At 34.7% G+C, this 144,179-nt stretch overlaps 1 protein-coding gene, 3 long non-coding RNA genes and 3 pseudogenes across 4 annotated transcripts; 2 read left to right on the forward strand and 5 right to left on the reverse strand.

Moving 5' to 3' along the window:
- Window positions 1-6,424: 6,424 nt before the first annotated feature.
- On the reverse strand, window positions 6,425-8,133 carry LOC126700571 (phenylacetaldehyde oxime monooxygenase CYP71AN24-like; annotated as a pseudogene).
- Window positions 8,134-39,949: 31,816 nt separating this feature from the next.
- On the reverse strand, window positions 39,950-41,900 carry LOC126700966 (phenylacetaldehyde oxime monooxygenase CYP71AN24-like; annotated as a pseudogene).
- A 1,771-nt stretch (window positions 41,901-43,671) lies between these two features.
- On the forward strand, window positions 43,672-45,100 carry LOC126700574 (uncharacterized). Its single transcript, XR_007647244.1, has 2 exons — window positions 43,672-44,256; window positions 44,336-45,100. It is a non-coding gene; the product is annotated as an uncharacterized LOC126700574 (long non-coding RNA).
- An 18,056-nt stretch (window positions 45,101-63,156) lies between these two features.
- Window positions 63,157-64,743, reverse strand: LOC126700575 (uncharacterized). The gene is made up of 2 exons (XR_007647245.1): window positions 64,401-64,743; window positions 63,157-63,777 (listed from the first exon to the last, which is right to left on the reverse strand). It is a non-coding gene; the product is annotated as an uncharacterized LOC126700575 (long non-coding RNA).
- A 7,368-nt stretch (window positions 64,744-72,111) lies between these two features.
- On the forward strand, window positions 72,112-72,578 carry LOC126700573 (uncharacterized). Its single transcript, XR_007647243.1, has 2 exons — window positions 72,112-72,285; window positions 72,373-72,578. It is a non-coding gene; the product is annotated as an uncharacterized LOC126700573 (long non-coding RNA).
- An 8,906-nt stretch (window positions 72,579-81,484) lies between these two features.
- Window positions 81,485-83,797, reverse strand: LOC126700572 (phenylacetaldehyde oxime monooxygenase CYP71AN24-like). Its single transcript, XM_050398766.1, has 3 exons — window positions 83,496-83,797; window positions 82,268-83,007; window positions 81,485-82,096 (listed from the first exon to the last, which is right to left on the reverse strand). Exons 1-3 carry the CDS (start codon window positions 83,680-83,682, stop codon window positions 81,485-81,487), a joined length of 1,539 nt encoding a protein of 512 aa, XP_050254723.1. The 5' UTR covers window positions 83,683-83,797.
- Window positions 83,798-105,087: 21,290 nt separating this feature from the next.
- LOC126700067 (phenylacetaldehyde oxime monooxygenase CYP71AN24-like) lies at window positions 105,088-106,860 on the reverse strand (annotated as a pseudogene).
- Window positions 106,861-144,179: the final 37,319 nt, after the last annotated feature.

Below are 144,179 nucleotides of genomic sequence, written 5' to 3' on the forward strand. Positions count from 1 at the left end.
TTATACTTGGGACAAATAAGAAACCCTAAAAACATTTTAAAATAACTAGGGCTGAGTTGGACGAATCTGCAGAAAAGCATTCTGCCCGAGCTTCGATCGGTCGAGCCTAAGCTTCGATCGATCGAGCCAGGCCGAAAGGCACAATGCTTCCTGCTTTAACTCGATTCCAACTTTACATGACACACAACTTTGAGCTAGTTTTAAACACTTCTAAACACATTGTTTTGATCATGGTTTGCCAACAATACACATTAGAGTTCTAAATACATAAAGTCCTAAACTTTATAACCTAACAACATTGAATTGGAAATTGATTATATGAGTATTCAATGGTGAACAAAGTACTATGTATTAATTAATATATAAACAAAACTAACCTTACAAAAGCTGAACTTTATAAGCTAAAATCTATACCGTGCGTTGTAGATCTTGAATGCTATAATATAAAACCACCCTGTTACGGTAAATCAGTCAATAATAAGATTATAAAGAATGATAAATATTCATACTCATATCCAACTTATAATGAATGACAAATACATAAGAAGAACGAATTATATATATATATATATATAAATAAAAAAATAAAAAATAAAAAATAAAGAGCCAAATGCATCTTACCTGCTCATCACTTGCTTCTTCGGTTGTTCCTTAGTACCTGCACTGTTGGCTTTGTCGGGTAAAACTATACTTTCTACATAAGAATCAACAAAAGTTTATTGATATCAGGAAATGTCAAGATCGTTAGAGAGCATGAGAGAAAATAAAATGCAGTCATTATATTTCTTAACTTGAGAGAGGGGTAAGGTTGCTAGGGTTTTGAGGAGTTATAATGTTTTGATTTTGATTTTTTATTTTTTATTTTTTAAATATTGTGCTGACATGGAAAATTGTGGTGTCAGCAAAGGCTTCGGTTTTATATATATATATATATATATATAGACTAGGTTCTTTTACCTACCATGCGTTTTTATTTATTCCTGTTGTAACGCCAGGGGAAAGCACAAGTTTAATCCTACAGCCTCTAAATCAAAATAGAGTTCAGGTTCTTTCAACTAGTGCCATTATCCTGATGCATGCATTGACAATTTGGACAACTAGAATTATATTCATTCCTCTTTGGCTCAGCTAGAACTTGGAAATGAAAGGGCAAGACAGAGTGAGTCTTTATTTCCAGTAATACAATACATGTTACGATTTCTTTTGACATGCTGTGCTGCAATTTTTAGTCAATACTAGACTTTTGCTAGCCGAGGACTGTTTCAATCTCTACCACAAAACTGAGGCCCTAGCTCATTCTTGGATGGTTTTTTTAGGTTTCACACGGAAAATTATTGTGTACTTCCAGAGTACCATAAATGGGTACTCTCTCCTCTCACATAAATGATGGATCCCACTAATTGAATTCATAGTAAAACCCACTATTTATGTGAGAGCAGGAGTATGTATTTATGGTACTCCGAGAGTACGTAATAATTTTCCGTTTCACATATCCCTAGCTAAGATATTTCTATGTTACACCAACCGGTTTGTATTGTTTCTATCACATCTTTCCTAATCATATCAAACCATTTTCATTTTCTGTCTCCTTAAGGTGTAATTGTCACAATTCCACCATATTCCTATTTATTGTAATATGAAAGATAAAACTTACCGGGATACAAATGAAATCTCTTTTTCATTGTTTCTTTGCTAAGAGTATACTTTAGCAAAAACTGAAAGTATACTTTAGCACACTTTTAACAAAATGTTTTCAATAAAAAACTAAATAAGTTATTCTTAAATAAACATTAAGCAAGTATGTGTTGGGGTTATTTGTGTTCCTTATCACTAGTCAGAATAACAATCGCCAAAAAATTGATATGTTCACATTGATGGAAGTAGACATTTTGATTGTTTTAGGTTCCAAAATTAGAAGAAACTCAAAATTGATTGATCAGAAAAATGTCAAAATCACATTAAAAATTATTTTAAAAAAAAAATCAAGATGTGTACTCTACGTTTAAGTGTCGTTCAATATGGAACTCTGGCTCTAAGTTCCAATCAGCACTCAATCCCCCAAACTGTCATCAACACTTGCCTCTTTGATTGCGAATTTTATAACCGTTTTGCAATTTCTCTAATTTTAAAACTTTATCCTATCAAGATTTGACTTGTTATTCTGAAAACTCAGGGTCCGTTTAATACGTGTGTTTAAACAACAGTTTTCATTTTTTTTTGGAAATACGTATGGATGAAAAAACGTGTAGAAATACGTATAATGTTGTTTAAAAACTAAAAACATGTGTTTAAACACATGTACCAAATGGGCCCTCAAGCCTTGGGAAGTTTGAGTCTCACTCAAACTCATCAATTAACAAAGGCTTTATCCCTCTCTATAAATAAAGTAGGGGTGTAAAATTCAAACCATAAAATATTCCTTTATTCAACACATGAATGAACCCTTAATTGCTTGAATTCTTTACTCTCCAAGCCTTAAATCATCCAAAATACTTCCCAAATTATTCTAAACACAAAAATTTCTAGTTAGGATTATCCATCCAAACCTAAACCGATCATCAAGCCTTGTGCATGCAAGTGGTATTTCTCGACCTTTTAGTTGTTTCATCTTTGATTACTACTTTTAATCAATCGAATCATGTTTGTCTTCAATGATATGGGTTAAATTAGGGCTAAACATGATGGATTTTGGATTTAGCGTATAAATCTTCACATGTGGTTTATATGCTCAAAACTTTTTTTTTTTTTAAAATAAAAAAACCCTAGATGTATTGTTTTTTATGTGAAGAACACACCTTTTTTGACATATTTAGATGAATGGATTGCATGACACGATGGGAGCCACCATACTCTAGAAGATCAATTGAACTCGTCAAGGTGGGTGCCTATTATCTAACACCTTCACTAATTTAGCTTTCAATACTTAAATCAATGGTTGTAAAACTAGGTCTTATGTTGTAATTTTCATCTTTTGGAATTTAACTATAAAATCAAAAGCTATGTAATTTTTATACTGTATCTAGGAATCAAGCTTTATAATAATTATTATTTTTTCTATCAAATATTTAAATTATATTATTTAATTAATGAAAATGTGTTTTTCAATATGGATTTCTACAATTATACAATTCTCAATTTAATTTAAGGGGTCAAATATCGTTAGTCAAACCATGCATTTTGAGAGGTAATAAACACAGCCTCACCCGATAACATGAGCTTGGTCATAAACAAAACTAACTCGAGGTCTTGGTATCACACATTTATTCAATTTATTTAGCTTATATACAATTTAAAATAATAAATATATAAATAAATAAATAAATAACCTTCTAGGTGCAATTGTATGTCCAACTTATTTTTTAAGTCCCAAGGGTCGTAGTTCCCGGTCAAACCCAATTGAATTAGATTTGCCCGGATTAAGCCTTTTGGACCTATTGGTTAGAAACCAAAGGGGATTTTCCTCTTCCAATTGCCCCTAGCTTTTGCTATGCCAAGCCGAGTGAAGCTTGTTGGTTTGCTTGGGAAATGTTTCCCTACCCCGGCCAATAGTTGGAAAATGAAAATCCCTTCTTTTCCAATGAGACCCTATACTTGGCCAGGTACACTCGAGTTGTGATGGGTCGTGATTATTATGGCTTGATTTGTCAAAAAAAATTGTATCGATCCAACATCATATCCTCATCATCTAGTAAATAAAATGAAATTTAAAAAAAAAAGAATAAAAAATAAAGCTTCATGTCAAATAATAATAATAATAATAATAATAATAATCTGCTAATTAACTATATTAAAAAGATTCAATACGTTTATCTCCCGTAATTTCGGCTTATTCAAAGTGTTGGGCCAAAATGACATGTTTGGGTGAGAAACTTTAACGGTGCGTTTTGCTGAGAACAATTTTTTTCAACACACTGAGGCGATGTGGGAGAGAGAAAGGAGCAGCGAGTCAGAGAGAGAGAGACTAGGGAACTCACTAGGCCTCTCCCCCTCACGTTGTGTTACAGACTTTCTCTGTTAAGGGAAAAAGTTGATTTCTTTCTCATATTCTTTGCCTGTTTGATTGAATTTTTGGATTTTTATGAGTTTTTCCTTGTTGGTTGCTTTGCTTGCATTGTTGGATCATGAAGATTTTGGGTTTTTGGACACAAATGGAGGAAGAGAAGGACGCTTTTTGGGGCTTATAAGAGTCTGTCAGAGTGATTTCCAAGCTCAAGCCGGTCTTCCATAATCTTTTTGATTCTTATAATCTAAATTTCTGACTTTATCTATGTAAAAGTAATTTCTTTTTGGGTTTGTCTCATATTTTACATACCCAGTTGAGTTTGGCCTTGTGGGTCTTCTTTATTTGGATAAATTTCCTGTTTGTTGATATGAATTCCCCAAAGTTTGTTAGGATGGCTTCTACCAGTCAAATTCGGCTTCTACATGACTTGTGCTTTCAGATTGAGAGATGAGGGGAAGGAAACAGATGAAAATTGATATTCACCCAAAAAAGGAGAGAGGGATTAAGAAGATAAATTTAAGATTTAGAGCAACTACAAAGTAACTTTATTCATGTTGTACGTCTCACAGTCTTGATTTGAGTTTCTAGATTACAGGTGCAGCAAATTCAAGCACACAAAGAAGGATATATAGCTTCATCATTAGCTTAAAGGAGCAAATGATTTTGTGAGTATATAATAATTTCATCTACTATGAATAACAATAAAAGTGAATAACTTCATTTCAGTAGATTCATAACTATATTGTAGGAATAAGAAGCAAAAGGGAATTAAACTTAAGTTCATTTAGGAATTTTGGTGATGCAGAGCACGAGGATAAGGCCAAGGGGCATTATTGAAAATTGAGGGTCAAGTGATATACAAATAATTTGCATTTTATATTTTCATCTATCTCTGCAATCATATATTGCTTTGTCATGTATTTTTATTTGTCTCATATAGCCTCTCATCATCAGAAGGTTGGGTTGTCATAACATGCTTTTTTTTTTTTTTTTGAAAAGAGTAACTTCATTCATGAAAATAAAAGAGCCCAAAAAGGCATTACAACAGAGGAGACCAGCAAAGACAAAGAAACTAATAGTCTAAGTGGGGTCTGGAAAAAGAATAGAATGTGACAATGGAGGTAAGGTTCCTTTCCAGACTTGAGCAAAACCAGTCGATTTGGCTAATTTGGCGAGCTCGTGCGCTGCTCTGTTGTGATCCCGTTTCAGGTGGTGAAGATGCCAGCTGCAAAAATGGAGCAGAGAGCTACGGATTCCACTGATGATATGGCCAAGCGGACCTCCAGATTCCATAGTAACCACAGATTGTCATAACATGCTTAGCTCTTTTGTTTTAGCGTTAAGCAATGTTAGGAGCATTCAAGTTCTGTTTTGATTTACATTATAAGGATTCTATACATACCCCCATAGGGATGTACATGTACTGACCAAAACTGAAGGGAAGAAAGGGAGGGAGTAATGAATGATTGATACAGACTCATATTTGAGGATATGAAGGCATCCTTATTGCCAATAATGGGAAAGATAATTAGAAAGGAATATACATTAAGACGAGAAGCTTTGAGCAGAAATTAACCATGGACCAATACAGTAGTAGTAGGTGTCTTTATCGTATATGTATGTCAGATAAATTTCCTCAGGTGTGTTAGGATGGTTACAAGCTTCAAGAATACTATTGAAATTTGCTTCATTTGTCCTCGAATGACTCCTGGCCAGTGAGTTGTCAACATGCATGCTACTTCAACATCATTTTGCTGCCACCTGATTCTTCAATGATTGTTGACATCTAGTTTGGCAATTGCTTCTTCTTTAATACTTAGATAACCACTTGCCAATTGCAAATTACATTTTAACAAAGATGGGCGCCATAAAATGTAGTACCAGAATCAAAGCAAGTTAAACTCAATGAGGATATTTACCCGACAATAATTTTGCCATTAGAAACTCAAGTTTTATAAACTTGAGGTTGTTCTAAGGAACTCGAGCCTCTAAGACTTGAGTTCTATGTGGAATAAAATTCCATGTCAACATTGCAACACATGGAACTTGAGTCTCTTAGGCTCGAGTTTCTACAGTAAACTAGAGGCTAAGAGACTCAAAATGCCAGTTTCCTTTATAGTTCCAAAAACCTATTAAGTAACAAAAATGTTAGAAAATTGGTGTTAAATGGCAAAACAAATTTGTGAAAATCATTGGGTCAAATATCAATGTGCTTAATTTATAAGTACAAACTAAAGGGTAAAATATCAAATAGCATGAAAGAGTTTTCAAAACATGGAAGTTTCTGTTATTATTAAGGTAGAAGTTCCCTTACATTGATTTCAACAAGTGTATAAGAAGCAAGTGCATATTTGAAAACCAAACAAGCAAATGAAGAAAAATTACTTTATTAGCATAACTGAGAATCTCTTAATCAACTGATCAAGGAGAGTAAGGTATTGCAACAAGTTTGAGAGGAATTTTCTTAAACATAGTGATTGCATTAACTTCAGTCATGTCCAAGTCTTTACCTTGTGCATTAGCACTAGGCAACTTCCAATCAAACCAGCATAAAAGGTTGGCAATAACATATTCTGCAATAGCAACACCAAATGACATTCCTGGGCACCCCCTTCTCCCACCTCAAAATGGGATTAATTCGAAGTCTAAGCCTTTGAAATCAACTCGATTGTCTTGGAATCTATCTGGGACGAACTCTTCTGGCCTATCCCATATTTTAGGGTCTCTTTGGATTGTGAATACATTGATCAACACTCTTGTTTTGGGTGGAATATCATAACCTCTGAATTTCACACATGCTGATGTTTCTCAAGGTAACAGAGGAAGTGGTGGATGCAGTCTCATGTTTTCTTTGAGGATACATTTCAAGTAATTCATCTGATTAATATCTTCAACTTCTATATGTGACTTTGTACCCACTACTCTTCTTATCTCTTCCTGTGCTCTCTTCATTATACTAGGACTTCTTATGAGCTCTGCATTACCCATTCCAAAGCTATTGAAGTAGAATCAATTCCACCAACAAACATGTCCTGAAATATTTTTGACAAAAATAAGACTTCAATGTGTGTTCGAGCATTTGCTTGTGTTTCTCTTTGTTTGTGCTTTAGATAGTGTGTGAGCATGTGTCTCATATTATATATATACATATATATACATACATATATATATATATATATATATATAAAGAGAGAGAGAGAGACCTGTAGGAGTGCTTTGAGATTTTTATGAGTGAGCTCAAAGTCAAGCTTGCCACTCTTTCGAAGTTCGAGCAGACTATCCACAAAATCATTCTTATTAGGCAGACCATCGTCAACTTTCATTATCATATGTTGTTGAACCACTTGATCAAGAAAAGCATCTATTTCTCCAAAACTAGATTTTAAACTTGGTATAAATCTTGTAAGAACATCAATCCATCTCAAAGAAGGGAAAAAATCTCCCAAACTGAATGCTGCAAGCAGCACCATCACCCTTCTTGGGAGCCCTCCAATCTTGCTCTTACTATTGTCTTCAAATTTTTGTCCAAATAAACATCGAGTGACTATATATTTCAAGGTTGCAATTATTATCTCACTTAGGTTGATAGAAGCCCCTTTTAAGCATGAGTCACGTATCTTTTTGATTGATACTTCAACTTCTTTTTCCCTTACATATTGGAAAGATTGCACTCTTTTGAGGCTCAAAAGTTTGAGGACACAAATTTTCTTAGCTTGTCTCCATTACTCGCCATATTGTGAGAATGCTACATCTATGGATCCATAATATAAGAAATTGGCAGCCGTGGTTTCCTGCCGGTTTGAGAAAATAATATCATTTGTCTTAATGATTTCTTCGGCCATATCTGCAGATGACACCACAACTGTTTGAGCACAGACCAAGTCTAAGAACATTATAGGCCATACTTCTTAGATAGGGCATCAAGGGAACGGTGTGGGAGTGTGCCTAGTTGGTGAAGGTTACCAATAATTGACAGCTTTGGTAGGGATGGAGGATATTTTGGTTTGCCACTTCTAAAATGCTTGAAAATGTAAACAAAAGAGAGGAGTAAGACAAAAAAATAAGAGGACATGAAAAGGAGTTTTGTGTAACTCCAGCCATGATTGTTGTAACAATGGTAGAAGAGCCATTTCCTCTCAACAATGGTAGACAACAACTGTTTTTCAAATGCAAATAACAGCCCAGCTCTCTAGTTATATAAAATTTTATTCGCTTATCTGCTTAAAGTTAATTTTACCTCATTTTTAAACAAGTAAGCTTTCCATTCTCAACTTCTATTTAAGACAATAAACTTAAATTGGATTATTTGGCTGGTGACGTGCAATTCTCTACTTAATTAGTAAATGATTCCTATAAATGTTTTTCTATTTTTGAGACAATTCTACTTAGTAAGTGTTGTCCATCCTTTTTCTCTTTCTTTCTTTCTTTCTTTCTTTTTTTATTTTTTATTTTTTTATTTTTAATATATATATATATATATATATTTATATATATTAAATTTTGTTTTTTTTCGTCATAGGAATGGCTACCATGAAGGAAAATAAAGAAAAGGCTAAAACAAGTGGTGACAAGGATGTCCAAATTCGGGACGACACTACCCCCTCAGTCGTCCAAAAACCTGTCGTCCAAACAGGGAAAAGGAAGACAATATCTAGCTTAGTGGACCTCGGTGACCTTCCATGTCATCGAGGTCTCAAGAAGCAGAAACCCGACAAAACCCTCTTCCCAAGGTCCCAAAGTTCACTCCTCCAACGGTAGATTTGGATGACCCAATCGTTAACATGGCACCTGTCCAGACCATTCCACCCGTCCAGTCTGAGAATCTTCCCCCTCCAGCTAAAGCTCCTCACATGGCTCATCCCTAAGAGCCGTCTAAGCGTCCTCCTAACCTAGTGTTGGATGAGGATTATGCATGGAAGACATTCAAAGGAATCATCGCTGACAATAAAGTGAATTCATGTTATAATATGTTAGTAAGGGACTTTGAACGTTCTGCAATTCATGACCATTTAAGGTATATAACTTTCATTCACCTTTGTTTTATTTTCTTCAAGTTTAAATAAATTTCTAACTTTCCCTCGTTCATTCATAGGCCATGTCAAACTTTTACACGACGTCCAGTCAAGCTAAGGAGTTATGTGATGAAGCCAAGACGGCCAAACAAAGAGCTGAACAATGAGGTCCTTTTGAAGAAGGGGGAAGTGATCAGATTGACTGAGGATCTCAGTCATTTGCAAGGAATAGAGACGAAGTTGAAAGACGAGGTTGAGGAACTTAAAGCAGATTCCATTGAAAAAGAGACCCACATTACTCACTTGGAGGGAAAAATTTCAAAGTTAAACTCATCTTTGGAGAAGGCTTGTGAAGAAGCTGTTGCAGCTTTCAAGAAGTCAGACGAGTACAAGAATCATCTAGACAGTCATTATGCAACTAGCTACAAGTACTTTCATGCTGATGCCAAGGAGGCTTACCCTGATCTGGACTTTTGATTCCTTCAAAATTCCTCTTGCCACAAAAAGTTCCTTGCTTCTAATGAGTTTTGAGGACGTCAACGAGGTGGACAATGCTACTAATGAAGTAACCCAGGATGCCACTGTTGCTAGCAGGGACGACCTAAAGTCTGGGGGTAATGCCCCCTGTGGTTTATCTCAGTAAATTTATCTTGTTTTAGAAAATTTTTATTATTTTAGTTTATTGGAAATGCCCGTTGTTTTGGGCTTTACTTTCTTTGAATTCATTCAAGTACAATTCTCTCGTCCAAGTTTACGGACGAGCTATATATACAATTGCCCGTATTGGCTTTACATAACTCAAAGGTTTTTGGACAGTGGTCATCTACCCTTCTTTTAGTTTTTATGAATGAATGTCTACCTTTATTTTCATTTCTTACTTGGTGTTGAACATGTTATATACTTTATGAACGAATTTTATTTGTTTACAGCATCCATGTTGTTTCTGTGGTTAAGTGTGGTCCGTCCACTCATGAATCTCGTCCATGTTAAAATAATCTTCTCATGTCCAACAATTACCATTCTTTAAATTCTACAAGTATAACTCGCCTATAAATGGTATTTGCCTTGCTAGCTTTATTCGTCTATAACTTTGACTTATAGCTTGCATTATCCTTCGTCCATAGGCTGGACGGCCCTTTATTTGACTTTGAATAAGACGTTTCCAGTGTTTACTCATCCAAAAATTAGACCTTGCCTGGTTAAATTTATTCATAGATCTTGAAATATTCTTGCGTGCACGCTTTTCCTCATCCATTAGTTAGACGAGTTTAGCTTAGGTTTTACCTCGTCAAGTGCTTAGATGAGTATACCTTAGGTTTATTTTTCTTCGCTTTATCCTTATTTTAAGGAAAGCTTATAAACGTTACATCCCTGTATCTAGAGATTTTATTCGCCTTTGGCTTTTAGCCTTCTTGTGGATTAGTTTGGATGGAATCATGAAAATGAGAGATTCACACAACATCATATACATTAAAAATCCAAACTGTATGAACATAATATAAACATAACATCCACATCGTCCACAAGCATGGCACATGCTTAGAAGCTAGTGCCTTAGGGAATCACAAATACTTATACAAACAAAGACTTACGTGACTTCGTTTGTCACAAATTGGTCCATAGACAACGCAAAAGCTAGAAACTATGCACTTTTTAGGGAATTAAAATACTTAAAAACACGCAGTAGTAATAAACATAAGCAAACATGAGAAAAACAACACATAACTTCAACTTTGTCCATGATGCTTCGTCCATGGTGAAGCTCGTCCAGGCTGACCCTTTATTAATAGTATCTTCTTAGATGCGCAACATTTCAAGGGTGCTCTAGCCTCCATCCATCTGGGGCTTCTAAGTAGTATGATCCCTGCCTTTTGCAGTTGACAACCCTATAAGGTCCTTCCCAATTAGGCCATAATTTCCAATGAACCGGGTTTCTAGTTGCCAAGGAAACCCTTTTAAGGATGAGGTCCCCAATGTTGAAGCACCTGGGTTTCACCATGGCATCATATTGCTTGGCCATGAGATTTTTGTACCTTGTCGTCCTCTACTCTGCATCCATCCTTACCTCATCAATAAGATCGAGGTTAAGACAAAGTTGTTCTTCATTTTCCTCATCTTGATACTTCATCACCTTGTAGTTGGCCATTTGCAGGTATGACTGCATCACTCCCATAGGTTAGTTTGAAAGGAGTTTCCCCTGTGGGGGTCCTTACTGTCGTCTTGTAATCCCATAAAACACCTGGCTACTTATCTGGCCATACTCCCTTTGCCCCCTCAAGTCGAGCTTGATGATCTTCAACAAGGATTAGTTGGTAACTTCTTCTTGTCCGTTTCCTTGTGGGTGGGAGGGTGAGGAATAATGATTCTTGATTCCAAATTACTTGCAAAAATCCCTAAAAGGTGTGTTATCAAATTGTCGTCCATTGTTAGACACTAGTACCCTAGGTACCCCAAACTTGCATACAATGTTCTTTCAGACGAAGTTCTTGACATTTTGTTGTATAATTTTTGCTAAGGGTTCAGCTTCCACCTACTTAGTGAAGTAATCAATCCCCACCACCAAAAACTTAGTGAAGTAATCAATCCCCATCCACTCGAACGCCTTCTTGAGAACTTTGAAGAAGAGTAAACATTTATCTGTAGCTTTTGAAACAAACCTGTTTAGGGCTCAACTCGTCCAGTGAGGGACTGGACTTCCTTGATATTCTTCAGTGGTTCCATGCTTAATATGGCTTGGATCTTATTAGGATTAACTTCAATTCCCCTTTGTGAAACCATGAATCCTAAAAACTTCCCAAACGAAACTCTAAATGCACATTTACTTGGATTTAGCTTTATTTTGTATCGTTTAAGTGTCTCAAAGGTTTCTTGTAGGTCGTCTAGATGTTTCTCCTCATACAAGCTCTTCACCAGCATGTCGTCCACATATACCTCTACGTTTCCTCAACATGTGATTAACTAACCTCTGATAAGTTGCCCCCGCATTCTTCAAACCAAAGGGTATCGCCTTATAACAAAATAAACCTTGACTGGTAATGAAGGATGTCTTCTCTTGATCTGCCTCGTTCATCTTTATTTGATTATACTCTGAGAAAGCATCCATGAAGCTTAGCAGCTGATGACCTGCTGTTAAGTCCACCAACTGATCAATGTGTGACAAAGGATAACTATCCTTAGGGCAAGCTTTATTTAAATCAGTGAAGTCTATGCACATCCTCCACTTGCCACTTGCCTTCTTAACCATCACCACATTAGCTAACAATCCGGGTAATAGACTTCCCGAATAAATTGCTCTATGGCTAACTTTGGACCTCTTCCTTAATAGCACTGTCTCACTTAGGAGAAAAGACCCTTTTCTTCTGACGAACAGGCTTAGAAGATGGATGCATGTTCAGTTGATGAATGATAACACTTGGGTCAATCACCGGCATGTCTTTGTGACTCCATGCAAAAACATTGATACTCTTCCTTAAGAATTGGATGAGATTTTACTTTGTCTTCTCTTCTATACTTGTTCCAATCCGAGTAAATTTCTCGAGATTACCCTCTTCCAGAGGAATATCTTTAAGTACTTTGGTGGGCTTTACAACAACTTTTCTCTCTTCAATGCTCATAGTCTGCGTGTGCTCATCCATAGCCAACATGGCTAAATAACACTCTCTTGCTGCTAACTAATATCCTTGCACTTGTCCTATCCTGTACTCTGTAGGGAATTTGACTGATAGGTGGTAAGTAAATGTTACCGCCTTCCAACTGTTCAAAGTTGGCCTTCCAATGATGGCGTTATAAGAAGACAAACAATCCATCATGAGGAAATTCACTTCCTTGGTTATTTATTGTGGATATGATTCCACCTCTACAGATAATGTAATGGTGCCTATAGGTTGTACTTTCATTCCTCCAAATCCCACTAAGGGCAAACAGTTCAGACAAGTTGATCTCATCTGAGCCTCATTTGTTGGAAGGCGGGGTAATACAAAATGTCTGCCAAACTTCCATTATCCACCAACACCCTTCTAGTTGTATAATCTACGATGAGTAAAGTGATGTTGATTGCATCGTCATATGGGTGATGGATTCTTTCAGCATCCTCATCTGTGAACGTAATGGCTAGCTCATTTATCCCTCTTGTCCTTGGTGATCGTCCAGAGAGTTGGAAGTTTTGTACCACCTTGAGGTACGTCTTCCTTGAATTGGAAGACTGTCCCGTTGAAGTTCCTCCAATGATAACCCTTATTTCTCCAAGTGAGGACCATGAGGACTCTCCTACCTTTCCTTTCAACTTCTCATCTTTTTGATCCCATCCAACGAAATGCCTTAACTTTCTCTGTCTGATAAGAAGGACGAGGACCCTATTCAAGATGGCATGGGAGATCTACTTCCATTCGCTTAGCTTTCTTCCTTTTCTTGGCAATGATTGCATCTTCAGCATTCATGAAGCTTTGGGATGAATGGACGAGTTCAGCCATGGTTTGAGGCTCTTGCTCGTAGAGCTTATGGTTGAATAAATCAGAATTAAGCCTATTATGCAAGGTTGCCAATAACAGCTTGTCGTCCATCTCATCCACCGTGAGGGCTTCCCTGTTGAAGCAAGTAATGAAGGATCGCAAGCTTTCATTTTCCCCTTTCTCTATGGTGAACAGGTTGGACGAGGAGCGCTTACTTAATTCTTCGAAAAAACTCACAATGTTTGGAGGTATCTTGCTAAACCATACTCGTGCTGGTCCTTTAAGGGTGGTAAGGAAGGCCCTACAGATAATTTCGTCTGGAACCCCTTAAAGGAGCATCGTAGTCTTGAAGGTTGCGATATGATCACACGAGTTGCGTGTTCTATCATATGAGTCTAGGGAAGGTATCTTGAACTTGGAAGGTAGGGGGTGACTGTTGATGGAAGCCACAAAAGGAGAATCAGTTCGATGAATCAAATCATCTATGAGATTCGTCCTTCTAATGTTTTCCCTCATCTCGTACATGGCCTTCCTCATTTGATCCATCTCCTTCTCCAAGTGTGGCACTCTTCGTGAAGTGGTACCCCTTGACTGGTTCTCATGCTTAGCATTTTCTCCTTCTCTGACTTCTTGACTCTAGGCTTGTCCTTTGACATATCTCTCATTACGCTATCTCCTTAGAGTAATTTACCTGGTCAACTCTTGGTTCTGACGGGTTAATTCTGCCACGGCGGCTGCCATGGACTGCACTTGTTGTATGGAAGGCGGTTGCATGACAGGTGCTGACTGGAGATCACGAATAGGACGACTAGAAGCATTCCCATTCTCCTGATGGCCTGGACTAGTGGCCATTGATCTTGTTTGAACCATGCAACCCTTTGTCAAAGAGAGATAATTTGCAATATGCAAACTTAATCTTTCCCATAGACAGCACCAACTAATGATGCATAGAAAATCAGTGGGCTGAATGCTCCGGGTTTCAATAGGCTAATAATGACTTGAAAAACCTGAAAAGAAAAACACCAAATGAAAGGTAACTGGGGTGAATCAGCCAAGAACCCTTCGTTGCTTAAGTTAGTTTTTTCTAGAACTCAGGAATTCCAACTTTTAGGGATAGTGGAAACTTATTTTGATTTGATGTGAATGAGTCCTTATATAGAAAGCCTAGGAGTGGTTACTTGTTTAGTAACTTCCCCAATATTTGTGGAAGTTAGTAAGTTCAGACATAACTTCCACAACGGCTATAGAAGTTAGGATTTTCAATCTTATCTTATGTAACTGCCGTTGGAAGTTAAGCACTTATTAGGAAGTTATGGCAACAAATAAGGACCTTGTTTGCGTTTCAAGCTTCCACATGGTCCGAATCTTAAACTTTTGTAGGTAAATCCATTACTGGAAATTTCCCAAGTGTTGGAAGATCGTCCAGGTGCTTTCCTCAAGGACTGCCCTTATGTCCATGGTCCTTATGTCCACAAATGACCTTCTACTTATGGACGATCTTCTTGAATGGTTGGCCTTTGCCTTTTGGACAACTCTGATGGACGAGTTAGAGATGGTTCAATTTCTTAGTTTCCCATCAAAATCTATTGATGCATTGCCATGCAATGGGTATGGCAATGTGTTATTCTTTCTTCTTGCCATTTGTTGAATTGGGTGGTGGAAATGGCACCAACTTTAAGTTGGTACTAAAATTTTTAGATAAGGCCTTGGGGGCTTCAGAGGCAGAGGAACAAACAGAACGAAGAAGAGAGGCAATAGATTGGACAATCCAATCAAGCGTAATTGTTTTAACTAACCGCCTCTTTACTGGAATTACAGTACTCCCATTCTTTGGTGTGAACCATGGCTTTGTCTTCGCTCTACTCATCCCATTCTGATCATTTGAGTTCATCTCCAACACCTTCTTTGGCTTTGTCATGAGCCTCTTGGCCCTGACTATTCCTTCACTTTGGTTCAGCTCCATAAGTAACCTTCTTCTTAAAAGAGTCCTAAAAGGAACAATGTGTAAACTCTTTCCCTCTTTTCCTCTATCCTTCTCTTACACTCAACTGCTGCACTTTTATGTTCCAATCATTAGAATCTGTAGCTTTTCTGAGGTTTTGAGAATGAATATTGGAGACCTATAAATGGAAGGAAAAAGTGGGTGATATGTGCAGAATTCAAATTGCTTGGAAGTGAGTAGACAGTATCAAGATTTTAATGTGGATAGGTGGGCCAAACTAAATTTTTACGATTTATTCGATCTCTATGGAATATCTGCCTTAATATTCGTAGCTTGACTTTTTACCTTTGGATAATGGCAGATTATATTATAATGTTAAATTCCTACTTGCTGATTTTTGTTTTACATTATATGTTTTACTGTGATATATAATTAAAAACAAAATTTGTTTTACACCTACTATGTTTTTATAACTTGAAAACGTGATATTAAATCACATTTTTAGTTACAAATCATAGACTGTGTAAACAAGTATTCTGTTAAATTATTGATTCTCTTAAAATTTTAAACTATTAGAAAATGAAAATTTTAATCATCTAACCACATACTTTAAACATTTTTGTCATTTTTAAAATCTTTGATTCAGAGAATCACACTGTAACAATATAAGATTACTGTCTTTAATTCTTTAGGGACCAGAAAAGGGATGGAAAAATAGAGTAATATGTGCAGGGATTCAAGAGCTTGGGAGCAGTGTCAGCAGACAGTATCAAGATTATAATGTTGATCGGGCCTAGGTGGGCCAGAGGAAAATTTTCGATTTTTGGATCTTTATGCTACCGTATTGAGGCAAATAAATATGCAGTGAGGCAAGATTTAGCCGGAATGCCTACCTTAATAGTTAATAATCGCAGCTTGACTTTTTACCTTCAAATGTTTAGGAGGATTCCCCTGCCGGCAATATAGGTTAATTGAGGCTAGTAGGGATGCTACAATTCTACTATGGTTTACGCCCAGCAATAGCAATATGCTACATCAGCTTTTCACAAATGTTCTTCCTAAAAAAAAAAATGCTTTTCACAAATGTAAAAATAGGATTTGCCATGCACAATCATTCACTCCAATCTGACGAAGGAACCGGTAAACCAAAATCAAAATCCCATCATGCTACCCTTATAACCATAGAACCACCAAACCTCAGCCTGTTGGAGATGCCACCAAAATCCGTCGAAGTATGGAAAAGAACTTTTCTTTTTTGGGTCACTAGCACTTGGCTTTGCGTCGTCAACACTTGGGTTTGCTTGAGAGCTTGCATAGTGGAAGATTGAAGAGAATCCAAGAACAAAAATGGCCAAAAACAAGGGCTTGAGAACCATCAAACACAAAGCAACGTCTCCAATAGATTTTGCTGATGCCTCTTGCAGGTTGAGGGTGTAAACTATGGATTATGTACCACATTCTTTTTGGATTTAAACTCTACAAACTAATATGTCACCAATTATAAGAAATAATTCAAACACTCATTATTTTATTGAGCTCACACTAATTACATTCAATAACACATCAACTTGTAGCTATATATAATAAAACTTGTAATACTTTTAGTATTTTTCTTCTTTTCGCAATCAGTGATACATCAATTTCTAATATGATTTGTTCAAATATATATATATATATATATATATATATATGTAGTATCACTAGCATCACTGCCTCTAAAACGTCACCACTTGAATGCGAGCGCAACACTTGACCATCGAAGATTTTGTATACATCATCGTTTGAATGATCATGAAATAACTTTCATTGCCTGCCGTTACTTTGGACTTCAATCTTGTGTCTGCTAAATCCCGTCAAAGAAAAATACACCCCGCGTGGTGGGAACAATCTCTGTCCCACACTCACAATTTCTAACTTTATAGAACATGTTTGCTACACAACGAAAAGAACTTGCAGCCGAAATCATTTTTTTAATCCTGTCGTCACGGCTCCCAGTTGTTTTAAACAAACCAGACTGAAAAATGGTCGAGACTGATCCGCTTGAATAAGCGAAAGGAGCCAAGTTTCTTGACAAATTTGTAACCTATAGATTTTATTTATTTAAAAATATACGAATATCTGTCCCATAATGAGTGCTCTTTAATCAATTCAACCAATTAGATACTCTAATTCGTGATCTTTTTATTTAATACTTAAAATTGCCTTCTTATAGGTAAGAGTGTCCATGAATTGAGTTGGGTCGAGCTTAAGGGTTTTCAATCTAACCTACCACGGTGAGTTAAAAAAAAAACCCAACTCAACCCCTGTGGATCTAGTTGAATCTATGGGTTGGAATTTTTTTTTAATTACAATTATTATTATTAAATCGAGCATTAGAACAACACCATCACTAAGAGAAAATTTATAACCAAATAATTCTAAATATAATACCAAACCAACACAAACTATATGCGAAGAACTTAGAGTTTGAGTTTTATTTATGAAAATGGGCGAAAAAGTAAATTAAAAAAAATGTATAATATATTTTTAAATATATATTAAATATAGGTGGGTTGGTTCAGTTAGGTAGATTTGTAAATTTTATGATTTGAACCCAACCCGATCTATTGTAAATTAAAAAAAAAAAAAAAAAAATCACAACCCAACTCAGCCTACCAACTCCTAAAATTCGACTCAACCCAGTGGGTTGAGTCGGATTAGGTTACTTAGGGGCTGTTTAGATTTTTTTTTCTCATCACTCATCACTCCTCACTCAATTTTCATCACTCATCACTCATCATTCATCACTTAAAATACCTCAATTTCTCCAATCCCACCTGTTTGGCACTCATCACTCAATTCTGTCATTACTTTTTGTTTCAAAAAAAAAAAAAAAAAAAAAAAAAAAAAAAAAAAAAAAAAAAAACTGAAAAGTCAAGATATGCGGTTGGGCTTTGTTTCAAAAGAAAAAAAAATTCAAAAAAAAAAACCCAAAAGTTAAACGTTGCAGTTGAATAGTGAGAGAGTTGTGAGTTTAATTACGGAAATGTCATTGAAAACAGAGTTATAGAAACTGAAAAAACATAAAATGTGTTTTCAGTTTCTATAACTCGTTACTAAAAAATTAGAGAATTAAATGATGGAAACAAAATCCAAACGGACTTCTCAGCTATAGGTCCTACCATTTTTGAGTTATAAGTTATGAAAACAAAGTTATTAGTTATAAAAACAGCAAATCCAAACAATCCTTTATTTTTAGTATTCCTCGTACAAAAGACAACAATGGTCGATTTTATGATTATATGGCTAGTGGTAGGTTGTCATGTGCGCAGCTAGTTGAATGTGAGGTACAAAATATGAAAAGCAATATAGCATGACATACTCACATACCTGGATTCGTAGGGCAAAAGGCACAACACAATTTTTGTTTTTTGTTTAGATAAAAGACACAACAATTGACAGCGCACGTACATAAACATCAATGTCCCTGCCCTCACTTTCTGATTCTATGCCTATCCTCAACAACCCTATTGGTTATTTCTTTTCCATAACGATAATTAATTACTTGCTTATACGACCTCCTATGTTAAAGACACATGGAAACTAACGTTAAAGAGTAAGGGATCGATATTGAACTCAATACTCAATAGAAGAGTGGGCAGACTATTTCATTATTTGCCAGCATTTCTCATGAGCGTGGGTTCTAGTCAATGTAAAATTGTCAAATATAGAATCTACGTTATATCATGGACAGAGATAAAATTTTATTTGTGATCTTGTAATACATCAGAAGAATTTTTTTTTTTTTTTAAACATAATAAAGTAGTAAAATAGCTGTGAAGGAACTAAGTCAGGGGTTCTACTATCCATGATTTAAAGCACTGGATATTGTTGTCCACTTTGGTACCAGCAGAGTCTCACTATCTAAAAGATTCACATAAGATTATGTGATCTAGCAACAAATTGACGCGTCGTTTACCTTTGGACCACCGTTGATTACCACAATAAATTCTAGTTTCTATATCCAGTTGGATTTTGTCTTGTAAGGCCGATAAAGTCAATGTAAATTATTTTTGGAGAGGTAGGAGCAGAGCCAGGTTTCTTCTTGGGGGCCAAAGCATCAAAAATTTTAACAATATTAAACTAATATATGAAAAAATAAGACTAACATCTATACAATATTAACCAAATAAAAATAAAAGAAAATTTATAAAATAATGGTTACTGAATACATTTCTAATCAATTAGTCTTTAAAATCACAACAATTATCAAAGAATCCACTAAGTTTAATTGCATAATTAATATCATAACAATTTTCCTTTCAATGTATAAAATATATCAAAGAATCCACTAGAAAATGTTATTTTGAAGCCTAGTTTGACTTTTGACACTATTCTTGACTTAAAATACTTATTTATTGAGTGTAGTACAACTATTTTATAAAGAAAATAGTATCAATCAGAATATATAACTATATATATATATATATATATATATTTGAGAGAATATCAACTAGAAAGTTGTAACTCATATTTAACATTATTGTATGTTCCCCTCAAAAAAAAAAAAAAAAACATTATTGTATGTCCAATATTATTCTTACTAGAAAAACTAATTAGTGTTGACTAGTTTTCTTAAAATAAAATTAAAAAAAAACAGGATGACAAAAAATAAGAGGTAATCAAACAATTGTTAAGGTGGAACCAAGACATCACACAAAATTGAAATTCCTAAACTTTTAACTTAAATTTAGGTCTCAAACATCAATTAAGCAAACTATAATACCAAACATATGTAGGTTAAGTGACTCCTTCCCCAATATAATTTTGGTTAACCTTTAATTTAAAAGGGTAATTTTTCAATTGAATCCATATATAGGCCACAACTTTAATACAAACCACATATAGATCAAGTGATGACCATTTAAATTTTACAAGATAAAACTTATTAACTGATGTAATAATGAATATAATTGGTAGACTTTTACTTTTAACCACCACAAAAAATTAATATTTAAATTTTATTTTTATAGAGTAAATTTCATATTATTCTTAGCATCACTCTTTCTTTTTTAGATTCAATTTGGGGTACCAAATATTAACTTTTTGTATTTACTTTCAAATATATATATACCAAGAATTTTTTAAAACAAATTCCAGGGAGACCTTGGTCTACAAACAACTACGTCTTTGTGAATAGGAACATAAAAGATAAAAGAAAATTACCTCAAACATTAAAAGTGTAATTTTCAATACTGTCAAGTATTATCATATTCTTAATTATTATTTCTTTTTAATGACATGTAATATAATTGAAGTTAATAAATATTATAATACTAAATGTTTGAAATGCACTGTACATGACATCGTTTAATTACCACCAAAAGAAGGAGCGGAAGACAAAGAAATGATCAAACGGAGGCTTGAAATCGTTCCAGAAGACCAGTGCAACATTATATTTGGAAATATGTTACTCTTGTACAGTGCAACATTATATTTGGAAATATGTTACTCTTGTAACTTGCTATTTGATGAATTGGGAGGTGGAAGTGGCACCAACTTTGAGCTGCTGCTGGACTTTTCAGATAGGGCGGCCTTGGGGACTTCAGAGGCAGAGGAACAAAGAGAACGGAGAAGAGAGGCAATAGATTTGACAATCGAATCAAGCATCATTGTTTTAACTAACCTCCTCTTTGCTGGAATTACAGTACTCCCATTCTTTGGTGTGACCCTTGACTCTGTCTTGGCTCGAATCGCTTTCTGATCATCTGAGTTCATCTCCACCACCTTCTCCGGCTTTGTCATGGGCCTCTTTGCTTTGACTATCCCCTCACTTTGGTTCAGCTCCATCACCTTCTATACCTCCCTAGTTTTTCTCTACCTACCCAGTCTTAAAAAAGAATTGTGTGTACTGTGTAAACCTCTCTCTCTCTCTGGCTCTCAAGTAGTTGTTGGAATCTTTAGCTTTTCTGAGTTTTTAAGAACAAATGTAGAGAGCAGTAAATGGAAGGATAAAAAGGGCGGTGTGTGTAAAGATTTTTTTTTTTTTAATAGATTCTATAGGATTTGAAATCCTTGCTTTTACACGTCATAATTACTCTTTCATCAGCCGACCAACCTAAAATACATGATGCAGATAGAGGTTTTTATGTTCTGTTGAGAATCTATAGAGATTCAAAGTATCATGGGAGTAAACAATAACAAGATTTGAATGGGCAAGTTTTAGTGGAAAGGAATATCTCCCTTAATATTCTCAGCTTGACTTTTGACCTTCAAATGGTTCTGAGGTTCCTCCACTTGGCGATATTTTTCATATTTTGTCTGCGCAGTAAAACTCAGTAGCTTGTTACAGTATTTATAAACTCTGTCATTTAATGATAGGGGATCAGCTTTTGAAAATGACAAGTTTTTACGGACAGAATAGAATTTTAACTTATATTATCCTGTTTAATTGCTCTTTATCACCATATCAAGATATCGATTAGTTTTTAGTGAGAGTTTATACGAAAGTTGAACCTCAAATCTCTTATTTGATCACAACAGACTATATACCAACTGAACTAAATGAAAGTCACATAAAAGAGAAGTTTATTAATTCAATGCTCGAACAGAAAATTACTCTGTTTTCAACAGCTTATTACTTTAATAGTTGCAGCACTGTCCAATTCCTCTGAATCTAACAAGCTAAATAAAGTTGAAAACATTTAAAAGTAAAATAAATTAAATTTTGTTTAAGCTTTCGCATAATTGCAGTTTACTGAATAATTTCTCCTCTAGTCGCTACTTGCAAAATGCTTACTATCCACATCCTCATTATTTGAAAAACTCTACAACAATTCTATATAACTTCATGTCCGCACAAAAAATAATAATAATAATAATAATAATAATAATAAAACTTATATATTTCTTCTATCCATTTATATTTGATCTAAGAATCACTCAAAATCAAGATCAGCGTAAAGACTCACCGAGACTTTTTTTTTTTTTTTTCCGTATATTTCTTTGACTAGAAATTGTTCTAACAAGCGTATCTGGTTTTGCAAGTCCAAAATCGTGTGATACCTATTAAAAAAATGCTCATGATGTTCTGTTCTTTATCTCGTTACCTATGATGGCTTATCTGAGGAAAAAAATGATAATTTCTGGATTAGTTGGAGGTAATTCGGGCCTCCTCAAGAGATAATTTTTGGATGATAATGTTGTTGATTTTATTCAATTCCATATGGAGGATTTACAACCAAAAAAACAAAAACAAAAAAAAATTTTAAAGCACTACAAGTTTTGCTACAAACTAATGTCACAATAAATGTGATTGGAAACATTTACAAATGAAAATTACGCAAAAGAACTCCTAAGACTCTGCTATAATCAGCCAAATAACAAAGTCAATAACTTCAGCGTTCACGTTAGATACTGGTGGTCCCAACACAACAACTTGCTCCATATTTTATTTTTATTTTTTGCTTCAAACAAATTTGCTCCATTGTATCATATAACTTAAGGAGAAAATATAATAAAGTGGTGTTTTACATGTAGTTGTACTAAATGAATGCTTTCTCCCTATTTTATTATTAATTTGTGCTAGTTTTCATCCTTTTAAGTTATAAAGAAATGCTATCTACATAATATTTAAAAAAAAAAAAAACTTTTACAGTAAATGGCATATTATTATTTTCTGTTTTTAGTAGACAAAAAAGTAATATCAGTGATAAAGTTCAAATTAAAACCGGTAATAACCTGTCACCTAACTCTGCTTGTGGGGTGTGGGAGATAAAAGTCAAGGTTTAAATTTTCAGGAAAGAGCTTTATACACATATACACTTATATTAAACTAGAGTAGAATTTCTATCTTATATAAAAATAAAATAAAATAAAATAAAGATTTGTTGTGAAAGTGCTGTAAAAATGTTGTAAACGTAACACTTCTCTAAATTATATAGTTATGTACACAATATTTTTATAATATTTTCACAACAAATTTTAAGTGGCATATTGTTATTTGTCAGTAGAGCAGGGAGAAAAGTTTAAAAACAATTACTCTGTTATCCGCTCTCTACTGTATTTCTTACCCCTCTGTAATGTAAAGAAGACAACAAACCCACAACAAAACTGTGCCACATTGGTGTAGTAGGCGTCAATCAAAATTTTATTCCTACTAGATACGTTGCATTTGACTGTGGTTTTTAACCATTATGAAACCAAGTGTTTAAATTGTCATCATTTATAAAGTCCGGTTCTAATATGACAAAATTTAAAAAAGAAATTAATTAAAAAAAAAAATCTAAGGTGTATTTTGCCATTTGTCACATGAGGAAAATTCTGAAACTTTTTCTTTTTTAGAACTTACTTAAAAAACAAAAAGACCGTAGAAATGCAACAGTGTGAAAGGAAAAGATAGGTAATATTTTCCTCGATTTCATATCCGCGGTGCTCGACATCCGCAACAATCATAAAATTATTGATTAGAATCTACTCAGCATTACCCAATGGCTGTTCCAGAACCAGAATGGACATGGAAAAATGAAGCAAAGATTTATCCATTTCATAATTATCATTAGTTAGAGGTCCCACATGACATGAGTAATGAGTGAGAGTTACCACTGAAACCTTCTACTTTTGAATCCTTCCAACTGGAAAGCAAAGACCATTCATAGAGTATCACCATCTAATAGATACATAAGAGATTTAGATAGATCCTACGATAAAAATTGATTTAATTCACTTTCTGTCAAACTATATTTCAGACAATTACGTTTCTCAAAAAATAAAAATAAAAATAAAAATATTTCAGACAATTACGATTCAGATACCAGTCATTATCATGTTAGATTTTGTTCTCAAAGCTGGAGTCCCTTAATTTTGATTCTTAGAATCATACCCTTTAATTTCACACGTCCCACCTTTTAGTATCTCGCTTGTACGTGCCCAGTGAATTTATAATTTTATGCATTGAACATTTCATCTTGGGTGTAGCAAGACATGACAAAACATATCAGAATTTTCTGATCTGACCCAACCCGGAAAATACCTAATCCGAACTCAATTTTTTTTACTTGAAGCAAAAATGGGTTGACCCGTGACTCGACTCGTGCTTTTTGCTGGTCAACTTGACCCAACCTAAGACCCGACCCGAAGTCAAACCATTTTTTAAAACTTTTTTTTTGGTAAAAAAAAAAAATTAAAATTATGACAATATTAGTTTAATTGTTTGTTGTGAGTTTTAAGGAAACAATTTAGACATTTACATAATTACATGCAAATTAATTAAAAGATGAATGGTTGAGCATTCTATAATGAGTAAAGATTTTTAGATATCAAATAGTAAAGTACATACCAAGATAATTTGATTACAAGACAGTTAAAAACATATATTTGAAATTGTAGACATATGTGAAAAACATTCACAAGTGTGAAAATAGTGGAGTCAAAGTATCAAATTAACATAAATTATGAATACTTAGACCTATTTTTTAACAATTTATGTCCAAAATAAACAACTTTTCAAAATAAATTATGATATTTCCTAGAGAGTGTGTTACTTAACAATGATATGATATTCATAAAAGAGACAATCTATATATAAGTAAACAATCAAACTTTAATGTATATCTTAAATTGAAATATAAAGTGCCAACCACAATTGACAATAGATTATAAAATTAATTTTCACTATTGTAAATTTCTTATATGTTTTTATTCTTTTTCAAATGAATTATCTAATAAGTCATTTAAAATTTTGTTTTATGTTTTGGGATGTTGATATTGTGTAGAAATAAAACTTGTGTATTTGTTTTACTTATCTTTGTGTTATTTTGTTTTAAATAGCAATGTTAGTATTTGTATAATTTTAAAATTATTGAATAAGTATAAATAAGTGTAGTTCATTCTTATTATATATGGTGAATTTAAAGTAATGCATTTTACATCATGTAATTTGTTGCACGACTTTCCAAATGGGAAATACATGTTATTTTCTTTATATAAAAAAATTAATGTGAAAAATACGGGTCAACTTGACCCAACCCGCAACCCGAATGACCCGAACCCATTTTTAACCCGCTTAAAATGACTCGTTTTGACCCGCAACCCGTTTGACCTGACCCAAACCGCCCGTTTTGCCATGTCTAGGTGCGGCAAAGTACTAGAAGTAAGTTCTTCTCAAAAATTAAAAATAAATCAATTAATAAAAATAAATACTAGAAGTCAGTCAAGCTTATAGGAATAAGTTTGTGAGAAGTTATAAAAGGAAAAAAGTTATGGATATCTTAAGAAATTGGTTTAGAAAATTTTAAAAAAAAAAAATTTACGAAAAAAAGAAACAGTAACTAATTTTTTAACAGCATTATACATTAATAAATGCCCTAAAGGCATCCAATTAAAATATCCCCAAAGTGAGCCATACTAATTAAATTTAAGATAAAAGGCTTTCTTTATGTGGGAGAAGATAATACACATTTATTATACTTCCAGAATAATATTCTATAATTTTCTTAAGTTTGAGTTATATAGTTCGGGCTTACAACAATGTAAACCAAATTATTAGTAAGATTTGTTGAATTTTGAACAAAGTATTACCATTCATTCAAACCAATATATAGTTATGATAAGAGTATTACCATTCATTCAAATTGTAGCAATTTTGTATAAGTATCATACAAAAATATTTAATGCATGTATTATATTTTTAAATAGAAAAAGACATGCATTCTTTAGGGTAGTTGAGTATTTTTATTTATTTATTTATTTTAGAAAAAAGTTAAGACTTATATGATAAAAAAAAAAAATTATATACATATATATTATGTAATATACTGCTCGTATTTTACTAAAGACTAGTCGCTAACCCGTGCGTTGCATGGGAATGCTACCAATTTTTTTAATTAAAAATAAATAAAAATTAAGATGAACCTCCAAATGATGTGACGTTAGAATTGTAACAGCCATCAAATAATAACAAAATATACATTTTTCTAGATTAAAAAAAATGACACAAATAGCTTAGTCATTTGCTCATGTGACAGTGTTGCACCACTCCCAAATGACACATACACCACAGAATCATTTGGTTGCTTGTTTAGCCAATCAAACAGCAAGCCACTCTTGGACGAGTTACTTGATTGTGTTACTATTGGACCAACTGGGTATATTGGTCTTTTTAATACATAACCAAATAGTTTATCATCTCTCGAAGCCGCAACTGTTTTAGGCTTAAATCTCATCCCAAAAGTTTTTTATTTGCACATATTGGGCAAATGTCCCAATACCATGTCTTTTTGCTATGGCTTTTTTTTTTTTTTTTTTTTTTTTGCAGTTTCATTTATTTCATGTCTTCCACTAAATATTCAATGTATTCATTATATTAAAAAAACATTGAAGTAAAGTATTATCCTAAAATAACTAAATATAAGAGTTTAATTCAGCTCTGTTTCAATTTAAAACCAAATTGTATTTTCCACCAGCTTGTTATATTACATAAAGATATTAGACATAGTATTGTAGAGACTGTAAATATATTAAAAATGTGAATCATGTAAAAAAAGTAACAAATAGATTTCAAAAGTAATGATACCACATAATAATAAAACATACACAACTTATTTTAAAAGTCTAATATATCACAACCCAAAAAACTTGACTATTGCATGTGTCCTTTTAGGAATTACTGCATTCTAATTTGCAAGTTGCAAGTTGAACTTCTTTTTGACAGGACCTTGTTAAAAAGACTCATTATCCACGCATTGCCAAACAACCTTCATATCAAACAAACACTTTCCCATATTTTGTGCCACTTAGACTTTTTTACTTTAGGCCTTAAAGGACTCCAAAACCTTCCTTAATGTACACCCCTTTATTCTCACATGGGAAACATGTCTATCACCAGCATCAAATAGTGAAACTAAGATGTGCCAAGACACCAATATTATAGTGTGATCATCCCACACTTTTCAAATTAATAATAGCCCAAAAAACATAAAGTTTGTGAGATCTCTGAAAAGAAGTTAAAACAAACAAAAAGGGATAGTGAAGTCCTCTCCAAGGAAAAGAACTCCAAAACACACGTTTCAATTTTCAAATGATGTTCCTTTGAGTGCCAATAAATCTAGATCAGAAGGGAAATAGAAGAAATGATGGTAAAATTGAGAAGGATTCAGGACTATCAAATGCTGAGAAGAAAAACAATGTCAGGGCCAAGCCTGAGAAGTTCCTGTGTCCTGTAAAGTCAATGAGCATTACATGAATCTTGAGGTGCATATAAATACAATCAATCTCAAGAACAACGAATTTGATGCTGACATTCCCTTGCATCAGGGTACCAGCTTAACCAACATAGCTGACATTGAATTAACTCCTGAAGAGGTTGGACATGCATAGAAATTTTTAGAATTTTTTATGCTTCTTTTGGAAAGTTAAGTGTTTAACTTCGATTATATGTACTGGTATACCAAAATGCAAAGCTAGCAGCTTATTGTTTAGTGGCTAAATTAATGTTCTTTTGCCAAAAAATTAAGATTATCTAAATAGGTAGCCTATTGCTATAAATCATGCTCTTAATTGCATATGGTCTCCCAATCAATTTAAACACTCTTATACTTCTACAATCTCTAGAAACTTGGGTCACATGGCCTACAAAAAACCTACCCCATCCAATTTTCTCACCCATAATATCTTATTCTTTATTAGAGAGAAGTGTTTAAGTAAGAGGTAATTACCATAAAGCATTCAAACTAAAAAGAATTTGCAACCTCAATCCATGCTTAAAAATCCAAACTAAAAGAAACCTAAGAAATCCAAACTATTCTAAGTCTAAACTTAAAACAATCAAAACATAAACCATGAAGCTGTATTTTTTCTGCAAAAAAACATTCATAGCTTTTTAGTTGGGTGTAAAGAACCTAAAATGAAATAAATTAAGATCCTCCATTTATAAACTGCTTTTTGAGCTACTGTGCACTACATTAAATGGATCAAGATCCTGCATTTGCAAAACTGATATAACTGATTTAGTTGATATATGCCAAATGTGTTTCCGCTTATGTTCACTTACTTTTCTAACCAATGAATATTCAAAATTGAGAGAAACCTAACATTAGAATCAGTACAAAGAAATTATAATAAACATTAATGTTCAAACTCTCTCATGTTCCTTCAATCAAACTATAAAAAACAGAATATTGATTTAAAACAGCAACCATATATTTGCAATGTGTTTAGAAGAGAGCATACCCAAACAACCTTCAAGGATCCTTTGTTGTTTCTTGAAATAATCAGCTACCCAATTTCGTTTTCCTACAATTAAATGCATAAGATGAATGAATGCATCAAAAATCATCAAATTTTGATTTTTTACCAGGTAAATAACTACCTAGATAAATAACTACTTAATTAAGTTTAGTTTATTGCATATTTGCATAGTTTATATTGGATATATATGTTCAGGAAGACAACATTTAAATCTACTTCTTTTGGATGAAAAATCCATAATCAAACTAAACCTGAATCTAATGCAAAAATATGAATTTTAAATACTCACAAGTTACAATTACGTTCTATTAATTGAACCATGAATTGGTAAATGATAATTTTCTCAGCTGTAGTAAAATAGAATTTCTTGAAAAAAAAAAAAAAAATCATTGGCACCACTCAAATCACCCAATAAAATCTTAATCAAACCCATACTATCAAAATGAAGATTACCCATAGATTTTAGCAAATTTATTTTTTCTAAGATGTATATGAATGTTTTGCAAACATAACTTTTTAAAGAAGATTTAAACAATTTTTTCTTCTTCTTCTTGTTTGATTGCACATTAGGATTGCAATCTACAAACCCTTGCGATGCACGAAAAAGTTTTTTATTAAATCAAAAAAAAAATTCAAAATAATAAACTAACTCTTTCAATGATGATAACTATAAGGTACAATTGTAATAAGGATGGATATAAATTATTTTATAAACCTGCTCCATATCTATATATCATCTAAAACTGATTTTTTGAGAACACACACACACACACACACAAAAAGAAAAGAAAAAGAGAGAACATATAATTCAATATGACATGTTCTCTGTAACTTGAGTCTACTGACTACAGAGCAAAGCGTAGAGACTGGATTGAGAGAGTTGGAAGAAATTGAAACGAAAAAATTAACTATATTAAAATTCAAAAAAAAAACTTTTTATACATGATAAGTTACAATTTAAATTGAGTTTCATGAGTTCTTTAAATGTAAAGAGAACACTACAATATTAGAATTTTTTTTTTTTTGGTGAATGAGACGATATCATAAACTAAGAAGGAACAATAGAAACAGGACACAGCCTGTTAAAACAAAGACCATTGGTATCTTGTTCAAAGAAAACAGAGGCGTCCACAGGCGGACTTTCAAAAGTTCTAAAATCTAAGTCTTGATCAACACCTAACCTTGCAAGAGCATCAGCACATTGATTCGACTGGCGGAAGCAGTGTCCAAATTGCACCTGCTGAAACTTAGTGATAAGAATCCTACAGTCATCCAAAATGGGAGAGATCACATCATTGACATAACCCGACTAGCAAAAAATTTCCACAATGGATTTAGCATCCATTTCAACAATAAGAGAGGGAATGTTCAAATTACTACACATTAATAACCCATCTCTTAAACCCCATAATTCAGCCACAAAGCTATTCGTGGTCCCTATATGCCTTGAAAATCCAGAAATCAATTCCCCATGACTGTCACGCATAACTCCACTACAACCAGCCAACCCCGTACTGCCTGAAGCACACCCATCCGTATTTAACTTTATCCATCCCTCAGGAGGCTTCTCCCAACAACAAGTGACTACCACCCTTGGCACGGGGCACCTTGGAGAGCTAACACAGTACATGAACTCGGTGCACAAATTCTCAATTTCAGAGGAGAGCTTCGGATTCTGAGCTTTGCTAGAGAAAACCGCCTAATTTCTGCTTTTCCAAATCATCCAAATTTCAAAAGAAAAGAATATACTCCAATGATTTCTTCCATAAATCGCCCTGCTACCCCTACTCCCATTCATTATTAACCACTCTTGAAGGTCACTACCCCAAAAGACTTTATTTGTGTAACTAACTCCCAATTGCAACCAGATAGCCCTAACCCGAGCACAATCTAGAAGAGCATGCAGAACCGACTCCCTTTCTTCTTGACAAATAGATCATAGATCATCATTACCAAAACCCCTCTTAGCCAAGCAGCCCTTAACAGCAATACTATCATGCATACATCTCCAAATAAAAGTTTTTATTCTAGGTAAGGTGTTCCGTTTCCAAATCCACCCCATAGATAAAGCAGGCAAAAGATTAGTGTGATCAACTAAATTATAAGCACTTTTAACATCAAACCCACCTCTAGCACTACTTGCCCAAACTAACCTGTCAGTCCCTCTACTTGTGATCGACATCGGAGTAGCTTGAATCAAGTTTTTAATTTCCATAGGCAACATAAAAGGAATACAATCCAAATCCCACCCTGAATTAGTCAAAACATCCTTAACCTCAAGTAAATCAGCTTCACAGGTCATAGGGCCTAGGATCCTATGACGAATGGGTCCCCCTTTGATCCAATTCCCAAACCAAAAACTTTGATTGCTGTCTCTACCCACCAGCCACATACTACCTTTGTTGAAAACCTCCCTTCCTCTCTTCATATCTGACCAAACCTGAGAGCACAGAAGACGATCTGCATTAATAGCACTTGCTCTCCTGCTAGTACAATATTTCTGTTTCAAAACCCTTGTCCAAAGCATATCTTGCTCTGTGTGCAATCTCCAATTCAGCTTTGCAAGGAGCGCAGTATTCCTCCCTCTTGCCGTTTGAAGACCAAGACCTCCTTCCTCCTTAGTTCTAGTAACTTTTTGCCATCCAACCCAGTGCATCCTTCTTTGATTCTCCGTAGTACCCCATAAAAAATTGCGGTTCACCTTATCTATACCATCCAAAACTCTACCCGGGAGGGCAGCACACTGCATTATATAAGAAGGAATAGTCGCTAAAGACGCCTGGATAAGCACCACATGCCCCGCCAATGAGAGAAAATTTGATTTTCAACCCACTAATTTTTGTTTTACTCTATCAAGAATAAAATTATACTCTCGAGAAGGCATACCCAGCTGTCTAATGGGAATACCCAAATATTTTCCTAGGTAGGAAGTGGGGGCAAAACCCAGGATGTAACAGAAAGCCTCCCTATCATCCAAATCAACATTGAAAGAAAAGAAAACTCTCGACTTAGCTTCACTGACTGTTTGCCCTAACATCTTGCAAAACTCATCTAGAACATCTCTGATGGCGTAGCAATTAACATTATCTGCTTTGGCAAAAAGCACCAAATCATCCGCAAACATCAAGTAGGAGACTGAAGGACCTCTTTGAGAAACTTTGATCAGTTTCCATAGCTTAGCACTACATTTTTCCTCAATGAACTGTCCAAGAAAATCCATGCATAGAATGAAAAGATAGGGAGAAAATGGATCCCCTTGCCTTAGCCCTCTAGACGGATATATCGGGTCCAACGCTTCCCTATTAAAAACAATCGAAGTAGAGACCGTCGTCACACAACTCATGATAGTTTCAATCAGATCAATAGGCATATTGACTCTAATAAGCATATCTCGAATGAAACTCCACTCCAATTTATCATACACCTTCTCAAGATCAATCTTCAGAGCCATATAACCAACCTTCCCCTTTTTTTGCTGAGGGAATGGATGACCTCCTGAGCTATTATGGCATTATCAATACCCTTTCTACCTGGAATGAATGCCAATTGGCACGGTGAAATGAGCTTGTCCAAATACGGTCTTAAAATGGCAACAATAATCTTCGACACAATTTTATACACCGTGTTACATAGGCTGATGGGTCTGTAGTTGCTGAGCGTCTCTGGACCTTGAATCTTAGGAATGATAGCAATATGTGTAGTATTAAGGTAATCCGGAACTCTCCTATCAGCAAAAACCTTTTCAACTTCATTAATAACTGAACTACCCACAGTAAGCCAGAACCTTTGAAAAAACCCCGCATGCAACCCGTTCGGCCCGGGAGCCTTAAAGGCTTTTAAAGACCATAATGCAACCTTTATTTCCTCCTCCAACACCTCTCCACTAATACTATCTTTTTCCTCCTCCGAAAGTCTAGCCTGCCAAGGAGAAATCCTAGGGGGAAGGGCCAAAACACTATAGAAGGAAGTAGTATAAATATCATTGTACCCATTCTTCACAAAATCTTTGACATCCTCCTCCTGATAAATCCACTCACCCATTGAGTCTTCGATAGACAAAATCTTATTTCTCTTTCTTCTCACCAAAGTAGAGACATGATAGAAAGCCGTATTCCTATCCCCCTGAATCATCCAATTAACTCTAGATTTTAACGCCCAAATTTCCTCTTCCTGAATCAGTACAGTATCAAGGTCCCTAAGGTCATTCTCTAGGTTAAGAAGAAAAACCGAGGGTCGCACAGCCATAGCTCTCTGGATGCCATTTAACCTAGCCATGATGTTCTTTTTCCTATAAAATACATTTCCAAACTGCTCCTTATTCCACCTGGTTGCCTCTTTAGTGAATGACTCAATAGCCTGTGCCAACCCTGTACTCTGCCTCCAGGCATGGTTAACAACAGTAGGGAAAGTGCAATTAGACAGCCAACAAGTTTGAAATTTAAATAATTACCTCCTATTCTCATGAGATCGAGGCTGTAATTCCATAAGAACGAGAGCGTGATCGGAATGGCACCTTGTGAGGTGGGCCACTCGAGCCTCAGGGTACATCAAACACCATTGAGAATTAACAAAGAATTTGTCAATTCTCTCCTGAATAAGAGCTTGAACCTCCCTTCTATTAGTCCAAGTAAACCGCGGACCCGAAAAACCTATGTCGATCATACTACAAGCATCCAAACACTCCTTAAATTGAAGAGCTCTACTTACACTCAACCCCCTTCCTCCAAATTTATCTCCCTTCATTAATGGCTCATTAAAATCTCCTACCATTACCCACAGCATCTCATGAACTTCAGCCATCATCTTAAGATTACTCCATAAAACCTATCTTTCAGCACACTTGGGGCTAGCATAAATCGCAGATAACAACTAGTTAAGGTTAGAGGATCATACCTTAACAATCACATGGATTTCTTGTTCTGTATTTGCTAATTGGGATATATCCACTCTATCTTCATTTCATAGCAGCCATAACCCACCCGCGTAACCAATTGTGTCGGTGTGGATGACTCTATCAAACGGTAGCTCATCCGTAATCTCCTTCACCTTGTCTCCCCTAATCCGAGTCTCCATCACTATTAAAATAGTTGTGTCATGATTGCGGACCAACTCTCTAACATGACTTTTAAAGGTGGGCTTTCACGTGCCTCTTCAATTCCAAGCAATTATATTCATAAGGAGAATATGATCAAGGATAGAACAAAAATCAACAAGAAGTAGGTGCTTTACCACCACCTTCAAGGACCATCCCAGTATCTTCCATGCAATCTTCGGAGTTGTGCTCATTCCCAGCACCTCCAATGGCCATATCCTCCATGGGTTGCTCAAACCCTTCCACACGGTGACCACCAGATCAAAGCAGACCATTATAAGGAGAATATTCATAAGGAGAATATGATCAAGGATAGAACAAAAATTAACAAGAAGTAGGTGCTTTACCACCACCTTCAAGGACCATCCCAGTATCTTCCATGCAATCTTCGGAGTTGTGCTCATTCCCAGCACCTCCAATGGCCATATCCTCCACGGGTTGCTCAAACCCTTCCACACGGTGACCCCAGATCGAAGCAAACCATCATCGTCCCTTCCATGGTCCATGGTAGAGTCATCTTCCATGCTTTCCTCCTCTGTTGATTGGACCAGCCCCACCCCCAAAATGGAGACACACGGATTTCGATAAACACAATCAACAAAATCTTCACCATCGTGCTTTGGCTCTTCAAAAGTAGTGGGCTGAACCTTAATATTTGCTCCCTGATCTGAACTTCCATTGGGAGCCACATGGTTAGGCGCAGCTGTGAAAAGGAGAGGCAGAGGCTTGTTGGCGGCTTGAATATTAGGGGAGCCTACACTACTTTTAATTACACTAGTCGTAACCCTTGATCGAGCTAATGCCTTTTTTCCTTTCACTAAAACTTGTGGGTTGGGCTTAGTAACCACTTTAGTCTTCTCCGTCCTTGTAACTTTCTTCCCATTCTCAACCCGTTTTGGGCTTAAGCTAGAAAAGCCTAGGCCCTTTAATTCTTTAAGGCCTTCCAACTTTGTGACACTACTAGCACCCTGGGCCCTAAAACTCACCTTAGGTGGAAAAAATTTTCTTTTAATCCCCCTCGAAGGCCCAACCGAAACATCCTTCGTAAAACCATCTCTTGGCCACTGAACGCTTCCATAATTTCAGCGTGGTTATGGTCCCACATTGGATCGTTGATTTTTGGCTCCATTCACCCTGCGCTTAACCATAATCCACGGACCATACGTACTGTCATGTACGTGCTCCTCATCGCTGCCCTGTGCATTATCAGGCACAATCCCACTGGGTCCCTCGCCTACCTTGTCAGCATTAACCCCATGAGGAATGCATGACCAAGTACTATTCTTCTTTGATTTCATCGCCATCGTCTCCTTTGACGGAACATCTTGGCGGACTGAGTACAGGCAGTTTTCCCGCTTATGGCCCATTCTTCCACAATCAAAACGCAACTTCTGGATGCCTTCATAGCACACTGGTTGCTCAATCTTTCCCATCTTAATGGCTATGACTAAAGGCTTTGTTACATCAACTTGTACACACAGTCTAGCGTACCTTCCTCTAGCCTCCGACGCGGTATGAGTGTCTACCCTTACCACATTACCAATGGCTTTCCCGATTAGGTAGAGAGCTTCAGCATTGTAGTACTCTATTGGCAACCCATTGAGTCTAATCCAAACTGCTATCGAGGACTCATTCGCCAACTCCGGTTTAAAATTTGGTACCCATGGTCGTATGGACAGAAAGTGATCGCCAATAAACCAAGGACCCTTCTGCAAAACCACCTCAAAATCTTCTTTAAGAGATAGCCGAGTGAGGAAGAACCCATAGCCTAAATCCACACAATCAAGTTTGCCTGCTGGCTTCCAAAGGGCCAGAAGTCTTGTCTAAATATAGTTGAAACCAATCAACCTTCCATACACCTTAACAATCAATGCCCTTGTCCACGGGTTTCTTATTTTCTGTTTGAGCTCTCTTGGAAATTTTACAGCAACTAGTCCTTCCCTTAGAGTCTCTACTTCGTCATCCGATTCTTCGTCATCCTTCATGAGGTCTTCAAAGTTAAAAGCCTAAATGTAGGCACAAGGAATCTAACCCACCACCTTATCCTTAAAAGACGTAGCTTGACTCCACATACCTTGGGGTTGGTTTGGAGATGATGGTCTTGAGTCACTGCTCTCGCGAAAGCCTACATGATTCACATTCTTAACCTTCTTGTGGTTGTGGGCCAGTTCCTCATGTTCTTCACGCGAAAGGGAGAGAGAGGAAGAGCTAGCCATTTTTGTGTTTAAGGTACTATTTGTGATACACAATATTAGAAATTACATGTACATAGACTTCGCCAAGTACCCTCGAGTTGTTATGGCTTGATTTGTCAAGAAAAATTGTACTGACCCAACATCATATCCTCATCATCCAGTAAATAAAATAAAATTTCAAAAAATAAAAAATGAAGCTTCTTGTCTAATAATAATCTACTAATTAACAATATAAAAAAAGTCAATACGCTTATCTACAGTAATTTTGGTTTATTCAAGTGTTATGCCCATAGTTTTAAAAACCGGACCGGACCGGCCGGTCCGACCGGTTCAACCGGGAACCGGCCTCTAATCCGGTCCGGTTATGATATAAAACCGGAAATCATTAAAAAACCGATGAACAGTAAAAACCGTCCGGTTCAACCTGAAAACCGGAAAAACCGGAGGTCGAACCGGTTAATGACCGGTTGGAATTTTTTTTGATTTTCCTGGGAAAGCTACGTTGTTTTGCTGCCGTTTTGGTGCTTTGAATTTCCACAAATGTCCTAAAACGTAGAAACAAACCCTAACTCCTAACTCCTAAGCCTAAAGTTCTCTAACTCTCCCATTCCCATCTCAATCACGAAATCACTCTGCCTCAGCCCTCAGCCTCACGATCACTCAGCCTCAGCCTCAAATCTCAACTCTCTCATCTCACAATCGGTCAAGCACTCAAGCTCTCTCTGCGTCACGCACCGCGCACCAGCACCGGCACCGGCACCGTTACGCACCGCGCACAAGCTCTCTCAGCTGAGGTTTTTTCTTCTTTCTTTTTTCCAAGCCCGCCCTCGCCCTCGCCCTCTCCCTCGCCCTCACTCTTTGCTTCGCGCACAGCGGCAGCGGCACCATCTCCCTCAGATCGGTCAAGCTGAGGTTTTTTCGTTTTTCTTTTTTCCAAGCCAGCCCTCGCCCTCGCCCTCACTCTCTGCTTCGCGCATAGCGACAGCGGCAGCGGCACCCTCTCCCTTAGATCGGTCAAGCTGAGGGTTTTTTTTTTTTTTTTTTTCTTTTTTCCAACCCCGCCCTCGCCCTCGCCCTCACTCTCTGCACTCTCTGTTTTTTTTTTTTTTTTTTTTTTCGGCTTCATCAGGTAATAAACTAATAGTTAATATATATATATATATATATATATGTGTGTGTGTGTGTGTGTGTGTGTATCTTTTTATTAGAAGACAAAGCTATAGATGAGTTGAGTTTGTTTGGATGTCCTTTGGCTTTGGATGCCCTACATTTTTTGTGGTTGGGTTTGGATGGTAACTTTGGTGGATTTGAAGCAAAGCAGGGAGAATGATAAGCCAAGTCACCATTTTGTATAAATTGTTGAGTCTGTTGAATAGGATATGAATATGTGTATCTATTGAATAGAATAGAATATGAATGATAAGCCAAATCAATATTTTGTATAAATTGTTGACTGATTTTCCCTGTAATTGCCTAATTGGAGGAGGATTTTTTGATGGGCTTTCAATGACTTGTTGATAAATGTTGTAAATCAGTAAATGTGTGGCATTAAACTTTTTGTGATGTGCTAGTCATGAGTCTAATTATGTTTTTAGGATATTAAAAAATTATTAATTATTTATATAATTTAAATAAATATTAATTAAATTATTTATGACGTCACCGGTTCGACCATCGGTCGGACCTCGGTCCGACCATAAAACCAGTAATTAGTTCATTTTCCGGTTCTTTCACCGTACCGGTTTTTAAAACCATGGTTGTGCCAAAACCTTCTCCCAACAAAAATAAAAAAGTGTTGTGCCAAAATGACGTGTTTGGGTGAAAATCTTTAAACGGTGCGTTTTGCTAAGAACAATTTTTTTCAACACTGAGGCAGCGAGGGAGAGAGAAAGAAGCAGAGAGTCAGAGTGAGAGAGACTAGGGAAATCACGTTGTGTTACAGACTTTCTCTGTTAAGGGAAAAAGTTGATTTCTTTCTCATATTCTTTGCTTATTTGATTGAATTTTTGGATTTTTATGAGTTTTTCCTTGTTGGTTGCCTTGCTTGCATTGTTGGATCATTAAGGTTTTGGATTTGTGGACACAAATGGAGGAAGAGAAGGACGCTTTTTGGGGCTTATAAGAGTCTGTCAGAGTGATTTCCAAGCTCAAGCCGGTCTTCTATAATCTTTTTCATTCTCGAATTTCTGTCTTTATCTGTGTTTGAAATAGCTGTGTAAAAGTCAATTTCTTTTTGGGTTTGTGTCATATTTTACATACCCATTTGAGTTTGGGCTTGTGGGTCTTCTTTATTTGGATAAATTTCCTGTTTGTCGATATGAATTCCCCAAAAGTTTGTTAGGATGGCTTCTACGAGTCAAATTCGGCTTCTACGTGACTTGTGCTGTCAAATTGAGAGATGAGGGGAAGGAAACAGATGAAAATTGGTATTCACCCAAAAAAGGAGAGAGGGATTAAGAAGTTAAGTTTAAGATTTAGAGCAACTACAAAGTTACTTTATTCATGTTGTACGTCTCACAATCTTGATTTGAGTTTCTAGATTACAGGTGCAGCAAATTCAAGCACACAAAGAAGAAGGATATATAGCTTCATCATTCTTAAAGGAGCAAATGATTTTGTGAGTATATAATAATTTCATCTGCTATGAATAACAATAAAAGTGAATAACTTCATTTCAATAGACTCATTACTATATTGTAGGAATGAGAAGCAAAAGGGAATTTAACTTATGTTCATTTAGGAATTTTGGTGATGCAGAGCACATATTGATAAGGGGCATTATTGAAAATTGAGGGTCAAATATACAAATAATTTGCATTTTATATTTTCATTTATCTCTGCGATCATATATTGCTTTGTCATGTATTTTTATTTGTCTCATATAGCCTCTCATTATCGGAAGGTTGGGTTGTCATAACATGATTAGCTCTTATGTTTTAGCGTAAAGCAATGTTAGGAGCATTCAAGTTCTATTTTGATTTACATAATAAGGATTCTATACATACCCCCATAGGAGATGTACATGTACTGACCAAAACTGAAGGGAAAAAAGGGAGAGAGTAATGAATGATTGATATAGACTCATATTTGAGGATATGAAGGCATCCTTATTGCCAATTATGGGAAAGATAATTAGAGCAAAGAAGGAATATACATTAAGACAAGAAGCTTTGAGCAGAAATTAACTATGGACCAATACAGTAGTAGTAGGCTGTCTTTATCGTATATGTATGTCAGATAAATTTCCTCAGATATGTTAGGATGGTTACAAGCTTCAAGAATACTATTGAAATTTGCTTCATTTCTCCTTGAATGACTCCTAGCCATGTGAGTTGTCAACTTGCATGCTACTTCAACATCATTTTGTTGCCACCTGATTCTTCAATGATTGTTGACATCTAGTTTGGCAATTGCTTCTTCTTTAATACTTAGATAACCACTTGTCAATTGCAAATTACATTTTAACAAAGATGGACACCATAAAATGTAGTACCAGAATCAAAGCAAGTTAAACTCAATGAGGATATTTACCCGACAATAATTTCGCCATTAGAAACTCAAGTTTTATAAACTTGAGGTTGCTTTAAGGAACTCGAGCCTCTAAGACTTGAGTTCTATGTGGATTAAAATTCCATGTTAGCATTGCAACACATGGAACTCGAGTCTCTTAGGCTCGAGTTTCTATAGTAAACTAGAGGCTAAGAGACTCGAAATGCTAGTTTCCTTAATAGTTTCAGAAACCTATTAAGTAACGAAAATGTTAGTAAATTGGTGTTAAATGGCAAAACAAATCTGTGAAAATCATTGGGTCAAATATCAATGTGCTTAATTTATAAGTACAAACTAAAGGGTAAAATATCAAATAGCATGAAAGAGTTTTCAAAACATGGAAGTTTCTGTTATTATTAAGGTAGAAGGCCCCTTACATTGATTTCAACAAGTGTATTAGAAGCAAGTGCATATTTGACAACCAAACAAGCAAATGAAGAAAAATTACATTATTAGCATAACTGTGAATCTCATAATCAACTGATCAAGGAGAGTAAGGTATTGCAACAAGCTCGAGTGGAATTTTCTTAAACACATTGAGTGCATTAACTTCAGTCATGTCCAAGTCTTTCCCTTGTGCATTTGCACTAGGCAACTTCCAATCAAGCCAGCATAGAAGGTTGGCAATAACATATTCTGCTATAGCAACACCAAATGACATTCCTGGGCACCCCCTTCTCCCACCTCCAAATGGGATTAATTTGAAGTCTAAGCCTTTGAAATCAACTCGTTTGTCTTGGAATCTATCTGGGATGAACTCTTCTGGCCTATCCCATATTTTAGGGTCTCTTTGGATTGTGAATACATTGATCAACACTCTTGTTTTGGGTGGAATATCATAACCTCTGAATTTCACACATGCTGATGTTTCTCGAGGTAACAGAGGAAGTGGTGGATGTAGTCTCATATTTTCTTTGAGGATACATTTCAAGTAATACATCTGATTAATATCTTCAACTTCTATATGTGACTTTGTACCCACTACTCTTCTTATCTCTTCTTGTGCTCTCTTCATTATACTAGGACTTCTTATGAGCTCTGCCATTACCCATTCCAAAGCTACTGAAGTAGAATCAATTCCACCAACAAACATGTCCTGAAATATTTTTGACAAAAATAAGACTTCAAATGTGTGTTCGAGCATTTGCTTGTGTTTCTCTTTGTTTGTGGTTCAGATAGTGTGTGAGCATGTCTCATATTATATTATATTATATATATATATATATATATAGAGAGAGAGAGAGAGAGAGAGAGAGAGAGAGCAGTAGGAGTGCTTTGAGATTTTTATGAGTGGGCTCAAAGTCAAGCTTGCCACTCTTTCGAAGTTCGAGCAGACTATCCATAAAATCATTCTTATTAGGCACACCGTCGTCAACTTTCATTATCATATGTTGTTGAACCACTTGATCAAGAAAAGTATCTATTTCTCCAAAACTAGATTTTAAACTTGGTATAAATCCTGTAAGAACATCAATCCATCTCAAAGAAGGGAAAAAATCTCCCAAACTGAATGCTGCAAGTAGCACCATCACCCTTCTTGGGAGCTCTCCAATCTTGCTCTTACCATTGTCTTCAAATTTTTGTCCAAATAAACATCGAGTGACTATATTTTTCAAGGTTGCAATTATTATCTCACTTAGGTTGATAGAAGCCCCTTTTAAGCACGAGTCACGTATCTTTTTGATTGATACTTCAGATCCGTTTGGGTACAACATATTTTGTCAAAAACTGAAAACTGAAAATATTGTAATAAAATAATTTTTAAATGTGTGAAAAATTACTGTTCACTCTTTTTTTTACTGTTCATATGCCTTGGTGCACTATTAATGTCCCATGAACAGTGCACTAGGCGCCGGTCTTAAAAAAAAAAAAGGAGCTCAAAACGCGCAAACCTGTTAAAAGGTGGACGTGAACGTGAATGTGGATCCAAACCCACACTTCAAGTCCTTTTTCCCTTACGTATTGGAAAGATTGCACTCTTTTGAGGCCCAAAAGTTTGACGACACAAATTTTCTTATCGTCTCCAATACTGGCCATATTGTGAGAATGTTACATCTGTGGATCCATAATATAAGAAATTGGCAGCCGTTGTTTCCGGCTGGTTTGAGAAAATAATATCATTTATCTTAATGATTTCTTCGGCCATATCTGCAAATGACACCACAACTGTTGGAGCACAGCCCAAGTCTAAGAACATTATGGGGCCATACTTCTTAGATAGGGCATGAAGGGAACGGTGTGGGAGTGTGCCTAGTTGGTGAACGTTACCAATAATTGGTAGCTTTGGTGGGGATGGAGGATATTTTGGTTTGCCACTTCTAAATTGCTTGAAAATGTAAACAAAAGAGAGGATTAAGACAAAAAAATAAGAGGACATGAAAAGGAGTTTTGTGTAACTCCAGCCATGATTGTCGCAACAATGGTAGAAGAGCCATTTCCTCTCAACAATGGTAGACAACAACTGTTTTTCACAATGCAAATAACAGCCCAGCTCTCTAGTTATATAGAAAATTTTTCGAGTTTCACCTTCTCTAGTTAATTGTGTAAATTAATATGTAAAATAATAACGATTGCATTAAGAAATTAATTTGTTTTATTCACTTTTATTTTATTTTATTTTTTTTATAAGTGTTTTATTCGCTTATTTGCTTAAAGTTAATTTTACCTCATTTTTAAACAAATAAGCTTTCCATTCTCAACTTCTATTTAAGACAAAAACTTAAATTGGATTATTTGGCCGGTGACATGCAATTCTCTACTTAGTAAATGATTCATAAAAATGTTTATCTATTTTTGAGACAATTCTACTTAGTAAGTATCATCCATCTCTCTCTCTCTCTCTCTTAATTAAATTTTGTTTTCTTCGTCATAGGAATGGATACCATGAAGGAAAACAAAGAAAAGGCTACAACAAGTGGTTATGAGGACGTCCAAATTCAGGATGACACTACCCCTTCAGTCATCCAAAAACTTGCCATCCAAACAGAAAAAAGGAAGACGATATCTCGCTCGGTGGACCTTGGTGACCTTCCAAGTTGTCGAGGTCTTAAGAAGTAGAAGCCCAATAAGACCCCTCTTCCCAAGGATCCGGATCTTCTCCATTTCCCTTTGAAATAGAGAGGCTCCAGTTTACGGTGGGGATTTTTTTTTTAAAATGATCAACGCTCAAAATTGAGCCACGTCATTTAAATGTTAACACATACTTAACTCAACAAATTCAACTCTGGTTAAACTAACCGAACCCCTTTTCTCTCACCAGCAGTTCAAACTCTCTCTCTCTCTCTCTCTCTCTTAAATTTCAAAGTTCAAACTCTCTCTCTCACCAGCCCATCTGAAATTTCTCTCCCCAACCAATACTTTCACCGCCGGCAGATACTCTTGGGCAATCTATTTTTACCCGGATGGCGAGAATGGTGAGCGAAGGCGCTAATGTGAGAGCGCTTTTTGAACTAAAGCTTTTGGACCAGAGTGGGAAAGAGAGGCATAAGGTTCAAACCCACAGACCCATCCGGCCACCTCCACAAACCCACAACCAACCACCACAAGCCTACATAAATCGCAAACAACCACCACAAACATCCACCAAAACCACCACCACTGGGGAAAAAAAAAAACCCATAAAACTTCAAACACCACCATTACCACTGTGACCCAAAATCAACCACAGCCTCCAGCCATTGCACATCCGCAACCACCAACCACTGCACAACCCAGAATCCGATCCCTCACTCCCTCACTCGTCTCGCATCTCCAATCCCTCACTCCTTCACTCGTCTCACCACAACCATAGCCTTGATTGCCTTCTATTGTAACGTTGTCGATGGAATGGACTAGGCTATGGTCCTTCAATGGACTATCTGAATCTAGATTGAAGAAATCTCGAAACCCTTTGTCTTCTCTACTAACTCCTTTGTGAACCTTCCATTTGGCAAGATATATATATATATATATATATATATATATATAAAAGAAGTAATAAACATGTTCTTTACGGATATACCTCTGTTTGGCAAGATAGAAACAGAGATGTCTTCTTTGAACCTTCTGTAAAGCTTTTTTTTTTTTTTTTTTTTTGGTTAAAATCTGTGAAGCTTTGAATGTGGGTTACCTCTGTTCCACTTTTCCCTCTAAAAGGTTTTTTTTTTTTTTTTTTTTTTTTTTTTTTTTCAGTGCACGGATATACTTCTGTGAAGCTTTTTTTTTTTTTGGTTAAAATATTTGAAGCTTTGAACGTTGGCTACTCTGTTTCACTTTTCCCTCTAAAAGGTTTTTTTTTGTTTTCCAATGCACTGATATACCTCTACCTCTGTTTCTCCATTTCCCTCCAAAAAGTTTTTTTTTGTCCGGTTGAGTTAAACAAATCATTTAGTTTTAAGTGTGGTGTTAACATTTAAATGACGTGGCTCAATTTTGAGTGTTGATCATTTAAAAAAAAAAATCCCCACCGTAAACTGGAGCCTCTCCATTTCAAAGGGAAATGGAGAGGATCCGGATCCTCTTCCCAAGGTCCCAAAGTTCACTCCTCTGACGGTAGATTTGGACAACCCAATGGTTAATGTGGCACCCGTCCAGACCGTTCCACTCGTCCAGTCTGAGAATCTTCCCCCTCCAACTAAAGCTCCTCGTAGGGCTCATCCCTCAGAGCCGTCTAAGCGTCCTCCTAACCTAGTGCTGGATGAGAGTTATGCATGGAAGATGTTCAAAGGAATCATTACTGACAATGAAGTGAATTCATGTTATAATATGTCAGTAAGGGACTTTGAACGTTCTACCATTCATGACCTTTTTAAGGTATATAACTTTCATTCACCTTTGTTTTATTTTCTTCAAGTTTAAATAAAATTTCAAACTTTCCTTCGTCCATTCGTAGGCCATGTCAAAGTTTTACACGATGTCCAGCTAGGCTAAGGAGTTATGTGATAAAGCCCAAACAGCCAAGGAGAAGAACAAAGAGCTGAACAATGAGGTCCTTTTGAAAAAGGGGGAAGTGATCAGATTGACTGAGGATCTTGGTCGTTTGCAAGGAATAGAGACGAAGCTGAAAGACGAGGTTGAGGAACTTAAAGCAGATCCCATTGAGAAAGAGACCCACATTGCTCACTTGGAGGGAAAAGTTTCAGAGTTCAACTCGTCTTTGGAGAAGGCTCGTGAAGAAGTTGTTGCAGCTTTCAAGAAGCTAGACGAGTACAAGAATCGTCTAGATAGTCATTATGTAGCTGGCTACGAGTACTTCCGTGCTGATGCCAAGGAGGCTTACCCTGACCTGGACTTTGATTCCTTCAAAATTCCTCTTGCCACAAAAAGTTCTTTGCTTCTGACAAGTTCTAAGGACTTCAACGTGGTGGACGATGCTACTAATGAAGTAACCCAGGATGCCACTGTTGTCAGCAGGGACGACCTAAAGTCTCGGGGCAATGCCCCTAATGGTTTATCTCAGTAAATTTATCTTGTTTTAGAAAAATTTTATTATTTTAGTTTATTGGAAATGCCCATTGTTTTGGGCTTTACTTTTTTTAGAATTCATTCAAGTACAATTTTCTTGTCCAAGTTTAGGGACGAGCTATATATACAATTTCCCTTATTGGCTTTACATAACTCAAGGGATTTTGGATGGTGGTCATCTACCCTTCTTTTAGTTTTTATGAATGAATGTCTACCTTTATTTTCATTTCTTACTTGGTGTTGAACATGTTATATACTTTATGAACGAATTTTATTTGTTTACATCGTCCATGTTGTTTTTATGGTTAAGTGTGGTCTGTCCACTCATGAATCTCGTCCATGTTAAAATAATCTTCTCATGCCCAACAATTACCATTCTTTAAATTCTACAAGTATAACTCGCTTATGAATGGTATTTTCCTTGCTAGCTTTATTTGTCTATAAATTTGACTTATAGCTTGCATTATCCTTCATCTATAGGCTGGATGGCCCTTTATTTGTCTTTGGGTAAGACGTTTCCAGCGTTTACTCGTCCAAAAATTGGACTTTAGCTGGTTAAATTTATTCATGGATCTTGAAATATTCTTGTGTGCACGCTTTTCCTCGTCCATTAGTTAGACGAGTATAGCTTAGGTTTTACCTCGTCAAGTGCTTAGATGAGTATACTTTAGGTTTATTTTTCTTCACTTTGTCCTTATTTTAAAGGAAGCTTATAGATGTTACATCCCTGCATCCAGAGATTTTATTCGCCTTTGGCCTTTAGTCTTCTTGTGGATTAGTTTGGATGGAATCATGAAAATGAGAGATTCACACAACATTATATACATAATAAATCCAAACTGTATGAACATAATATAAACATAACATCCACATCGTCCACAAGCATGGCACATGCTTAAAAGCCAGTGCCTTAGGGAATCACAAATACTTATACAAACAGAGACTTACATGACTTTGCCTATCACAAATTCGTCCATAGATAGTGCAAAAGCTAGAAATTGATGCACTTTTTAAGGAATTAAAATACTTAAAAACATGCAGTAGTAGTAAACATAAGCAAACATGAGAAAAACAAAACATAACTTCAACTTCGTCCATGGTGATGCTCGTCCAGGTTGACCCTTTATTGATAGTATCTCCTTATATGCTCAACATTCCAAGGGTGCTCTTGCTTTCGTCCATCTAGAGCTTCCAAGTAGTATGATCTCTACCTTTTGCAGTTGACAACCCTATAAGGTCCTTCCCAATTAGGCCCTAGTTTCCCATGAATCAAGTTTCTAGTTGCCAAGGAGACCCCTTTTAGGATGAGGTCCCCAATGTTGAAGCGCCTAGGTTTCACCATGGCATCATATTGCTTGGCCATGAGATTTTTGTACCTTGTTGTCCTCTGCTTTGCATCCATCCTTACCTCGTCAATAAGATCAAGGTTAAGACGAAGTTGTTCTTCATTTCCTCATCTTGATACTTCAACACCTTATGGTTGGCCATGTGTACTTCTGCAAGTATGGCTGCTTCACTCCCATAGGCTAGTTTGAAAGGAGTTTCCTCTATGGGGGTCCTTATTGTCGTCCTGTAAGCCCATAAAACACTTGGCAACTCGTCTAGCCATACTCCTTTTGCCCCCTCAAGCCAAGTCTTGATGATCTTCAACAAGGATCAGTTTACAACTTCTATTTGTCCGTTTGCTTGTGGGTGGGAAGGTGAGGAATAATGATTCTTGATTCCAAATTGCTCGCAAAAATCCCTGAAAGATGTGTTATCGAATTGTCGCCCATTGTTAGACACTAGTACCTTAGGTATCCCAAACCCGCATACAATGTTCTTCCAGACGAAATTCTTGACATTTTGTTGTATAATCTTCACTAAGGGCTCAGCTTCCACCCACTTAGTGTAATCAATTCCCACTACCAAAAACTTCATCTACCTGGTTCCAATTGGAAAGGGACCCAAAATATCCAATCCCTACTGTGCAAAGGGCCATGGGGCCATCATTGGGGTAAGGTACTTCGACGGCTGTCTAAGGACGTTATTGAATCGTTGACATTGATCACACACCTTGGCATACGCCTTAGCATCAGCTTGAATGGTTGGCCAGTAATAACTTGCACGGATGACCTTATGGACGAGTGATCTAGCTCCTGAATGGTTGCCACACACTTCTTCATAAACTTCTCTCAATACAAAGTTTGTTTCGTTTGGAGCTAAACACCTTAGGTAAGGTTGAGAAAAGCCTCTTTTGTATAGCATCTCATTCATAAGGACGTACCTAACTGATATGATCCTTTGCCTTGGCCTCGTCTTTTCCCTCTAGAAGCCTTCTGTCTTTTAGATAGGTGACTATTGGGGTCATCCAATTTTCTTCACCTTCTATCTGTTGTACCTTTGGAAGATCTATGCTTGGCATATATTGAACTTCATCAAACTCGTCCATCGATTCGCTTATTGATGCTTCCTTTGCTAAGGCATCTGCTTCCATGTTCTCTTCCCTTGGGACTTGAACGAAACTAGCTTATTTAAATCTCTTAACAAGGCGTCTTACCTTATTAAGATACTTCTTCATCCGCTCTTCCTTAGCTTCATATATTCCATTCACTTGACCTATAACCAACTGTGAGCCTCCCTGGACGAGTTTTGATTCTGCCTCTAAGGACTTAGCCAATTCTAGCCCTATACTGTAGATGAACCTTGTGCTTCAACTTATCTCATTATGGGGATTGCAAAACAACTCTTATTCCTCCCGCATGTAGTGTAGACGATTCATCCAAATGGATGACCCATGTTTTAATGTCTTCCATATCGTCTGAGTCCCCATGACTTAGAGTGAACTCCGCGATGAAATCTGCTAAAGCTTGAGCCTTTACTGCATTTCTTGGTTGGTACTTGATATCAAACTCACTAAGCTCAATAGCCCATTAGATCAATCGCCCTGCAGCTTCCAAATTGTTCATTGCTTTTTTGAAAGGATGATCTGTTATAACATTGACGACGTGAGCTCGGAAGTAATGCCTCAACTTCTTGGAAGTCGTTATCAATGCAAAAGCCAATTTTTCATCAGCGGATATTGTCCTTTCACTCCCCTTAGAGCCCGGCTTGTATAATACACAGGCTTTTGCACCTTCTCTTCTTCCTGATCAATGCTAAACTTACCGCATGTAGGGACACTGCTAAGTATAAATATAACTCCTCACTTGGTACGGATGGACTTAGCAGTGGAGCCGTGGTAAGATGGACTTTGAGATCTTGGAAGGTCTTTTAACACTCGTTCGTCCATTTGAACGCCTTCTTAAGAACTTTGAAGAAGGGTAAACATTTATCTGTAGCTTTTGAAACAAACTTGTTTAGGGTTGCAACTCGTCCAGTGAGGGACTGGATTTCCTTGATATTCTTTGGTGGTTCCATGCTCAATATGGCTTAGATCTTATTTGGATTAGCTTCAATTCCCCTTTGTGAAACCATGAATCCTAAGAACTTCCCAGATGAAACCCCGAATGCACATTTACTTGGATTCAACTTCATTTTGTATCGTCAAAGTGTCTCAAAGATCTTCTGTAGGTCGTCTAGATGTTTCTCCTCGTCCAAGCTCTTCACCAGCATGTCATCCACATATACCTCTACATTCTGTCCTATCTGTGAACAGAACATGTGATTAACTAACCTCTGATAAGTTGCCCCACATTCTTCAAACCTAAGGGCATTACCTTATAACAAAATAAACCTTGACTGGTAATGAAGAATGTCTTCTCTTGATTTACCTCGTCTATCTTTACCTGATTATACCTTGAAAAGGCATCCATGAAGCTTAGCAATTGATGACCTGCTGTTAAGTCCACAACTGATCAATGTGTGGCAAAGGATAACTATTCTTAGGGCAAGCTTTATTTAAATCAGTGAAGGCTACGCATATCCTCTACTTGCCATTTGCCCTCTTGACTATCACCAAATTAGCTAACCAATCCAGGTAATAGACTTCCCGAATAAATTGCATTGTGGTTAACTTCTGGACCTTTTCCTTGATAGCATTGTCTTGCTCAGGAGCAAAGACGCTTTTTTTCTGATGAATAGGCTTGGAAGATGGATGCACGTTCAATTGATGAGTGATAACACTTGGGTCAATCCCCGGCATGTCTTCGTGACTCTATGCAAAAACATCGATACTCTTCCTTAAGAATTGGACGAGGTCTTGCTTTGTCTTCTCTTCCATACTTGTTCTAATCTTGGTAAATTTCTCGAGATTACCCTCTTCCAAAGGAATATCTTCCAGTACTTCGATGGGCTTTGCAACAACTTTTCTCTCTTCAATGCTCATTGTCTACGTGTGCTCATCCATAGCCAACAAGGCTAAATAACACTCTCTTGCTGCTAACTGATCTTCTTGCACTTGTCCTATCCCAAACTTTGTCGGGAATTTGACTGATAGGTGGTAGGTAGATGTTACCGCCTTCCAACTGTTCAAAGTTGACCTTCCAATGATGGCTTTGTAAGAAGACAAACAATCCACCACGAGGAAATTCACTTCCTTGGTTATTTATTGTGGATATGATCCCACCACTACAGATAATGTAATGGTGCCTACAAGTTGCACTTTCATTCCTTCAAATCCCACCAAGGGCAAACATACTAGATGAAGTTGATCTCATCCGAACCTCATTTGTTGGAAGGCAGGATAACACAAGATGTCTGCCGAATTTCCATTATCCACCAACATCCTTCTAGTTGTATAATCCACAATGAGTAAAGTGATGACGATTACATCGTCATGTGGGTGGTGGATTCTTTCAGCATCCTCATCCGTGAACATAATGGCTGGCTCGTTTATCCCTCTCGTCCTTGGTGATCGTCCAGAGAGTTGGACGTTTTGTACCACCTTGAGGTAAGTCTTCTTTGAATTGGAAGACTATCCCGTTGAAGTTCCTCCAATGATAACCCTTATTTCTCCAAGTGGAGGCCGTGATGACTTTTCTACCTTTCCTTTCATCTTCTCGTCTTTATGATCCCTTCCAACGAAATGCCTCAACTTTTCTTGTCTGATAAGATTCTCTATTTGCTGTTTCAAATCATAGCACTCGTTCGTGTCATGCCCATGATTTCTATGAAAGTGGCGATATTTGTTTTTATTGTGCTTATGGTGATCTCTTTTCATCTTTTCTGGCCACTTCAAGGAGAGGTCATTCTTGATTTGCATAAGTACTTGATCAAGTGGATCATTCAAGGGTGTGTAGTGCTGACTCTTTCTTAAAGACGAACTCGCCTTCCTATTGTCTCAATCCTTCTTTTCTCCTATTTGGGCCTTCTTTGGATGAGGACTCTATTTAGGATGGCATGGGAGATCTGCTTCCATTTGCTTGGTTTTCATCCTTTTCTTGGCAATGATTGCATTTTCTGCATTCATGAAGTTTTGGGCTGAATGGACGAGTTCAACCATGGTTTGAGGCTCTTACTCGTAGAGCTTATGGATGAATAAATAGGAATTAACCCCATTGTGGAAGGCTACCAATAACAGCTTTTCGTCCATCTCGTCCACCGTGAGGGATTCCCTGTTGAAGCGAGTAATGAAGGATCACAAGCTTTCATTTTCCCCTTACTCTATGGTTAACAGGCTGGATGAGGAGCGCTTATGCCTTTGTCCTCCAATAAAATTGTTGACAATTAACTTACTTAATTCTTCGAAAGAACTCACAGTGTTTGGAGGTATCTTGCTGAACCATACTCATGCTGGTCCTCTAAGGATGGTAGGGAAGGCCCTACACATAATTTCGTCTAGAACCCCTTGAAGTTGCATCGTAGTCTTGAAGGTTGCGATATGATCACACGAGTTGTGCGTTCCATTATACGAGTCCAGGGAAGGCATCTTGAACTTGGAAGTTAGGGAATGACTATTGATAGAAGCCATAAAAGGGGAATCAATTCGATGAATTAAATCATCTACGAGATTTGTCCTTCTTGTTAGGACTTATGTGAGTCACTTGTTAGGAATATATGTCATTATTTTATGTAATTGGCTAATCCTTTGACAAAACGCACTTTACTTGTAATTGGGTAGATCTAGGATGTGTTTAATACTTTAAGAAACCTTGTTTCAAGTTCAAGTGTTAAAGCCATGCAAGTCTGTCCAAGATTCAAATGCAGAAAGTGTTGTTCATTAAAACTCCACAACTAGCCATCTATCGAGCCTTGAAGAGCTGTTCTAGCCCTTGGTGTGACAGCAGCTCGACAGATAGGGTATCTGTCGAGGTTTATGAAGTTCAGTTTTTCAGGATTGTTTTTTGTTCAATCTGTGATTGTATGTTTGAGCTTTCTTTTCTCACAACCCTAGACATATAAAAAGATTATTTTAAGGGCCGTTAAAGGTGACACAAGTTGTATAAGTGTTGAGCAAAGTTTGTTCAAGCAAATTATGACCAGAGACAGAATTTGTCATAGTTCATCTTTCTTGTGAAGAAGCTGCTGTATTTGTGCACTATAGGGTTTTGTAACTAAGGAGCTTCTCGATCTTTATCGTGTGATGAACTGAAGAATTTTTTGTAGCTAACAACCTTCTCTAGTTGGTGATTAAAGTTGCGTACTGGGATCCGCGCAATTGAATAGTCACGTATTGGGAGCTGTGCATTAGAATGAGAGATTATTACTACAGAACAAGTCCAATTGGGTATTGGAGTAAGGGTTCAATTGTAGGTTGGTATAAGGTAATGTGATTCCTTTACTTGTAATCACTTATGGATTCTTGGGAGTGGTGACCTTAAAATCACCCAGTGGGGTTTTTACCGTGTTGGTTTTCCTCATTCGTAAACAAATCACCGTGTTAATTTATTTTCCATTGTGTACTTAGTTTATTAGTGATTTGTTTGTGTTACCATGCTTTTGCATGTTAATTTGATTAATTAATAAGCTTGGTTTATTAATCAATTAATTTATCACAATGGGTCAATTCTTTTTTGGCCTATCACTTCTATTGTTTTCCCTTATCTCGACCATGGCCTTCCTCATTTGATCCATATCCCTCTCCAAGTGTTGCACTCTTCGTGAAGTGGTACCCCTTGATTGGTTCTTATGCTTAGCATTTTCTCCTTCTCTGACTTCTTGACTCTGGGCTTGTCCTTCGACATATCTCTCATTACGTTGTCTCCTTAGAGTAATTTCCCTGGTCAACTATTGGTTTTGACAGGTTAATTCTACCACAGTGGCTACCATGGACTGCACTTTTTGTATGGAAGGCGGTTGCATGACAGGTGTTGACTGGCGATCACGGTTAGGACGACTAGAAGCATTCCCACTCTCCTGATGGCCTGGACTAGTGGCCATTGATCTTGTCCGAACCATGCAGCCCTTTGTCAAAGAAAGATAATTTACAATACACAAACTTAATCTTTCTTACAGACGGCGCCAATTGATGATGCATAAAAAATCAGGGGGTTGAATGCTCTAAGCTTCAATGGGCTAATGATGACTTGAAAAACCTGAAAAGAAAAACACCAAATCAATGGTGATCGGGGTAAACCGACCAAGAAACCTTTGATGCTTAAGTTTGTTTTTTCTAGAACTTAGGAATTCCAACTTTTAGGGATAGTGGAAACTTACTTCAATTTGATGTGGATGAGTCCTTATATAGAAAGCCTTGGAGCGGTTACTTGTTTAGCAACTTCCCCAATATTTGTGGAAGTTAGTAAGTTTAGACATAACTTCCACAACGGCTATAGAAGTTAGGATTTTCAATCTTATCTTCAATAACTGCCATTGGAAGTTAAGCACTTATTAGGAAGTTATGGCGATAAATAAGGACCTTGTTTGCGTTTCAAGGTTCCGCGTGGTCTGAATCTTAAACTTGTGTAGGTAAATCCATTACTGGAAATTTCTAAAGTGTTGGAAGATCGTCCAGGGGCTTTCCTCATGGAAGACCCTTACATCCACGGACGACCTTCCGCTTATGGATGATCTTCTTGAATGGTTAGCCCTTGCCTTTTGGACGACTCTTATGGACGAGTTAGAGATGGTTCAATTTCTTAGTTTCCCATCAGAATCTATTGATGCATTGCCATGCAATTATGGGTATGGTAATGTGTTGTTCTTTCTTCTTGCCATTTGTTGAATTGGGTGGTGGAAATGGCACCAACTTTGAGGTGCTGCTGAAATTTTTAGATAAGGCCTTGGGGGCTTTAGAGGCAGAGGAACAAAGAGAACGAAGAAGAGAGGCAATAGATTGGGCAATCCAATCAAGCATCATTGTTTTAACTAACCTCCTCTTTGTTGGAATTACAGTACTCCCATTCTTTGGTGTGAACCGTGGTTTTGTCTTGGCTCTACTCATCCCATTCTGATCATCTGAGTTCATCACCAACACCTTCTCTTGCTTTGTCATGAGCCTCTTGGCCCTGACTATTCCTTCACTTTGGTTCAGCTAACCACCTTCTTAAAAGAGTCCTAAAAGGAACAGTGTGTAAACTCTTTCCCTCTTTTCCTCTGTCCTTCTCTTCCTCTTAACTACTGCGCTTTTATGTTCCAATCGTTAGAATCTGTAGCTTTTCTGAGTTTTTGAGAATGAATATTGGGGACCTTTAAATGGAAGGAAAAAGAGGGTGATATGTGCAGAATTCAAATTAGCTTGGAAGCGAGCAAACAGTATCAAGATTTTAATGTGGATAGGTGGGCCAAACTAAATTTTTACAATTTATTCGATCTCTATGGAATATCTGCCTTAATATTCGTAGCATGACTTTTTACCTTTGGATAATAGCAGATTATATTATAATGTTAAATTCCTACTTGCCGATTTTTGTTTTACATTGTATGTTTTACTGTGATATATAATTAAAAACAAAATTTGTTTTACACCTACTATGTTTTTATAACTTGAAAACATGATTTTAAATCACATTTTTAATTACAAATCATAGACTGCGTAAACAAGTTTTCTGTTAAATTATTGATTCTCTTAAAATTTTAAACTATTAGAAAATGATAAATTTAATCATCTAACCAGAAAAGGGAAGGGATGGAAAATAGAGTAATATGTGCAGAGATTCAAGAGCTTGGGAGCAGAGTCAACAGACAATATCAAGATTATAACGTTGATCGGGCCTAGGTGGGCCAGAGGAAATTTTTTCGATTTTTGGATCTTTATGCTAAGGCAAATAAATATGTAGTGACGCAAGATTTAGCCGGAATGCCTACCTTAATAGTTAATAATCGCAGCTTGACTTTTTACCTTCAAATGTTTAGGAGGTTTCCCCTGCCGGCAATATAGGCTAATTGATGCTAGTAGGGATGCTACAATTCTACTATGGTTTACACCCACCGATAGCAATATGCTACATCAGCTTTTCACAAATGTTCTTTCTGAAAAAAAAAAATGCTTTTCACAAATGTAAAAATAGGACTTGCTATGCACAATCATTCACTCCAATCAGACTTAGGAACCGGCAAACCAAAATCAAAATCCCATCATGCTTCCCTTATAACTATAGAACCACCAAACCTCAGCCCGTTGGAGATGCCACCAAAATCCGTCGAAGTATGGAAAAGAACTTTTCTTTTTTGGGTCACTAGCACTTGGCTTTGCGTCGTCAACACTTGGGTTTACTTGAGAGCTTGCATAGTGGAAGATTGAAGAGAATCCAACAACAAAAATGGCCAAAAACAAAGGCTTGAGAACCATCAAACAAAAAGCAGCGTCCCCAATAGATTTTGGTGATGCCTCTTGCAGGTCGAGGGTGTAAACTATGGATTATGTATCACATTCTTATTGGATTTAAACTCTACAAACTAATATGTTACCGATTATAAGAAATAATTCAAACACTCGTTATTTTATTGAGCTCACACCAATCACATTCAATGACACATTAATTTGTAGCTATATATAATAAAACTTGTAGTACTTTTAGTATTTTTCTTCTTCTTGTAATCAGTGATACATCAATTTGTAATATGATTTGTTCAAAAAAAATATTTGTAGTATCACTAGCATCACTGCCTCTAAAACGTCACCACTTGAATGCGAGCGCAACACTTGACCATCGAAGATTTTGTGTACATCATTGTTTGAATGATCATGAAATAACTTTCATTACTTGTTGTTATGGCATCTCTAGTACATGAACGACATGCCTTGGAGTTGGGTCTGCTAAATCCCGTCAAAGACAAATACACCCCGCGTGGTGGGAACAATCTCTGTGCCACACTCACAATTTCTAATTTTATAGTACATGTTTGCTACCATAGGGTTGTCCATGGGTCGAGTTAGCTCGGGTTTGGGCCCAACCCGCACTCGACCCGATTAGGTCAGGTCACTGAAAAATGGACCCGCAATCAACCGAAATATGGGTTAGACCCGTCGGGTTGGATCATTGGTTGGAACAGGTAGGATTCAACAGTTTGGCGGGTTGGACCTCTTATTGGGCCTTTCTATAAATTTTATTGGATTTAATTTTTTTTGGGCCTTTTGGCCGAAATTATTGGGCTTTTCAAGGAATTAATAGTTTTTGAATCTTAACATATTAGATTGGGCCTGTTTTTTACTAAATTTCTTTTAAAATGGGCCTTCATCTCTACTTGAATTTGTCTAAAACTCCAAATTCATACTTCCCAGATATTGAGTATGAATTCAAAGTAAAACCTGGGTACCTGTTAAATATCAATAGAATGTAAAACGTAGGCATTAATCAAACAGATAAAAACACAATTACCATTTTGTTACCACCTGTTAATCATCCACACATTATAACAAATATTTTCCAAATTGCCTAAGCCATAAGGCCTGGGCAGTACCATTTTGTTTCCACATTCATCAATCTGTCAAGGTGAAAACATACCTAGTACCTACCAACCATTCCACACATCAAATAAATTTCCAGAACCACACAGGCTGCAAGCACTACTAAAAATACTACATCTTCATAATTCGATATATAAAGCCATAGAGGCAGCAGAGAAGGCAGTTACTGCACAAGGCAGTAAACTACCAAAGTAGTAGGCAATATTCCCAGCAGTGTATATAATTAGTTACAATTATGAAATACTATAAGTATTTCCAAAAAATAGCTTTCCTAAGGCAGTAAAGAACTACTCTATTATCTATAGTTAACAAGTCCATAACTTATAGAAAGGAAAGCCTACATAGATGCTAAGTTTTCCTTCCTTTAAGCAAGACAAGAGTTCATGTATAATTAGAAATGCTACACATCTGTCCGAAAAAGCTTCAAAATATATCCAAAAAAATTGCCTCCTATACAAAATGCGACCTTCCATCCTCCTACAATACAAGGGGAAAAAATATTTATCAATAATATATAAAGACAAAGAATAAGAGCTACAGAATAACCAAAAGGGAAGTAACCAATATGAACAAAAATAATAAGGGCAGAAACATACCCAATCAATGATCATTCATCAATATTAACTGTGGTATGAGTACCACCTTTGTTTGAACAGGAACTAGAACTTGCTCCTATTGTTGCTTGATTTAAAACTAGAAAAGAAAAAATTGAGACAATAGATTAAATTTTGCTCAAGTATATGACACATATAATAACACTTAGTAGACAAGAAGATTGGAAGTTAAACATATTACCTAATTCATGAAATTCATCCTCCAAGGCCTCCATCTCATCCTTTGACTTGCGAAAAGAAATTGGGACATGGGCTTGAGCCAGTTTTGAGCACAAACAAGATTTTGAACCATGAAAGGGGAGAGTGAACTTCAAAATGGATCAAGTATTTGCCCTCCGGTACTAAAAGCCGATTCAAAAGCAACCATAGAAACAGGTACAGCCAGCACATCCCTAGCCATTTTGGATAGCACTTGGTACCTATCTGAATTGGCTTTCCACCACCCCAAAATCTCAATTTTCACATCCCTTCTACTCTCACAATTTTCAGCCAAATATTTTTCAATCTCATTGCTACACCCTATAGACTTCTCAGCCTCTAAAAACCACTCATAACTTGAATTAACCATTGCATATGGATCACTACAACCAACTGTATCACCTTCCATGTGTGTCCTCTCATTCTCACTTGGTAGCACCACATTTGGTGAATCAACCCTAGAGTAATCATCATACAACCTAGCCATGAAATTCCCCACCAGGTCAACCATCTCATTAGCCACTTCATCCCCATAAATTTCAAAAAAAGAAAACTTCAAAAACCTCATTTTCTTCCTTGGATCAAGAACCACAGCCACATACAAAAGCTTATTAATTTTATCCCCTTTCCCCTCGTACTTTTTAAATTTAGCTTCCATTTTAGTTTCCATGTTTTTCAAGAGATGATTTTGAGATTTAATTAAATGAGCAAATTCTCTTGAATCACAAACATCTCATCAAAGAAGGTATTTGAAGTCACATACAAAGAACTGGAGAACTTTTTTGTTGCATTGTAAAAAAGTTTCAAGAAACCCACAAATGTCCTACAATTTTGAAAATCAACCCCACAAGGAGATCCCAAACCACCACTATTTTCCTTGTTCAAAAAGTATGAAGAATAGCTATCATCCTCAAAGTCCATTCTTAGGAACATTTTCTCAAATTTTTCAGCAGTATCTAATATGAGATAGGTAGAGTTCCACCTAGTAGGTACATCAAGACTTAGTAAACACTTGGATTCAATACCTAATCTCTCCATAATACTCCTAAAAGTTTGATTTCTATTTGGTGAGGACTTCACATACCTCACCGCTTCACACACCCTAGCAATGGATGCATCAATTTCTTTCAAACCATCTCCCACAATCAGATTTAAGATATGTACACAATACCTCATGTGCAGGAACTCATGTTCTAAAACAGTCCCCTTCCAATCTTTAGTTACTGTTTGTAAAAATTTAATGGTAGTACCATTAGAGGAAGCATTATCCACTGTCAAGGTGAATATGCCATTAACACCCCACTCACACAAACACATCTCAATCTTTCTACCTATAGTCTCCCTCTTATGGTCTTCCACTTGACAAAAATTCAAAATTCTCTTATGCAAGTTCCAATCATCATCAATAAAATGACCTGTGAGGGACATATAATTCAGATTTTGAATACTAGTCCATGTGTCCGTAGTAAGGCACACCCTACGACCTTTCAAGGCTTCCCTTAGTTTCTCTCTCTCAACACCATAAATGCTAATCACATCCCTAGCCACAGTTTGACGAGATGGGATATCCCTAATTTGCAACTTAGGTTGTAAGGTTGTTGAATATCTTTGAAACTCATATCCTTCAACAAATCTAAAAGGCAACTCGTCTATTATAATCATTTTAGCGAGTGCCTTCCTAGAAGCCTCAACAGTAAAGGCTGTTGGTACAAGCTTAAACCCTTCCTCCCCATCCATTTTGGGTTCAAATGCTAAGGTTTATTGCCCTTTAAGTGAAGCTCTATTAGGGTTCTTAACACAGTTTTGTGTATGATTCAATAAATTAGTAGTACCATGACCTTTACTATTAGCATGGTAAGGTTTTTGGCAATAATGGCAAACAGTCTTAAATTGACCCTCGCTCATTTTTATTTTTTCAAAATGATCCCAAGCAATAGACTTTTTTCTATTATAACCACAATCAGCAGCTATCTCACACACCTTGGTTTTATCACTAGGTTTAGGTGGAAGTGCCTCAGCATTAGTTGGAGTGGCAATAGGTTCAGCTTGGATAGCAGGTTCAGCTTGGGCAGTGGGTGTTGTTTGGGAAGGGGGGGCATCAGTAGAGGGTTCCATGACCTAAAGACATCAAATTTAAGCATCAGCAAACAACTATAAAAAAACTAATACTAAGAAAGATAATTGTAGTTGACCTCTTAAGGGGCAAAGTCACATACACTGGAGCTTTGTAGAATAAGAAATATCATTATGCATAAGAATTGACTTCACAAGTACTGATTTCATTTAACACTCAGTGTTCTGTATCAAGGTAAATTACATGGCACTTCATGATTTCATTTAAATTACAAGTATGTATGTTTAAGAGTCAAGACAAAACTAAGAACTGATATAACTATAAGCATTTGAAAGAAATTGTCCTTGTTCAAAACATGGAGGCCCAAAACATTTTCCCAAATCTTTTTTTTTATAAAACCAGATCATAGACACAACTTCAGTTGAAGTAATCTGAGACTCTCATTGTCTTTAGTTTGTTCTCTCTCTTCTTCTTCTTCTTCTTCCTTTTATTTATTTATTTATTTATTTATTTTTTTTTTTTAAGATTGCTTAGTTACACATAGCCAATGGTTTTTGAACAAACTTCCTCAACATCACAGTGTTCTTACATGGAAAGGAGGTGCTTGAGCTCAAACTCACTACCTATTTGTTGTAATGTCTCACTTTTCACAAATGTTGATGCAAATGTACAATAAAAGTAACAGTGCACTAATCACAAACCATCACCTCAAATATTTTTTTACTTCAAAAAGTTACAAACTTTGTTTGGTGTCTGTATTATTTGTTAAATCTTCACCACTCTTTATACAATAAGGCAATCAAATCATCTTAAAAGTATCAAAAAACAATCAAAAGAATCTAAATAACTAATAAAAAAGAGAAAGAATAGATTTTTAAGGTTTTTTGAGCGACACGAACCAGTTGATGAGGAAAACGAAACCGTAGTCGCCGAGCTTGAAGGCAGAGAGACGGCGGACGGTGCCCTTGGTGCGACGGACCAACGATAACACTCCGATCCTCTGCTCAGTGGGGATACGTGTAAAGATGAGAACCAGCAAGGTTTGGTGTTTGGTCCGTTGGAGACTTGGAGAGTTGGAGTGAAGTCAAGTGTTTCAAAATATAAGAGAGATTTTGAATCAACCCTTGAGACTAGAGAGCAGAGAAAAGTAGAACAGAGAAAAGAATCAGATTGATTTAAAAGAGAAAGAGATGAGGGTTGAGGGCCTCTTAAGGCTGAGGGAGGGTAACCGGCCATGGCTTGGGGAAGTGGAAAATTGATTATGATTTGAGGGTTCGCCATTCTGAACCTCTGAAGAGAGATTTTGTGTGATTTTCTTTTGTGTGTAGGAGCAATTTTGTTGATCTTCAGAAGGATCAAGACCGTTAATCACGCTCAAATCACACGGCCATGGTTCAACCCACCAATGTAAATGTGTAGATATAGTGTTTAGTCTAATCACTCTTAGGCTTTGCGTGTAAAAGTCTTAGCAACAAGCTGTTGATTTGAGACTTTGCGTGTAAAACTAAAAAAACTCAGTGCTTTAAGTCCAATCAGTCTTCTCTCTTCAGTCTTCACGGGTTCCTGAATCCTTGAATTACCTTTTTTTTTTCTTTTTCTTTTTTTTCAATATTGGTCGGGTCAGGTAATACGGGTTTTTTCTTCCTTAAAACGCTACCCGACTCGAATAATCAGGTTTTGAAAGAAGCACACCCGAATCCGACTCATTATAGGTTTCAGGTTAACCCGCTGGGATGTGGGTCGGTCGGACCCAATCGGTTTGGATGGGTCAGAGAACCGCTGGACAGCCCTATGCTACACAACGAAAAGAACTTGCAGCCGAAATCATTTTTCTAAGCATGTTGTCATGACTCCCAGTGGTTTTAAACAAACCAGACTGAAAAAAGGTCGAGATTGATTTGCTTGAATAAGCGAAAGGAGCCAAGTTTCTTGACAAATTTGTAACCTATAGATATTTTTTATTTAAAAATATACGAATATTTTTCCTATAATGATTGCTCTTTAATCAATTCAACCAATTTGGTACTCTGATTCGTGATCTTTTTATCTGATACTTAAAATTGCCTTCTTATTGGTAAGGGTGTGCATGAGTTGTGTTGGGTCAAGTTTAGGGGTTTTTCAATCTAACCTATCATGGTGAGTTTAAAAAAAAAAAAAAAATCCAACTCAACACAGGAGTCCAACCCAACCCCTATGGATCTATGGGTTGGACTTTTTTTAATTACAATTATTATTATTAAATTGAGCATTAGAACAACACCATTACATATAAAAGAAAATTTATAACCAAATAATTCTAAGTATAATACCAAATCAACACAAACTATATGTGGAGAACTTAGAGTTTGAGTTTTATTTAGAAAAATGGGCAAAAAAGTAAATTAAAAAAATTGTATAATATATTTTTAAATATATATTAAATATAGGTAGGGTGGTTCAGTTAGACAGTTTTGTGAATCTTATGATTTGAACCCAACCAGATTTACTATAAATAAAAAAAAAAAAAAAAAAAAAAAAAAAAAAAAAAATCACAACCCAACTCAACCTACCCGCTAAAATCCGATTTAATCCAATTGGTTGAGTTGGATTGAGATACTTATTTGTAGTATTCCTCGTACAAAAGACAACAATGGTCGATTTTATAATTATATGGCTAGTGGTAGGTTGTCATGTGCGCAGCTAATTGAATGTGATGTACAAAATATGAAAAGCAATATAGCATGACATACTCACGTACCTGGATTCGTAGGGCAAAACTCACAACACAATTTTTGTTTTTTGTTTTTTTGTTTAGATAAAAGGCACAACAATTGACAGCGCACGTACATAAACATCAATGTCCCTGCCCTCACTTTCTGATTCTATGCCTATCCTCAACAACCCTATTGGTTATTTTTTTTTCCATAACGATAATTAATTACTTGCTTATAAGACCTCCTATGTTAAAGACACATGGAAACTAACGTTAAAGAGTAAGGGATCGATATTGAACTCAATACTCAATAGAAGAGTGGGCAGACTATTTCATTATTTGCCAGCATTTCTCATGAGCGTGGGTTCTAGTCAATGTAAAATTGTCAAATATAGAATCTACGTTATATCATGGACAGAGATAAAATTTTATTTGTGATCTTGTAATACATCAGAAGAATTATTTTTTTTTTTAAATAAATAAATAAAGTAGTAAAATAGCTGTGAAGGAACTAAGTCAGGGGTTCTACTATCCATGATTTGAAGCACTGGATATTGTTGTCCACTTTGGTACCAGCAGAGTCTCACTATCTAAAAGATTCACATAAGATTATGTGATCTAGCAACAAATTGACGCGTATACCTTTGGACCACCTTTGACTATCGCAACAGATTCTAGTTGGATTTTGTCTTGTAAATTATTCTTCTCAACAAAAATTGTAAATTATTCTTGGAGAGGTAGGAACAGAGCCAAGTTTCTTCTGGGGGGCCAAAGCATCAAAATTTTTAACAATATTAAATTAATATATGAAAAAATAAAACTAACATCTATACAATATTAACAAAATATAAATAAAAGAAAATTTATAAAATAATGGTTACTTATAGCTTATTACATTTCTAATCAATTAGTCATTTAAATCACAACAATTATCAAAGAATACACTAAGTTTAATTGCATAATTAATATCATAACAATTTTCCTTTCAATGTATAAAATATATCAGAGAATCCACTAGAAAATGTTATTTTGAAGCCGAGTTTGACTTTTGACACTATTCTTGACTTAAAATACTTATTTATTGAGTGTAGTACAACTATTTTATAAAGGAAATAGTATCAATCAGATTTTTTTTTTTTTTTGAGAGAATATCAACCAGAAAGTTGTAACTCATATTTAACATTATTGTATTTCCAATATTATTCTTACTAGAAAAACTAATTAGTGTTGACTAGTTTTCTTTAAAAAAAGAATTAAAAAAAAAAAAAAACAGGATGACAAAAAAATAAGAAGTAATCAAACAATCCTTAAGGTGGAACCAAGCGGCATGATATCACTCAAAATTGAAATTCCTAAACTTTTAACTTAAATTTAGGTCTCAAACATCGATTAAGCAAACTATAATACCAAACATATATAGGTTAAGTGACTCCTCCCCTATATAATTTTGGTCAACCTTTACTTTGAAAGGGTTATTTTTCAATTGAATTCATAGGGCACAACTTTAATACAAACCTTGACCATTTAAATTTTACAAGATAAAGCTTATTAACTGATGTGATAATGAATATAATGGATAGACTTTTAGTTTTAACCCCCACAAAAATTAATATTTAAAATTTATTTTTATATAGTAAATTTCATATTATTCTTAGCATCACTCTTTCTTTTTTAGATTCAATTTGGGGTACCAAATATTAACTTTTTGTATTTACTTTCAAATATATATATACCAAGAATTTTTAAAAAGAAATTCCAGGGAGACCTTGGTCTACAAACAACTACGTCCTTGTGAATAGGAACATAAAAGATAAATGAAAATTACCTCAAACATTAAAAGTGTAATTTTCAATACTGTCAAGTATTATCATATTCTTAATTATTATTTCTTTTTAATGACATGTAATATAATTGAAGTTGATAAATATTATAATACTAAATGTTTGAAATGCACCGTACATGACATCGTTTAATTACCACCAAAAGGAGGAGCGGAGGACAAAGAAAAGATCAAAAGAGGCTTGAAATCGTTTCAGAAGACCAGTGCTACATTATATTTGGAAATATGTTACTCTTGTAACTTGCTATTTGATGAATTGAGAGGTGGAAGTGGCACCAACTTTGAGCTGCCGCTGGACTTTTCAGATAGGGCGGCCTTGGGGGCTTTAGAGGCAGAGGAACAAAGAGAACGGAGAAGAGACGCAATAGATTTGACAATCGAATCAAGCATCATTGTTTTAACTAACCTCCTCTTTGCTGGAATTACAGTACTCCCCCTCTTTGGTGTGAACCTTGACTCTGTCTTGGCTCGTATCGCCTTCTGATCATCAGAGTTCATCTCCCCCACCTTCTCTGGCTTTGTCATAGGCCTCTTGGCTTTGACTATCCCCTCACTTTGGTTCAGCTCCATCACCTTCTACCTCCCTAGTTTTTCTCTACCTACCCAGTCCTAAAAAGAATTGTGTGTACTGTGTAAACCTCTCTCTCTCTTGCTCTCAAGTAGTTGTTGGAATCCTTAGCTTTTCTGAGTATTTAAGATCAAATGTAGAGAGCAGTAAATGGAAGGAGAAAAAAGGTGTGTAAAGAATTTTTTTTAATAGATTCTATAGGATTTGAAATCCTTGCTTCTACACGTAATAATTACTACTTTTTATCAGCCAACCAACCTAAATCTCTTATTCTAGGACAAAAATATTATAGCAGTTAACTAATATACAAGATGTAGATAGAGGTATTTTTGTTTTTATTTTTTTGTTGAGAATCTATGGAGATTCAAAGTATCATGGGAGAAGACAATATCAAGATTTGAATGTGGATCAGGTCTAGCTAGGTGGGTCGGTCAAGTATAAATTCTGCGATTGCATGGACCTATTGACAGTTGTATATCCCTTATCACTAGTACTACATCTCAGTGGCGACGCCACTCAGAGGTCAGGGTGTTCCCAGGAACACCCTGACTTGAAAAAAAAAAAAAAAATTATATATAATAATTTAAATTTTTTTATTTGTCCACCCTTAAAAAAAAAAAAAAAAATAGAAACACCCTCAAAATTTTTATGCCAAACAAATTTTGAACTAAAATCTATAAAAAAAAAAAAAAGAAAAAAAAGGCCAAAATCATCAGTTTTTGTCGTCACAGCCACTCACCACCACATCGCCGGTCACTTCCATGTCTCCGGCCACTTCCATTTGGTCAACCGCAGTTTCTTCTTCCTCGCCTTTTCTTCTCCGTTCTCTGTTTTTCTTCTACTTTTCCGCTTCTCTTTTCTTTGGTATTTCTAGTTTTGAAGGCCAATGGCCGTATGTGTTTTGTACACCAGAGTGAGTAGAGTCCCACTCCCCACGTGAATACTGAAGTCATTAAATGAGTCAACGGTTTTCAAAATTTTCAAGTTTATCTCCAACCACCCACGTGCCTAGCTTTAACTTTTGCACAGTAATTTTTATTTCTTCTGCCTTTTCATTACTACATTTAGTAAGTACATGTACTTGATACTATTATTTAACTACATCTCTTCTAAATAAAAAATTTATACTACAACCATAATTATTACTAATATTTAAAGAAATTATTATGTCAAACTTTAAAATTATTTTATATTTTTAGGAGAATAAATAAAATTTTTAAGAGAATATTATTTAGCGGTAAATGCAAAACGGTACACTAGTATTCACTAGTACCGAAATATTTCGTTTTTCTAACTAAACCAAAACGGCCTCTGGTACGGTATCGAAGAGGCAAGAGTGTGTGCTAGTGTGTGCTAATGCACAGTGGGATGTGTGCTAGACTGCTAGTAGTTAGTAAAAAAAATTAACGAAGCAATTAAACATCAATAATTAATAATTTAATTAACTAATACATTATAAAAGACAAACAAATTAAATTATGTTAGACTAAATAACAATTAATAATTTAATAATTAATGAAACAATAATACAACAAATTATAGTTTATAAAAGAAAAACAAATTTATGAAACAACTAAACAACAATAATTAATAATTTTATTAATATTTCAAAAGAACTTATAGTTTATTGTACAGGTACCTTTGTTCATTTCATTTCTTTTCATTTTTTTTTTTTCCTTTTGAGATTTTTCAATGTACAGAATGCAAATTTGTTTTGGTTTTAAGAACATTTTTTTTTTTAAGCACAAACTTCATGCTGGTCAAATCTCAAATTTCGGTTGGTATTTACGGAAACATCCCAAAATAGATTAAAATTATCCAAAAATTTTTCAAAGTGAAATAGAAATACCTTAGACAAAATTCCTGGAGTTGCCACTGCTACATCTACATTGCTGGTGACTGGTGACTGGCGACTGGTGAGGTTAAGTAAGGAATGGGCAAGTTTTAGTGGAAAGGAATATCTGCCTTAATATTCTCAGCTTGACTTTTTACCTTCAAATGGATATGAGGTTCCTCTAGTTGGCAATATTTTTCATAATTTTTCTGCGCAGTAAAAATGTTAAAAATACTAAAAATTTTGCTCCAAATTGATGTCACAATAAAATGATTGGTAACATTTACAAATGAAAATTAAGCAAAAGAACTCCTAAGACTCTGCTAGAATCTGCCAAATAACAAACTAACGTTAAGAAACTCAATAACTTCAGCTTTCACGTTAGATACTTGTGGTCCCAACACAGCGTGCTCCATCCTGGTGGTCCCATTGCACCCTTGACCTTTGCTCCACGCAACAACGTCCCCTTCCCCTAACAAGTTGACTGTGGTTTTTAACCATTATGAAACCAAGTGTTTAAGGACCTGTTTGGTAGAACAGTTTAGTAACATGTTTTTAGTTTTTAAACAACATTATACGTATTTTTACATACTTTTTCATCCACACGTATTTCAAAAAAATACAAACAATATTATTCAAACCCCTCAACCAAACACGCAGTAAATTGTCATCTTTTATAAAGTCCAGTTCTAATACAAAAAAATTTTAAAAAGAAATTAATTAAAAAAAATCGTAGGTGTAATTTGTCATTTGCCACATGAGGAAAATTCTGAAACTTTTTCCTTTTAAGAACTTAAAAAACAAAAAGACCGTAGAAATGCAACAGTGTGAAAGGAAAAGATAGGCAATGTTTTCCTAGATTTCATATCCGCGGTGCTCGACATCCGCAACAATCATTAAATTAATGATTAGAATCTTCTCAGCATTACCCAATGGCTGTTCCAGAACCAGAGTGGACATGGAAAAATGAAGCAAAGAATTATCCATTTCAGAATTGTCATTAGTTAGAGGTCGTCCCACGTGACATGAGTAATGAGTGAGAGTTACCACTGAAACCTTCTACTTTTGAATCCTTCCAACCGGAAAGCAAAGACATTTCATAGAGTATCACCATCTAATAGATACATAAGAGATTTAGATAGATCCTACGATAAATTGATGACAAACTATATTTCAGACAATTACGACTCAGATACTAGTCATTGTCATGTTAGATTTTGTCCTGTAAGCTGGAGTCCCTCAATATCTCGCTTGTACGTGCCCAGTGAATTTATAGTTTTATGCGTTGAACATTTCATCTTGGGTGCAGCAAAGTACCAGAAGTAAGTTCTTCTCAAAAATAAAAAATAAATCAATTAATAAAAAGAAATCCTAGAAGTCAGTCAAGCTCATAGGAATAAGTTTGTGAGAAATTATAAAAATAAAAAGTTAACGGATGGCTTAAAAATATTGGTTTATAAAATTATTTTTTAAAATTTTGTTATGAAAAAAAAAAAAAAAAACTAATTTTTTAATAGCATCCAGTTAAAATAGTAATAAATACCCTAAAGGCATCAAGTTAAAATATCCTCAAAGTGAGTCACACTAATTAAATTTAAGGTAAGACACTCTCAATAAGATTTGTTGAATTTTGAACAAAGAATTACCATTGATTCAAACCAATATATAGTTATGATAAGAGTATTACAATTCATTCAGATTGAAGTTGTAAGGACTCAAAAGTTTGGGGTCCAAACCCACTTAGAATAGTGAGGCCTGTATCACCAAATTAGGCTCAAACAGATAGAATTTATAAAGAGAGTGGGAAAAAAAGTTCGGGTTCAAGTCCGAAGATTCAAGTAAGAAGGAATGAGTTAGAAGCAAAAATCAAGTAGTATTAATGTTTTCCTTAAGCTAGCCCGAGTATAAAATTCTTACACAAGATTATGCACTCTCCTTTTTCTCTTTTTCCCTACTGTTCTTGTTCTAATCTCTTTTTCTTGATTGTTTCTTGGTCCCTTCATCTGGAAGTTCTCTTCCTTTATATACTCCTATGCTTCCTACATCCTAACTCTCCATCTGCATCCTTCTAGGTTATCCCTAGGACACTTGTCCCATTAAACTCCTGTTGAAGGTGGGAGAAGGAATTGCTTAGCTATGAATCCACTATTCAAATATCATTTCCTCATTAATGCAGCTGATAAAGCTATTGACATTCATTTAATGTAGAGATAGTAGGTAGCCTTTCACATGAAACTTCTTTCAAATACCTTGACCTTCTCCTTGAATGCCAATTTCTCCACTCGGGCTTCTAGGAGATATTTAGTCCCTTCCCACCTTCTTCGTGAGGAATCTCACTCCTCTAGTTTAAGGTGCTTTCACCTAATGAATGAATAATGGTCATAGCATTCTTAGTCTTCCACGGTCCTTGCGTCCCCATAGAAGCAATTTTGTATAAGTATCATACAAAAATATTTAATGCCTGTATTATATTTTTTAATAGAAAAAGACATGCATTCTTTAGGGTAGTTGAGTCTTTTTATTTTTAGAAAAAAGTTGAGACTTATATGATAAAATTTTTTTTTAATTACATACATATATATTATGTAGTATACTGCTCGTATTTTACTAAAGATAATGTTTTCTCAAAACCCGCCGTTCAAATAATCGTCTATATATAATTCAATCATGTGACTTTAGTCATCCAACTTATTACCAAGTCACAGCTATGAATATCAAATAAGTTAAGTTATAAAAAATATACATGGATGTTTATTTGCATTGGTTACATAATAAACAGAATGAACTTTTGTCCATGCTAATATACATAAAAAACAGTTGTTTTACTGATACAATTTTTGTCATAATTTATTGAAGTTGAAGTGGTATGAGTGGTAAATAATCACTTTTATATGGATCTATTTTTTTTTTTTCACTATTCACCATTAACTACTTCAATAAATTGTTGTAAACGTTATAAGGAAAGTTGTATTTCTGAATTTTCTCTATTAAAAAAACTAGGTTCTCTTACCTACCATGCATTTTTACTTATTCCTGTTATAACGCCAGGGTAAAGCACGAGTTTAATCCTACAGCCTCTAAATCAAAATAGAGTTCAGGTTCATTCAACTGGTGCCATTATCCTGATGCATGCACTGACAATTTGGACAACTAGAATTATATTCATTCCCCTTGGGCTTAGCTGGAACTTGGAAATGAAAGGGCAAGACTGAGTGAGTCTTTCTTTCCAGTAATACAATACATGTTACGATTTCTTTTGACATGATGTGCTGCAATTTTTGGTCAATACTAGACTTTTGCTAGCCGAGGACTGTTTCAATCTCTACCACAAAACTGAGGCCCTAGCTCGTTCTCCAGGATGGTTTTTTTTAGGTTTCACACATCCCTAGCTAAGATATTTCCATGTTGCACCAACCGGTTTGTATTGTTTCTATCACATCTTTCCTAATCATATCAAACAGTATTCATTTTCTGTCTCCTTAAGGTGTAATTGTCACAATTCCATCATATTCCTATTTATTGTAATATGAAAAATAAAATTTACCAGGATATAAATGAAATCTCTTTTTCATTGTTTCTTTGCTGAAAGTATACTTCAAAAACTGAAAGTATATTTTAGCACACTTTTAGCAAAATGTTTCCAATAAAAAATAAAATGAGTTATTCTTAAATAGACACTAAGCAAGTATGTGTTGGAGTTATTTTTGTTCCTTATCACTTGTCCACAAAAAAAATTGATACATTCATATTGATGGAAGTAGACATTTTGATTGTTTTAGGTTCCGAAATCAAAAGGAGCTCAAAATTGTTTGATCAGAAAAATGTCAAAATCACATTAAATTTTAAATTAAAAAAAAATCAAGATTTTTACTCTAGGTTTAAGTGTCAATCAATATGGAACTCTAGCTCTAAGTTCCAATTAGCACTGAATCCCCCAAAGTGTCATCAGCACTTGCCTCTTTGACTGCAAATTTTATACAGTTTTGCGATTTCTCTAATTTTAAAACTTTATCCTATCAAGATTTGACTTGTTATTCCAAAAACTCAAGCCTTGGAAAGTTTGAGTCTCACTCAAACTCATCAATTAACGAAGGCTTTATCCCTCTTTATAAATAAAGTAGGGGTGTAAAATTCAAAGCATGCAATATTCCTTTATTCAGCACATGAATGAACCCTTAATTGCTTGAATTCTTTACTCTCCAAGCCTTAAATCATCCAAAATATCTTCCCAATTTATTCTAAACACAAAAATTTCTAGATAGGATTATCCATCCAAACCTAAACCGATATCATATCAAGTCTTGTGCATGCAAGTGGTATTTCTCGACCTTTTAGTTGTTTCATCTCTGATTACTACTTTTAATCAATTGAATCATGTTTGTCTTTGATGATATGGGTTAAATTAGAGTTAAACATAATGGATTTTGGATTTAGCATTTAAATCTTCACATGTGGTTTATATGCTCAAAACTTTTTTTTTTTTTTTTTAAATACAAAAACCCTAGATGTATTGTTTTTTATGTGAAGAACATGCCTATTTTGACATGTTTAAATGAATGGATTGCATGACACGATGGGAGCCACCATACTCTAGAAGATCAATTGTACTGGGCAAGGTGGGTCCTATTATCTAACACCTTCACTAATTTAGCCTTTGATACACTTAAATCAATGGTTGTTAAACTAGGTCTTATGTTGTAATATTCATTTTTCGGAATTTAACTATAAAATTACAAGCTATGTAATTTTTATACTGTATCTAGGAATCAAGCTTTGTAATTATTATTATTTTTTCTATCAAATGTTTAAATTATATTATTTAATTGATGAAAATGTGTTTTTCATTATGGATTTTGTATTTTTTTTTTATAATAATTAATATAAGTGGTTATTCCAAATCTGCAAGTATACAACTCTCAATTTAATTTAAGGGGTCAAATATCGTCAATCAGACCATGCATTTTGAGAGGTAATAAACACAACCTCACCTGATAACATGAGCTTGGTAAAAAACAAAACTAACTCGAGGTGTTGGTATCTCACATTTATTCAATTAATTTAGCTTATTTTCAATTTAAAAAAAAAAAATATATATATATATATATATTAAAATTAAAATTAAGAAAAAAAAAAAAAAAAAAAAACCTTCTAGTTGCAATTGTATGTCCAACTTATTTTTTAAGTTCCAATGGTCGTAGTTCTAGGTCAAGCCCACTTGAATTAGATTTGCCTAGATTAAGCCGTTTGGACCTATTGGTTCAAAACTGATGGGGATTTTCCTCTTCCAATTGCCCCTAGCTTTTGCTATGCCAAGCTGAGTGAAGCTTGTTGGTTTTCTTGGGAAAAGTTTCCCAAACCCAGTAGTTGGAAAATGAAAATCCCTTCTTTTCCAATGAGACCCTATACTTGGCCAGGTACACTTAAGTTGTGATGGGTCGTGATTGCTATGGCTTGATTTGGGAAACTGTTGAGACCACCGAAAATGACACAATTTTGTGACACAATTTGCCACGTGGCAAGTTGTAATTGGTAAAGATGTGTCTCCACATGGCTCACAAACACTCCTTCACTAGTCACAACTCGCCACATAGCAAGTTGTAACACAAAGTTGTGACATTTTTTGTGGTCCTAGCACAACTCCTTGATTTGTAGAGATCGAACATCTTATCCTCATCATCCGATAAATAAAATGAAATTAAAAAAAAAATAAAGCTTCTTGTCAAAATAATAATAATAATAATAATAATAATAATAATAATAATCTGCTAATTCTTTATAATAAAAGCGGCTATATATTGTTATACAGACACAACAAATTTCACAATATTTTCACAATTATTGACGTGTCAATTTCTTACAAGTCAAAATAAAATAATAAAATATGAGACTGTGACTAACCATAACTGAAAAATAAATGTTTTGAAAAAGTGTTACAACACTTATTATTATCACAATATTTTTACAATTGTTGAGATTTCAGTTTCTTACAAATCAAATAAAAAAAATGCTAAGTTCACAACATTTTAACATCAATTTCTACCGTGCCTAAATTTTTTTTTTCTCGATAATTGATTTGTGTTTTTTTTTTTTTTTTTAAATATTTATGTAAGCTGACATATATATTGTTATACCGACACAACAAATTTCAAAATATTTTTACAAATATTGAAGTATCAATTTCTTACAAGTCGAAATAAAATAATAAAATATGAGATTGTGACTAACCCCAACTGAAAATAAATGTTTTGAGAATAAAAATGTTTTCAAAATAACAATAACAATGTTATCCGTTTAAAACCAATAATAATTTGTCATTTAGAATTTGTTCTAAAGATGTTATGAATGTAGCATTTCTCTCAAATAAAATAAAAAAAGTCTATTCAAATCCTAAAAATGAAGATATTGTGAAAATATTGTGATATTTTATTGTATTTTTAGACTTTTTTTTTTTAATATAATCAATTTAAATGAGCAAAATTTACGATTTCACACACAACCTATATTAATTTTCTTATTAACGGGGGAGCACGTGCCTTGCTGCGTGCAGCCAATGCTAGGGAACATATATAAAAAGAGTAAATACGCTTATCTACAGTAATTTTGGTTTATTCAAGCGTTGTGCCAAAATGACATGTTTCGGTGAGAAACTTTAACGGTGCGTTTTGCTGAGAGCAATTTTTTTCAACACACTGAGGCGATGAGGGAGAGAGAAAGGATCAGAGAGTCAGTGAGAGAGAGAGAGACTAGGGAAATCACGTTGTGTTACAGACTTTCTCTGTTAAGGGAAAAAGTTGATTTCTTTCTCATATTCTTTTGCTTATTTGATTGAATTTTTGGATTTTTATGAGTTTTTCCTTGTTGGTTGCTTTGCTTGCAGTGTTGGATCATGAAGATTTTGGGTTTGTGGACACAAATGGAGGAAGAGAAGGACGCTCTTTGGGGCTTATAAGAGTCTGTCAGAGTGATTTCCAAGCTCAAGTCGGTCTTCTATAATCTTTTTCATTCTCAAAATCTAAATTTCTGACTTTATCTGTGTTTGAAATAGCTGTGTAAAAGTCAATTTCTTTTTGGGTTTGTCTCATATTTTACTGTTAAGAAGATCAAACAAAGGAGTAAACCTGAAGCAGTGATGAATAAAGGAAGACAGACTCGTGCAAGAAGAACTAAAGAACAAAAGAAGAAAAAGGGATTAAACGACAGTAGCAACAGTAGCATTAGTGTATTGCTGAGAAAGCTACTTGTAGCATTGAAAGGAATAAGTTAAGCACGAGAGATGCACATGGGGTATCTGTGGAGCTGTTACTGGACAGATGGCTTAAGGTTATTGGAGGAGTGGAATTTGGGAAGTCGTTACAAGTGGTTAGGAAGGTTGTTAGTTTCCCGCTCTTTTATTTTTCTGGTACAGTAGAGATGAGTTGTATAAATGTAAAGATATCTTTTGTAAATTCTCATTCCCTTGTAATCACAATTCAGAGCAATAAAATCTCTCTCTCATTCAGAAAATTTTCTCTCTTCATTGTTGAAGATTCTCATAAGTTTCTTTGATATTTTGCTTGATTGTGATACTCTGTTTTTCGTTTCTGATCTTTAACATGGTATCAGAACAATAATCAGGATCAGATCGTTGTTCCTTTGTTGTTTGTTGGTTATTTTCTCTTGAATTCTCTGAGAATTCATCTAATCTTCTTCAAGGTTCGAAGCTCCAACAATGGCGACCGTTGAAGAAACTTCAAATAATCATTCATCAAGCAACAATCAAACTAACACAGCTGCGAATGGTGATTCTGTAAATCCATTCTATCTCAGCAGTAGTGATAACAACACTGTTCAACTCGTTTTTCAGAAGCTGATTGGAGGAAGAAATTACTTTCCATGGGCGAGATCAATGATCATTACACTCACTTCTAGGCACAAGACTGGCTTTGTCGATGGCACCATAGCAGAGCCAAGTCCAGATTCACCACAATTCATTTTGTGGACTCGGTGTAATATGACAGTGCTCAGCTGGATTATCAATTCAGTATCACCAAACATTGCTTCTAGCATTATGTACACTGACAATGCTAAAACAATTTGGTTGGATCTTCGCCATAGGTTTTCTCAGAAAAGTGGACCTAGAATCTTTGAACTTCAGAAGGAATCAGCTTACCTTGTTCAAGGTCAATTGTCTGTGGAAGATTATTACACGAAGTTCAAAGCCTTGGTTGATGAATTGGCTAACTATCAATCTGTGCCTGTGTGTAAATGTCCCTGTAATTGTGGAGCTCAAAGAACCACTTCAGACTTATATGATCGTGATCAAGTGATGCGTTTCTTGATGGGATTGAATGACTCATATTCAGCTATCAGAGGTCAAATCTTGCTGTATGAACCTCTACCTGATATCAATCGAGTTCTTTCCTTGATATTGCAAGAAGAAAAGCAAAGGAGTTTCAAGAATGGTGAATTCACTGGTTCCACACATCCTATTGAAGCCACAGCATTATACTCAAATGCTGGTTCTGGCTTTAAACACAACCACAATAACAAAGGGAATTTCAAAAGGGAAGGTCCTATTTGCACTCATTGTGGGAAGACAGGGCATACAGTGGATAAATGCTACAGGTTACATGGTTTTCCTCCAGGGTTCAAATTCAAGAACAAGTCCATGGCCAATCAAGTAGCTGGTTTTGGAACTACCAATCCTAATCAATCTGTTGAGGAAGTTATGATTTCAACTCCACAGTGTCCAATCTCTAAATCTCAATGTGAACAGCTTTTAGCCTTTCTGAATTCACAGTCAGTTGGAGGAATACCTCAGTCTTCAACTTCACATCAGTCTTCAACTTCATAGCAGTTGGCTTGCTTGAACACTGCAGGAACTAGCACTTCTCAGCCTTTGGCATTAAGTGCATCTACTTCCAATTACATCAACAACTTCTCAGGTAAAATTTCTGGTCATTCCTCGTTTGCCATTTCAAATCCTATCCCACATTCAACTGTTTTCTCAGCTAAAACAGTAAACAAATCAGCCTATATTGAATCAGATTGGATCATTGATACAGGTGCTACTGATCATATGGTCCACTCCGAATCTATTTTAGATTCTTTTACTTGTGTTTCTAATTCATATGTCTACTTACCAAATGGTGAAAAGGTTTTAGTGACTCACATAGGAACTATGCATATCAATGACACATTAATTCTCACTGATGTGTTGTGTGTTCCTTCCTTTACTTTCAACCTCATTTCTGTCAGTAAATTGAACAAATCACAATGCTGTTGTCTTATATTTCTTGGTTCATTTTGCTTTATTCAGGATCTTGCTCATTGGAGCACGATTGGTTTGGGTAGAGAACAAAATGGATTGTTTCTGCTGGATAACAAATACCAGGATTTGTCTTCTACTCCAGCCTCTACATACTGTAATTCTGTTGCTTCTCATTTTGATTTCTGGCATGCTAGATTAGGGCACCCTTCAAGTGGTAAACTTGAACTTGTGAATAAGATCATGCCCTTTGTGCAGTGTAATAAAACCACTCATTGTGACATTTGTCCAATAGCAAAGCAAAAAAGATTGCCATTTTCATCTAGCACTCATATTTCTGATCATCCTTTTGATTTGGTACATTGTGATTTGTGGGGTCCCTTTTCCATTCCTACTATTGATGGTTACAAGTATTTCCTTACAATTGTTGATGACTTTTCTAGATGTACATGGATTTATTTGTTAAAAGCTAAATCAGAAACTCAAGTTCTTTTGCCACAGTTCTATGTCTATGTTGAAACTCAATTTAACAAGAAAATCAAGTGCATTCGAACTGATAATGGTACTGAGTTCCTATTAAAAGATTTCCTCAAGTCCAAAGGCATTATTCATCAATTGAGTTGTGTTGAAACCCCTCAACAAAACTCAATTGTTGAAAGAAAACATCAACATATTCTAAATGTGGCTAGAGCACTTAAGTTCCAATCCAATGTTCCTTTGAATCTTTGGGGAGACTGTGTGCTCACAGCTGTGTACCTAATCAATAGACTGCCTAATTCTGCTATTAACAATAAAATACCCTATGAGGTTCTTTTTGGTAAGCTGCCTACCTTCTCACATCTTAGAGTGTTTGGTTGTTTGTGTTATGCATCCACATTTGCACATAACAGACATAAGTTTTTACCTAGAGCTACTAAATGTGTGTTTCTTGGTTATCCATTTGGTGTTAAAGGTTACAAAGTAATGGATTTAACCACACATTCAGTTTTTATTTCAAGAGATGTGCATTTCTATGAGTCACTATTTCCTTTTCAATCTTCTGATCTTCCTCAATACCTTGATCCCTTTGATTCAAACACTTTGTCCTCACCTGTTTCTTTAAACCCTATTCCCTTGCCTACCATCTCAAATGAACCTATTTTACCTGACTTTCCAGATTATGCAGCAAGCACTTCTGTTACTGCAGAATGTGTTCCATTGGATTGTTCCATTGAAACTTCTAGTTTTTTATCTCCTGCATTTGACACTGTCCCTGTCACAGCCTTACCTCACACTTCTCCACCTCAAATTAGGAAGTCTACTAGGACTCACAGACTACCTACCTATTTACAAGATTACTCTTGTTCCTTGCTTACCACTAGACCTTCACCAGGTAGTCCTTATGATATCCATAATCATCTTTCTTATGCTAACCTTAGTTCTTCCTATCAAAGTTTTGTTCTTGCTGCTAGTGCTGAAGTTGAACCTGAGTATTACCATCAGGCTGTGCTTTCAAAGGCTTGGCAGGGAGCAATGGACAAGGAGATTGGTGCTTTGGAACTTAATCATACTTGGGATGTAGTTCCTTTACCTCATGGGAAGTTTCCAATAGGTTGCAAGTGGGTTTATAGGATTAAATATAATCCGGATGGCTCTGTGGAGAGATACAAAGCCAGATTAGTAGCTAAAGGGTATACACAGCAGGAGGGGCTGGACTATTCTGAGACATTCTCACCAGTTGCCAAATCAGTATCTGTGAGAGTGTTGCTGTGCATTGCTGCTATCAAGGGTTGGCCTTTACATCAATTGGATGTTAATAATGCCTTCCTCCATGGTGATTTAGAGGAGGAAGTGTACATGTCCCTACCACAGGGCTATCACAGCAAGGGGGGTTGTTCAACAGATGCTAGACCTCTTGTATGCAGGTTGAGAAAGTCACTTTATGGTTTGAAGCAGGCCAGCAGGCAATGGCATGCTAAACTATCCACAACAATCACTGAAATGGGTTTTGTTCAATCAAAATCTGATTATGCACTATTTGTACATTCAAAAGGCTCTAATTTCACTGCCCTCTTGGTCTATGTAGATGATATATTGATCATAGGCAATGATGCTCAATGTGTAGCAGATTTGAAAGCACTCTTGGATGTTAAGTTTGGGATAAAAGACTTAGGAACCTTGAAGTATTTTCTGGGGTTAGAAGTGGCAAGGAGTGATAAGGGTATTACTCTTAATCAGAGAAAATATGCCTTAGAAGTTTTGACAGATTCGGGTATGATAGGCTGCAAGCCTATGAAAACTCCTATGGAGCAGCATCTTAGATTGTCAAAGGATGAAGGAGAGTTAATTGATGATCCTTCACAGTAAAGAAGGCTTATAGGCAGATTGATGTATTTAACCTTGACAAGACCAGACATTTGTTATGCAGTGAATAGGCTAAGTCAATTTTTGAGCAAGCCTAGGCATCCTCACATGGTGGCAGCTCTAAGAGTTTTACAATACATCAAGGGTACTCCAGGGCAGGGGTTATTTTTCTCAGCTAACTCAGATTTTCAATTGAAGGCCTTTTGTGATGCGGACTGGGCAGGATGCCCTGACACTAGGAGATCTTTGACAGGATATTGCATTTTCCTTGGTGAGACTTTGATATCCTGGAGGTCCAAGAAACAAAACACAGTATCGAGATCCTCAGCAGAGGCTGAGTATAGATCAATGGCTTCAACATGCTGTGAAATCACTTGGTTGCTATATCTACTTGAAGACTTCAAAATTGAGCACTCCAAGGCTGCACTACTCTACTGTGACAACAAGGCAGCCTTGCACATAGCTGCAAACCCAGTGTTCCATGAGAGAACCAAACATATAGAGGTGGATTGTCATTTAGTCAGGGAAAAAATACAGGCAGGAATGATTAAGACTTTTCATGTCAGGACCAATTTACAACTAGCTGATGTGTTTACTAAAGCACTTGGTGCACCTGCATTCCTGGATTTGATTAGTAGATTGGGATTACTCAACCTTTTCAGTCCTAACATTACTTATCCACAATCATTGCAAGACTCAGAAGCTATTTCCACAGCAGAAGCAGCTCTGGTCTTGAGGGGGGCTGTTAAGAAGATCAAACAAAGGAGTAAACCTGAAGCAGTGATGAATAAAGGAAGACAGACTCGTGCAAGAAGAACTAAAGAACAAAAGAAGAAAAAGGGATTAAACAACAGTAGCAACAGTAGCATTAGTGTATTGCTGAGAAAGCTACTTGTAGCATTGAAAGGAATAAGTTAAGCACGAGAGATGCACATGGGGTATCTGTGAAGCTGTTACTGGACAGATGGCTTAAGGTTATTGGAGGAGTGGAATTTGGGAAGTCGTTACAGGTGGTTAGGAAGGTTGTTAGTTTCCCGCTCTTTTATTTTTCTGGTACAGTAGAGATTAGTTGTATAAATGTAAAGATATCTTTTGTAAATTCTCATTCCCTTGTAATCACAATTCAGAGCAATAAAATCTCTCTCTCATTCAGAAAATTTTCTCTCTTCATTGTTGAAGATTCTCATAAGTTTCTTTGATATTTTGCTTGATTGTGATACTCTGTTTTTGGTTTCTGATCTTTAACATTTACATACCCAGTTGAGTTTGGCCTTGTGGGTCTTCTTTATTTGGATAAATTTCCTGTTTGTTGATATGAATTCGCCAAAGTTTGTTAGGATGGCTTCTTCCGGTCAAATTCGGCTTCTACATGACTTGTGCTTTCAGATTGAGAGATGAGGGATTAAGAAGATAAATTTAGGATTTAGAGCAACTACAAAGTAACTTTATTCGTGTTGTACGTCTCACAATCTTGATTTGAGTTTCTAGATTACAGCATAGGTGCAGCAAATTCAAGCACACAAAGAAGAAGGATATATAGCTTCATCATTAGCTTAAAGGAGCAAATGATTTTCTGAGTATATAATAATTTCATTTGCTATGAATAACAATAAAAGTGAAAACTTCATTTCAATAGATTCATTACTATATTGCAAAAGCGAATTTAACTTACGTTCATTTTGGAATTTTGGTGATGCAGAGCACATATTGATAAAGGGCATTATTGAAAATTGAGGGTCAAGTGATATACAAATAATTTACATTTTATATTTTCATATATCTCTGCAATGATATATTGCTTTGTCATGTATTTTTATTTGTCTCATATAGCCTCTCATCATCGGAAGGTTGGGTTGTCATAACATGCTTAGAGCATTTGCAGCAGTGTAGCTATAATGCTATAATGCTAAAATTTAGCTCCACAAACATAAAAACCTTGCTGCAGCAGTGGAGCTAAATCTAAAAAATTTAGCTCCATTGCTACAGTGCACGTCTATAAGAGCATCCACAGTAATGGAGCTAAAAATTTAGCTTTTTAGCTCCACCAAAAGTTACTTTATCTATTTTACCTACACACATGCTATAACAGTGGATCTATTTTAGCTTTCAACACAATAAAATAATATAAACATCACAATAAAATAATATAACAACTACAATAAAATAATCCATCTCACTACAATAAAAGAAGAGAAAAGAAAGAAAAAGGAAAAAATATTTTTTTTAATAGAAGAGGAGAGAGAAATTTAATAAAATAATTTTTTTTTTTTTTTTTTTTTTTGATAAGAATATTTTTTTCTTTTAGATGTTATGAACAGTGCACATCTATTTATAGATGTGCACTGTAGCAATGGAGCTAAATTTTTTAGATTTAGCTCCACTGCTGCAGCAAGGTTTTTGTGTTTGTGGAGCTAAATTTTAGCATTATAGCATTATAGCTACACTGCTGCAAATGCTCTAAATAGATGTGCACTGTTCATAACAGCTAAAAGAAAAAAAATATTATTTTATTAAATCCCTCTCTCCTCTTCTATTACAAAAATATTTTTTCTTTTTTCTTTTTCTTTCTCTCTCTCCGGTGTCTCTTCTTTCTTCCTCTTTCTTCCTCTTCCAGTCCTCCATTTTAATCAAACCAGCCTCTCTGCTCAATCCGTTGCTCCGAAGCCCAGTGCCGACCACTCCTCGCTGCCCAGCGCCGATCGAAGCCCAGCCCAAGTGCCCAACGTCGACCACTCCTCAGCGTCGATCGCTGATCGAAGCCACTCCTCGCTGCCCAACGCCGACCACTCCTCGCTGCCCAGCGCCGATCGTCGATCGAAGCCCAGCCCAGCGCCGACCACTCCTCACTGCCTAGCGCTGACCGAAGTCCAGCCCAGTGCCGACCACTCTTTGCGTTCTCAACCTCAAAGGCCGAACCTCCGAGCTCCACCGTCTCTCTGCGACACCCAGCGCCGACGTGCGTTTATGTTTATGTTTTCCTATCTGTTGTGGGCAAGTGGGCTCTGTTTGTGTTTGTGGTTATGGGCTTGTGCTCGTTGTGGTTTTTTTTTTTTTTTTTTTTTTTTTTTTTTTTTTTTTTTAAATTTGCTATGGACTACCGGTGGTGGTGGTGGTGCCTGTGGTTGATGGTAGAAATGGTTGAGGTTGGTGGTGTAATATTTTTTTGGTAGTAGAATATATTATTTTATTGTAGTGGTTATAATATTTTATTGTGATGTTTATATTATTTTATTATGCTGAAAGCTAAAATAGATCCACTGCTGCAGTATGTGTATAGGTAAAATAGATAAAGTAACTTTTGATGGAGCTAAATTTAGCTCTTATGTTTTAGCGTAAAGCACCGTTAGGAGCATTCAACTTCTGTTTTGATTTACATTATAAGGATTCTATACATTACCCCATAGGAGATGTGCATGTACTGACCAAAAATGAAGGGAAAAAAGGGAGGGAGTAATAAATGATTGATACAGACTCATATTTAAGGATATGAAGGCATCCTTATTGCCAAAAATGGGAAAGATGATTAGAGCAAAGAAGGAATATACATTAAGACAAGAAGCTTTGAGCAGAAATTAACTATGGACCAATACAGTAGTAGAAATTAACTATGTATGTCAGATAAATTTCCTCAGATGTGTTAGGATGGTTACAAGCTTCAAGAATACTATTGAAATTTGCTTCATTTCTCCTTGAATGACTCCTGGCCATGTGAGTTGTCAACTTGCATGCTACTTCAACATCATTTTGCTGCCACCTGATTCTTCAATGATTGTTGACATCTAGTTTGTCAATTGCTTCTTATTTAACACTTAGGTAACCACTTGTCAATTGCAAATTACATTTTAACAAAGATGGGCGCCATAAAATGTAGTACCAGAATCAAAGCAAGTCAAACTCAATGAGGATATTTACCCGACAATAATTTTGTCATTAGAAACTCAAGTTTTATAAACTTGAGATTGCTTTGAGGAACTCGAGCCTCTAAGACTTGAGTTCTATGAGGATTAAAATTCCATGTCAACATTGCAACACATGGAACTTGAGTTTCTATGGTAAACTAGAGGCTATGAGACTCGAAATGCTAGTTTCCTTAATAGTTTCAAAAGCCTATTACGTAACGAAAATGTTCGTAAATTAGTGTTAAATGGCAAAACAAATCTGTGAAAATCATTGGGTCAAATATCAATGTGCTTAATTTATAAGTACAAAATAAAGGGTAAAATATCAAATAGCATGAAAAAGTTTTTGAAACATGGAAGTTTCTGTTATTATTAAGGTAGGAGTCCCCTTACATTAATTTCAACAAGTGTATAAGAAGCAAGTGCATATTTGAAAACCAAACAAGCAAATGAAGAAAAATTACATTATTAGCATAACTGTGAATCTCTTAATCAACTGATCAAGGAGAGTAAGGTATTGCAACAAGCTCGAGAGGAATTTTCTTAAACACAGTGAGTGCATTAACTTCAGTCATGTCCAAGTCTTTCCCTTGTGCATTAGCACTAGGCAACTTCCAATCAAACCAGCATAAAAGGTTGGCAATAACATATTCTGCTATAACAACACTAAATGACATTTCTGGGCACCCCCTTCTCCCACTTCCAAATGGGATTAATTCGAAGTCTAGGCCTTTGAAATCAATTTGATTGTCTTGGAATCTATCTGGGACGAACTCTTCTAGCCTATCCCATATTTTAGGGTCTCTTTGGATTGTGAATACATTGATCAACACTCTTATTTTGGGCGGAATATCATAACCTCTGAATTTCACACATGTTGATGTTTCTCGAGGTAACAGAGGAAGTGGTGGATACAGTCTCATATTTTCTTCAAGGGTACATTTCAAGTAATTCATCTGATTCATATCTTCAACTTCTATATGTGACTTTGTACCCACTACTCTTCTTATCTCTTCTTGTGTTCTCATCATTATACTAGGACTTCTTATGAGCTCTGCCATTACCCATTCCAAAGCTATTGAAGTAGAATCAATTCCACCAACAAACATGTCCTGAAATATTTTTGACAAAAATAAGACTTCGAATGTGTGTGTTTGATTGTGTTTCTCTTTGTTTGTGCTTTAGATTGTGTGTGAACATGTGTGTCTCATATATATATATATATATATATATAGAGAGAGAGAGAGAGAGAGAGAGAGAGAGAGAGAGAGAGAGAGAGAGACCAGTAGGAGTGCTTTGAGATTTTTATGAGTGAGCTCAAAGTCAAGCTTGCCACTATTTCGAAGTTTGAGCAGACTATCCACAAAATCATTCTTATTAGGCAGACCATCGTCAACTTTGATTATCATATGTTGTTGAACCACTTGATCGAGAAAAGCATCTATTTCTCCAAAAGTGGATTTTAAACTTGGTATAAATCCTGTAAGAACATCAATCCATCTCAAATATGGGAAAAAATCTCCCAAACTGAATGCTGCAAGTAGCACCATCACCCTTCTTGGGAGCTCTCCAATCTTGCTCTTACCATTGTCTTCAAATTTTTGTCCAAATACACATCTTGTGACTATATTTTTCAAGGTTGCAATTATTATCTCACTTAGGTTGATAGAAGCACCTTTTAAGCATGAGTCACGTATCTTTTTGATTGATTCTTCAACTACTTCTTCCCTTACATATTGGAAAGATTGCACTCTTTTGAGGCTCAAAAGTTTGAGGACACAAATTTTCTTAGCTTGTCTCCAATACTCACCATATTGTGAGAATGCTACATCTATGGATCCATAATATAAAAAATTGACCGCCATGGTTTCTGGCCAGTTTGAGAAAATAATATCATTTGTCTTAATGATTTCTTTGGCCATATCTGCAGATGACACCACAACTGTTGGAGCATAGCCCAAGTCTAAGAACATTATAGGGCCATACTTCTTAGATAGGCCATGAAGGGAACGGTGTGGGAGTTGTTAAGAGTAAAGTCACAAAAGTCACAAACCAGAGTAATGTTCAAAATTCCAGAGCTTCAACGGCTAGCACAGCCTTCTTATATCTGAAGCAGAACGGTGTCGTTCTATTTAAAACAGTGATGTAATTGTATTTAGTGAAATGCTGTCGTCTTTGCTCTTCTTTGATTAATTGTTTCTTAGCTTCATTAGAACAGGTCATTAGGTAGTTATGACAGTTAATCCTTTCCTGATTTTCCTCCACTCTTTACGGATCAATCCCGAGATTTACGGGATCTCAGTTGAGCAGTTATTGATCTCTTTGTAATATATATATTGTACATCAAGTGTAATGAATAGGGACAGTGAACATTCTTCCAGAATTCTCTATTCTTTCCTTATTTCTCTCTCTGAATTTTCTCTCTAATTTTCTTGCTTCTCACTGTGTGTTTTCTGTGTGAACACCATTGTTATAGTCTTTTTAAGCTTAGTTTGATTCTTTTCAGGAGTGTGCCTAGTTGGTGAAGTTTACCAATAATTGGCAGCTTTGGCGGGGATGGTGGAAATTTTGGTTTGCCACTTATAAAATGCTTGAAAATGTAAACAAAAGAGAGGAGTAAGACAAGAAATAAGAGGACATGAAAGGGAGTTTTGTGTAACTCCAGCCATGATTGTTGCAGCAATGGTAGAAGAGCCATTTCCTCTCAACAATGGTAGACAACAACTGTTTTTCACAATGCGAATAACAGCCCAGCTCTGTAGTTATATAGAAAACTTTTCGAGTTTCACCTTCTCTAGTTAATTGTGTAAATTAATATGCAAAATAATAACGAGTGCATTAAGAAATTAATTTGTTTTATTCGCTTATTTGCTTAAAGTTAATTTTACCTCATTTTTAAACAAATAAGCTTTCCATTCTCAACTTCTATTTCTATTTAAGACTAAACTTGAATTGGATTATTTGGCCCTACTTAGTAAATGATTCCTAAAAATATTTTTCTATTTTTGACAATTCTGAAAACTATAGCAGTACTATAACGTTTTTTTTTTTTTTTTTCAAAGTACTACGTTTTCCTATACTTTCCAAATCTTGCTTATCTTTTTTCTTTTTTGATGAAGCTTTATCTATTATACTGCACGCTAGTGCTATGCTATATATGTAGTCAGCAAAGTTCTTTATTTTTTATAACAAACATACATCATGGAACTTAAACCTAGATTTTTTTTGAAACCGAACTTAAACCTAGATTGAGAAGTGATTCAAATCCTCCGTTATTTTGTTTCCTTATATAATTTGTACTTATAAGTGGTTATACTTAACATGTAAGAAAAAAGAAAAGTTACTTATAAATATTCTCGACAATATGCTGAGCATGTCACATTCAATATAAAACTGGTTTGAGTTATAATGGGAAGCTTAAAAGTGCTAAGCACAGTTAAGGATTGTATTGATCCTGTGATCCAAAACATCAAGTCAGTCTAAATTCAGATACAAGAGATAGAGAACAAGTTATATCAGGCAGCCACAACAAATAGCAATCCAAAGTTCTTTTTCCTTAAGTTAATTTGTTTCTGATAGTCAGTCTGTATCTTAGGTGAAAGAGTTGTTTACATCTCAATAACTTTGAAATTTCAATTCCATGATACGTGTAAGCATGATATTATAAAATACAATGAGCCTCTACTACAATTGGTAAGGCAGAAAATTATCTCATATCTGTTCTCTTACAAGCACAAATGGTTACTTAAATTAATCCCTCCGTCACAATCTTGAACGTAATGGCAACAACATCAGACACCAATACGAAAGGATGTGGATTGTGGTTGCGGAGAGTGGAGACTAAGGAAAGTCTACAAAAATGATGAAAATGAAAAGAATATACGGGGAAATCAAAATCGTATAAAGAAGAAAATATGGAACAAGAGCTTTTCCTTTCAGACAAAATAAAAAATAAAAAAAGAAAACAAGAGTTTTCTATTAATATATAAAAATATAAAAAAAAAATTAACCAACAAATAAACACAATACAAATATATAATGAATATATACGTCATCTTTATATATATATATATATATATGTGTGTGTGTGTGTGTGGATTTTCTAACATGAAAATATTGCTTAGCATTCACATCAATGACATTTTATGAAAAGTGCTATATTTACAGTTTTTTTACAAACAATCCTAGATAATAAAATTATTTATCCACCAATAATAATTAATAACAACTTATCACGTATGATTTATTGTAAGAAAGTTGTAAAAATGTTATAAATATATCATTTTTCTTATATATAAAATTTGACACCTTAAAGTCAAATCTTAACTCTAACCCGACTATATTCCCATTAAATGAAGGCCCATCTCAACTCAACCCTATATTCAGTTGGGTTTAGGTTGAACTCTATAATGTTGGTTTTGCTAAGCTTGATTGGCTGACCATTATGCCAAATTCTGGCGCATATATGAATCCCTCAGGCCTCGTTTGGGAGAAGGGAATGGAATGGAATAGAAATAAATGAAAAGAATAATTTTAGAATATTCTTCCATTCCCTTGTTTGGGAGTTCTAACGGAAGGAAAGGAAAACTCATTCCCTTATTTGGGAGTTTAAGTAGGAGGGAATGGAATGAGTAGGAGAGAACACTCATTCCTCTCTATTCCTTTAAAACCTCAAATTTTCATTCCCTCGAAATTGGGAGGAATGGGAGGGAATGAGATTAGACTTAATGTTTTTTTTACTAAAACTCTCAAAATACCCCTATATATTCAACCATTTATTTTAAAATAGGGGTCTAATAGTAATATTGTTATAAAATGATTTCATTTCATTCCCTCCATGTTGCTCCCAAACAAAATTACTTACATTCCATTCATTTTCATTCATTTCCATTTCTTTATTTTAAAATATCCAATCAAGGTTACTTAATTCCATTCATTTCCCTTATTTAAATACATTCCATTCTATTCCATTCATTTCCATTTCCTTATGATCATTCCATTTTATTCCCTTATGAACTCCCAGACAGAGCCTAAGAACATTCACATTGAAGATGTGAAAAATGCTAAAATCTCATTTTAGCTTTCATCTCCTCAAAAAGTCACACACATCAAGGTTCTTATACTCAAAAAATTTTAACATCCTACAGTAGACTGTCATCTTTGACAGTTTACTGTAGCTTAGATCTTATATATATATATATATATATATATATTTTATTACTCACTTCAATTAAAATATGAATTTCTCTCTCATACTTTTGTCTTTTCTTCTCTCTTTTCTTCTTTCTTTCACCGGTTTCTCTATCTCTCTGTGTGGCTTTTGATCTCTCTCTCACCGGCCTCTTAGGGTCCGTTTGGATACAGCTGAAAATTGAAAACTGAAACTGAAAATTGAAAAACATTGTAACAAAATAATTTTTAAATGTGTGAATAATACCGTGGGACCTATTTTTAATGAAAAAGTTGTTGAAAAGTGAAATTTGTGGGTTCGTGAATAGTACACGATGTGCACTGATTGGCTGAAAAAAATTAGAAAAGTCAAACTTTGCGGCTACTGTTCATTGAACAGTGCATAAACAGTAGTCGCAAGTCTCAAAAACGCGTGGAAAAAAAAAAAAAAAAAAAACACAGACGCGTTGGAAATCAGCCCAATCCAAACGTACTCTTAGTCTCGCCTCATGAGGATGGCTGAGCATGAAGAGCAATTCGACGGCCGAGGCGTGGCCAGGGAGGGCAACAATTTTGGTGGGTTGTTTTTGTTTTGATTTTCTGGTTGTTGGTGGTGATGAGGTTGTGGGTTTAGGTTTGTGATTTGGTTGTGATTTTGGTGGATTATTTTTCATTTTCTTTTTCCTTTTCTGCTTGTTGGTAGTGATGAGGTTGTCGGTTTGGGTTGATTAACGGCATTAAAACTAATCAAATCGTTGCGTATTGAGTTGATTAATGGCTTGATCTAAAATCTTTGCATGTTGAGGTTTGTGGATTAGTGAAGCTTTGGTTTATGGTTGTTATTCTGAAATTTGGGTTTGAATTGGATTGGATTGGATTATGGAGCTTGGTGAAAATTTGTGATTTTGGTGGTTGGGGGGTTGTCATTATGGGAAGTGGTGGCAGTGGCAGTTGTTGTAGCTGTGGTGGCTGTCATCTCTGGTGGTTTTTTTTTTTTTTTTTTTGGTGGTGGTGGTTGGCAGTGGCTAGTCATGGCTGTGGCTGTGGCAATGAGTTTGCTTGAATTGAGAAGAAAGTGGTGGATTTCTTCAAAAAAGAGAGAGACACAGATAAGAAAAGAGAGAAAGAAGTGAGAGAATAAAAATAATAATATTTAAATGAAGTGGTAAAAGGTATATTGTAAAGTAAAGTGAATAGTTAAAATAAATAAAATAGTGTTTTGAGAAGTTAAATGCTAAAAATTTTTACTTCCTTCACGGAAATGCTCTTAACACGTTAAGAGTAAGTTGCCCGCTTATCTTGAATTGAGCATTAACATCTAGCTCTTCCAAATGTTATTTTAGTCTATTCCCACACGTTAAGAGTAAGAAGACAACAAGCTCACAACAAAACTGTGCCATTTTGGTGTAATAAGCGTCAATCAAAATTTTATTCCTACAAGATAGGTTGCTTTGGTAGTGATTTTTAACGGTAATTAAACAAAATGTTTAAATTGTCATGTTTTATAAAGTCTAGTTCTAATATGACAATATTTTTATTTAAATTAAAAAAAAAAAAAAAAAAAATCGAATGTTCAATGGCTCTTGAGTCTTGGCTCCATGGCCGAGTCTAATATTCTATCGTTGTTTGATTGGTCTTTCGCTGGAACTAGAAATCCAAGAAGGTGCAATTTGTAATTTTACTTTTTAAAAATCATTGCTAAAAAAAACAGTGCTGACAATTAATTATGTTGTTGCACCATAATAGTGCACATAGATGTACTGTATTATGTATCACATAGGTGTGTGACTTGATAAAAAGAGTCCTTGTTTTAGTACCTAGAAAGGAGCAGTTCAAGCGATAACTCCAACAAGGCTTGTGTGATACACATGGTATTACCCATTACCACACTACAACAAATATGACTTTTTTCAAGGGTAAAAACCCTTAAAAAAAGTATTAAAAAACCTTGAAAAAAATTATTTTAAGAGTCCAATTGACCCTTGATAACCTTCGAAACATATACCGTCGAAAAGGAAATTTTAAAGGCCTTCATGACCCTCAAAACAAGTGCTCTAATCTTATTTTGAGGGTCAAGAGACCCTTAAATAACCTTTTACCAAGGTTTAAAATATTTATATTTATAACCCTTAATAAATAAGGTTATTTAAGGGGTCTCTTGACCCTCAAAATAAGATTTTATTTTATTTAAAAAAAATTAAATAAAAAACCACAATCATGCACAAAATATATATATATATATATATACACACACACAAAAATTCACAATTGTTGAGATGATATGCTATGATATTGATGTATAGCAAAAGTGATATATTGCTACAATTACACTTTCTTTAATCTCTAAACTCAAGCCTACAAATTAACAGATTAAGAGTCGCATACAAACTTTCGATATGTCAATTATTGTTTAAGAGAAAAGATATCAACAACCACACTTTGTATAAAGACCAAATCTATCCAAGAGTTAAAAGTTTTGATACATTTTATTCTTCATCATCATCTCCAAAGCAAGAAGTTATCAACTAGTACAATTGAACATTTCAGCCATTATGGGTGCCCTCAAGTTTCTGAAAAAGAGAGAATGATACCAAAAGTTTGTTAATTTCCCAGCAAATATATCTACCACCTTTCCACAATATCAAATTCAAGATACCCACAATTTCAAAAAGAACAAAAAAGGCACAACAAAGTTCATATATCTAAATAAAACATGCCGATTAAAGAAACGTCATTCACCAAAAAGAAGAAAACTTGGAAGAGAAGAATACCAATACTCCATGGAATAGGATATTCCAATCCCACACCCAATAGAAACCCCAAAAGAAAAGAATTTTAACATGAAAAGAGAAAATCCTATTCATGTAAACTCTCATCTAAAAGTCAGATTAACCCGATCAATAGTAACCAAGCAAGCAAATTTAATATCCATACTCCAAAACCCAGAACAGGAGTCAGAAATCTTTGCTTAGATATATTAAACCAAAAAAAAAAAGTCCATCTTTCAACATACCCAGATCATAAAATCTATCACAGAATCCAAATAACAAGTATACTTGATCAGCAAACAAAGAAAAAAAAAATAAAAACAGAATCTTTCAGAAAAATAGAACATAAAGAGATAAGAGCACACCAAATTATTGTTAAAGCATTGGGTTTGTCTTTATGTATAACTTGAGCTCTAAAAGCCTCTAATCCAACCCAAATTCAATTTGCATAAAGAGCACACCAACAAGAGGGCAATTGTGCAATTCAGAACTTGCAAGTGGGAAACATTATAGTTTCTCTATTGTATGGAGGTCAAAATGATAAAACAAACAAAAATGTTAAACTTTGTAACAAAAACAAGGCATACCCATAAAGAGATAAGATCATTAAACAGAGCAAAACCAGAGACACAAAAAGAGAGACAATCAGTGAGTGTGAGTGCCTTTTGGTGTGGCAATGGCATCTACAGCTTCGACTCCGTCATGGAGTTCTTCTTCGTGGCTCAAGAGCTTCAGTAAAAACTCAAGCGAAGCTTCTAAACTATCGGATAGAACAACAGCCTTGGTCATTTTGGCTCAGAAGAAAGCCAAGAAGACCCGAAAGGTAGATATACAAATTAACATAATCATCAAAAAACGAAGTTGGATTAAAATTTTTAAAAAGTCTTCAATGAGGGACACATCTTAAGTTGTCCTCAACCGGAAAAGAGTACTAAATCCAGTGGAAAAGCCTGCATAAAAGAATATTTCAATGTAGAGTTTGAGACATTATATAATACAATAGATAAAATACACAAAATAGAATAAAGTACTTGATGATCTTAAGCTCTAAGGATATGATAAAAGAGGAACCAGAAACAATCTACCAGCCCATTGTTTCTATGACAAGAAACATATTTTTTTTTTTGGTGAAAAATTTATTTGGTCATTTAGAAAGTGTATTTACTATTTAGTGCATATATGTGTTAATGCAGCAAATCAGAAACTCATTGGCAAGCTGAGCATAAACTTTTCAAGAAGTGACTGCTAAGAACTATCAGAAACTAGACAACAAGAACAGCCCGAAAATAGTATAAGTAAATATCAAATAATGGGAGATCAAGGGGATTCTAACAACAAACATCCAAAGTGCATAAAACAAACTAGTATCTGACTTATGTACATTTTTTAGATCAAGGGGATTCTCCTTGTTGCAGCATCATTGTCATCAATCAACTTTATGTTGCTACCATTTTTAAGTTTATTTAACTTATTTATTTATAGTTTCATGTTTGCTAGAACTTCACTTTCTCAAATAGGAGAGATCTTGATGCTTTAAGTGAATAAACAAACCCAAACCTTGACATATCTTAATACAAGTAAATAAGCAAATCCAAACCAACACTAACAACGAAAATTATTGCATTCATTTACTTATGTAGAAGCCCACAATTATGTCCTAAAACAGGTATTTATGGATGTAGTGTAAGATACACACACACACAGACAAAAACATTGTATATCACAAGAGTAGGGATAACTCACCTGCCCAAAATGAAAGAAATAATTCTCCCGAGCCAATTTTGTTGGTGTTGACTGATAGAAGTTATAGCAGGTCCAAGCAAGCTGCAAAAGAAGAAATAATAGAAGTTGTTGCAGCATCATTGTCATCAATCAACTTTATGTTGCTACCATTTTTAAGTTTATTTAACTTATTTATTTATAGTTTCATGTTTGTTAGAACTTCACTTTCTCAAATAGGAGAGATCCTGATGCTTTAAGTGAATAAACAAACCCAAACCTTGACATATCTTAATACAAGTAAATAAGCAAATCCAAACCAACACTAACAACGAAAATTATTGCATTCATTTACTTATGTAGAAGCCCACAATTATGTCCTAAAACAGGTATTTATGGATGTAGTGTAAGACACACACACACACAGACAAAAACATTGTATATCACAAGAGTAGGGATAACTCACCTGCCCAAAATGAAAGAAATAATTCTGCCGGGCCAATTTTGTTGGTGTTGACTGATAGAAGTTGTAGCAGGTCCAAGCAAGCTGCAAAAGAAGAAATAATAGAATCTAGTCAACTGCGAAAAGAGTGATAGCTGTACAAGGCATGACATAGTGGATAGAATGGGATCAATGATGCAAGGAAATACCAATCATCCCACCCCACACACCCCCCCCCCCCTTCCCCCCACCCCCCAAAAAAAGGATAAGAAATTAAAAATACTATATTGTATCTCATCTTGATCTCTTGCCCCTTTATCAAAGCACATGAGCGCTCTAGATTCATGGAATCTCCAAACAAGTATTAGATTAAAAGCCATGCTGACGCTTCTTGACCAAAGGCTCAAAGCAAGGAAACAAATGACTGAATATATCCTCAACAAATAAATAAAGTACAAAACTAAAAGAATGAGTTGAAGTGGAAATATGCAAAAGTCATAGAAGATTTCTTGATCAATGATCAAAAGAATGAAAACTATACAAGAAGCTTAATAAATTTCTCTGATTTACAGGCCATAAAATCAAAATTACACATTCTACAGTTAAAATAAAATGATGGTTCTTCTCAAAAAACGAAGGAAAATTTTCTAATTCAAGGGGATTGAATGAAACTTCACCTATTGGATATGAGTTACTTCAGAACATGTATTAAAAGAACATAGAAGAAGCACAATTCATCAGACAATTTTTCTTACCCTAGCTTCTAGTAAAACAAGATGAGATGGAATTGCTTCAACATAAGGAGCAACATTTTGGTAATCAGGTCTTATGTTTCATAGCAGAAACATGGATTAGTGCAACTAGGTTTAGCAAATGAATGACATTCTAGAACAGAAATTGTGGAACCGTGTTGAGGGTCAATTGCTTTAAAAGTAAAAAGGGGCCCGATTTCTTTCCAAAATTCCTATGAGAAAATTTCAAGAATGAATTCACATAATGACAATTTCAAACTAATAACATTGACTCTAGATACAATTTGACATCAAGAACTTCAGGATGTTTGAACCATGATCAGCATCTACCGTCCAGTTGGTAAACCATATGGTTTACCAACAGGATACCATTATTTAGTCCTTTGAACATGGTGATGACAACTTCCACTAGATTGTTACCTACTGCATGGTATTAGTAAATATTCAAGCAATCAAACATACAACATTTGATACTAGTAACAAAAGGCAGAGCTATAGACTAACTCTTGCCAAAATAATCTCATCAGGCAATGTTGTGGAAAAATAAATAAAACTAGGATAAAGTAAACTTGTGTAATGTATTTTTGCGTTTGGTAATGACGCACCAAATCAATCAAAGAATCCATCATGCCTCCAACAACATCAGTTATGCAGCAACTTAAGTTAAGCATTATTGCCACCAACCATGAGTATTGATCCAGTCAGCATAAATTCTGAAAATCAGCCACATATAAACTAGTTGCTATCACTAGTGAAATTTGATAGAGTGAAAAACCTGACTTGGGCATTATATAAATCATAGCAATTCATGATTTAGATCACACCCTTTCTAAAGTGGCGCACTTCTTTCCATGTAAATTTAACCATATTGAACAAATAAGGTCCTCTCTATAACATCTATATAATTTCAGTTCTCTCTGTTCAAGAAATTGTGCAGTGAAGCAAACTCTAAAACCGGTAATAGATTCCATTTAAGTCCTCCCCACATTCTATGCCCCAAGTAAAAATTAATATAATAGATTTTTAATTGTCACCATTGCCAAATGAAAGCTATTTCATTCTCATTCAATTCCAATGCATCAATATTACTACAAAAAATTCAAACTTACAATCAAAAAAAGAATTTATAGACAAAATTGAATGAGGCTAAAGCTTCAGATTAGACCTAAAACAAAAATGAACCAAGAAATGCATAGCAAAATGAAAATAGAACAAAATGACGTATCCAATTCCAATCCCAAACCCTAGCCCCTAATTCCAAAGTATCCAAACCCTAGCCCCTAATTTATACTATTGCTTACTCTCTAAGCCCCTAAAACACTAGGACTACGCAAAATTGGACTAATACTTTGTAGTCTCTCTACCAGTGAAGAGAATGACAGAGAGAAAACGAGAGAGATTAGGATAACTTCAATTTTTTTTCTTGAGAAACAAACAGAGAGTTAGATAGAGAGAGACCTGTAATCAAACGAAGAAGTGGAGGAGATGATATTTCCGACCACCATGCCCTTAGCTCATCATCGGAGATGATATCGCTGCCCACCGTGCCTTAGTCGCCGGAGCTAAGTCGTCGACCACCGCACCTTTGAGTATTCTGAGAAAGAGTTGGAGAGCTACGAATCCACGAGTTTTAGATCTGACTAAATGAAATGGTTTTCTCCTTTTATTTTTCAAATTATGGGCTTTATTTCGTTGATTGAAAATTTTGGAATATCTTTATTTTGAGGGTCGCGTGAAAGTGGTGCTGAAAAATGTAATATTTTGGAGCCAAAACTCTCGCGGGAATGCTGCTAAAACTAGTTCGCATTTTTTTTAAAATGGTTGTATTGGCTTATTTCAAGGGTTTTAATGAACCTTTAAATAAAGCTAGCCATACGTATTTACTAACGTCTATTTTCAGCGTCTGTTTGGACCTTTTTAGGAGACCCTTGGAAATAGAGGGTCGAAAAAAGTGAAGTTTTTTGTAGTGACATCATATGACGTGAGGTTGATAAGTCCACACCGGTAATCTCCTTTCTTATTTCCAAAAAAAAAAAAAAAAAAAAAAAGAAGAAGAAGAAGAAGGATGCACTACATCATGTTGATTCACTTAAACATTTCAAATTACAAATTTATGATGAAATCCAAGTAAAAGACACGAAAATGTTGTTGTAGACCCAACATTTGATAAAATACTCTTATATGCTTAAACTATTAGAAACTTGTAAATTTAACCATTTTTCAAAAAACTTAATTAATATATTAAAAAATGAATAAAAGTAAATTTTATCCATTATTCTAATAAGATTGGTACACCAAAAACAATGTGGTTATTAATGACATGCATGGAACGTCATATACAAACTATAAAATGTAATTCCATATCTACATCATACTCTAATAGATGTTATATACGAAGAAAATGAATACGAGTGATACATACATTATTTTAGAGATTAACCCATAAGTGTGCATATAGTATGTCAAAGAGTTCAAGGTAAATTCAAAGTGTTCTCTACTTTATGAGTTATTCTAGAATGACAATATTTATCACCCTTATAAAAAAAATTAGTAATCTTTGTCTATGCTTGTGTGTGTGCGCGCACGTGCATGAGTGAGAGAGAGAGAGAGAGAGACCACACTACAACAAAATGTATTTTCAATGACGAATTTTAGTGAAGAAAATTTTTTTGTCACAAAAGGGTACCATATAGTGATGAAATTTATATTTCGTCACTATTTATAAAAAAATTAGTAACTTTTAGTGACGAACGAAAATTAAATTTCGTCACTATATGTTGTGTTGAACTAAAGGCGCCAAACAAAAATATAGGCGCCAAACTAAATTCATCTACAGGGACGAATTATTTCGTCGCTAAAAGTTTAAGTTTTTTGTGACAAAAACTTTCGTCACTAAAGTTGTTGCTAAGAACACTATTAGTGACGAAACTAATTTCGTCACTGTATGTGACAAATAGTGACGAAAATAAGTCGTCACTAAAAATAGGAACATAAAAGTAGATGAGAGTATCAATGACGACATACAAGTCGTCACTAAAAAGTGTTACACTAAAAACACTCAACCCCATTTTTCTTTTTCACTTTTCCCACCTTATTCTCTCTTTCCCTCACATATTCTCTCAGATGATTCTTAAAATGGAGAAAGCCCAGATCGCCGTCACGACACTTTAGCTTGCCGTCATGGCGCTTGAGCTCGCCGTCGCAGCGCTTGAGCTCGCCTTCGCGGCGCTTTAGATCTTTGTTCACAGTGCTTCAAAAGCCTAGATCGCCACGATGCTTCAGATCGTCATTCGCGGCGCTTCAGCTCACCATCGCGACGCTTCAGCTCGCCGGCGACGCTTCATCCTTCTGCAGTTGGCGACGCTTCATCGGGGACACTGCATCGGCGACGCTTCATCCTTTGTCCGTTCGGCTACGCTTCATCGGCGACGCTTCATCCTTTGTCCGATCGGTGACGCTTCATCCTCTGCAGTTGGCGACGCTTTCGATGACGCTTCAGTTCGCGACCCTTTGGTAACTGTTTGTTTTTTTTTCCTTTTGAGTTTATTTTTTTTATTAATTTTTGTTTAATGATTCTAGTTCCTTTGGGTATTTTTGTTTAATGATTCTAAATGCTTGATGTTAATTTTTTTGTTTAATGATTCCTTTGGGTACATTTTTGTTTAGTTTGGGTGAAAAGTGATAACCCATACCAAAATCTACATTTTGTACTTTCAAGAATTGGGTCAACATCCAGACTACATAATGGTGGTTTCTATTGAATGAATTTCTTGGATGGGTTCTCAATTTTAGAAAGTTTAGGGATTGAAAACTTTTATGGGAATTCAGGATAATTGTTAAATACATGGGGTGATAGATTAGTATTCACTATTGAGGTGTGCTTTAGTTTTTCTTCTATTTGTTATGGCAAATAGGTCAATAATAATAATAAAAAGTTGGGTTGGATTTAAAATATTTAATTTTTTGTTATATTAGTTTTCCATGATTAGGAGTTTATAAAAATTGTTTTAGGAATCTATATTTATTTTAGAACTCTTTTCAGAATGTCAAAAGGGGCAATGAATTCTAAAGACAAACCTGACAATGGGTAATGTGGTGTAGGAGAACCATCAAAGTTATGGATGTAAGTTTTGAATAGACCAATTGGACAATGGTCTATTCACTCAAAAGCATTGAGTTTAGTTCAATTTCAATCCATACTTTTTGGCTTTTATATATATGTTTGGCTTTCCAATGAAAGTTGAAGTATCTGTAAATTTAACTCTAGAAACATAATAATGCATTCTCCTAATGATATAGCTCCCCTTGTACAAGCTTTTACGAGCTTTTCTTTAACTTTGTGGTGGTATGTCAAGCTTTTCTTTAACTTTTGTACTTATAAATTTAACTTTTCTTTTGCAGACTAAATACACATTGTTTGCAGTAACTTTGGATTTTTTCTGAAAGTTGTAAACTTAGCTTGAGCAAAGTAAGTAAATTCTAGTTAAAAACTTATAAAACTGTATACTTGTGATGTTGGAAATTGAATTTGTGGTGGTATGTTGTGTTGGAGCAAGCGGGTGGCTTGCATAATGTTATAAGGTGGTTTAAACTAATATTGGGAGTGTTTTTTATTTATTGCAAATGTGAATGAGTATTATTGATTAGATGTGAAAAATAGTATTGGAGTTTGATTTAAATACTTGTAAAACTCTATACTTGTGATGTTGAAAATTGGATTTGTGATGGTATGTTGTGTTGGAGCAAGCGGGTGGCTTGCATGATGTTATAAGGTGGGTTAAACTAATATTGAGAGTGTTTTTCATTTCTTGCAAATGTTAATGAGTATTGTTAATTAGATGTGATGAATAGTATTTTATTTGATTTAAATACTTGTAAAACTCTATACTTGTGATGTTGGAAATTGATTTTGTGGTGGGTTGTTGTGTTGGAGCAAGCAGGTGGCTTACATGGTGTTATAAGGTGGGTTAAATTCATATTGGGAGTGTTTTTCATTTCTTACAAATGTTAATGAAACTTGTTGATTAGTAGCAATTGTGTTCCTTTATTCGATTTCAATACTTGTAAGCATTGTACTTATGATGTTTGTGATTGATTTTGTGGTGGATTGTTGTGTTGAAGTAAGCGGGTGGCTTGCATAGTGTTATAAGGTAGTTTAAATTCATATTGGAAGTGTATATTTGTGTGTGCAATGTATATTTGTTTAAGGATTAATATAGACTTGTACATTCATGTATGAGATAGAACTTTAACTAAGTAGCTTATAGACTTAGAATATATTTTGCATGAGTTGTCCTTATTTTATTAAAGTAGCATTCATCTTGTAATTATAGTCAAACATGGATAAATGTTGGATGACAATGGGTAAGACACCCGATGGCAGATTAAGCCATCCATATATTGAATGGGTCAATGCATTTATTAATTTTGCAAGAGCAGTTGTGGACTCGAGTGATAATATTCTGTGCCCATGTATTCATTGTGTGAATTGCTATTGACAATCTCCTCATACTGTGTGTATCCACTTGCTTCATTGTGGGATTATGCAATCTTACATTAATTGGTACAATCATAGAGAACCTCGTGTATTGAACGAGAACATTCATGATTATTTGGTTAGTACTTTATTTGCTTTCTACAACTTATACATTAGGAGTTGTGATTTTAATTTATTGGTGTGGTTACTCTAAATGCATTGTTAGAAATGTTTCTTATAACATAGTTAATGTTTTTACTTTACGATTTTAACGAAGTATTGTTTTTATCTTTATGCAGATTTCTTATTGGTGGTTTTTAGGGGATTTACTTTTGGCATTACTTGAAGATATATGAGGACATCTTCCGTTAGTTCTAAAATAGGGTTTAGGTAGAGTTATTGTATGTATTGCAAACAATTATTGTTTGAAAGGAGTTTGAATTGGATACTTGTTTTATTTTTTACTTGTGAAATGTATGGATCTTTTTTTATAAATGTGTTGTTGAAATAAATGTGTTATTCAAATGTGAGGTTTTGATAATGTAATAACAGGTTACAGGTTAATATCAAAGCCATGAAAAAAATAAAAACAAAAAATAAGTTTTAGTGATGAATTTTTTCGTCACAAATATAGCAACAAAAAATTGTTTTAGTGACGAAAATTTCGTCACTAAATATATCAAAATTTTGTAAGAAATGGTTTTAGTGATGAAAATTTTCGTCACTATATGTGCCTGGATTTTCTTAAAAATAGTTTTAGTGACGAATTTTTTCGTCACTATATGTACCCGAACATAGTTTTAGTAACGAAATTATTTGTCACTAAATATGATTTAGTAAACTAAAGTGTTTTTAGTGACGAAATATTTTCGTCACTGAATAGTGTTTTTAGTGAGGAAAACATTTAGTGCCGAAATGTTTTCGTCACTAAAAGTTAAAAAAAAAAAAAAAAAAATCAAATCGGACTTTTAGTGACGAAATTTTTCGTCACCAGGACTTTTAGTGACAGGGCTACAGTGACGAAATGAGTTTCGTCACTAAAAGTCCAATTTTGTTACTAAAGGTCTTTAGTGACAAAAAACTGGACTTTTAATGACGAATTTTTTCGTCACTGAAAATACATTTTGTTGTAGTGCCAATAGGAGTGCTTTGAGATTTTTATGAGTGAGCTCAAGCCTCAAAGTCAAGCTTCCCACACTTTCGAAACTCAAGCAAATTATCCACAAAATCATTCTTATTAGGCAGACCATCATCACCTTTCATTACCATATGTTCTTGAACCACTTGATCAAGAAAAACATCTATTTCTCCAAAAGTGGATTTTAAACATAGTATAAATCTTGTTAAAACATCAATCCACCTCAAAGAAGGGAAAGAATCTCCCAAATAGAATGCTGCAAGTAGCACCATCACCCTTATTGATAGCCCTCCAATCTTGCTCTGACCATCATCTTCAAATTTTTGTCCAAATACACATCTAGTGACTATGTTTCTCAAGGTTGCAATTATTATTTCACTTAGGTTGATAGAAGCCCCTTTTAGGCATGAGTCATGTAACTTTTTTATTGATGCTACAACTTCTTCTTCCCTTACGTAATGGAAAGATTGCACTCTTTTGAGGCTCAAAAGTTCAAGTACACAAATTTTTTTAGCTTGTCTCCAATACTCACCATATTGTGAGAATGATCTGTGGATCTATAAAATATATAAGAAATTGGCAGTCGTGGTTTCCGGCCAGTTCGAAAAAATAATATCGTTTGTCTTCATGATTTCTTTGCCATATCTGCAGATGAACCACGACTGTTGGAGCACAGCCTAAGTCTAAGAACATTATAGGGCCATACTTCTTAGATAGGGCATGAAGAGAATGGTCTAGGAGTGTGCCTAGTTGGTGAAGGTTACCAATAATTGGAAGCTTTGGTGGGGATGCTGGAAAATTGGGTTTGCCACTTCTAAAAAGCTTGAAAATGTAAACAAAAGAGAGGAGTAAGACAATAAATAAGAGGACATAATTAATTAAATAGAATAAAAATTGTCGATAAGTCATTTATCACTTCACATCTTTTGCACTATTTGGTGGGCCACATTTCCAAAAATATTATTGCTATACTCCTCGGCGTAAAATATAGAGTGATTTGAAAAGGGAGTTCTCAAAAATTAATGTATTTATCATTTTAACTTCTTGTTTGTGTGTGTGTTTGGTTAGTTTATGTTTCGATAATTTTCCATTTGCAATTAAGGATGATGTAGAAAATAACTTCAAGAAAATAATTTGTTTGATTCTCTTATTTTCTTAAAGTTATTTTTTACCTTATTTTTAAGCAAATAAGCTTTCCAAAACATTAACCTACCTAAACATACACTTATATATGAATCTTGGGTTTTTTCTTAACTAATGTGTCTTCTATGGGCTTTTCGTATGTCATCCATGAGAACCACATGTTGACCTTACACGCTCATTTATAAAAACCTAGCTTGTATTTTCATGTCCAAGAGAACCTCATGTCAGACCGTGTGACCATGATCTACCACCATTGACATTATTCTTTAGTTGTGTCTTTTCCAAAATCATTTTTGTGTGGGTTTATGGGGTTGCTTTGTGCGATCCATACTTGTGAGGGTTCTAAGTACACACACCCCATGAGCTTTGACATCACTTGTTAGGGAGAAAACACCCTGCGAACAAATATTTTAATTTCAATTAAATTATAATTGCATTGTGTTAAAGATTATTAAGTCAGAACAAATTGTACAAGTGCATCAACAGACTTTGAAAATTAGTAAAACAAACTTTAATCTAAAATTCGCTTGAATTTGGCTCGAGCAAGTTCTCACTAAAAAAGAAAAAAAAAATTCACATTTTCTCTACTATTCCTTTATCCGATCTAGCCTCTTTTGTGACACATACATTCTCCTTCTCCGAATTGGCATACCCTTTAAGAGGAGGCCCAAGCCAAACATTTGTAATTGCCTTGTGCGTCTTGGATTGGTGCTGGAAATCACAGAAGCTACCCCAATTCTTCAACTTCAAGTGACTTCAAAATATCCTGGAGATTGGATTTGTAATCGATGTCTCAGCTTGTAGAACCAAATGCTATTGAAGAGAAGAGGCTGGTACAACTAGTTGTTAGCAAGGGCAGGAAGCTTAGTTACAAGAACATCTACATACACAGAACTAGGGGGCTTTGTATTACAACTATCTTCAAATTGGATCAGTTTGCTGGGCTAGTGCTTAAGAGATTTTTTGCCCGTTTTGGGTTTTTCCCTTTGTAAATATATACATCATGTGTTTGGGTGTGTCAGTTGTATTTGCTGTGATTATGATTTTTTTTTTCCCGAGAAAGGATTATGATTTATCTTTGCTATTTGGTTTTTGGCTAAGTAATTAATTGGACCTAATTTGATCAATTGGTTAAAATTGGTATGAATTAATTGGATTATGATTTATCTTTGCTATGAATTTTTAATATTATTTCATTAAAATTAATACCATTTTTAAACGCCCATCTAATTTGGAATTTTTTTTCCTTTTTTTTTTATTCAAAGTATTACGTTTTACTATACTTTCCGAATCTTGGTTAACCCCCCCCCCCCCCCCTTTTTTTTTTTAAAAAAAAAAAAAATTATGAAGCTTATCTATTAGACTGCACGCTACTGCTATGCTATATATGTAGTCAGCAAAGTTCTTTGTTTTTTATAACAAACGTACATCATGGAACTTAAATCTAGATTGAGAAGCGACTCAAATCCTCCGTTATTTTGTTTCCTTATATAATTTGTACTTATAAGTGGCTATACTTACCAAGTAAGAAAAAGAAAAGTTACTTATAAATATTCTCGACAATATGCTAAGCATGTCACATTGAATATAAAACTGGTTTGAGTTAGAGCATTCACAGTGGAAATGGTATATGCCATATGTTGGTAGTATTTAGTATTTGAGTCCTAAAACTCTCCAACAGCCGGTCTTGCAAAATCAAACTATTGCAAAAAAAATGTAGAATCGCACGGTAGTACATTTGTAAAACTAAATAATAGTTTTTTATTCACAATCTAACTTTTTCTCTCTCTTTATTTTTAGCTTTTTTTCATCTCCTCTCTCCTTCTCCACAACAGCCTCTCTTTCTCTCTCATCACATCTCTTTGTCATAGTGGGCATATTCTGGCATGGGTATGGCGTGGGTTTGGCGGTGGCGTGGGTTGCTCAAGCTCGCTAATGATGAGCTGTGATTCTCGCCGATGATGGGTTGCTCAAGCTCAATGAAAATAGGCTAGGTTTTGTGTGTTGTGGTGCGATGGAGGACATTGATCTAGCGGTGGCGGTGGCGATGGCGGTGTTGATCTAGCGGCGGTAGTACGATGTGTGTCGTGTTTTGTGTTTTTGTTTGGCATTGATCTGGGTTTTGCTCAACAAGTGTTTTTTTTTAAAAAATATTTAGGTTTTGTGTGTTGTGTTTTGATCTGGGCGTGACTGGAGCTGGTGGGTCCGATGGTTAATCTGGGCGTAACCGGAGCTGGTTGATCTGGGCGTGATTTTTTTTAAATGGGTTTGATGGGATCATGCTTTGATGGGTTTGACAGGTTTGCTCCGATCGTGCTTTGATGGGTTTGCTCTGATGGTTTTTTTTTTTTTTTTTGAATGTGGTTTTGGTTTTGGTTTGATGGTCTAGTGGGTGGTGCTGGGATATGTGGGGGTGACTGTGTGTTGGTGGTGGCTATGTAAAAGAAAGAGAGAAATAGTAAAACAAGGAATAAAAAAGAATATTTAAATAAAATGGGGAAAAATAGAGTTTTGGGATGTTGGGTGTATTGTAAAATGGTATGGTATAATTGATAAAATAACTTTTTGGGATAGTAAAATAGAATAGGATGACATTTGCCATTGTAAATGCTCTTATAAAGGGAAGCTTAAAAGTGCTAAGCACTGTTAAGGATTCTACTGATCCTATTATCCAAATCATCAAGTCAGTCTAAATTCAGATACAAGAGATAGAGATCAAGTTATATCCGGCAGCCACAACAAATAACAATCCAAAGTCTGTTTTTATCCTTAAGTTAATTTGTTTCTGTTTTTATCCTTAAGTTACTTTGTTTCTGCTAGTCAGTCTGTATCTTTGGTGATAGAGTTGTTTACATCTCAATAATTTTGAAATTTCAATGGTATGATACGTGTAAGCATGATATTATAAATACAATGAGCCTCTGCTACAATTGTTACGGAAGATCATTATCTCATATCTGTTCTCTTTATAACATGCACAAATGGTGACTTTATAAATTAATCCCTCCATCAAAATCTTCAACTTAATGGCAACAACATCAGACACCAATACGAAAGGGTGTGGAGTTGTCGACTGTGGCCGCCGAAAGTGAAGTCTAAGGGCCTGTTTAGACAAGAGGTGGAGGGAGGGAGAATGGAGGGGTGTAGAGTAGAGTTGGTAAGAAATTAAGGTAATTTTTGGTCAACTCTATTTTACTTTCCACCACTCTCCAGTCCCCTCCCTTCCCTCAATTTGAAATCAAAATCGTATAAAGAAGATCAGATGAAAACAAGAGTTTTCCTTTCAGACAAAAAATAAATAAAAGGAAAACAAGAGTTTTCTATTAATATATAATTTTTTTTTTTTTAAATAAACCAACAAATAAACACAATACAAATATATAATGAATATATATGTATTATCTTTTTTATGGATTTTCCAACATTAAAATATTGCTTAACATTTACTTCAATAACATTTTATGAAACCACCGCTGGAGGACAGAAGTCAGGGTTCAAGTCTTCAGGAGTTAGTTTTACATATATATATACACTTAGATTAGGCTAGAGTATAATTTTTATCTTGTATAAAAAATAAATAAATAACATTTTATGAGAAGTACTACATCCACAATATTTTCATAACAAATCTTAAGTAATAAGTTATTATTGATTCTAATTTAAATCCACAAGTGAAGTTACTATTTTGCCCATCAATTATAATTAGTAACAACCTACCACGTAGGAATTGTGATAAGACAGTTGTGAGAATGTTTTAAACATATCATTTCTCTTTATTTATCTATTTATATATATATATATATATATATATGCCCTTAAAATCAAATCTTGACTCTATCACTTTTCCACCATATTCCCATCAAATGAAGGCCCATTAAACTCAACCCACAGTATTCACTTGGGTTTGGGTTGAACTTTATAGTGCTGGTTTTGCTAAGCTTGATGGGCTGACCCTACTCATGCCGTTATGCCAAATTCTGGCGCGTATATGAATCCCTAAACACGTGAAGAGTAATTTGACCCCTTATCTGGAATGGAATCCCAGCTCTTCAAAATATTATTTTAGTCGATATATATATATATATATATATGTATATATGTATGTATGTATGTATATTAGTCAAATTGAAGAACTACAGTCAAGAATCAAAATGTTCCATGCATCAGACTCTCAAGCACTACTGAAATTCCCACAACAAAACTGTGCCATTTTGGTGTAATAACTAATAAGCGTCAATCAAAATTTCATTACTACTAGTTAGGTTGCTTTGGTAGTGGTTTTACTTTTTAACGGTAATGAAACAAAGTGTTTAAATTGTTATGTCTTATAAAGTCTAGTTCTAATATGACAAAAAAAAAAAAAAAATTTAAAAATAAATCAAATGTTCAATGGCTCTTGGCTCCATGCCAGAGTCTATTATTCTATCGTTGTTTGAGTGGTCTTTTGCTGGAACTACAATACAAGAAGGTGCAATTTGTAATTTTACTTTTTAAAAATCATTGCTAAAAAAAACAGTGCTGAAAATTAATTTTGTTGTGCCATGATAGTGCACATAGATTTACTACATCATGCTGATTCATTTAAATGATACTAATTAACAAATTGTAGAATTTTTGGAAAACTTATACATTTCAAATAACAAATTTATGTTGAAATCGAAGTAAAAGACACGAAAATGTTGTTGTTGACCCAACATTTGATAAATTACTTTTATATGCTTAAACTTTTAAAAAATTGGGAATTTAACAATTTTTTCAAAAACTTAAGGTATTAAAAAATGAATAAATATAATATTTTATCCATTATTCTAATAAGATTGGTACACAAAAAGCAACGCAATTACTTATTAGTGACTTGCATGGGACGTCATATACAAACTATAAAATGTAATTCCATATTTACATCTTACTCGATCGATCTAATAGATGTTATATATGGAGAAAAGGAATAAGATTGATACATATATTATTTTAGTGATTAACACTCATTAATCCATAAATGTGCATATAGTATGTGCAAAGAGTTCAAGGTAAAGTCAAAGTGTTCTCTACTTATGAGTTATTCTAGAATCAAAAAATTTATCGCATATCTTTTTCACAACTATCTTATGTGCATGATAGACTATAATTAATTGTTTATCGCTTTCACGTGACCACTACTTTTTCTTCACCACGTATAATCAGTTACATAGGATAGTTGTGAGAGAATGTATGGTAAAGGTTCTAATCATAAAATTATTGCTACTTTATTGTGAAAATCATTAGGTAAACTATCAATGTGCATAATTTATTCGTACAAATTAATGGGTAAAATATCAAAAGGCATGAAAATGTTTTCGAAACATAGAAGGTTCTGCTCTTATTAAAGTGGAAGACTAGAAGTTCCCTTACATTGATTCCAACAAAAGAAAGAAGAAATTGCATATTTGAAAACCAAACAAGCAAATGAAGAAAAATTACATTATTAGCACAACGGTGAATCTCTTAATAGACTGATCAAGGAGAGTACGGTATTGCAACAAGCTCGAGAGGAACTTTTTAAACATAGAAACTGCATTAACTTCAGCCATGTCGAAGTCTTTCCCTGCATTAGAATTAGGCAACTTCCAATCAAACCAGCATAAAGGGTTGGCAATGACATATTCTGCTATAACAACACCAAATGAAATTCCTGGGCACCCCCTTCTCCCACCTCCAAATGGATTAATTCAAAGCCTAGCCCTTTGAAATCAACTTGATTGTCTTTGAATCTCTGTGGGATGAACTCTTCTGGCCTATCCCATATTTTTGGGTCCCTTTGGATTGCGAATACATTGATAAACACTCTTGTTTTGGACGGAATATCATAACCTCCAAATTTCACACATGCTGATGTTTCTCGAGGTACCAATAAAGGAAGTGGTGGATGCAGCCTCATATTTTTTTTAAGGATGCATTTCAAGTAATCCATTTGACTAATATCTTCCACTTCTATATGTGACTTTGTACCTACTACTCTTCTTATCATTTCTTGTACTCTCTTCATTATACTTGGGACTTCTTATGAGCTCTGCCATTTCCCATTCCAAAGCTGTTGAAGTAGTATCATTCCTCCGACAAACATGTCCTGAAATTTTTTAGAAACTTTTTTTTATGAAAAAGAAAGACAGTTTATTTTTTGACAATTTTTTATATTTCACATAAAATTAGTATCAAAATTTTTTAAAAATTGTCTATTAACAAATGCCTTGAAAGCACCCATTAATTTGACCCTTAAACTATAAATGGATGTGTTGAGCATGTGCAAGTGTGTTTCTTTGTCTATGCCTGTGTGCGCGCATGGATGCTTATGAGAGAGAGAGAGAGAGAGGAGTGCTTTGACATTCTTATGAGTGAGCTCAAAATCAAGCTTGCCACTCTTCGAAGCTCGAGCAGATTATCCACAAAATCATTCTTATTAGGTAAACCATGGTCACCTTTCATTATCATATGTTCTTGAACCACTTGATCAAGAAAAACATCTATTTCTCCAAAAGTGGAATTTAAACATGGTCTAAATCCTGTTAGAACATCAATCCACCTCAAAGAAGGGAAAAAATCTCCCAAACTGAATGCTGCAAGTAGCACCGTCACCCTTCTTGGTAGCCCTCCAATCTTACTCTGACCATCATCTTTAAATTTTTGTCCTAATACACATCTAGTGACTATGTTTTTCAAGGTTGCAATTATTATTTCACTTAGGTTGATAGAAGCCCCTTTTAAGCATGAGTCACGTATCATTTTTATTGTTGCTACAACTTCTTCTTCCTTTATGTAATGGAAAGATTGCACTCTTTTAAGGCTCAAAAGTTCATGGACACAAATTTTCTTAGCTTGTCTCCAATACTCACCATATTATGAGAATGCTACATCTGTGGATCCATAAAATAAGAAATTGGCAGCCATGGTTTCAGGCCGGTTCGAGAAAATTGTATCATTTGTCTTCATGATTTCTTTGGCCATATCTGCAGCTGACACCACGACTATTGGAGCACAGCCCAAGTCTAAGAACATTATAGGGCCATACTTCTTAGATAGGGCATGAAGGGAACGGTGTGGGAGTGTGCCTAGTTGGTGAAGGTTACCAATAATTGGAAGCTTTGGTGGGGGTGGTGGAAAATTGGGTTTGTCACTTCTAAAAAGCTAGAAAGTGTAAACAAAAGAGACGAGTAAGACAATAAATAAGAGGGCATGAAAGGGTGTTTTGTGTAGCTCTAGCCATGATTGTTGTAACAATGGTAGAAGAGCCATTTCCTCTCAACGCAAGTGTTTTTCATGATGCAAATAACAACCCAGCTCTCTAGTATTATGGAAAACTTTTCGAGTTTCACCTTCTTTAGTTAATTGTGTAAATTAATATGTAAAATAATAACCTGTGGAATAAGTCTTTTAAGTTTTAATATGTGAAATGACTAAGCAATTTTGGCAAATTTTGCATGTGCATTTGAAATGCAACCGTTAATTGAGTACGTTAATTGACATAATAAATTAAATAGAATAAAAATTGTTGATAAGTCATTTATCACTTCACATCTTTTGCACTATTTGGCGGGCCTCATTTTCCAAAAATATTATTGTAATACTCTTCGGCGTAAAATATGAAGTGATTTGTCCTTTGGGTGATTTGAAAAGGGAGTTAACAAAAATTAATGCATTTATCATTTTAACTTCTTGTTAGTGTGTGTTTCGTTAGTCTATTTTTCGTTAGTTTTCCATTTGCAATTAAGGATGAGGTAGAAAATAACTTCAAGAAAGTAATTTGTTTGATTCTCTTATTTTCTTAAAGTTAATTTTTACCTTATTTTTAAGCAAATAAGATTTCCAAAACAATAACCTACCTAAACACACACTTATATTCAGGGGCGGAGCCAGAGGGGGGCAAGAGGGGGCACCTGCCCCCCCTGACTCCACCTAAAATGTCTTAAGTAAAGTTGATTTAGCTCCTAACAGAATAGAAAAGCAAAGAAATAGTTTCCCTAAACCAACCGTACATGATATGAAATAAATAATAAAATAACAAATCTTCCAATTGAGAAAGTTTAGAGACACAATAAAATCTCACAATATTTTTACAATACTCTTATTTTTAGTTGAAATGAATTTCAGAAGAATTTATTTTATTTTATTTTGACCAATGATGTACTAACACCTTAATTAATTGTAAAAATATTGTGAAATTTTGTAATGTTACTAAAGCAATTCCTCCCACTTTAAACAATCTGACACAAAATAAATGCCACCAAACAAAACTTGTTAAAGCTGTTTACACTTTTGACCAATTATAACTCTTTTTATCTTTTATTTTTTTCACTTATCTAATAATAATGTCTTGTATGGTACCAAAGCATTAAAATGTCCATTACTTTTTTATCCTTCATCTCTTCCATTTTCATAGTTTCAAAATTTGAGTCTCTACCATAAATCCAAAATTTAAAATAATTAAAAGAATAGAGAAAAGTTGAAATTTATTTTCTCAATTTATTTTGAGTAATCAAATTAGATTTCTAAACTTTATGTATATAGATTAATCTCTTACTTTGATGATTGATTGTCAATTAATAACTATGAATTAGATGTTTTACAATTGTATATTTATTTTACAATTGTCAATTAATAATTTTAGGTTTTTTTTAATTATTATTTTTTTAATTATTATCTTTTGATCTTGTCCCCCCTAAACTAAAATCCTGGCTCCGCCACTGCTTATATTTGAATCCTGGGGTTTTTTTTTTTTTTTTTTTTTTTTTTTTTTTTTTTTTTTAAACCAAGGTGTCTTCTATAGGCCTCTCATACGTCATCCACAAGAACCACATGTTAACCTTGCACGCTCATTCATGGGAACCTAGCTCGTATTTTCATGTCCGTGAGAACCTCATGTCACACCGTGTGACCATGATCTATCACCATTGACATTATTCTTTAGTTGAGTCTTTTCCAGAATCATTTTTGTGTGGGTTTATGGGCTTGCCTTGTGTGATCCATACTTGTAAGGGCTCTAAGTACACATACCTTGTTAGGTTCTAAAGACTTAGGAACTAATGTATTTAGAACTCTAATGTATATTGTTGGCAAACCATGATCAAAACAGGTTGTTTAGTCTTGTTTAGACTTGCTCAAAGTTGTGTCTTTTATGTAAAGTTGGATTCAAGCTGATGCAAAATTAATAGTGCATTTCGGCCTGGTTCGATCGATCGAAGATTAAGCTCGATTAATCAAAATTCAAGCAGAATGCGTTTTTCTGCAGAATTCCAACTCAATCCTAATTCATTAAAACATTTAAGGTTTTATGTTTTTGCCCTAGGTATATAAGGCAAACCCTAGCCACGTTTTAGATGTTGCTCATATTGCAGTTTGTGTAAATCTCTTGTGAGATCTGTGAAGAGCTTTCCTTTACACAAGCTTAGGGTTATCAAGAGGAGATTCGTTCAAGAACTTGATGATCATTTAGTTGCTGCCATAGAAGCTTAAAGAAACACAAGCAGGTGTGCTTGTACTTGCTGGAGAATCCAAGAAAGAAGGAGTTCGTGGTATCAGAACTTGCACGTGGTCGTGTCAGTAAGTTTCTACTGGTGGGTAGCAATAGGATGTTAGTGGTCTAAGTCCTATTGTAAAACTTCGATTCTTTCATTGTGGATTTAGGTTTACCTTGAGGATAGCTAGGTTAAATCCTCCCCAGGTTTTTACCGGTTTGGTTTCCTGGGTCATCTTGTTAGGGAGAAAACACCTTACGAACAAATATTTGAACTTCAATAAAATTATAATTGCATTGTGTTAAAGATGATTGAATCAGAACAAATTGTACAAGTGAATCAACAGACTTTGAAAATTAGTTCCACAAACTTCAATCGAAAACTTGCTTGAATTTGGCTTGAGCAAGTTGTCACTAAAAAGAAAAAAGAAAAAAGAAAATCAGATTTTCTCTACTATTCCTTTATCCGATCAGGCCTATTTTGTGACGCATATATCTACCAAATTCAACCCTAAAAATATTAGAGAAGGTTGAGACTATCCAACTCCCATTAGAGATAAATTCAATTTTTGTAATGTAGCCTCCATACATTCTCCTCCAAATTGGCATACCCTTTAAAAGGAAACACAAGCCAAACATTTGTAATTGGCTTGTGTGTCTTGGATTGGTGCTGGAAATCACAGACCTCAAAATATCCTGGAGATTGGATTTGTAATCGGTGTCTCAACTTGTAGAACCAAATGCTATTGAAGAGAAAATGCTGGTGCAACTAGTTGTTAGCAAGGGCAGGCAGCTTAGTTACAAGAACATCTACATAGAACTAGGTGGCTTTGTAAGTGTTTTTTATTACAACTATCTTCATATTGGATCGGTTTGCTGGGCAACTGCTTGAGAGATTTTTTGCCCATTCTTGGTTTTTCCCATTGTAAATACATCATGTGTTTGGGTGTGTCAGTTGCAATTTGCTGTGGTTATGATTTATCTTTGCTATTTGGTTTTTGGCTAAGTAATTAATTGGACCTAATTTGATCAATTGGTTAAAATTGGTAGATAGCCATTACAAGGGGTTTAAACTATGAATTTTTAATTTTATTTCATTAAAATTCATACCATTTGCAAATGCCCATCTAATTTGGAATGCAGAGATTTATAATTTCGATAAGATTGCTCAAATGAAGAGGGTAAAGTCTATCTTCTGATAAATGACCGATGGTGCCAAAAGTTTAAACTGTTAGAAAAACCTTTTAAATGAGAGGTATATTGTAGACAAGGTTCAAATTTAAAGCCACCTACTCTGATTACATGGTAAAATATCAGTTATTCCAAAAGTTTAAACCATAAGAAAATGGTCGATCTATTAACTTAATCAATCTTTTAACATCTCTAACTTGTGCAGTAACAAGAATTTTGAAATGATTGTTCAAGATTAGATTGAAGTTTCCAAAATTGTAATAAGAAATTAGAAATTTATTTTTAAAATTAATAAAAATACATATATTAAAAATGATTAGATTTAATTTTTCCTTCAACTAAGGGTCTGTTTGGATACCACTTATTACTAAAAATTGAAAACTTATTGCTAAAAATACTGTAACAAAATAATTTTTAAACTATGAATAATGCCTGTGGAACTCAGTTTGGATGTTACATTTGCTTTATTAAAAAACTTACAAGTCTTGTGAATAGTGCACGGGACCCAGGTTTGGACGCAAACACCACCCGCGTTTGCAATCCAAACTCACACTAACAAGAAATTGGAAATTTCATTTTGGGGTTTTAATAATTCCAGAGTCCATTTTAACCCATTTTGAAAAGCTATTTATGTAGAGTGGCTTTTGATACTTTGAAATCATAATTTTTTGTACTCAGCTCTTCAGTTATAAAAGTCTTCACACCTTGACTGTTTAAGCAATGCTAAATTAATATCTAACATAATGAGTTGAATAATCACATGTTTATACATGTAAGGTGACATAGATTGTTGGCATTTTATGATTTAGATTACACATATAAAACCCTATAAAAATATCCTATAACAATTTGTCTTTTTTTTAAAAAAAAAAATGAAGGAATTAGTCATTTTAGAGGATAGTAAACCATGACATTCTTCTGAACACCATGGCTAACAATAACCTAATTTCGTGTGTTTTCAATAACCTAATTCCATCCCAAAAATTATTTTTGTTTTCAAATTATTCAATAGTGCTAGCTAGTTTTAATCCCCTTGAATTGACCAATGAAAAAGTAGGACCACATTTATGCAGGGAATAGGAATAAGGTTATAATAAAGAAGCTTGTCATCCTTGCGCAGAGGATATGCTAATTGTTGAAATCAAAATGCAAGCTGGAAGGTTTAGCAATGGAGGAAGTAAAGACATACAAAGAGAGAATGAACATTATAGAGCTTGAGAGAATGATTTCGTATATTGATAAATATCTGCTCTGTTTCTTATATAATGGGAGCAAAGGAGTGGAAATCTACATAACAGAATAACAAACCTGCTATCCAATCTAATCATGACAAGTGGCACTACTATGTAACTAATAAACCTACTCTTATGTACAAATGACATGCCGTTCTATACACCTAATACAAAATCACTTATTACATGGTAAGTAGCTTAAGCAGCAATGAAATGAAACTAAACACTTGCATTGGTTTATCAACTGTTCTTCAATCTAGCTTTAGTTTCTAACACTCCCCCTCAAGATGAACCATATATGTTAATTAAGTTTATCTTGGAAAGCAAGTGAGAGAACTGTTTCTGGCCCAGAGCTTTGGTAAAGAAATTTGCAATCTAGTGCCATGTAGGAACATGAAATGTTTTAATGATCCCATCTTCAATTTTTTCTCGAATGAAATGGTAGTCTATCTCAATATGCTTCATTCATTCATGATACACAGGATTGGCAACAGTATAAAGAGCTGCTTTACTATCACAATAGAGAAAAGCAGATTGAGTGTGGTTTAAACCAAAGGTTTTGAACAAAGCAATAAGCCAAACCACCTTACTAGTGACTGTTGCCATTGATCCATACTCTGACTCAACAGAGGATCTTGACACTACCTACTGCTTTTTACTCTTCCAAGAAATTAGTGAATATCCTAAAAACACACAAAACCTTGTGATTGACCTTCTGGTGTCAGGGCAAGCTGCCCAGTCAGCATCACAGTAGCACTTCAATTGCAATTCTGATCTTGTAGACAGGAACAACCCTTTACCTGGTGTTTTCTTCAAATAGTTGAGGATTTTGTAGGCAGATTGAAGATGAGGTACTTTAGGTGAGCTCATGAATTGACTTAATTTGTGGACTGAATAACAAATTTCAGGCCTAGTCAATGTCAAATAGAGAAGTCTCCCTATTAACCTTCTATACAATGAAGCCTCAAGGACTGCGTCACCAATTGAACTGCTGAACTTAGCTGATTGGTCCATAGGAATGCTTGTTGGCTTACAAGCTAACATACCAGCATCAAACAGAAACTCAAGGGTATACTTTCTCTAACATAAGGAGATTCCATTTGAAGTTCATACTACCTAGGAAATACTTCAAAGTTCCCAAATCTTTGAGCTTATACTTGCTGTCTAGAAATTGCTTAAACACATTCACAGCATCCACATCATTATTGGCAATAAGAATATCATCAACATAAACAAGTGTGATGATCATAGAAGACAACTTTGCAAACCATTGTCTGCTTGCTTGTTTAAGCCCATAAAGAGACTTTGTAAGTCTACAAACCTCCCCCTTGCTGCCAAACCCAGGTGGAGGAAGCATGTAAACCTCCTCATGTAAGTCCCCATGTAGGAAGGCATTGTTGACATCCAATTGAGTGAGATGCCAACCATGAACAGCAACAAGTGTCAAAAGAGTTCTGACAGTAACAAACTTAACCATAGGAGAAAAAGTCTCATAAAAGTCTATACCCTCAGTTTGTGTAAAACCTTTAGCCACTAAATAAGCCTTATACCTCTCTACAGAACCATCAGCCTTTAACTTGATTTTATAAACCCATTTACATCCAATTGGCACCTTACCAGGAGGAAGCTTGCACATAACCCAAGTATGGTTAGCTTAAAGTGCATCAATTTTAGCTTTCATGGCATTAAGGCATTTAGGATCAAGCAAAGCTTGAGCATAAGAATCAGGTCCCTTAGCAATAGTAAAGCAAGGGCAAAGGAGTTATGGGAAGAAGAAAGTTTGGCATAGGAAAGAGTTCACCAGAAGCAGCAGTGGAATCATTTGATTGAGGAAGTGAAACTGTGGCAGACACATGTGCAAAAGCCAAGTTGCAAAGATAGTCTTGAAGATGACTATGAGTTTTTCTAACTCTAGTAGACTGCCTAATAGGTTGAACAACAGGAGGAACATCACAAGATGGACTAGAAGTGTCAGAATCAGGGTGAACAAGGTCAGGAAACTCATTATGAAGAACAGCCATATCTAATGATAAAGAAGGAGTGAACTTTACAGTAGGAAAAGACCGACTAGACTCTGGTATGACAGGTTAAGTAGGAAACATGGAAGGGCAGGAATGAATAGAAACTGATTTAGAATGTGACAACCAATGTTTAAAAGGAAAAATAGTTTCCTTAAAGACAACATCTCTAGAGACAAAACAAGTTTTAGTAGCCAAATCATAGACCTTATAACCCTCAGTACCAAAAGGATAACCAAGGAACATACAAGGCTTAGCCCTAGCATCAAACTTAGTCCTATCTCTAGATAATGTTGAAACAAAACACAAACAACCAAAAATCCTTAAATGATCATAAGAAGGAGAATGTCCTAAAAGTTTCTCATAAGGAGTGATATTTTGAAGGAGTAGACTAGGTGTTCTATTGATTAAATAAGTGGCAGTGAGAACACAATCACCCTAGAACTTGAAAGGTAAATTGGCTTGAAATCTCAATGCTCTAGCTACAGTAAGGAGATGTTAGTGTTTTCTCTCAACAACTGAATTTTGTTGAGGTGTTTCAACACAAGATAGTTGGTGCATAATCCCTTTAGATGCATAAAAGGAATTCAAAGAAAACTCAGGTCCATTGTTTGATCTAATGACCTTAATAGGAAGTTTAAATTGAGTAAGAATGAGATTATAAAAAGATTGAATCAAAGATGAAGCCTCTGACTTGTATTTCATCAGAAAAACCCAAGTGCACCTACTATAGTCATCTACCAAGGTGAGAAAATACCTAGAACCATTAAGGGATGGTGTGGAATAAGGACCCCAGATATCAACATGTATTAAATCAAAACATGCAGATGAGTGAGAAACAAAAGTAAGAAATGATAATCTTCTTTGCTTAGCTAGTGGACAAATAGAACAATCAAAAGTTTTATTATTGCAAGAAATGATAGTTGGTACAACAGATTGTAATAATTCAAGTCTCTTGGCAAATGGATGACCTAACCTACAATGCCATAGACTAGTTGTATCAACAGAAGGCACATTACAAGAATTAAGAACTGTTATAGTTGGAAAAGAAGATGAAAGTTTGGAAAGAGCATCTGAAACACATGGTGGCAAACTATTTGGCAAGATGCTTTGCAATGTGTATAGTCCACCTTGATTTCTACCCAACCCAATCATCTTCCAGAGCTGTAAGTCTTGAATGAAACAGTATTGTGAAAGGAAAATGCAGCAACAAGAAGGATGTTGGGTTAGTTTACTAATGGAAATTGCACAGTTCCAATGTGTGTGACTTTAGCCATATCACCATTAGGAAGCCTAACAGAAATTTGTACTACAAAAGTAATTAAGGTGAAAAATGCTAAAGAATGAATCATATGGTCAGTGACTCCACTGTCAAGAATCCAATCAGTGGACTGAATATGAGAAGTATTTGATGGATGAAGAAAAAATTGAGTAGTCAAGGGAAGGAGCAGACCATATACCTAATATCTCATGCCCTTGAAGATCAAATGAAGGCTGAGTGATGATGTTTGCAACCTAATGGGTATTTGCAGCTCCCTCAGAAGGTCCTTCAATACCAAAATGACAGTTGGAGTTCAATAAACCAAGTAACTGCTGATATTCTAACTTAGTAAGGCTAACACCTTCACTTGTATCATCTTCAGAAGCAATAACATTGTTGGTAAACGGTGGTAAAGTAGTTGAAGCTTGGCCTTTAGCAGACTTGAACTTTTAGCTAGGAGGGTATCCGTGCAACTTGTAGCACTTATCAACCACATGACCCATAGCACCACAATGTGTACATTGTGGCCTACCTTTCTTGGCATTCTTAACATTCTTTGCTACTAAAACTGAAGCTAAAGTAGTTGCAGTGTCAAGCTGCATCTTCTTGGCAGTACCTACCTTCCTTTGCTTCTCATCTTGAAGTATAAGAGAGAAAACTTTTCTCAAGGGAGGCACAGGAGCCATAAGAAGAATCTGTCCTCTGACAGCAGCATAAATCTCATTCAATCCCATCAAAAAAGACATTGTACAGTCCTCTACTTGATGACCAAAGGTACAGGTCCTAAAATTGGTGAATTCATCCCAAAGTCCCTAAACTTTGTGTAATATGCATTGATGGATAAATTCTCTTGAGTCAAAGCACTAATCTCCTTTCTCAGCTCAAAAATTCTAGGTCCATTGCCTTACCCATATCTATATTGCAAGTCAATCCATACATCTCTGGCAATCTTGAAATACACTATACTTGGTTGTAAATCCTTAGAAATAGAATTAAACAACCAAGCTAAGATTGTGCTATTACACTTACACCAGGCTGTGTGATAAGGATGATCAACAGATTAAGGCTTAGGAATAAAGCCATCAATGAACCCTAGTTTGGTCTTGGCGTCCAAAGAGATTAGAATAGCCCTACTCCAAGTGTTATAAGTCTCCTCAGTAAGAGGTTGAACCACCAATGAAACACCAAGATTATCACCACTGGATTGGAAATATGGACTGGAGGAATTTTCCCAAGGCTGGGTAGTATGAGCAGTTGCACTAGATGTACTTTCAGTCATACTTAGTACAATGATGAAGATACAGAGTCCCAAACAAGAATTAACAAAAGAAAAACCAGAATTGACTTTCCAAAGAATTCTTCAAAGAACAAGCAATGAATGCAATGATATGATGTACAACCAAATCAAATCAAGATTCAATTTACAATCTTGATGAAATCACAACAGAGAACTGCAAATTGGGAATTGAAACCCTAAAACTGGAAAGAAATCAAATCAAGATTCAATTTACAATCTTGATGAACTCACTGCAAATTGGGAATTGAAACCCTAAGATTGGAAAGAAATCAATTTCCAATTATGAAGAAAAGAATCTAGATTTCAATATGCTAAAGAAATCAAGATCTAGAAGATGATAAACTTAGTGCAAGAATCAATCAAAAACACAATGAAGAAAATTTCTAATTGATCTAAAAGAAGCACCAAGAGATCAAAAAATGAAATTGAAATAGGAAGAATCAGAGAATACCAGACTTGAATGATTCTTTGAGCTAGTTCAACCCCGATACCATGTTGAAATCAAAATGCAAGCTCGAAGGTTCAACAATGGAGGAAGTGAAGACATACAGAGAGAGAATGAACATTATAGAGCTTGAGAGAATGATTTCGTATATTGATAAATATCTACTCTGTTCCTTATATAATGGGAGCAAAGGAGTGGAAATCTACATAATAGAATAACTAACCTACTATCCAATCTAATCATGACAAGTGGCACTACTATGTAACTAATAAACCTACTCTTATGTACAAACGACATGCCGTTCTATACACCTAATACAAAATCAGTTATTACATGGTAAGTAGCAGCAATGAAATGAAACTGAACACTTGCATTGGTTTATCAACTGTGCTTCAATCCAACTTTAGTTTCTAACACTAATTTTTTCTATACCGTTCTAATTTTATCAGATGTCTCCGAAGGTATTATAATTAAGAAGCTTGAAAGGATAGTTATTTCTATCGTCTATTTGGAGATAATATAGGAATATAATTGTGAATTTGTGTGACATGATTTCTTTTTCCCTTCAAATCCTTCCCATGTATCTTTGAACAAATCTGAAAGTTCAGATATGTGTATAAACACCCTTGAATGTTTAGACCCCCAAATTACAACTTAACCAATTCAAGCATTATGTCAAACAACTAGTGTGCGGAAACTTAACATAAGCTATAATATGGAATTGGTAAAACTATCTAATTCAAATTAAAATCACAACCCATAGCAGATAATAAAAGGGCAAAGATAAAGAGGAAGGAAGATGCAAACACAAAGACAACATGCGATGTGTTATCGAAGAGGAAACCGAAGCCCTCGGCGTAAAACCTCTCCGCCGCCCTCCAAGCGGTAAACAATCCACTAGAAAATATAGTTGGGATACATGGACAGCAATAGACCCTCCAAGCCTAATCTACCCAGTGCACCTAAGCCCTCCAAGCTTCTTGCTCCAACGAGGTTGCGTCGAACCTTTTTCTTTTCTAGCTTCCCGGATTCCGCTACTAGACCGTAGCATCAACCAATGAAGATTGGTTCCTTCCTAACTGCTTCCCAGAAATCCAAACAGTTCTCTCACAGTGATGAAAATGGTGAGAACGGGGTTTGGTAAAATGCCTCTCAAGGATTTGACAATGGAGAGGAAGAGAGTTGAGGAATTTGAAGAGACTCTAATGTATAGATTGTGGGTGAATCAATCTTGTTTTTCTTTAGGGTTTCTCTCTCAAAATTCTCTCTGGAAGCTCTACTACATTTGTGGAATGTGAAACGTCAGGTTTAACAAAACAGGGGTGGCTCGCGGCTTGATCTCGCAGCTTGACTAAGTCGCGAGATCCAGTCGCGAGATAACCATATGACCAGTTGTCCTGTTTTTTCCTGTAGTGCTCCAGCTAGCATGACTGTTCACCTTCCGGCATGCTTGGCACGTGTGCTGCGTCTGGCGGCTGGCAGCCGCGAGTCTCTGCTTTCTTACACACTCTTGAGCAAACTTCACTCTATCTCACTCATTACCCTTACAACAAACCCACCTAAATACAGGGTTACTAAATGCTGAAATACAAGCAAATTTGGCACGGAATAAAGCCAATTAGATGGTTGAATAAATTCAACCTTACAAAATCGATTCAACTGTCGATCTTTCCATGAATGAAGACCAGATAACACTATCAGATATTTGGTTTCTGCCATCATTATCTTTCCATGTTGTGCTTTCATCTTCTTCCAACCTATTTCATTTGTCATTGTTTCAATGTGTCTCTTCTCTTTTCCCATATGTTGTCTTCCCTCCGTTGGTTTTAGTATTGTTAGGTTTTTAGATCCCTATAAACTAGATTGTTTAACCTAATTAATTAACCAAGTGAATACTTAGGTTTATTATTCAGATCTAGGTTAAAACAATAAAGTCATATCATGTAAAGTAGCGGAAAATATAAAGAACACAATGATATGATCACCCATGAAAACCAAACCGGTAAAAAACCTAGGGAGGATTTAACCTAGCTATCCTCAAGGTAAAAAGCAAATCCACTATAGAGAATCGAAATTTATAATAAGAATTAAACCACTAACATCATATTGCTACCACATGTAGAACTTATTGACACGGCCACGTGCAAGCTCTGAATCCACGGACTCCTTCTCTATTAGCCCTTTGCAACACAAGCACCCACACTTGTGACTTTGAAACTCCACTCAAAGGTTTATCAACGCAAACTCTCCTGTTTGTGACTCCAAGATCACCCTTGAAGGTTTAGATCTTCAACTATTGTTGATCTTGATGCAACAACTTCAAATCTACCGATTCTAAAGATATAAGAGTGATATCCAATAGTGACTTTGATAAAGGAAGGTATAGAACTTTTTAGATCTCATAACAGCACCTCCAAAGTCATAATAAAATGTACCTAAGGTTTCCTTTATATACTAGAAGAAGTGGATCTGAAACCCTAATCCTTTTTGGGCTTGAACTGCTGTTAGGCTGAACTTAAAATTTTGTAGACTCGTATTTCGATCAGTCGAGCCTGTTCTTAGATTGATCGAACCAGGCAAATTTTGAATTCTCTTTTCTGCAACTTGCTTGTTCTTGGATCTTGACTTGTATCACCTTGAGCATTATCTAATAATACCTATAGACTCTAAGATCTATATCTAGACAAGTTTGTGTTCACGATTTGCCAATTGTTCTAAACTTTTAGAACCTAACAAGTATCGATCCACATGTTTCATTTGTTAGCCTTTGTTTTCTTGTCTACTTTTGCTTAATCTTTCATTATGTTTCTATTTTCTCATGACTATATATATATAAAGAGAGAGATGGGTTCAAGTTACACCTTGTGTAACTCTAAAGAGTTACACCTTTTTTAAACTATTGGATTTAAGTAGATTTAACGGTTAAAAAAATATCCTCATTAATGCTAATATTCTAATTGATCTTATTTATTATCCCTTATTTAATACATTCCATACTTATTTCTAGTAATTGCAAGATCATCCCTATTTTTTTCATGAGCTTGCTATTAAAAAATTGCGTAAGAAATCCCAATTGTATATAAATAAGGTACTCTCTTATCCACTCCCACAAATCAAACCAGGGGAGGTACGGTTTAATATGTTCTACAATTATGCTAGACTGACTTGAATCCCCAGTAATCGCCACAGAAAGATGGCCCTTGAATTTTTTTTCAAAGAACTTAACATGCATTAGCTTATAAAAAAACTATATAATCACATCAAAGTTATTGCAGTCGCCGAATTAAAATTTTACTATATAGTCGCCAACGCTGAAATGCAAGAGACTGGGGGAACGGAAAACTAGTCTCAGGGGAAAGATGAAAATGACTATCAAGGCTAGCTTTTGTAGTTAAAAAAAATTCTTTTTTCCTTGATTAAAAAACTAGAAACACAAATATGTGCCCCAAGCATCCTTTCCATGATGAGGTAGGTCTCAATGTGCTCTTGAATTCAGGGAGGACCTAGCTCCTTTAGCTAACCTTGATTGGTATAGACCAGCCCAAACAGATGTACGTAATATTTATAAGTGCCATGTTTGGTACAATCTCACACAAAGCCTTACTTGACAACAATCTTAGCATCTGCATTTCTGATGTGTAGTAAAAATAATTTTTGAATTGGCATACTATATCAAAAAACAAAAGTAATGCTAGAGAGCTTTGATTGTGCTATTAGAACATGAAGCATATTGAATTACAAGTTCTTAGGGAACAAGAACAGGACAGCCTCCATGATCAAACACAAGGCAAAACACTTCAACATGACAAGAACTTACACACATCAGAATGTATACCCAAGCTTTAATAGGGAATGACAAATCTCTTTACTTTGCATAACATCAATCAAATATAAAAGAATCACACTTTTGAAATAATAGGTGGTAAAGCCTTTAGCTTCTCCAACAACTTCTCTGCTTCGAGAAACCCAAGCGATCCCACAGACAAGAATTTTACACATTTCCATCTGTTCAACCTCTTAGAGAATTAGATCGTATATTTGCAACTTCCATGAACAATATTATAAGATGAAGAACAATATATGACATTAATAGTTTCAGGCATATAGGGCAGCAATAGTTGTGTTATTCAACAAAGTACGACAGGGTGTGGCTTTTTTTTTTTTTTTGGTTGCTACCAGCGACCTGGCCATGGAGGTGATAGAGAGAGAAACGTGCAAAGAGAAAGAGAGAGATATGGGTAGTGGAGAGAGAAAGAGTCAGCTGTATAAAGTTTTTTGGGTTTAGAAGTAAGTATGGAATGTATTAAATAAGGGACGATAAATGAGATCAATTAGAATATTAGCATTAATGGGTTTTTTTTTTTAAACTGTTGGATGTACTTAAATCCAATGGTTTAAAAAATGTGTAACTCTTTAGAGTTACACCAAGTGTAACTTGAACTCATCTCATATATATATATATAGACAAAATTTAGGTACAATACTTTATGTGCTGTTTCTTAAATTTCTCTCTTAAGATTCTGCCATGTGTCTATTTAACTAAAAAATACATTCCCATCACATGAAAAAAAAATCCACATGGTAGAATCTTAAAAAGGAAACCTAAAGAACAGTACCTAAGTACTGTACCTAAGTCTCGCTCTCTCTCTCTCTCTCTCTCTCTCTCTCTCTCTCTCTCTCTCTCTCTCTCTATATATATATATATATATAGTTCTATTTTTAATATATATATAACCGAAACCTCTGAAGCTCTCACAATTTTCCACGTCAACATAATATTAAAAAATTAAAATTAAAATTAAAACCAACACAAAAACGTAATAAACCCAAAAAAACGTAATAAACCATCTCTTCCCTCTCACAATGCTTTTCCTGATGCTCTGCCTTTCCCACCATTGCATCTAAATACACAACAGACACCTTTTTCAGACCATCGATCTCCTTCCTTAGACCACCAATTTCTCCTTCCTTAAATCACCGATTTGCCTCAGACCATCGATCTCCTTCCTCAGACCACCGATATCTCCTTCCTCAGACCACCAATTTGCCACAAACCACCCACATCCAACCACCGATTTGCCACAAACCACCCACATCCACCCTATACAACCTAGAAATGGTGCCCTATTTGCCGTGGGTCTCATCAAGCCCATGGCCACAGATCCCACCATACCCATATCCACCTCGCTCAGTTTCAACTCTTCCTCAGAACAGAAACGGAGCCCCCCATGGCCCATCAACTATGTCGGTCAACAATACATCCAACCCAGACCATCGAGACCAGCCCAAAGGTAACTAATAATTAGAACTCAAGTATTATTTATTTTTTTGAATCCGAACCCTATCACTATTAGGACTCTAACTATTATCTTCTTATTGCCTTTCTCTTCGTTGTTTTCCTCCATTCAAATTAGGGTTAAGGTATGGTATTCGTTTGCCTCTATGATAACCTATGTACATGATTTCGCTTTCTACTCTATTTTAGTGTTCTCTCAATTTGAATTGTAAAGAACTCATGAAACTCAAATTTTAGTGTAGTTATATCAGTTTGTGCAAAAAAAATACAACTAGTAGGTTTAGGTTTTGACTGTTTCAAGTTCAAACTTAGAATAGTTAGGATTTCTTAGCTTTTTTTGAATTTTAGTTTAGTTATATCAGTTTTAGCAGAATAAAAAGAAGGTTGTGGTCCTAAACAATGCTATTTTATGCATAATTGTTAAAACCTAAAGAAATCAACAATGATCAATCTATAGTCCACAGGCGCTGGCCTTCTACTCCTTTAGTGGCAAACCACTGAACTTTACTTAAAAATCTTAAATTTTTAATATTGGGTTTTTGATTTTGTTTTGAAAAATGGTGTTTTAGTTTGATTTTTTTATATGGGTTTGTGTTAATGTTTGAGTTTTTGTGTGGATTTTTAAGGTGGGAAGTTGGTGTATCAAACCTCTAAGAAGAGGGGAAGTGGACCCAAGTGCCCTGTCACTAGCAAGAGAATTCAAGGGGTATGTAGTATATATATTGTGTTTTGGCGTATTGGGTTTTTTGCTAAATCTGAAAACGTATCTTTGATTTATAGTTATATGCTATGTCAATTTGTGATTGTAATTTTGCTATTTGGGAATCTATAACTTGTGTTGTGGTGGATGATATAATATATGAGTGCAATGTTGTTATTATGGTCATGGTTTCTTTTCTGTATTGTTTGATTATAGGAACCTAATTTGTGGTAATGTGTTGGTGAGGGGTTTAGTAATTGATGTGAGAAAGACAGGAGTCCATGTTGGTGATAACAAGTCTCAATCTTGGAAATGTGTATGTATGTGGTTCCTATGCGAGGCATTAATATGCTCAGCGCATAGGATTGTAATATTGATATTGTACTTTTACATTGCCTTTTACCAGAGGTCTTGGGGCTCAAATCTAACATTTATTTGAACTTCATTATTGATCAATCACTGTTTGTATGGTGTTATGATGGTTAATATATCTTGGAAACAAAATATATTTGTCATTAATGGCCCAAAATGAAACTCTTTATTGCAGGATATACCTGAAAATGTTCAGGCATTTTCAAGTTATACTTGAACATTTTAAGTCATTTTGGCATTTTAAGTCAATGTACTTTTTTTTTCTAATGAATCCCATGCATTGCAGGAGAGTATAACTTATCGTCAACAAGTGGAACAAGGGCTTATATTGATTTGGACATTCCTGAGATTGCTGAATTCAAAGATCAGTAAGGGCTTTGTTTTGGATTCACATTTTTAATATATTTATAGTCTCTACAATACTATGTCTAATATCTTTATGTAGTATAATAGGCTGGTGGAAAATAACCAACCAATAGTACAAATACCAAAGCAATTCAAACCACAAGTGACAATTCAAGAAGAGATGAACATCAACAGAAGAACCATAAGTGAAATAACAAAAATTATGTGGGACTCTGATAATGAGGAAAGAAAAAAAAAAACTTCAACAATAACATTGTGTCCTTAACATTGCTTTATATACTATAGACCTGCTTTTACAAAATTTAACTCTAAAATTATGAATTGATTGATATTAAATTCAATTTCTAGGAAACTATCTTTACCTGTCAAGGAAAGATTATAAACATTGACATAGATAATTCTGGTTGGTACTTCATCTCTTGCGAAATATGTCGTAAAAAGGTAAAGTCAAAAGAAAAAATTTTATGGTGCGACAATTGCAACAAAAAGGCATGCTTCCCAATCCCAAGGTACACAAAATGAAAATTTTTACCTTTTATATTAAAATACACAATAACTAATATGATATTAACATTATATATGCCATTTCTTTTATCAAGTATAGAATTCAATTAAAGGTTGACGATAGCTCAAGAATGGCCACATTCATTTTATTTGATTCAGAAGCAGAAAAATTACTCAACATATCAGCGAAAGAACTTTTGAACAAATCTTTAGAGGTGAGAATGTGGAAGATAAAATTAGTATTTAATATTTACTAAACTTTACTTGAGTGTACAATTTGAAAAATGTTACTTTTGCTAGGAGCCCGATGAAGTCATCCTTCCTGTGCAAATAGAAAATTTGAAAGGAAAACAATTTGTTTTCCAAATACAACTAAATGACTATAATCTCAAGTATGGATGGGATTTCTACACTGTCAAGAAACTTTTTGACTCTTTTGAAGAAACTGACAAAGCAATTCAGCTTGATAAAATGACAGAAGTACGTATTCTTTAATTTAGCAAAATTACAAATATGATATTTAAGATGTATATGTTGTAATATGATAGTTTTTAGACCCCTTAAACAATTGATTAAACCTAGGTAATTAGCCAAGTTGTTACTTAGTCTAATTAAACAAGTCTAGGTTATCACAATATAAAAGATCAAATCATGCAAAGTAGCGGAAAAATAAATAACACAAGATATGATCACCTAGGAAACCAAACCGGTAAAAACCTGGGGAGGATTTGACCTAGCTATCCTCAAGGTAAACTTGAATCCACTATCTTGAAAGAATCGAAGTTCATACAATAAGACTTACAAGCCCCCACGCTCGACTTCTTATTGCTACCTACCAGTAGAACTTACTGACACGACCACGTGCAAGCTCCGAATCCACGGACTCCTTCTTTCTTGGATTCACCACCAGCTACAAGCACACCCGCTTGTGTTTTCTTTAAATTGATCATCAAAGAGTAGATAAATCTTCTCCTTGAAAATCCTAAGTTTGTGTAAAGGAAAGCTCCTCTAGATCTCACAAGAGATTTACACAAACCGCAAATATGAGCAACACTAAAACGTGGCTAGGGTTTGCCTTTTATACTTAGGACAAATAAGAAACCCTAAAAACGTTTTAAAACAACTAGGGCTGAGTTGGACGAATCTGCAAAAAAAAATTCTGCCCGAGCTTCGATCGATCAAGCCTGTCTTTCGATTGATCGAGCCAGGTCGAAAGGCACAATCCTTTCCTGCTTTAACTCGATTCCAACTTTACATAGACGCACAACTTTGAGCTAGACTTAAACACTTCTAAACACATTGTTTTGATTATGGTTTGCCAACAATACAAATTAGAGTTTTAAATACATAAAATCCTAAACTTTAGAACCTAAAATAATACATTCCTCAACCTGTTCTATTGCCAGACTTACATCAGTGATACTTCAAATGAATGTAGCAACAACTTATCAACTAAAGAAGATGGTGATTTTACAAAATTTCAAAAACTTGATGTTCAAAGTAATTTGCAACTCACACCAACATCTGTACTCAAGGAAAACAAAAGGGCATATTCAGGAACTACTACAAAGCAAAAAAGGAAGAAGATACAAAAAAAACTTTAAAGTTGTATTTCAATCTCTAAGATTTCCTATACACAATTTGGTTTTAATGGATTTGTGATTTTCGTACTAAAGACATATAGGAACAAAGGAAATTTTTTTGCCTTTATGCACAATTTGGTTTTAAATTAAAACAGAGAGGAATTAAACTCTTATATTTAGTTATTTGAAAATACAGCTTCAATGTTTTTTAAATATAATGAATACATTGAATATTTAGTAGAAATCATGAAATAAATGAAATTGAAAAATAAAAAAAAACCATAGCAAAAATACATAGTATTGGGACATTTGCCCAATATGTGCAAATAAAAAACTTTTGGGAGGAGCTTTAGCCTAAAACAGTTGTGGCTTTTAGAGATGATAAACTATTTGGTTATGTATTAAAAAGACCAGTGTACCCAGTTGGTCCAATAGTAACACAATCAGGTAACTCATCCAACAATGGCTTGCTATTTGATTGGCTAAACAAGCATTCTGTGGTGTATGTGTCATCTTTTGGGATAGTAATTACATTTCATGTCCTTCTATTACGGATATAATTTTTACTTATTTTTAATTAAAAAAAAATTAGTAGCATTCCCGTGCATCACATGGGTTCTTTTGTAATACTTATTAAATCAAATGTAAGAGCACATTATGATTATTGTAATATATTACTTCATAATATTTGTATTTATCTCATATTTAATATTACTTCATAATATTACATATTTCATCTTATATTAGAGCCAATTTAGTTTGCAATAATTGAAATTATAGAGATGTTTAAACCTAAACATGTTAACATTTTATTTAAAAACTAGCTCATGCATCACACGGGTTAGCGACTAGTTTAAAGAATAACACACACACACTTATATATATATATATATATATATATATATTATTTATTACTTATACATGGAATATGTGTACTTTTTATTTAACACATGATATTTTCTTATGTAAAGAAAAATATTTATATCAAATAAGTCTTTATATCTTTGAAAAAAAAGAAGAAGAAGTAAGTCTTGACATATCTAAAAATATACAAGTCAATTTAATAAAAATAAAATATAATCAAATTACGTATGGTGTACATTAAATACACTTTAAATTAATGAGTTATGTATGCCATAAAAATAATTCGAGGGAATAAAAAATGCATTAGTCAGCTATATAAATACATTATATATTTTTAGTAATCTAGAAGGGGCATTATTGAGATTTTATCCAAAATTATTATTTTTTAACCAAAAATGCAGGAGGCAGTTAGGATTTTTGAAAAGTCATGGGGGGCATGGCCTCCATAGCCCTCCCTTCACTTCGTCCTAACTAAAAGGTTTGGTGCCTTTAGCCCAATAGTCCTCCCATAAATTAAAAAAATTAAAAAAAAAAAAAAAAAAAAAAACAACAACAACAACAACAACAACAACAACTCTTAATGGAGGAGAAAACTCTTAACAAAATTTTCTTTTGCACAATTTAAGCAAATGTTAAGATTTGTAACATATGCGACTTATTTAATCAATGCATTTGACCGAATCCTAGTTAAACAATGATGATATTGTTTTGGCCGTGTTCAACCAGGAATTGTATCAACAAAAGCAACACTTGCCATATATATAAACACATACGTGGCAAAACATATGGCCAAATGGTTTTTTTTTTTTTTTTTTTTTGATGGGAGGACAAATGGTTAATTAGAGAGTTTGGTACATCTAAAGAATATAATTAACAATATCTCACCGGTCTTTGTAACGTGAGAGAGCTCTTTGAACGTATTTGGAATTTAGATTTTGGTGATAGTATTTTTGTTCTTTTTTTATTATCTCCCTATTTTCTTAGTAAATCTTTCCCTTAGATGTCACACCTAGACATAAAACCAAAAGTCGAACCACGTAAATCTTTGTACTTCATATATGATTCTTTCTTCTTCTTCTTTTTTTTTTTTTTTTTTTTTTTTTTTTTGAGAATATTAAGTATTTTTAACACACACATGAGGAGAGGAAATAAAATTTTTTTAAAATAAACTTAAAGTGATATATATCCAAAAGGACCTAAACCTTTCGATATCTAAACAAACATAAAACATAACAGACAAGTAAAAAAAGCGAGGGAATATTTGTAATTCAATTGGTTTACACATAACCTCCACTATCCCCTCAAAAAAAAAAAATTTAAATAATAATAATAATCTCCGATGCTTATAAACCATGGACGATAAAGGTGATTATTACAATGAACAACCATAGATGCAAAAGAACAACCCTAAAGTTAATAAACCCTAGATGCAAAAGAACAACCATAAATTGTAGACAGAACAGCTTAATAAAATTTGAAATGCCATTTAAGCACATTTCAAACTTTTACAACCCAATTGCAACCTATATCACAAACTGACTACCAAATATAAGCATCTCCTACTAGCCTTGTCAAAATGGGCCTAGGGGGCTGCAGCAGAAGAGGGATAACGGAAACACAAAACAGAAGAAATATATTCGACAAAGCAATTCAACATCATTCTTTTCACTGATCTCCTTTTTGCTGGAATTACACCTTCATGTTTAGGCACGAAGTGTGTCTCTCCCTTGGCAGTAATCAATTCCTCGCATGGTTTAACCTGCTTAAGCACCATTTCCATTTCCTCACCAATGTAATATGACTTTATGTGTCAGATGTAAGAATGTGAAGCTTTTAATTTGCTTTTATATATATATATATATATGTGTGTGTGTGTGTGTGTGTGTGTTGGGGGGGGGGGGGGGGGGTGGCTGAACAATTTGCGTGACACATGTCCAAACCCAAAGCTGCTTGAGTGGAAATTTGAAAAACATCATCAATTACCACTGTTTGGGAAAGAGAGGAAAATAGGAAGAGAGGAACACCCGGGAGAAAATTTTCTCTCTCGGGCCCACAAATTTCGTCCTCCCAAATCGGGAGGAAAAGCCTGAGTGGTAAACTGTCTCACAGCACTTTTACCATAATACCCCGTTCTGGAATAAAATAAAATAAAATAAAAAACATACAAACAAAACAGAGACAGAGCACTGGAAAAAAAAAAAAAAAAAAAAAAAAAAAAAAAAAACAGAGAATGAGCATTCTCTGCACCTGGAACGTTCTTGAAGAAAAAGAAAAGAATGATAAGGACAATGTGTATGGAGGAGAAAAAGGAGGGAAAAAAAAAAACATATGGCTGAGAAAGGAGATATAACATAATGAATAAAAAATCCTAATTTAGAAATGTTACCGTAATATTTTCATATTAAATTTTAAGTAATAGATTGTTATTAGTTAATATTAGTGAGTAAAAAAATAATTTCAGTGATGAGTTTAAATTAGAACTAGTAACAACTTTCCATATAAATTTTGTTGTGAAAATATTGTGAAAAATGTTATGAACGTAACACTTCTTATTGAAAAATATAATTGTTGGTAAATTTTATATTATTTAATGAGTGCAAATAAATCTATTTCCTACCTATTATGTAATAAGGATATAATAGTCAATTTATATAAATTATATTTTTTATCCTCTCACTTTTCTTTTCAACCAAATAAAAGAGTTATCCACTCTCTCACTTTTCCATCCCTTCAACCAAACACACATGAGAGAAAACTAAATATTTTCTATTCTCTCACTTTTCTATACTCTTACTAATTTTCTATCCTTTCATTTTTTCACTTCTCCAACCAAACAGACCATAAGACTTTTATGGAACATACAAAGGACCATAATTCACAATTCGATCTTTTTGTCATATTCTCCACGTGAACCCTTTGGTCCACTTTTCAATAAAGGACAACTTTTTTTTTTTTTTAATGAACCAATAAAGGACAATTATACGTTGACATTGATAATACAATATAAATTAAGAATTTATCTTGAGAAAAAGTGATGTTGTCTTACAATATTAAAATGTGTATAGTACAAAAGTACACGTGTATTTTTCTTTATATCTTTGATAGAAAGACACTTGTGTATTTCATTAAGTTTAAATGTATTATAATTTTGGTATAAGCCAAGATTTATGTAGTTCAATTGCTAAAGGTCTTGTAATTGAATTGGCACCTCTCCAAACACTCTGGGGTTTAAGGGTAAAAGGGTTCAAGTTGCGAGGTTAGCAACATATTGTAATTATTTTTCAAAAAAAAAAAAATGTAGTTCAATTAGCATTTTTTTTAGTATTTCTAATAAAGATATTTAGGGTTTAAATTCTTCTATTCCCAACTATCAATGTATTAAAAAAATCAGTATAAAAAACATAAATTAAAAATTATATGAGTACATTTTATGTCATGTAATTCATATATTATATAATAAAAATTGAACTTAAAAATCATTGTTACACCAAGTAAATATCTTGTTTATATGATAACTCTATCTGAAATTAGAAGAATGGCTTTACTATATTTAATTTGATAACATGTTTATATTATCTTCATGCAATTTCCTAGGATATTGTTAAAAAAATATTTTAAAAAATAAAACCTAATTTAGAAATATTAACTAAGTAACAAATATATTGAGCACATATTTCTTCAATTTTTTCATACTTTTTAGAAAATTATTATTTTTCATATTTTTTTAATTAAATGATTTAACATATATATGCACACACACATATGCATATACATCTTTTACTTCTACATATATATTTGACATGAATATCGAATTAAGAATCAAAATCAAAGAAAAATAATTAATAAAACAAAGAGAAAAAATCAAGAACACAAACAATAAAGTTTTCTGATAATTAAAAATTAAAAATGTTAATTCTGATAATTATATATTTGACATGAATATCAAATTAAGAATCAAAATCAAAGAACAATAATTAATAAAACAAAGAAAAAAAATTCAAGAACACAAACAATAAAGTTTTCTGATAATTAAAAATTAAAAATGTTAATTCTGATAATTATTTTTTCATAATAAAAATAAATAAGTATAGCTTTGATAAGGGTATTACAATTCATGAAAATTGAAGTATTTTTGTATAAGTATCATACAAAATATTTAATGCTTGTATTATATTTTTAAATTTAAAAAAAATTAAAAAATTAAAAAAAACACATGTATTCTTTAGAGTAATTGATCTTATACGATTAACAATAATTTTTTATATAAAAAAAAATTATATATATATATATATATATATATAGTATACTGCTTATATTTTACTAAGGATAAAGTTTTCTCTAAATTGAAGGTTCAAATAATCATGTACGAACATATTTTAATTATGTGACTTATGAAGACATCCTACTGACCAAGTCACATAACCTATGTTTATTTGGATTGTTATGTAGTAAACCCGATCAACTTTCACATAATTATATAGAAAAAACAGTTTTTCTATGGATATAACTTTTTTTTACAACTTACTAAAATGACCGGTTATGAGTCATTGGGGGCTCCACATGCAAGCTAGGGTAGGGTGGTCATAGGACAACCCTGACTTGCAAAAAAATGCATATATATACTTGCCAAAAAATTATTATATGTTAAACTAACCTATTGTGACCATCTTAATAAAAATGTTAAACAGCCTGACTTTGAAAATTACAAAAAGTGATTCAACAAAAATAAAAACAATGCTATATTCACAACATTTTCATAATACTTTTACAACAAATTTAATGTGGTAAGCTATTACTAAATCTAATTTGGGCCCAATAATTATATTATTTTTTTAATCACAAATAACAGTTTTTTGCATAAGATTTATTGTAAAAATATTGTGGACGTAGTATTACTCCAAAATTAATTCTTCCCTCCAAAAACAATTCTTAATCCCTTTTATAAAATTAAAAAGAAAAAGATTAAATAATAACAATAAATATTAGCCCAAATAACAATAAACATAAATCAAACAAAAACAAGATAAGACCAAACAAGATCAAGTTATCAAATTATTCAACAAAAAGCCTATTATAAAACAAAAAGATAAAAATTGCTAAATATTCAAATTTATAGTTCGTTTAACCTATTCATTAAAAATAATTTCTAATTTTATTTTTCCCTAAAAAAACCAAGGAAAATATTGTGGTTGTCAATTCTCCTTGATGGTGACGACAATTATATTTTTTTTAGTTTTGCAGTCACAACAATTTTACTCTCCTTAGCACCTCGACTCACAGTTGTAGTAAATATTCAAGTTATCATTTTATTAGATTTTGTATAATTTAAATTTCTCAGTAACTATTCTAAAAATAATTCCTAGAGCCACCACTACTATGAGTAATAGACGGCTAGCCACTTTCACATACATCCATTACGTACTTGCAATCAACCATTTCAGCAAGATATGGCAAAATTTTGTGGTCCTAAACTTTCTCTGTAAATTAAAATAATTATGTACTTCTTTTACCAACCATGCATTTGGATTTATTCCTGTTATAACGCCAAGGGGAAAGCACTAGTGTTTAATCATATAGCAACTAGAATCAAAATACACAGTTCAGATTCATTCACATAACACGTCATTAGGACACGCCGCAAACATATAGGTCTATTTAGGAAGTAGTGCTTTGCGGCCAGTGGGTAGACCAAAGTCTGAGACATGCATGTTACGATTTTCTTTTTAACTACCACATAATCTTTTCCACAAAACAGAGCCCCTCGTTGAAACTTGCAAGAGGAATTCTACTTTCTAGATTTCACACGTCTATCTGAGATATTTTCCTGTTATACCAAAGATAATCCTTAGAACCCGGATTGTATTTTTCTTCTATCACATCCTTCCTATCATATCAAACATTTTCATCATCTGTCTCCTTACGATGAACTTGTCGTCACAATTCCACTGTATTCCTATTTATTGCAGGGAAAACTTCTTACCTACATGTGTGAGTCATTATTGTATAGTCCGGGAGCAATGCTCCGGACTACCCAATAGATTTCCTACTTGGATGGATTCACACACAGTCGAAAATGCAAGAATCACTTACCCTCTTTATTTCAGCGTTAATATTTTCTAGAAAATTATTTATTTTCCAGATAGTATTTTCTAGAAAATTATCTCATTTTTAAGTGTTTGATAATGACCTTAAAAATGAGTTTGAGAATGTTTTCTAGTTTTTGGTATGGAATTTTTTTTTTTTTTTTATAATTCTTGAATAATTTAAAACATGTATATTAGGTAAACCAACTAATGTAATCAATATAAATAAAAACCAATAATGAATTTGGTTTTCATACTAAAATTTTGAATAGATACAATCAAAATTAGTTGTCAATAACATTTAATTGTCTACGCTTTTTGTTGGTACACTAATTTTTTTCAATAGTCAACTACAAGTTTTCAATATTACTCTTAATTATGTATTTGCATAATATATCATCACTGCATAGAATCTGCATAGTGTAGTTTCCAACAAATGCATCTCCCCTAAACAATTGTCATTCATTTTACAACAATATTATTAATTTGTTGTATAGATTATCCCATGTGAAAGAAATTTAGAGCACTATAGGCACTATGTTTAAAGTTTTTGTCTTTTACTTCAATCATTCTTTCTTTTTATTATTAATTTTTGCACTTTTATGTGCTAAAGAAGTAACTTTTGCCTAGAATCCATCAAACCAAAAATTTCTTAGAGAAAAAAAAAAAAAATCAAGCTTGAAATTCAAATAAAAAATATATATGACTAGAGAAAAAGTGAGAGAGCTTACCAGAGAGAGAAGATACCAAAAAATTATGTTTCCCACGGCTACGAAAGAATATAATATTTATAGGAAATGTAATGTGTGAGAGAGAAATTGTTTTTCAAAAAAAAAAAAAAAAATTGGAAAACAACCTATAAAATATAAACACTAAAAAATGTGAAAAATTATCTTAACAGAAAGTTTTTCAATAAAACAAATAGAGCGTTATATATTATGTCTAGCATGCAATTTTCTAATTGAACATAAACTGTTCTAAACAAACGCTCCAAAGACAACAAAAATAGTGACTTAAAAGTCGTGACTTCTAATTTCAAACATCACGGCTTGTATTGTATTTTTTCTATCACATCTTTCCTATCATATCAAACATTTTCATTATCTGTCTCCTTACGATGTACTTGTCACAATTCAACCATAAAATTCCTATTTACTGTAACGCTGACGAAAGAGAAAACTGTGCGGATAGCGAGATTCAACCGGAATCGCTTTTTCAATGTTGCCATGCTTTACTAAGCAAATACAAACTCGGTTCATGCATTGGGGTTTTAACTTGTGTTCCTTTTCAGAATAACAGGTACCAAAAAATTGACATTTTCACATTGATGGAAGTAAATATGTCAGACAATCAAATGTGGTTTTCACAAATTTCATTATTAGACAGAAAACTGAGTACCAATTTGGTCATTGGATTTTTTTTTTTTTTTTTTTTTAATTTGACTCCTGCATTTTAACTTTATAATTTAAACATTCTGTTAGTATTCTTCTTAAAACTAATAGATTTAATTATTCTCATCCAAATAAAATAGATTTAATTATTTGTTTGAGAAGATAAAAGATTTAATTATATAATGTATGAATGATAATAATGATATTTTTTTTAAGGATCATGTTAACATATGCCTTTAGGGCAATTTGTAATAAACCATTCTAGAAAAGTTTTGACATCACTTTTATAAAAAATATAAAAAGCCGTCCAAAAAAATAATTGTTTTATCATTGTTGAAGGTTCTTTCTACGTTTCTTGTACCTTAGACACACGTCTTGATGTTATTGGACAATGTTTAGTCTAAGTTTTTTTCTAAAAAGGAAGCTGGGCTTGGTGCTCTGCGGAATGGGCTCCAAGGTACCATTCTACCGCTACTAGTTTGTGCGTAAACATTGAGTCCAAAGTCCAAGAGAAGACGTTGCAAAGTGGGCTTATCCTCTATTTCTGCAGCATAATGAACTTTTCTCCAGTTTTTGCCATAGGACTGACTTTTTTGTTGTGCAGTAAAACTTTCTATTATGCATTAAAACCTTCTACTGTGCTGTAAAACTTTCTGCTATACAGTAAAGTTTTCTACCATTCAATAAAACCTTCTGCTGTGCAATAAAGCTTTCTGCACTTTTCTGCAATGTGAATGACTATTTTTCATTTTTTATCACAAAAATACTTTTCTATTTCCTACACATAAACAAATCTGTTAGGTTTTAAATCCCTGTAAACTAGATTGTTTAACCTAATTAATTAATCAAGTGAATACTTAGATTTATTATTCAAATATAGGTTAAAACAATAAAGTCATATCATGTAAAGCAGCGGAAAATAAAGAACACAATGATATAATCACCCAGGAAAACCAAACTGGTAAAAAACCTAAGAATGATTTAACCTAACTATTCTCAAGGTAAAAAGCAAATCTACTATAGAGAATCGAAGTTTACAATAAGACTTAGACCACTAACATCCTATTGCTACCACATGTAAAACTTACTGAAACGACCACGTGGAAGCTCCAAATCCACAGACTCCTTCTCTATTAGGCCTTTGTAACACAAGCACCCACACTTGTGATAAAAAATACAAACTCTCCTGTTTGTGACTCCAAAACCACTCTTGAAGGTTCAAATCATCAGGTATTGTTGATCTTCATGCAGCAACTTTAGATATACCAGTTCTAAAGATATGAGAGTGATATTCAATAGTGACTTTGATAGAGGAAGGCACAAAACCTTTTAGATCTCACAAGAACACTTCCAAAGTCATAATAAAATGTGTCTAGGGTTTCCTTTATATACTAGAAGAAGTAGATTTGAAACCCTAATCCTTTTAAAGCTTGAACTATTGTTTGGTTGAACTTAAAATTCTAAAGACTCATATTTCGATCGATCGAGCCTATCTTTCGATCGATCAAACCAGGCAGATTCTGAATTCTTCTTTTTGCAACTTGTATGTTCTTGAATCTTGACTTATATAACCTTGAGCATTGTTTAATGATGCCTATAGACTCTAGGAATTATATCTAGACAAGTTTGTGTTCACGATTTGCCAATTCTTCTAAACTTTTAGAACCTAACAATCTCCCCCTTTGACAATTTGTGACAAAACTTACATACAAAACTTACTTACAATGTGTTTAGAAGTGATTTAGTCTTGCTCAAAGTTGTGTATTTTATGTAAAGTTGGAATCGAGCTAATGCAGAAAGAATTATGTATTTCGGCCTGGCTCGATCGATCGAAGCTTAAGCTCGATCGATCGAATCTCCGGTAGAATGTTTTTTTTCTGCAGATTTCCAACTCAGCCCTAGTTGTTTAAAGCGTTTTAGGGTTTTCTAATTTGTCCTAAGTATAAAAGGAAAACCCTAGCCACGTTTTAGTGTTGCTCATATTGCGGTTTGTGTAAATCTCTTGTGAGATCTACAGTAGCTTTCCATTACACAAACTTAGGGTTTTCAAGGAGAAGATTTTATCTACACCTTGATAATCAACTCGGTTGCTGCCATTGAAGTTTAAAGAAAACACAAGCGGGTGTGCTTGTATCTGGTGGTGAATCCAAGAAAGAAGGAGTCCGTGGATTCGGAGCTTGCACATGGTCATGTTAGTAAGTTCTACTGGTTGGTAGCAATAAGAAGTCGAGCGTGGGGGCTTGTAAGTCTTATTGTATGAACTTCGATTCTTTCAAAATAGTGGATTCAAGTTTACCTTGAGGATAGCTAGGTCAAATCCTCCCCAGGTTTTTACCGGTTTGGTTTCCTGGGTGATCATATCTTGTGTTATTTATCTTTCCGCTGCTTTGTGTGATATGATCTTTGTTATTGTGATAACATAGATTTGTTAAATTGGACTAAGTAACAACTTAGCTAATTACCTAGGTAAAATCAATTGTGTTTTAAGGGGTCTAAAAACTATCAAGTGGTATCAGAGCGGGTTGCTCTCTTGTTGTTGATCTTTTGATCACTGAGCTAATCCTTGACCCCTGTTGTCATGGAACACAGACACTCTCTAGTTATTCCTCCACACTTTGATGGGAATAATTATGCTTATTGGAAAGTAAGGATGAAGGCATTCCTGAAATCGATTGATGAGAGAGTCTGGAACTCTATTGAATACGGATGGGAGAAGCCCACTACTCTTGTTAGTGAGTGGAAAACTTCTCAAAAAGAAGCAGCTGCATTCAATAGCAAGGTTATGAATGCTATCTTTAACGCTATTTCTATGGAGGAATTTAAGAGAATCTCTAATATTGAGGTTTCTCATACTGCTTGGAATATCCTCCAGACTGTGCATAAAGGCATAAAGGCCGTCAAAATCAATAAATTGCAGCAATTGACTTCTAAATTTGAAAGCATTAGGATGTCTGATGATGAATCTTTTGATGAATTCTATGCTAAATTGAATGATATTGTTAATTCTGCTTTTAACTTGGGTGAAATCTATGATCAACCTAAAATTGTTAGGAAGATTCTTAGATCTTTAACTGAAGACTTTAGACCCAATGTGACTGCCATTACTGAAAGCAAGGATGTGGACTCCATCCCTGTTGATGAACTTGTAGGATCTCTTCAATCTTATGAGTTGGATCTGCCCAAAACTACCAAATCCAAATCAATGGCTCTTAAGTCAGTTGATGATATTGAAGGTGGTGGATTTGATGATGAGCTCTCTGCTACAGAGATTGCTTACCTTGCCAAGAACTTTAGAAACTTTCTCAGGAATAGTAACAGAAAGGCAAGAGGCACGAACACTGCTGAACCTAGAAACTTTAGGAAGCATGATCTCACTAAGGTTAACAATAATGATAAACCTATAGAAAAAGTTGGTCAATCTTTTAATAATTCTTTGGGTTCTCAATGTTTTGAATGTCAAGGGTATGGTCACATGAAATCTGAATATCCTACCTATTTGAAGTCTAAGGGTAAGGCTATGGCTGTAACCCTTAGTGATGGTGAAGTTTCTAATAATGAGTCTGATTATGATGAGGATGAAAACTTCATTACTTTCACTGCTACTGCTGTAGTCAATGAGAGCATATCTGTTGAAGAGAACCCTTCTGATGGAGAACTCTCTGAGGATGCAGATCTTCAAGAGGCCTATAATAAACTTTGCAAAGTTGCTGCAAAGGATGCTATGAATGTTGAACTTGGCCTAAAGAAAATTGAATCTCTTGAGCTTGATAAGAAGAATTTGCTTGTAAAACTGTTTGATACTAATGAACTTTTGAACAATGTGAAAACTGAGAATATGTTTTTGCTTGATAAAGTTAAATCTTTGGAACTTGATTTATCTGTTGCTAGATCTGCTAGTTCTAAACTTGATCAAATGTTGAGTGTTCAAAAGTCTCATTCTGACAAATCTGGTTTAGGTTATGTTGAAAGCATCTCTGTGTCTGCTCCCCATTCCACAAATTTTGTCCCTTCATCTTCTTCTAAACCTTCTGTGAGTGAGATTGTGAGTAAAAATGTCAAACCCCCTATGAGTGAGGTTGTCAAACCCATAGAAGTTTCATCATCTAGGAAGATTAGGGTTGATCTGAGAGAGTCGAAGTCTAAGAAGCCTACCCTATCTAAGGACAAGACACATGATAAGCCTGCATGGGTTTGTCACTTTTATGGAAAGTCTGGACACATACGTCCAAACTGTTACAAGCTGCAAGCTGCAAAGAGAGCAAACAAACCAAAAGTACCTATGCCTCAAGCACAATATCCTATGGTACTTATTGGTGAATTGGTAAAAGTTTTAAACATTTATTCCAATCCTGGAGTTGGTAATCATTCCCATGTGAATAAGAACTCCAATGCTCATGGTGCATCTAAAAGGTTTTAGATGCAAAAGACTCGAACTAACTGAGTCTTCCTGACATGGTCCTTGTGCTTCATTACTCTACCCTTTGTGACCATTGTTCTTTGGTTTTGTTTTTTTTTTTTTTTTGTGTTTTCTAGGATTTGCATTGCATAACATTCATGCATTTCATTCTAGGTGCTTTTTTTTAATTAAAAAAAAAAGGGAAAAAGGGAAGAAAAAGGAAGCAAAGTGTGTTTTGTACTATTCTTCTTGGTTTTTGAGAACAAGGTTTGTCAATTTATTTTCACATAACATGTCTTTAGTACCTTGTTTAACTTTGATGAGCTTACTTTTTGCACTTTACTAGTTGAAGTTTTGTAGTGCATGTTATGTGGGAAAGATGTTTATGGTTTTTGATTACTCTGTCTTAATCTTGAAGTCACGTGTTTTTGACTGTCGAACTTGAACTTTTAGAGAAAGGCATAAATAACCATCTCACCACTGTTCACTAGTCAATCATGAACACCTTAGTGCATATCATAAGATTTCATACTCGAGAAAGTGTAGCACATGCACAAAAAGAACATAAGGTGAAGCCTCGATTTAAATTTCTTAATACTTAAAATTGATGTGTACTATTAGGCTTGATGCCAAAATCACATGACTTAAAATTAGTATGTATATTATGAGGCAAAAATTCAAGAAACTTACATGATTGCAAGCTTATGATCTAGGAAATGTGGGAGTTATATGATGTAACTCTTAAGGTGTTAGTCTCTTTTAAATTATTTGGGATGAATTTTGTAGACTTTGTGATTGATTGCTATTCACATATCACCTCACATGTATCTCAAGCTTTTGCTAGTTGCACACACTACACAAGTTACTCTTTGCTAAACATTGTACATGTTATTGTGTGTTTATGGTCTGACCAACCAAGTTTTGCAAATACCTTGAATTTTGTGCAAAATTAACTTGATGCTTGAAAATTTATAAAGAATGCAAGAAATTTTAATTTTGGGAATTTTGGGCTTAAAATTCTTGATTTTGAAAAACACATCATCACATACTCATGCATTTTGTTCTTCAATTTCAATGCTTTGAGTTGTTTCTAAATTTTTTTCAAAAACTGTGTTTTTCCTCAAATTTAGTGAGCCTCCGCCCATTTCGATCGATCCATTCTATTTTTCGATCAATCGAAATTTTTAAAAATATGTTTTAGAGAGCCTCTGTCTGCTTCGATCGATCGAATCTGATTTTCGATCAATCAAAATTTTTTTAAATTGTTTTGTTAAGTCTCTGTCTGTTTCAATCGATCGAAGCTATTTTTCGATCGATCGAAACTCGTGAATCAAGTTTTTTTAAAACTCAGATTGGACTGTTTCAAACTTACTTTTTCAAACTTTCCTCTCTCTCTCTTCGACTTGGAAAGGCTCCACTGAGGATATTTTGTCGTTTTCGACCAAATTTTTTGAAAGGTTTTTCTCTCCCAAGGCCGGTAAGACCCTTATACCCTTCCTTTTGCATTTATTTTCATGTTTTCATGCATAAACTCATGCATTTTAAGGGGATTTTCGGAACTTTTCACTTTTGGGATTTTTGTTGAATCAATCCTCTTTTTCTGAAATTGATCATTGGGTTTTGCTCCTATATTGGTATATTCATGATATATGATGGTTAATTTGATCAATTTGGGGCTTTGTGAAAAATTGAAAATTCTAGGGCTTGTAATTAACCCGAATTGGGGATTTTGTTCAAATTTGGTTAAATTGATGAAATTGGCTTGTTGATTTGATGTAATTGGTCATTATTTTCTAAAATCTATCTTGTATGATGATCAATTAGTCAATATCTTTCAAATTGACCAAGTGGTTTTTCAAAATTTTGGGGTTTTTGTGGTAAAAACTCTATGCTCAAGCCAATTTTGTGAATTTGAACTTATTTGAACTTAATTGCACTGCATTAGGACATGCATCATGCCATTTAAATTGTTCGTGCATCATATAGATTTTGTTCTGTATTTTTTCCATGTGCTAACTTGCAGTCTGCCCTTGGTATTTTTTTTGTTTTTGTTCCTTTGCTTTGTGTTTTGGTCCTTATCCTAGCACCATGCCTAGGAAAACTAGAGCCCATAGGACCCTTTCCACATCTTCTGAGTCTCCCTCTAGGAGTGAGGTGTTTAGGAATGATAGAAGCAGAGAGGCCTTTGAGACTTTGAACAGTAAGCGTAAGATTTGGGCTGAGCGTGTTGTGATTTTAGATGAGATTGATCCGGCCATTAGGGCTAACTTTGAGTCTAGAGGTTGGTTGCCTCTCTTAGAGATAGATCGTCCACCCCCGACCGCCCTGACTAGAGAGTTCTTCTCGAACCTCTCTTGCCACGTCTATGATTCCAACACCCTTGTTAGGAGTTGGATATGAGGTGTTGAGTTCACCATTACCCCTCGGGTAGTGGCTGAGGCTCTTGGGGTTCCGGTTGTTCGGAAGCCTGACTATCCCTATGATGAGTCTCCTTCCTTAGATGTTGTCATGTCATACATCACTGGGTCATCTATCCAATGGGGTTCTGATCCTCGAATCACGTCCGCTGAGCTTACCAAGACTGCCTATCTTTTCTTTAGGATAGCGTGTCATTCGTTGTGGCCTATTTCTCATTTCCACACCATCCCTCTAGAGCAATGTGTGTTTTTGTATGCGTTTGTTTCTGGTGCATCTATCAGTTTCCCTCATATGTTCCTTCGTTCTTTGAACGAGGTTCATAGGAGTTCTGCCGTAGGGCATGCGCTTATTCATCCTATTTTCATTCATAGGATTTTGCTGTTTTTGGGTCTAAATGGTTTCCCTTCTGGTGAGCCTATTCATGTCGTTGCTCCCATAGGTGCCACCTTTCTTAGACAAAGGGCTGCTCACTTGAGAGTTGCCCCTTCGCGTCCTAGAGGTGCGTCATCTAGTGATGTTCCTCCTCTTCCCTCTTCTACAGGTGCTGATGCTGCTGAGACATTTGTTGCTGCTGCTACTGATGCTGATGTTCTTCCACTGACTACTTCGGATGATTCAAATATTCGACATACGTTAGATCATGTTTTGACCGTTTAGGCGGCTCATAGACAGATTTTGGTGGACGTACTCGATGAGATTCGTGCCTTGCATGCGGAGTTGGCGCAGTTTAGACGCTCTTCCACACCAAAAGGGGGAGTACATTGTAGGGTTTATGTTTTCAGGGGGAGAGTATTTTGTTGGTTGGAGCTTATGGAGTTTAGATTGTATCTAGGTGCTTCACGTTGTATTTTATCTTTTTAGCTCTTGCCATGTTTTTGATGGGATATTCATGTTAGGGGGAGTGTTATTTTTTTTTTTTTTTTGCTACCTTATATGTTTCTTGTTTCAAACTATTTATTGATTTATATTTATGAGTTATTCATTGATATATGTCTTTATTGTGCGTTGTTTGAAATCAAGAATTTTATTTGTTTACTTGTATTTTTTCCACACATGCAGTTATGCATTTTGTTTAGTGTTTCAGGAAATATATAGGTTGATTCAATTGAGCTGCTGTCTACACTTGCAACTGATGGATAGTAGTTAGGATTGAATTTGTTTTATGAGTATTATTTGTGTAAAGGGCTTTTATTTTGTAAACTTTGAGCTTCTAGTTGTGTTTTGTCACGGATTGCCAAAGGAAGAGTTTGTTAGGTTCTAAAGATTTAGGTATTTATGTATTTAGAACTCTAATGTGTATTGTTGGCAAACCATGATAAAAACAATGTGTTTAGAAGTGATTTAGTCTTGCTCAAAGTTGTGTATTTTATGTAAAGTTGGAATCAAGCTAATGCAGAAAGAATTATGCATTTTGGCTTGGCTCGATCGATCGAATCTCGGGCAGAATGTTTTTTTCTGTAGATTTCCAACTCAGCCCTAGTTTTTTAAAACGTTTTAGGGTTTTCTAATTTGTCCTAAGTATAAAAGGCAAACCCTAGCCACGTTTTAGTGTTGCTAATATTGCAGTTTGTGTAAATCTCTTGTGAGATCTAGAGAAGTTTTCCTTTACACAAACTTAGGATTTTCAAGGAAAATATTTTATCTACACCTTGATGATCAACTTGGTTGCTGTCATTGAAGTTTAAAGAAAACACAAGCGGGTGTGCTTGTATCTGGTGGTGAATCCAAGAAAGAAGGAGTCCGTGGATTCAGAGCTTGCACGTGATCGTGTCAGTAAGTTTTACTGGTTCGTAGCAATAAGAAGTCGAGCGTGGGGCCTTGGAAGTCTTATTGTATGAACTTCGATTCTTTCAAGATAGTGGATTCAAGTTTACCTTGAGAATAGCTAGGTCAAATCCTCCCCAGGTTTTTACCGGTTTGGTTTCTTGGGTGATCATATCTTGTGTTATTTATCTTTCCGTTGCTTTGCATAATATGATCTTTGTTATTGTGATAACCTAGATTTGTTAAATTGGACTAAGTAATAACTTGGCTAATTACCTAAGTTAAATCAATTGTGTTTTAAGGGGTCTAAAAACTATCATATTTGATTTACATACATTCTTATTAAAGGCCCATGGTGCTTAAAACCTTACTGAGCTTCGCAACTCACCCTATTATATTTCAATGCACAGGTTCTTCTTGGAAGCAGCGACAGTATTAGAGGTGGCAAGGATTTCATGATTCTCGTTTGTTAGATTGTATAGGTTTTTTTTTTTTTTTTTTTTTTTTTTTTTTTTTTTTTTTTTTGTCTAGTAGTTTAGCTCTTTTGTTGTATAGGAGGAATCAAGATGTACTTGATCCTTGAGCACAAATGTAATTCGAAACCTTAGTTTGTTTTGAACCCCAGTTGTATGTCTTTGGGGTTAGGTTTGTAATAAGAGTTTTGCTAAACGTTTAACCATGTAATATTTGCACGAATACCTGACGTTTCAACCAAGTGGTAATCTTCCAAGTTCTAGTGAAATAAAGTTTCAAGGTTTTTATCATTTTTGTATATTGTGACTTTTATGCAAGGAATAAGCAGGAATATAAGAAACAATTCTTAATAAGCACCTTCAGTTTAGGTTGGTTCGTGTTAGTATTAAGGTAAACTTGATATTAACATGCCAGTCATGCTCTAAATTCTGGAATACAAGTTTGGGTCGTGACACTAGCTATCCTCAAGGTAAAAAGCAAATCCATTATAGAGAATCAAAGTTTACAATAAGACTTAGACCATTAACATCCTATTGCTACCTCGTGTAGAAAACTTACTACCACGACCACGTGACAACTCCAAATCCACGGACTCCTTCTCTATTAGGCCTTTGCAACACAAGCACCTACACTTGTGATAATAAAAAAACACAAACTCTCCTATTTGTGACTCTAAGATCACCTTTGAAGGTAGATCTTCAACTATTGTTGATCTTCATGCAGCAAATTTAGATCTACTGGTTCTAAAGATATGAGAGTGATATCCGGTAGTGACTTTGATAGTAGAAGGACAAGAACCTTTTAGATCTCACAAAAGCACCTCCAAAGTCATAATAAAACGTGCCTAGGGTTCCCTTTATATTCTAGAAGAAGTAGATCTAAAACCCTATCCTTTTTGGGCTTGAACTGCTATTTGGCCGAACTAAAAATTCTGTAGACCTGTATTTCTTTCGATCGAGCCTGTCTTTCAATCAATGGAACTAGGCAGGTATACTCTTAAATCTTGACTTTTATCACCTTGAGCATTGTCCAATAATACCTATAGACTCTAGGATCTATATCTAGACAAGTTTGTGTTCACGATTTGCCAATTGTTTAAAACTTTTAGAACCTAACAAAATCTAAAACCCAAAGAAAATACCCATCAAGAAAATGTTATTTTACATGGGTTAGCATATTTTTAAATATATACATACATATATTCGTAAATACTCTTATAAGTATTCATATATACATATATAAAATATATGGCAAAACATGAGCAACAATGTATACATGTGTGTATGGTAGAATAATGATTGGTTCATGTCAAGAGTAAAACACGTAATAACAAATAAATAAGAAAGCTTCTTCAAAAAGGTTTAGCTAGCATAATAGCTGACATGGTAAATATAATAAAAATGTGGTACAGTAGAACAACTAGTACAACAAATAAAGATACCATAG

The sequence above is a fragment of the Quercus robur genome, chromosome 9 (assembly GCF_932294415.1).
Source record: "Quercus robur chromosome 9, dhQueRobu3.1, whole genome shotgun sequence".
NCBI classification, from domain to species: Eukaryota; Viridiplantae; Streptophyta; class Magnoliopsida; order Fagales; family Fagaceae; genus Quercus; species Quercus robur.

Bases quoted from the DNA above. Each gene is read 5' to 3' on its own strand.
- LOC126700572 (XM_050398766.1), bottom strand. From the start codon at position 83,682: ATGGCTCTTCTACCATTGCTGCAACAATCATGGCTGGAGTTACACAAA. The intron at 83,008-83,495 runs CACTCCTGAAAA...TTTACTCTTAAC, and splicing joins TAAACTTCACCAACTAGGCA to AACTCCCACACCGTTCCCTT. The intron at 82,097-82,267 runs GTCTCTCTCTCT...AAAATATTTCAG, and splicing joins ATCTCAAAGCACTCCTACTG to GACATGTTTGTTGGTGGAAT.